The sequence below is a fragment of the Dryobates pubescens genome, chromosome 1 (genome assembly GCF_014839835.1).
Source record: "Dryobates pubescens isolate bDryPub1 chromosome 1, bDryPub1.pri, whole genome shotgun sequence".
NCBI classification, from domain to species: Eukaryota; Metazoa; Chordata; class Aves; order Piciformes; family Picidae; genus Dryobates; species Dryobates pubescens.
In genome coordinates this window covers 34905013-35049191 of record NC_071612.1, presented here as the reverse complement: position 1 = coordinate 35049191, position 144179 = coordinate 34905013, and the positions used below count along the sequence as shown (strand labels likewise).

At 45.1% G+C, this 144179-nt stretch overlaps 1 protein-coding gene across 1 annotated transcript; it reads left to right on the top strand.

Moving 5' to 3' along the window:
* The first annotated feature begins 30120 nt into the window (after nt 1-30120).
* On the top strand, nt 30121-91520 carry GRXCR1 (glutaredoxin and cysteine rich domain containing 1). The gene is made up of 4 exons (XM_009910736.2): nt 30121-30531; nt 75202-75441; nt 88092-88157; nt 91341-91520. The coding sequence occupies exons 1-4, from the start codon at nt 30136-30138 to the stop codon at nt 91518-91520; spliced, it is 882 nt and encodes a 293-aa protein (XP_009909038.2). The 5' UTR covers nt 30121-30135.
* Nucleotides 91521-144179: the final 52659 nt, after the last annotated feature.

Sequence of the window (144179 nt, the reverse complement as noted above, 5' to 3'; positions counted from 1 at the left end):
ACAAGAGCATGATGCGATTGAACCACTGGAGGGCTGAACCACTGGAGGGCACATGTAGCCTCTTCAGCTCTGTTATATTGCACTTACTCTGCCTTCTAATATTGGTATTATTCTGTTTTCTCTTTATGAAGATGTCAAATAATACACAATGGAATCTCTCAAGGGAAAAATGAAACAAATCAGTAAACTGATGAGAACCGAATCGGGATTAATCTGGCTCGAACTGAAGATGATGGAGTTCAATATTCACTGAGTATTGAATGCAAGATTCAATGTACTGCTGTATCCACTGAATCAGACAGATGCTTTTCTATTGACTGCCTTGAGTTTGGCTCAGAGCTTTGTTATCTCTTTTTGCTGGATCATTCCACTTGGCCTCAAAGCAGGCAAAACTGATTTTAACAAGTAAATCAAAGGAAAGAATGAGAACACTTCTTTATCCATTTCCTCTGCACTTAATTTCTGCTTCTTGAGAAAGAGATAGCTTCTCAGTTAAGAAAATGTTCTTGAGGAATACACAGAGTTGGATATTTTTATTCATCTTAGCAAAACCATGTCACTATTACTTTGTTTTGGTTTGGTTTGGCTTGGGTTTTTTTGGCCAAGATGAATGAAAATGAGAGAGTTCCACCTTGAGCTATGCTCAGCTATTGCAGATCACTGAGAGCCTACTTAATGCTGTGTGAGCACATCAGAAAATTAAAATCAAAACCCCAACCATTTCCAACTTTGTGTGTGACTAGAGATGGCAACTGTACTCACTGAAAGGGAAGGAGAGAAAGGTACAATATTTATTGCCATTTCTTGCCAGAGAATCACAGAATGTTAGGGGTTGGAAGTGACCTCAAAAGATCAGCCAGTCCAACCCCCCTGCCAGAGCAGGATCACTTCTACCAGATCACACAGGAATGCATCCAGGAGTGTGCTACTCCATTTATCATGCCTTCCAGCTGCCATATAAATCATCTTATTTTCTTTCATCCCCACCAATGACAACTTCCAGCCTTGGTTCTACAAAGGCAGATGCAAATGTCATTTGCTTTATTGCACTCAGTGAGACTACCCATAATGACCAACATTATGCTTGTGCCTACAGGTTTGAGCAAGAAGGCACTTGCATGTTACTGAGGTTTTTGTTTTCTGCCCCAGATGAAAAAAAAATAAAATGTTTCTGGTGATACATGCAGTTCACAGTGGTGAAAAAAACATGACTATGGGCTGCTCAGTATCCAAAAAGGCCAATGGCATCCTGGCCTATCAGGAACAATGTGGCCAGCAGGAGCAGAGAGGTCATTCTGCCCTGTACTCAGCACTGGTTAGGCCACACCTTGAGTCCTGTATCCAGTTCTGGGCCCCTCAGTTTAGGAAAGATGTTGAGATGCTGGAAGGTGTCCAGAGATGGGCAACAAAGCTGGGGAGGGGTTTGGAGCACAGCCCTATGAGGAGAGGCTGAGGGAGCTGGGGTTGTTTAGCCTGGAGAAGAGAAGGCTCAGAGGAGACCTTATTGCTCTCTACAACTCCCTGAAGGGAGGTTGTAGCCAGGAGGGAGCTGGTCTCTTCTCCCAGGCAACCAGCACCAGAACAAGAGGACACAGTCTCAAGCTGTGCCAGGGGAAGTTTGGGCTTGAGGTGAGGAGAAAGTTCTTCCCAGAAAGAGAGATTGGCCATTGAAATGTGCTGCCCAGGGAGGTGGTGGAGTCACCATCCCTGGAGGTGTTCAGAAAAGGACTGGATGTGGCACTTGGAGCCATGGTTTAGTTGTCATGAGGTGTTAGGTATGAGGTAATAGTTTGGACTTGATGATCTCTGAGGTCTTTTCCAACCTTGTTGATTCTATGATTCTGTGATCCTTTCAAGTATTGGAAGGCAGCTCTAAGGTCCCCCCAGAGACTTCTCTTCTCTAGACTGAACAACCCCAGCTCCCTCAGCCTTTCCTAATTAGGCATAATGTGATACCTTCTAACCCCAAATTATACACAGTAGGAGTGATGACAGTCCACATAATATAAAGCTCTCCAAAATAAGCTCTCTGTGTCTATTATTTTTTGTCTTATCACTGATTAGAGACTTTTCTTAATGCAGAAAGCTAACTGGAGCCCATCTTTCTTCTTCCTTTCCTTATTCTTCCTCCTCTTGTACTTACTGCTTCACTCTTATTTTTTCAAGTAATGCTGCAGTAAGAATGAGTCATTGGCTCGGGACAACTACCACCTAATATTGCAAGAGCAAATCAGGAAAACAAAGGCAGAGAAGAAATTCTCCCATTTGTTTCCCAGCAGTGTCACAAATCTTTAATAATGTTTTCATTGATCATGCTCTCTTGCTCAACAGAGAAAAATATTGCAGACTGCAATGTGCAGGACTCAGGCACTGGTGAATGATTTACTGTGTCTATCAGCTACTTAATTAGAATTAATTATTCATGGGCTTCACTGATGAAAGACCTCATTATTACAATAATCATGTAATGCAGGTTGCCAGTGTTTTCCCAAACACCTTGCCTAATGGGGTTAAGGGAATGGCTTCTGATTTTACCCTAGTGGAGAAAGAAAAAAAGAAAAAAGAAAAAGACTTGATAGAAGCCCAGAAATGTGGTCTGAGAGAATTTTCTGATTGCTTTCCATCCAAGCAATCCAACAGATGACACAGCTCAGTACCTGGCCCAGACCAGCCCCCCACTAGGATCGTGCAGTGCAGACATGCTGTTCAAGTAGGCTGTGAGAGATACAATATGCTCCTAGGGAGGCTGTGGCAGGACTTCAGCAAGCAGAGAATCATAGAATTGTTAGGGTTGGAAGGGAACTCAAGGATCAGCCAGTTCCAACCCCCCTGCCATGGGCAGGGACACCTCACACTACAGCAGGTTGCTCACAGCCACATCCGACCTGGCCTTAAAACCTCTAGGGATAAAGCTTCCAACACCTCCCTGGGCAACCTGTGCCAGTCTCTCACCACCCTTATGGGGAAGAACTTCTTCCTGACATCCAATCTGAATCTACCCATTTTTAGTTTTTTTCCATTCCCCCTAGTCCTATCACTATCTAACCAAACTAAAAAGTCCCTCCCCAGCTTTCTTGTAGCCCCTTTCAGATATGGAAGACCACAATTAGGTCTCATTGGATCTTTCTCTTCTCCAGACTGAACAGACTTAACTCCTTCAGTCTGTCCTCACAGGAGAGGAGCTCCATCCCTCTGCTCATCCTTGTGGCCCTTCTCTGGACATGCTCCAGCACCTCCAGATCCTTTCTGTAATAGGGGCTCCAAAACTGGACACAGTGCTCCAGGTGGGGTCTCACCAGAGTGGAGTAGTGGGACTGAAATCCAGGGAGATAAAAAGCAGGTGAGTAGCACCTCTGTCTACAAGCAGAAGTCTGCAGACTGCTAAGGTGCTCAGCTGAAACCTTTCTCTAGAGAGTATCAGCTATTGCTTACTGATGCTAACTTGAGGGAGGCAGGAAGAGGAGAGCAGGGGTGGAAGGTTCTCCTGGGGAGCTGGAGAGTCAAGGCTGACTTGTGTGTGCTGGTGTGGGTCCAGAGGAGAGCAATAAGACTGGAGAGGGCCTGGAGAGAAGGTTGTGTGAGGAAAGCCTGAGGGAGCTGGGGGTGTTCAGCCTGGAGAAGAGGAGGTTTAGAGGGGACCTATTCACTTTTGACAATTACCTACAAGGAAGTTGTAGTCAGGTTGGGGATCAGGCAACCAGTGACAGGACAAGAGGACATGGTATGAAGCTGCACAAGGGGAGGTTTAGGCTGGATATTAGGAAGCACTTCCTCAGAGGAAGGCTGATTAGGCACTGGGATGGACTGTCCAGGGAGGTGGTGCAGCTGCCGTTCCTGGAGGTCTTTAAGAAAAGATTGGATGTGGCACTTGGTGGCATGGTTTAGCTGATGTCATTGTGTTAGGTCATAGGCTGGATTTGATGATCTCAGAGGTCTATTTTAGCCTCAATAGTTCTGTGATTCTGTCATTCCTCAGGATGAAAGCCATGCAAATTCCCAGCACTGCACGCTTTCCTTGCAAATCCAGGTGAGATGCTGTCTTTATCTGAACACCTCTGTCTTAACAATCCCTGGACACTTTCCCTTTGTGAGGTGCTCCTTAGAGTTTCCAGTTGCCTTTAAAGAACCCCTACTTATTTTAGGCTTGAGTTCCTTCTATTTCAGATGAGAAGAAACAGCAGAAACATTGTAGGACAAGCTTAAGCTCACTTCAAAGGAATAGTTTCTATGCCTTTGTCTTCATCTACATCCTGGTGTGGCAGCAGCTCTGAAGGAGAGGTCAGTGAATAGCAAACAAAATGCATGTGTCTCAGTCCAGGGAGGGAAAGAGCCTCAGTTCTTTTGAATATTCCTGTGTTGTGAAATTAGAGGCACAAACAAGCCCAAAATATCAACAGCTAGACTATTGATTACACAAATAAAGTGGATGGATCAGAAGGGAAGAGAGAGGAAATAGAGAGGGAGAGAGAGGAGAGGGAGAGAGAAGAGGAAAGGAATTATATTTCCCCACCCCTCACCTCCCCAAGACAGTTTGAGTCTGTGGAGGAAAGGTGCTGCAGCTTTGGTTGTAGAGGAGATGTTGGGTCTGTGGAGGAAGGGTGCTGCAGCTTTGGCTGTAGAAGAGGCTGTCCTCTGGGCAGCCTCTTCAGCTCCAGGAGTTGCAGCAGGTGGAACTTAGGACACGGAGAGAGGGTTCCTCTTGGTCTGCTTCTTCCAGGCTCCGTGGTGATGTCTCTGTCATTTTTTGCCTGGTATCCTCTCCATTTTTCTTCAGAGCAGCATTGTCCAGGTCTTTTCCTTCTCCCGTGTTTTCCTTCCCCTGTGTTTTCCTTCTTCCATGTTTTTCTGCTACTGAGCCAGTAGTTGCTCAAGTCTTTCATACAGTTTTTAGTCCTTAGGTATGTGTCCAAGTATTGTCCCCCAGGAAATCATCCTTAGGTAAGTGTCCAGGTATTGTCCCCCAGAAAATCATCCTGTGTAGTCCTTGTGTTTGGACAGGGGTCTGGAGGAAGGGGGGGGGGGGGGGGATGGGGTGGTAGTCCGCCTCCTCTTTCTCCATTTACCTGCCCACACACCCAACACCTTGCACCTTCCCGAGAGTCGTTCCAGTGGCTCTGCCCAATACACATCAGCTATTGTCTGGGCAAGCAGCAAAGGTGATTTTATCTTTGTGGAGTCCCATCAGAAGAGACAAGATTTTAGTCTCTCACAGCATGGCATAGAGGAAACCAGGTTGTTAGCAGCTATAATGGCTGCTTATAGCTTGTAGCTTATAGCTTCCAGAGCTATTAGTTTTAATTAGTTAACTTATTAAAAAGTATTGTTCACATAACATATTCCAACCCATACTCTCCAGTTGCTGGTGAATGCTGAATTAGCTAAGGCTTTATAAATGAAGTTTCAGGGCTCTCACTTTGGCAATGTACTTGAGTCATCCATGAGAAAATGACCTGTTTGCAACTAGAAATAAAAGTGTTGGTATGCTGTTGATTTCTTGCTCATAGTGTAAGCTGTAATTCCTTTATATTTACTTTGTCACCAACAAAAAGCTTTTGGAATTCCTCATTTTTTTAGGCAGCATTTCTCTATTGGGGGACCCGGGGGTACTGATTGACAGCTGGCTAAACATGAGCCATCAGTGTGCCCAGGTGGCCAAGAAGACAAATGGCATCCTGGCCTGCATCAAGAATAGTGTGGCCAGCAGGACCAGAGAAGTCATTGTGCCCCTGTTCTCAGCACTGGTTATACCACACCTTGAAGTCCTGTGTCCAGTTCTGGGCTTCTCAATTTAAGAAGGACATAAGACTCTTGAACATGTCCAGAGAAGGGCAACGAGGCTGGGGAGATGTCTCGAGCACAAGCCCTACGAGGGGAGGCTGAGGGAGCTGGGGTTGTTTAGCCTGGAGAAGAGGAAACTCAGGCGAGACCTTATTGCTGTCTACAGCTACCTGAAAGGAGGTTGTAGCCAGGTGGGGGTTGGTCTCTTCTCCCAGGCAACCAGCACCAGAACAAGAGGAAACAGACTCAAACTGCACCAGGGGAAGTTTAGGCTGGAGGTGAGGAGAAAGTTCTTCATAGAGAGAGTTGTTAGCTGTTGGAATGCGCTGCCCAGGGAGGTGGCGGAGTCATAGTCCCTGGATGTGTTCAAGAGGGGATTGGATGTGGCACTTGGTGCCGTGGTCTAGTAGTCATGAGGAGTTGGGTGACAGGTTGGACTTGATGATCTCTGAGGTCTTTTCCAGCCTTGTTGAGCCTATGATTCTATGATTGCATGATTGTATGTCATGTGTCAAAGAAGAAAGAAGCAACCAGGATTAGTTTGTTAGTCTGAGTTTTATCTGGACCAGGAAGAGAGAGGGAATGGAAGCAGCCTGGGAATGTGGCAACTTCTTACAATAGTGAATTTCTGCTCTGAAACAGAAGCTCTAACTTCTTATTTTACCTGGATGGTCTGGTGGCAGCAGTGTGTTTGGTGGGAGATTTCCCAACAAAATTGTATCTGAATTTTAGAGATGTTCTAGATCTATTTTTAAGCTGCCTGGAAAGATGTTAGATGCAGAGAAACCAGCATCCATATATGTGAGCTGGGGCTGTTCAGACTGGAGAAAAGGATCCAAGGAGACCTTAGAGTGGCATTCCGGTGCCTGAAGGGGGCCTCCAGGAATGCTTGGGAGGGACTTTTTACAAGGGCTTGTAGTGATAGAATGAGAGGGAATGGACTAAAATTTTGAGGAGGGCAGATTTAGACTGGAGATTAGGAAGAAATTCTTTACACTAAGGGTGGTGAGACACTGGAAGAGTTGCCCAGGGATGGCTCCTCTCTGGAGGTGTTTGAGGCCAGGTTGGGTGAGGTCTTGAGCAACCTCGTCTACTGGGGTTGGAACTAGATGATCTTTAAGGTCCCTTCCATTCTATGAATCCATGACTGTATCCACCTATTATTGGAAATGAGGCTAGATTTGCCTAACTGATGCTGTGCATTACCCAGAGTCATGGAGGAAGATCTCAACCTAAGCAGTAAATGATGTGAAGTACTTTTTGTATTATGATTGATGATGGCTGTCAAGTCAAGCTGCTGAAGTATCTCACACTTATTAGTAGGGGTGAGAGCCACTTAGTTGTTCAGGCTGGGTTTCATCTAGAACAAACTTGTAGCATTCAGCACATACCTGTAAATGTCTGACTGGTCTGTTGATTGCTAGATTACTGGCTATTAGCTTAGTGCAGTTGAGTGCACTAAGTGCCTCATCCAATCAAGTCTCCTCCTAAACACCTCCAGTGATGGTGACTCCACCACCTCCCTGGGCAGCACATTCCAATGGCCAATCTCTCTTGCTGGGAAGAATTTCTTCCTGACATCCAACCTAAACCTCCCCTGGTGCAGCTTGAGACTCTGTCCTCTTGTTTTGGTGCTGGTTGCCTGGGAGAAGAGACCAACCCCCACCTGGCTACAATCTCCCTTCTGGTAGTTGTAGAGAGCAAGAAGGTCTCCCCTGAGCCTCCTCTTCTCCAGGCTAAATACCCCCGGCTCCCTCAGCCTCTCCTCACAGGGCTGTGCTCCAAACCCCTTCCCAGCTTTTTTGCCCTTCTCTGGACATGTTCCAGCAACTCAACATCTTTCCTAAACTGAGGGGCCCAGAACTGGACACAGGACTCAAGGTGGGGTTGTGAAGTTAGGAGTTACCCCTCATGTGAAAATGCAAGTTGCAGAAGTGTGCGGAAGGAGGAAGGAAAGGAGAGGGTTTGGAAAGAAGGGTAAGAGAGGGAAATGGAGCAATCCCCTTCTCTTCCTCTGCAGAGAACATGAGATACTTTGTGTGGTTAGCATTGCTCATCTCAACATCAAGGAAAAAAAAAGCATTTAAACAATTTTGAACTTTGTGTCAAGTTAGTATAGAATAGCAGTGCTTAAAATAGCACACCATTATTAATTCTGAAATTGTTTCAAAGTCCCCCTTCCCCTCCCACTCCACACATTACATAGACACAGTTACTGTTATTTTTGTGCTTAACTGCCAGTATATCTGAAAAGGAACGATGCTCCAAATATACCATGGAAGAAGGAAAGAAATGGCAGGACAAGAAATAACAGGCACAAAAGTGAGCACAGGAAATTCTATCTAAACATGAGGAGGCACTTCTTTACTCTGAGGGTGGTAGAGCACTGGAACAGGCTGCCCAGAGAGGTGCTGGAGTCTCCATCTCTGAAGTTATGTAAAGCCCATCTGGATGTTGTGCTGTGCAACCTGCTCTAGGTGAACCTGCTCTGGCAGGAGGGTTGGACTGGATGATCTCCAGAGGTCCTTTCAAACCCTCGTCATTCTGTGACTTGTGAAATACACCAGTTAATTCTGTTTCAGTTACACAGGTCTATAGCATGTATGGGAAAGCCTGTTCCTCAGCTCTGAGCTGAAACTGGTCCAACTGGAGGTAAGAAAACCCTTTAGCTTTTGCAGTATTTCACAGAATCACAGAATGTTAGTGACTGGAAGGGACCTCAAGAGATCATCCAGTCCAACCCTCCTGCCAGAGCAGGATCACCCAGAGCAGATCACACAGGAACACATCCAGACAGGTTTTGAATACCTCCAGAGAAGGAGACTCCACAACACCCCCTGGGCAGCCTGTGCCAGGGCTCTGTCACCCTCACAGTGAATATTTTTCCCCTCTTGTTTCCATGGAACTTCCTATACCTCAAATTCCACCCATTGCCTCTTGTGCCATCACTGGGTATTACCAAGCAGAGCCTGGCTTCATCCTCTTGGCACTCACCCTTTACATCTTTATCAACATGAATGAGGTCACCTCTTAGTCTCCTCTTCTCCAAGCTAAAGAGCCTCAGCCCCCTCAGTCTCTCCTCGTAATTTCATAATTTCTCCTTCATAATTTCTGTAGCTCTGTGCTGGACTTTCTCAGCAGTTAAAAATTTGAATGCAGACAAATAAATGTTATACATTTCTATTGACTTGCTTACATGAAATTATTGCACTGTCATCTCTGTTTCCCACAGAAGTAGATGTTAAAGCTATAGATTTTTGTCCAAGCCTGTCAAATAATCCTGGTCATCTTGTAAATGACAAAAAAAGAGAAGTTGTTTTCAGCCAAGAGTTCTTGCCATGGTGTTGCTCTATGTCTTGCTGACACAGAGCTGGTGGGAGTGAGATATTGCTGCTCTTAGAAAATATCTGTTCAGGGTGGATGTCAATGACAGAGTAGCCACCTCGGGTGTGTTTATTCACTGGGATGCATACCCTCGTGTGGCAGACTGCATGCATTGCATCAACACCGAGAGGCTTGGAGAGCTTCTAAGGCCCTTTGCATCGTGGCAAAATTCAATGCAGGTAGTTGTTGGGACATCTGTCTAAAGGAAGGGTTGGCTGTCAGAGAAAGGGATATGTTTCTTTTTGTGAGCTCCAGTGGGGATGTGTTCAGCAGAATTGGGCTTCGTGGGTTTCTTGGTTTTCATAGAATCATAGAATAGTCTGGGTTGGGAGGGACCTCCAAAGGTCATCTACTCCAACCCCTTCTGCAGTCAGCAGGGACATCCTCCACTGGATCAGGTTGCCCAGAGCCTTGTTGAGCCTCATCTTGAATACCTCCAGGGATAGGGCCTCAACTACTTCCCTGTGCAACCTGTTCCAGTGTTCCACCACCCCTATGGTAAAGAACTTGTTCCTAACATCCAATCTAAATCTGCTCTTCTCTAGTTCAAAGCCATTGCCTCTGGTCCTAGCACTCCAGGCCTTTGTAAACAATCTCTCTCCATTCTTTCTGTAGCCCGCTTCAGGTATTGGAAGGTCACTATTATCACTCCCTGGAGTCTCCTCTTCTCCAGGCTGAATACCCCCAGCTCCCTCAGCCTGTCCTTGTAACAGAGATGTTCCAACTCCTGATCATTCTCTTGGCCCTCCTCTGGACCTGCTCAGGTCCATGTCCTTCCTGTACTGAGGGCTCTAGACCTGCACTCAGTCTGAGTCTCACCAGAGTAAAGTGGCAGAATCACCTCTGTCAATCTGGGGGCCGCGATTCTTTTGATGCAGCCCAGGATGCCACTGGCTTTCTGGGCTGCCAGTGCAAACTGTCTGCTCCTGTCCAGCTTTTCGTTCATCGGCACCTCCAAGTCCTTTTCCTCAGGGCTGCTTTCTATCTCCTCATCCCCCAGTCTGTATTGATAGGGAGGATTGTTCCAGCCCAGGTGCAGGACTGTGCACTTGCTCTTGTTGAACCTTGCGAGTTTCACCTGGGCCCACCTCTCCAGCTTGTCCAGGTCCCTCTGGATGACATCCCATCCCTCTGGCATATTGACAGCACCACTGATATTTGGGAATGGTCACCTGGGACAACATTTAAACCAACTCAAAACAACTCTTGTCTTCCTACAGGAAAAAAAGTATTCACACTTATGCCTGTGACTCAAATTGATTTCACTTGCCACATGAGTCAAATATGAATCATGATGGATAGAAGCATAACTCCTGATGGTCTTGTGATTATTTGCTCTTTCTGAAAGTCCTGTTTATAAGTTTGGCTAAAATTTTTGTTGGTGGTATATCAATATATGTTAATTTGCCATTATATGTTTCTCTTTACTATGTATGATAATATCTTCAATACCTTTGTCCTACTGGAATGCTTCTATTGGGTCTCCCTGGAGCCTTCTCTTCTCCAGGCTGAACACTCCCAGCTCCCTCAGCCTGGCATTGTAGCAGAGATGTTCCAACCCCCTAATCATTTTTTGTGGCCTTCTTCTGGACCCTTTCCATCAGGTCCTTGTCCTTCCTATATTGAGGGCTCCAGAGCTGGATGCAGTACTGCAGGTGAGGTCTCACAAGAGCAAAGTGGCAGAATCACCTCTCTGGATCTGCTGGTAATGCATCTTTTGATGCAGCCCTAAATGTGATTTGCCTTCTGGGCTTCAAGCTCACACTGTCTGCTCATGTCCAGCTTCTCATCCATCAGCACCCACAAGTTATCTCCTAGTCTGTATTGGCAGTGAGGATTGTTCCAGCTCAGGTGCAGAACAATCCTAGAAGTGCATCAAATACCTTGCAGTGCTGTGCAGCTGACTTCTGCTTAGTTATTTTCAATCAACAAAACTTAAGCTCTTCAAGAAAGCAGTCAGAGTCTGTTTGACAGAACTGATCTACTTCCCACAAAACCATGTTGACTGGCATTCATTAGAATCATAGAATTGTTAGGGTTGGAAGTGATCTCAAGGATCACCCTGTTCCAAGCCCCCTGTCATGGCCAGGGACACCTCACACTACATCAGGTTGCTCAGAGACTCATCCAGCCTGGCTGCAAAAACTACTAGGGATGAGGTTTCCACCACTTCCCTGGGCAACCTGTGCCAGTGTCTCACCACCTTCATGGGGAAGAACTTCTTCCTAACATCCAATCTGAATCTACCCATTTCTAGTTTTGTTCCATTCACCCTAGTCCTATCGTTATCTGACACCTTAAAAAGTCCCTCCCCAGCTTTCTTGTAGCCCCCTTCAGATACTGGAAAGTTGCAATAAGGTCTCCTGAGAGCCTTCTCTTGTCCAGACTGAACAGCCCCAACTCCCTCAGTCTGTCCTCATAGGAGAGCAGCTCCAGCCCTCTGATCCTGTGATTCTTAATCAATTAAATCACACCCCAACTTCTCTTTGATTTTATCTAGGACTGATGTCATGCAAAATTATGCTCTTGTTGAATCCTTTTCTTCTTCTGTTTTGCAAACACTTCTCCCCACAAAATCCAACACAGACAGTGCATTTGTACACAGCAGCTGGGCAGCTGAGAATGCATTAATTAGAATCTTACAGCAGTGGCACTTAGTATTTATTATGCCATCATCAGAGAACACAATGAAGTCATTGTAGAGTTGCTATGGTTTCCTAAGGAGGTACAGTGCACATTAATTACCTCAAGATTGCCAGATGGTGCTGAATATTTCCTAAGCAAATGCCCCATCACCTCTGCCTCTCCTATGTCTGTGTAGTAAACAAACCAATGACAGGATGGAGGCTGAAAATGTAGTGATTCTCCTTCAGTGGCCTCCACAGGTTTTCTGTTTGCCCTGAGTATATTTACATTCTTCAGACTTTATTGGTTAATTTTCTCCCATCTGTGCAAAGATCCTAATGAATGAACTTCACAAACAAGCATGAAAGAAAACTCTGCTGCTGGACAGCTTGACTGCTAATGGTTCATCTACACTAGCAGCCATTTTTGTATCACCTTATTGCTCTCTACAACTACCTGAAGGGAAGTTGTAGCCAGGTGGGGGTTGGTCTCTTCTCCCAGGCAACCAGCACCAGAACAAGAGGGCACAGTCTCAAGCTGTGCCAGGGGAGGTTTAGGCTGGAGGTGAGGAGAAAGTTCTTCCCAGAAAGAGAGATTGGCCATTGGAATGTGCTGCCCAGGGAGGTGGTGGAGTCACTGTGCCTGGAGGTGTTCAAAAAAGGATTGGATGCGGTGCTTGAAGCCATGGTTTAGTTGTCATGAGGTGTCATGTTAGGTAATAGGTTGGACTTGATGATCTCTGAGGTCTTTTCCAGCCTGGTTGGTTCTCTTCTATTCTATGGTTCTGTGATGTATGTTGTTTGATGTGAAATGCTGGGCACGATGCAGCTGGTAGAGAATAAGGGGTGGAGAATATCATGGGTTAAGTTGAATCTGCTGGTGATAGTCAATGTCATGCTGCTGTCAAGCCAGCTTCAAAATTAGAGTGCTGGCTTGAGCAAAGTATCATGGGGCTTGAAGCTCAGCTTCTAACATGAAAGACTTCCTGTTCCAGGTGCTGCTTCTGGATTCTGGGATTTGGGGTGTTGATCTTTTCTGCTGGGTTGGCTTCTGCATTCTTGGGTAGGGGGAAATGATTTATTGCTGGCTTCTGCTGCTGCTTCTGCATTTGGCAGCATGTTTTCTGCAAACAGGCTAAGGCGATTGTTCAATTCCTTATCTCAATCTGCTTTTGTGTGCGTGTTGCTTTCCCTCCAATCTGTGTGGGGAGAGGAGGGCTTGTGAGAGCAGGCTGTGGTAAACCAGGATGAGATGTAAATATCAACTCTTACTGTGTAGTGCTGAACCTTAGGTTAAAAAAAAAAAAAAAAAGGAAAAGCTGTTTGCCATGTTAGATTGCTTAAACTGTGATAGGACAAGTGGGAATGGAAATAAACTACAGTACAGAAGGTTCCATCTCAACATGAGGAGGAACTTCTTCACTCTGAGGGTCACAGAGTACTGGATGGACTGCCCAGAGAGGTTGTGGAGTCTCCTCCTCTGGAGACTTTCAAGACCCATCTGGATGTGTTCCTGTGTGACCTGCGCTAGATGCTATGGTCCTGCTCTGGCAGAGGGGTTGGACTTGATGATTTTCAAAGGTCTCTTCCAACCCCTAACATCCTGTGATCTTACGAACTGAAATGAATCTATGGGAACTGCAGTCATTGCCTCTGGTCCCAGCTGCACATGCAAAGATACTTTAATTCCTTATTCCTACATAGATTTTGGTTCTTCATTCAAGCAAAGAAAATAGTGGTTGAAATGCCTAGACTAAATGAAGTGCTACCCTTCTTTCCTTAAAGCACTGGACACAGAAAACAGCTCTCTTTCTGAGGTCAACAAGTTGGAAAAGAAAACATTGTTAAAGAATCAGTTCACTTCAGGCTATTCATGTTTGCCATGATACCACATTCAGCTGTGCAGTTGGAGGATAAGACATGGAATTCTGGTCTGATAAAGTTATTACTGGAGCCAGAGAGGCATGAAATCACTACTTGCATTACACCATCTCTTGATCATGAAAGAGCAGCTTGCATAGTTTGGTGATGAGGGACTGGAGCGGGTTGCCCAGAGAGTTGGTAGAAGCCTCATCCCTGGAAGTGTTTAAGGCAAGGCTGGATGTGACTCTGAGCAATCTGATCTAATGTGAGGTGTCCCTGCCCATGGCAGGGGGGTTGGAACTAGATGATCCTGAGGTCTCTTCCAACCCTGACAACTCTACGATTCTATGAAATGATTTGGCTGTGATCTATCTTGTTCCAGTTGGAGAAACTGCATATTTCTTGTATAAAGCTAATAAACCAGGACTTTACTGAGCACAGATTCCTACATTACTGCAAGTTTACAAGATAGACATTCTAAATTATTTATTTTACTGCTAAAAAAAACAACTGTAGAGATTCAACTCCTCCAATATAGAATCTAAGAAGGAGGTCAGACATAGCAGACTTAGCCAGGAGGTTGAGGGACCTCATTCTCCCCCTCTACTCTGCTCCGCTCTGGTGAGACCCCAACTGGAGTACTGCACCCAGTTCTGGGGCCTCTATTATAGAAAGGATCTGGAAGTGCTGGAACATGTCCAGAGAAGGGCCACGAGGATAATCAGAGGGCTGGAGCTCTTTTCCTGTGAGGACAGACTGAGGGAGTTGGGGCTGTTCAGTCTGGAGAAGAGAAGGCTCTGAGGAGACCTCATCGTGGCCCTCCACAAGTGGCTACAAGAAAGCTGTCCCGGGAGGGACTTTTGAGGGTGTCAGGGAGTGATAGGACAAGGGGGAATGGAACAAAAATAGAATTAGGTAGATTCAGATTGGATGTTAGGAAGAAATTCTAGCCCCTCCCTGGGCAACAAGCCTCATCCCTGGAGGTTTTGAAGGCCAGGCTGGATGTGGCTGTGAGCAACCTGCTGTAGTGTGAGGTGTCCCTGCCCATGGCAGGGGTTTGGAACTAGATGATCCTTGAGGTCCCTTCCAACGCTAACAATTCTATGATTCTATGAGTGGCAAAGCAATAAGGCTGAGAGGTGGGGGAAGGAAGCAGAGCAGGGGAGGAAATCAAAACCAGAACTGCAGAAGCTTCACTTGATATGCAAATGTTTCTGCTCTGAGAACTCTATTTGCCATGAAATTTGAATCTGATTAAAAGGCTTTCAGAAAATTAGTCATAACAAAATATTTGCTTCTAATCAAGTAAATATATGAAACAAAATGAAATTGTTACACACATTATCTTACAATTACTATACAAATTAATTGCTTTTGCACTCTGCTTTTTTGTTTGTTTGTTTTGTTTTATTTTCCCTTTTCAGTCAATGATGCCTGAAAATTGGAAGGAAATGTTTCAAGTTGGGAGAAGTTTGGGCAGAAAAAGGGTTGGTGTAAGGACAGTGCTCAGTTCAGTGTCATATTTGCTAATGTGGATGAATATAATGAATGATGAATACTGTCTCAAGCTGTGCCGGGGGAGGTTTAGGCTGGATGGTAGGAAGAAATTCTTCACAGAGAGAGTGATTGCCCATTAGAATGTGCTGTCCAGGGAGGTGGTGGAGTCACCATCATTGGAGGTGTTTAGGAGGAGACTTGATGGGGTGCTTGGTTGCATGGTTTAGTTGATTAGATGGTGTTGGGTGATAGGTTGGACTCGATGATCTTGAAGGTCTCTTCCAACCTGGTTAATTCTATTCTATTCTATTCTATTCTATTTGTTTTTCAAATGGAACAATATGTGGCAAAGTTGTAATATACATGAGAAATACACTATGTGGTGTTGTGAGGAGAACCACCAGCAGTATTTTTAACTTCTCTGAAGCCAGGTGAGACTTCTGGCTGCAGCTGATGACACTGAATTCAATTACTGTGCACTAAGGAAGCCTACTAGCCCTTAAAATCTGTCATCCCATGTATGCTACCCACTGCTCTCCTGTGAAATGTGGGTGACAACTATACACCAAGGGTGGGGAAATAATTTTCCTTTCACTTTAAAGAGGAAAATAAGACACATGGAAACATTTCCTTTCAGTGAGTGTGCACTTTATTCAGCTGGACTTACAGCTTCAACTTGGACTTACATTTCATGTACTCTCCGAGTTGACCTTAAATAGTCTCTGTGCTACAGCTAAACCACCCAAGTGCTTAACTTATTTAAAAGGAATCTTCACCTGTCCAGCTGATTTAGCTTTCATCTGGTTTTTCATAGGATGGCTCAGGTTGGAAAGGACCTCAGAGATCATCCACTCCAACATCCCTGCCATGGGTAGGAACGCATTTCAACTAGACTCCAGCTGCTCAAGACCTCATCCAACCTGGCCTTGAACAACCCCAGGGGGGAGACATCCACAACATTCCTGGGCAGCTTATTCCAGGGTCCCCACCATCCTTCTACCGAAGAACTGCTTCCTAAGATCCTGTCTAACCCTACTCTCCCTTAGCTTTAAACCATTCCCCCTTGTCCTGTTGCTACACACTTCTATGAAAAGTCCCTCTTCCAGCCTTCCTGTAGGATCCCTTCAGATATTGGAAGGCATCCCTAAGGTTCCTCTGGAGTCTTCTCATCTCTAGGCTGAACAGCCCCAGCTCCCTCAGCCTATACTCATAGCTCAACCCTTGGATCATCTTTGTGGCTCTCCTCTGGACTGAAAATAAGCAGCCTGCTGCAGCAAAATGAGAATTTTGCCTAACAAATTAAGAAGCAGAAAAAATTTGTGAGGGAAGCTTCTCAGATTACTTGGCCTGAAACTGATGTGTCAGCAGAAGGGAGATTGAGCCCAACAAACAAATGTCTGGAGACCGTAGTAAAATGGGATTCTGGTGACAGTGCGTGCCTATGAAAATTCAATCCAGCAATCAGACATCCCTGGTGCCTATTTTATCAGGAATTGCTATGCTGCTCATTGTTCCAGGAACAGTTCTGGACAATGAAATAGCTGTTACATTCAGAGAGGTGACATTTAGTCAGTAGGCACTTAGGTGCTCAGCATAAAGGCCACTGCTTGTGAAAGGGATTTGTTTGAAAGAAGAGAGTGCACAGTGTGTGCTATTAACTGGAGACCAAACATTTGAGTATGCTGCAGCTCAATCAGTATCTTGGGCTCAACATCGCTGATGGGAGATGATGAGGAGGTCTGAACTCCTGCTGAGCTTACTAAGAGTTGGGACTGCCCCTGAACCTTGCCAGGCTGGGTCAGAGTGACTGTAGAGCAGCCAGGCAGAAAGGGACCTGGGGCTACTGGTTGATAGTAGGCTGAACATGAGCCAGCAGTGTGCCCAAGTGGCCAAGAAGACCAATGGCATCCTGGCCTGCATCAGAAATAGTGTGGCCAGCAGGAGCAGGGAAGGCATTGTGCCCTGTACTCAGCATTGGTTAGGCCACACCTTGAGTCCTGTGTCCAGTTCTAGGCTCATCAGTTTAGGAAAGATGTTGAGTTGCTGGAATGTGTCCCGAGAAGGGCAACAAAGCTGGGGAGCACAGCCCTGTGAGGAGAGGCTGAGGGAGCTGGGGTTGCTTAGCCTAGAGAAGAGGAGGGTCAGGGGAGACCTTATTGCTACCTGAAGGGAGGTTGTAGCCAGGTGGGGGTTGGTCTCTTCTCCCAGGCAACCAGCAACAGAACAAGAGGACAGAGTCTCAAGCTGCACCAGGGGAGGTTTAGGCTGGAGGTGAGGAAGAAGTTCTTCCCAGAAAGAGAGATTGGCCATTGGAAAGTGCTGCCCAGGGAGGTGGTGGAGTCACCATCACTGGAAGTGTTTAAAAGGCGACTTAGTGAGGCACTTGGTGCCATGGTTTAGTTGATTAGATGGTGTTGGGTGATAGGTTGGACTTGATGATCTCAAAGGTCTTCTCTTCTCTTCCCTCTTCCCCCTTCCCTTCCCTTCCCTTCCCTTCCCTTCCCTTCCCTTCCCTTCCCTTCCCTTCCCTTCCCTTCCCTTCCCTTCCCTTCCCTTCCCTTCCCTTCCCTTCCCTTCCCTTCCCTTCCCTTCCCTTCCCTTCCCTTCCCTTCCCTTCCCTTCCCTTCCCTTCCCTTCCCGTCCCTTCCCTTCCCTTCCCTTCCCTTCCCTTCCCTTCCCTTCCCTTCCCTTCCCTTCCCTTCCCTTCCCTTCCCTTCCCTTCATTTGAAGTCTTGCCTTTATGAATGCATATTTCAAATGTAAGCATCTACTAAAATGAGGGCCTGCATTTGAATTTGCCTCTGATGGATGCACACCACAGAGGAAATAATCATTTATATGTGAGTGTTCATCTGAAGAGTGCAGCCTATGGAAATTAATGTAATTCAGCAGTCTCCTCAGCTCTAGGGAGCAAGAAATGAGAAAGAGTAATATGAAATCTGTGTTTCAGTAACACTAATCAAACCAAATCAATACAAACCAAATTGCCCCTCCAGAAAATAATTTATAAATGAAGGTATATCACATTCCTGAGAAGAATCTTGTAACCAAAATGTGGAACCAGCACTCAGTCAGTGGTAACCTTATGGTGCTGCCTGCACTGAAGAGCTCTGACATGCAAGCTCAGGACACAGCCCTCAGATTCCTGCTGGAAATAGGGTCGAATGTTGTTGCTTTCCCTCAGCTGTGACAAATAACAGCAGAGGTAGAAAGAGATCCAGAAAGAGAAAGAAATGCTTTTTTTGTTTGTTTTGCAACAGCTTAAAGATGAATTTGGGGCTGTGTGGGGGGCAGTGATTTAGCATAAAAGCCTGTTGGCTTTTATCATGTGTAAGGAACTGACCAGGTAGCCTAGAGAGAAATGCACATGCATTTTACTATTGACAGGAGAGAAAAAAACATTTGAAATTTCTTTCTCATTCTTTTTGGGATCCTATATTGGATTGCAGGTATGAGAAAACAGAGTGATGCTGCACCAGGAGCTCCTGAGGTTTTAAAACCCAGGGACTGTGCTAAGGCTGCCTATTCCTGCAGAGACACACTGTCTTCTTCTTTCATTTTCAGTCTGGTTAATGAGCCTGTAAATTGAATTAGCTCAGTCTAAGTGCTCAAAATCCAAGCTGAAATGAAAAGAAAATGAGACTAGAATAGTATATGCAGGCTCTACTTGTTTTGCTGCCTTTGATTTCCTGAGCAATAAAGTAAGATTGAAATAATAATAATAATAATAATAACAACAACAACAACAACAAGGGAATGTGACTGAAGACATGCGATTCATAATAATGTATATACTAACCTATTAAACAGTGTTCGGATATCAGAGTGCTGGGTACTCAGCTGGTGAGTCAGTGTTTCCCAGCTCTGAAGAATCACAGAATCATAGAATTGTTAGGGTTAGAAGAGACCTCAAGGATCATGCAGTTCCAACCCCACTGCCATGGGCAGCAACACCTCACACTAGATCAAGTTGCTCAGAGCCACATCCAGCCTGGCCTTAAAAACCTCCAGGGATGAAGCTTCCTCCCTGGGCAACCTGTTCCAGTCTCTCACCACCCTCATGGGGAAGAACTTCTTCCTAACATCCAATCTGAATCTACCCATTTCTATTTTTTTTCCATTCTCCCTAGTCCTATCACTCCATGACACCCTCAAAAGTGCCTTCCCAGCTTTCTTGTAGCCCCCTTCAGATACTGGTAGGCCACAATTAGGTCTCCTGGGAGCCTTCTCTTCTCCAGATTGAACAGCCCCAGCTCCCTCAGTCTGTCCTCATAGGAGAGGAGCTCTAGCCCTCTGCTCATCCTCATGGCCCTTCTCTGGACACCTTCCAGCACCTCCAGATCCTTCCTGTAATGAAGGCTCCAGAACTGGACACAGTACTCCAGGTGGGGTCTCACCCGAGTGGAGCAGATGGGGAGAATCACCTCCCTCACCCTGCTGGCTCTGCTTCTCTTGCTGCAGCCCAGGATGTGATTTACTTTCTGGGCTGCCAGTGCTCACTGCTGGCTCCTGTTGAGCTTCTCATCCACCAACACCCCCAAGTCCTTTTCTTCAGGGCTGCTCTCAAGACAGTTTCTGCCCAGCCTATATTGGTGCTTGGGATTAATGGAGATTAAGGGTAGCTAAAGGAGAAGGCATCATTTTTTTCTTCCCCCCCAGTGCTATGGTTTGTGCATATCTTTTTGGTCACTGTCTGACATCTCTTTTTTTTTAACACAGCAAAAGAGTGGCCCAGGGAAGTGACTGCAAATTAGAGTTGTGAAGAACTGGATTTTGGCCAACAACAGTGCACTGAAGTGGTGGTGGTGGGGGGGGGAAGCTGAACAGCCCTGCATCACTTGTTCCCAGTGAAGCAGTCAGTGCTGAAAGAGGAATGTGTGATCTGTCATTCCAACTTTCATGTCCTCTGTGGACCTGTTTCTCTGTTAGCAAACTCAAAAGGAGAGCCACTTTCCTCTGGTGGTGCCTCTCTAGCCTCCCCTGCACCTGTCTGGGGCTGATGTGTGCCAGTCTTACCCTGAGATATGCAACAGCACCTAACATCCCTGTGCCAACTGGTGAGTCACCAGTCCAGGCTGCTCTGCTGGCACACACTGAGCTCTGAATTTCTGTTGATATAAAGCAACAATTTCATCAGTCGCTTCAGACAAGCACTTGGTGACATTATTTCCCTGCTCACAGAAAGGCTTTGTGAGAACCAGTCTGAGGTGATTCCCAGTTCAGTAGCTGAGACACACAGAACTCAAATGACTTCATGATTCATCCCTTTTGCAATTAGCTCATCCATTAAACAGAGCAATACCATAACCCTTTCTATTCCCCTGATCTTCCTCTTTTCACCTCTAGACTTGGTTATGGATTACTGTCAAGTGGAAAAAAATTAACCATTCCCATCCCTTCTGTGTCTGGGAATGGTTTTTCTGCCTCCAGATTTCAAAGTTATGACTATTAAACTCTCCTCAGGAGCACACAAGGCAAAGCTGGCACCTTCCTGAGGGCTGTATGAAATGCTATCCTTTCCTTGCCATCTGGGATTTAATACATTTGTGTGTACATAAATATTGCTTTCACCAAAACTGATATATCCACTTTAAAAATAGCATCCCATGAGGGTGGTGAGACACTGGAATAGGTTGCCTAGGGAGGTGGTGGAAGCCTCATCCCTGGAGGCTTTTAAGGCCAGGCTGGATGTGGCTCTGAGCAACCTGCTGTAGTGTGAGGTGTTGCTGCCCATGGCAGTGGGGTTGGAACTGGATGATTCTCGAGGTCTCTTCCAACCCTAACAATTCTATGATTCTGTGACTTTTCTTATTAGCTAGTAGCTGTATGGAAAAATCACTGTTTGTAGATCTGGCCACAACAACCCCATGCTGAGCTGGGGGTTAGAGTGGCTGGAGAGCTGCCAAACAGAAAGGGACCTGGGGGTGCTGATTGACAGCCAGCTGAACATGAGCCAGCAGTGTGCTCAAGTGGCCAAGAAGGCATCCTGGTGTGGCCAGCAGGAGCAGAGAAGTCATTGTGCCCTGTACTCAGCTCTGGTTAGGCCACATCTTGAGTCCTGTGTTCAGTTCTGGGCCCCTCAGTTTAGGAAAGATGTTGAGTTGCTGGAATGTGTCCAGAGAGGGGCAACAAAGCTGGGGAGGGGATTGGAACACAAGGCCTATGAAGAGAGGCTGAGGGAGCTGGGGTTGCTTAGCCTGGAGAAGGGGAGGCTCAGAGGAGACCTCCTCGCTCTCTACAACTACCTGAAGGGAGGTTGTAGCCAGGTGGGGCTTGGTCTCTTCTCCCAGGCAACCAGCACCAGAACAAGAGGACACAGTCTCAAGCTGCATCAGGGGAGGTTTAGGCTCGAGGTGAGGAGAAAGTTCTTCACAGCAAGAGCTGTTAGCCATTGGAATGTGCTGCCCAGGGAGGTAGTAGAGAGAGGATTGGACGTGGCACTTGGTGCCATGTTTTAGTCATGAGGTCTGTGGTGACAGGTTGGACTTGATGATCTTTGAGGTCTCTTCCAACCTTGGTGATTCTGTGATTCATTAAAAAAGAGCCAGTCTGCTGTTCCATGCATCAAAAGTAGTTGGAAAAAACACCCCCAACTTCACAAGACTTTGGAGTCTTTATTTTCTTAGCAATGATCTGAAACTACAAATGACATAAACCAATTTATCAAGTTTGGAATAAAAGAAGCCCACAGAAAGAATGCTAGCTGCAACAGTAGCTGGTAACCATGGAAGCTATATGGAAGTCCTTTGTCTTATTTTCATCACTCTTATTCCTAGGTGTGAAATGAGACCTAAGCTGCATTATTATGTGTTATTATCTGCAGAGTGTTTACTGTCTACAGTCACAATAAGCATGTGGGTGTTTTTTAACAAACCACTGAATATTATTTTCTTCTCTGAAAGCCAGAGATAGATTAAGAAAAAATAAGTAATTTACTACCAGTCATATTTTTGGCTCACAGATATATGTAAAAAATTGCTGCATAGTGGAAAGTCTGAGAGAGGTATGCAGGGTCTGTGCTTCAAGTCAGATACAGAGGGTTAGCAGACGTTTTCATGTTCAGCAGCAGAATTTCCATGCATTCTGAAATCAGTAACCTGTAGGTACTCCTACAGAACACTAAATCACAGTATTACAGTACATTAGAGATTGGAAGGGACCTCCAGAGATCATTGAGTCCAACCCCTCTGCCAGAGCAGGATCACCCAGGGTAGTCTGCACAGGAATGCATCCAGGTGGGGTTTGAAAGTATCCGCAGAAAGAGACTAAAAAACATTTCTGGACAGCCTATTCCAGGGCTCCATCATGCTCACTGTAAAGAAGTTTCTCCTCATGTTGAGGTGAAATCTTCTATGTCCAAGCTCGATCCTGTTGCTCCTTATCTTACTATTGCACACCACCAAAAAGAGCTTGGCCCCCTCCACTTGACACCCACCCCTCAGATATTTATACACATTGAAGAGATCCCCTCTCAGTCTTCTCAAGACTAAACAACCGCAGAGCTCCCAGTCTCTCTTCATAGGGGAGATGCTCAAGTCCCCTAATCATCCTCGTGGCTCTCCATTGGACTCTCTCCAGCAGGTCTCTGTCTCTCCTGAACGGGGGAACCCAAAACTGGACACAGGATCCCAGGTGTGGTCTCCCCAGGGAAGAGTAGAAGGGGAGAAGAACCTCCCTAGACCTGCTGGACCTAAGTGACCTGAAAAGGGCTGCTGACATGTTGTTAGCATTGATTCCCTCAGAGTTAAGGTAGAACAAAACCACTCAGGAACTCAACCTCTTTCCTAAACTGAGGGGTCCAGAACTGGACACAGGACTCAAGGTGTGTCCTAACCAGTGCTGAGTATCAGGGCAGAATGGCCTCCCTGCTGCTGCTGGCCACACTATTCCTGATACAAGCCAGGATGCCATTGGTCTTCTTGGCCACCTGGGCACACTGCTGGCTCATGTTCAACCTACCATCAACCAGTGCCCCCAGGTCCCTTTAATGGTAATGAATTACAGGAGGAAGAGCAGTACTAATAGAATTTCACTACTCTTAGTTCTTTCCACTCATTTTTTTTTTCCCAATGCAACTGAAGCCAAACCCTTTTAATCCCTGTGCTTGTGTTATTTTCTATTTCCAAGAACAAGCCCAAGAGAGAAAGATGGCCTGTATCTAGTGGGAGCAAAGAGAAATTGATGTGTGAGGAATCTCAGGACAGCATTCAGCTATCTCTGCTGCTGCTGAGGCTGTTCCACAGGGAGCTCTGAGTGCGGAAACGACCCTCTGAAGCTTTCACGTAATATTTTTTCTTCAATTTTGCTCACAATGAAGAGGGACTGTTTGCAATCCCTGAAAATTAGCCTTGAAAACTATCATGAGTCTCAGCATCACTCTTCCTTCCAAGCAAAGGGAAAAAAAAAAGTTTCTGGTTGTTCCTTTCTCATTTGAAATAATGAAAAACACAAGATGAGTACAAAAGAGGATTTTCTCCATAGTGAATCAATGCTGCTTGTAGCAGGTTCTGTCTCCAAATCTGAGCTGATTACCTCTTCTGACATGCTTTTTATTTTTGTCCCCTGCTGACCTGGAGGTTTTTTTCCCCCGATGCATCATATCTACAAAACAACTTTCCCCCCACGTAACACAATTGTTCTTTCATCTACAAATTGCTACTATAATAGAAATAGAATAGACTGGAATGGAATGGAATGGAATAGAATAGAATTAACCAGGTTGGAAAAGACCTTCGAGATCATTGAGTCCAACCTATCACCCAACACCATGTAATCAACTAAACCATGGCACCAAGCACCCCATCCAGTCTCTTCTTAAACACCTCCAGTGATGGTGACTCCACCACCTCCCTGGGCAGCACATTCCAATGGCCAATCTCTCTTGCTGGGAAGAATTTCTTCCTAACATCCAGCCTGAACCTCCCCTGGTACAGCTTGAGACTGTGTCCTCTTGTGCTGGTGCTGGTTGCCTGGGAGAAGAGACCAACCCCCACCTGGCTGCAACCTCCCTTCAGGTAGTTGTAGACAGCAAGAAGGTCTCCCATAAGCCTCCTCTTCTCCAGGCTAAGCAACCCCAGCTCCCTCAGCCTCTCCTCACAGGGCTGTGCTCCAGACCCCTCCCCAGCTTTGTTGCCCTTCTCTGGACACATTCCAGCAAGTCAACATCTTTCCTAAACTGAGGGGCCCAGAACTGGACACAGGACTCAAGGTGTGGTCTAACCAGTGCTGAGTACAGGGGCAGAATGACTTCCCTGCTCCTGCTGGCCACCCTATTCCTGATACAGGCCAGGATGCCATTGGCCTTCTTGGCCACCTGGGCACACTGCTGGCTCATATTCAGCCTACTATCCACCAGTACACCTAGGTCCCTTTCTTGCTGGCTGCTCTTCAGCCACTCTGACTCCAGACTGATCTAGAGTGAGGGATCCCTTCCCATGGCAGGGGGGTCAGGACTAGGTGATCCTTGGGGTGCCTTCCAACCCTGACAATTCTATGATTTTGTGGTTTGAACAGTGAATGCTAACATTGCTTCTAGCTGAGGCAGATGCAGCGCACTTCCCACTTGCTCAGAGAAGGAATACTCCTATTTGCTAAGTTTGCAAAACAACTGTCTACTTTTCTGCAGGTCTAGGACTAACATTTTAACTCCAGTGAAGTGCAGGAGGACACACAGAGCATGTTCAGGTTCCCATCAGGGAACTCTTGCATGTGGCAGTTGTTTGTCAGGAATGGCAGCTGCTAAACAGAAACACTGCAGATGAGAAGAGACCCAGCATGCTCTTGCTATTGTAATGACTAGTTTTTTCAGTGACAAGTGCTTTACATTGCCATTTCATTTGATTTGTAGATTTTATTTAGCTTCTGTCAAACAATTGTAAAGACACAAAGGCAGTGTCTGTGCCTGTGTTTCAGTTTACATTAGTGATCTGGGTGCATTGTTGCTTCAATTGATGTGATGAAGGAGGGAATGATAGAATAGGATAGGATAGGACAGGATAGGATAGGATAGGATAGGATAGGATAGGATAGGATAGGATAGAATAATAGAATATTTAGAATAGAAGAATAGAATAGAATGTTTAGAATAGAATAGAATAGAATAGAATAGAATAGAATAGAATAGAATATTTAAAAGGTAAATATTCAGGCTAAGCTTACTAGTTAGACTTTCTAACTTTCTACTTTCTCTGTCATGAAAGAAAGATGTGAACGAGTTGCCCTCTGCAGCCACCTGGAGTGTGGGAGATTCTTAAATGTCTCTCTTAGAACTCTTAGTTCATCTCTCAGGCTACCCTGGACAGCACCTCTGCTCTTGGCTTCATCTGATACTGATTTCTTGACTCTGTCAAGAAGCAGCAGACAAAGTCAACAACGAGCAGAATCACTCATACAGAATCACAGAATCACCAAGGTTTGAAGAGACCTCAAAGATCATCAAGTCCAATCTGTCACCACAGACCTCATGACTAAACCATGGCACCAAGTGCCACCTCCAATCCCCTCTAGAACACCTCCAGGGATGGTGACTCCACCACCTCCCTGGGCAGCACATTCCAATGGCTAACAACTCTCTCTGTGAAGATCTTTCTCCTCACCTCCAGCCTAAACTTCCCCTGGCACAGCTTGAGACTCCTTTGTTTCTCTCAACTTAGTGAGAAATTTGAACCTGACAAAATGTGAAGGTTTTACTGGAAGCCATAATACTTAGCACATCATCAGGGTAATGGATTGGCCCAGTTGCTGGTGAGATGAGACAAGAGTTGGAGAAGAGGTAATGGATGTAATCTCTTCAGGTACTTCTTTACTGAGTGATTCTCTATTCAGGAGAGATCTCTCTAGTGACAAGATTTTTCTCTGCATGCTTCAACATTATGCTTGCTGGAGCCCTTGGACTCACATTAATCAATGGCAGAACCTTAGATACAAACTAAGGAGAAACAAGAACTAACAAAAGCCAAATGATTCAGGGAGAGTCATAATTATGAGTAAGAAATATCTCATTACTGCAAAAATCCCATCATGGTCGATTTTAATGGATACTCCTCATTACATGAAAGAACACTTTCAATGAGAAGAAGTTTGTTTAGAGAAGAGAGAACATTAAACCCACAAATAAAACAGCTGACAGGGTGTAGTGGCAAACTGGGTAATTGTAATTAGTGCCAGCATTTACCACAACATTTTATTCTACAGAAGGGACAGAGATGCTTAAAGTTTCATCCTTTCCTTGTTGAGATCATGTACCCAGCAGATGGTACAAAGCTGTGCATTTCAGGTCTTTGAACTCTCAAATGTCTTACGGCACGAATGCAACCAGTTTAGAGTCTGTCATCAGGCAACTGTCTGGTGGATGTGGGGCAGGCTGTGGAGTCTACCTGGACTTCAGCAAGGCTTTTGACACTGCCCCCCACAGCAAACTTCTGGCCAAGCTGTCAGCCCTGGCTTGGACAGCAGCACTCTGCTGGGTTAGGAACTGGCTGGAGGGCTGAGCCCAGAGAGTGGCGGTGAATGGTGCCATATCCAGCTGGCAGCCAGTCACCAGTGGTGCCCCCCAGGGATCAGTGCTGGGTCCCATCCTATTCAATATCTTTATTGATGATCTAGATGAGGGCATCGAGTCAGTCCTCAGTAAATTTGCAGACGACACCAAACTGGGAGCAGATGTTGATCTGTTAGAGGGTAGAAGGGCTCTGCAGAGGGACCTTGACAGGCTGGACAGATGGGCAGAGTCCAGCATGATGGCATTCAACAAATCCAAGTGCCAGGTGCTGCACTTTGGCCACAATGACCCCATGCAGTGCTACAGGCTGGGGTGCAGCCAGGCAGAAAGCGACCTGGGGGTACTGATCGACAGCTGGCTGAACATGAACCAGGAGTGTGCCCACGTGGCCAATGGCAACCTGGCCTGCATCAAGAATAATGTGGCCATCAGGAACAGGGAAGTCATTGTGCCCTGTACTCAGCACTGGTTAGGCCACACCTGGAGTCCTGTATCCAGTTCTGGGCCCCTCAGTTTAAGGACATTGAGACACTTGAAAGTGTCCAAAGAAGGGCAACAAAGCTGGGGAGAGGCCTTGAGCACAGCCCTGTGAGGAGAGGCTGAGGGAGCTGGGGTTGCTTAGCCTGGAGAAGAGGAGGCTCAGGGGAGACCTTCTTGCTGTCTACAACTACCTGAAGGGAGGTTGCAGCCAGGTGGGGGTTGGTCTCTTCTCCCGGGCAACCAGCACCAGAACAAGAGGACACAGTCTCAAACTGCACCAGGGGAAGTTTAGGCTGGAGGTGAGGAGAAAGTTCTTCAGAGAGAGAGTTGTTAGCCATTGGAATGTGCTGCCCAGGGAGGTGGTGCAGTCACCATCCCTGGAGGTGTTCAAGAGGGGATTGGATCTGACATTTGGTGCCATGGTTTAGTAGTCATGACATCTTGGGTGACAGGTTGGACTTGATGATCTTTGAGGTCTTTTCCAACCTTATTGATTCTATGATTCTATGATCTGTTTCCTGCTGGCTGTGTACTCTTACAGCCAAAGTCACATTTGCTCAGAGAAGTTCCACAGCTGGAACACCAAGAGAAAAATCTCTGATGTGTGTGAGAACTTCTGTCAATGGGCACACTCCACATTCCGCTCCAGTGGAATATGCTGCCCAGGGAGGTGATGGAGTCCTCATCCCTGGAGGTATTCAAAGAAGGATTGAATGTGGCACTTGGAGCCATGGTTTAGTTGTCATGAGGTGTTAGGTGATAGGTTGTACTTGATGATCTCTGAGGTCTTTTCCAGTCTGGTTGATTCTGTATTTCTACTGTGCTTAACTATTTGTTTTCTGCAGAGAAAACTTTGCATGCAGTTTTTAGTTTCCCACAACCAGACAGTAAAATATTTCCCAGTGAACAATAAGAATTGCTGTGAAGCTGAATGATGAGCCAATTTCCCACTAACAAAGAACAAGATGCAAACAGCATTTAAAGTGCTTTTAAAACGTGGTGCTGATTAATTCTGCATTTGTTCAACACTATACGAACTTTTTAAATCACTCAGGTAGCATCAAATCCTTTGCACTACAGGCAAAAAGGGGGGAAAAAAAGGTTTCCCATTGCATTCTGTAGGAATGAAATGGCTTCTATGTTAATATATAACATCAATTGGAGGAGATAACAACATTATAAAAGTGAATTGCAAAACATTTCTGTCACAGAAGCTCAGATTCTTTCACTCTGTGGCAATTCATCACAAAGCACTTGAGGGGTTATTACTGAATTGAAGAATATGAACAAAAGTACTGCAGGTTTCTAGGAGGTCCTCACTCAGACAATCATGGAATCACTATGATACAGAATCACAGAAAACCTCTGGTTGGAAGAGACCTCAAAGATCATCCAGTCCAACATTAGACCCAGGGCTGAAGGGTCAACACTAAACCATCTCTCTAAGAGCCAGGTCCACATCCTGCTTAAACACCTCCAGGGATGGTCACTCCATCACTGCCCTGGGCAGACCATTCCAATGTTTGATAACCCTCTCTCTGAAGAAGTATTTCCTAGAGTCCAGCCTGAACCTCCACTGGCATAGAATACAGAAATAAGCAGGTTGGAAAAGACCTTTGAGATCATCAGGTCCAACCCATTGCCCAACACCATCTAAGCAACTAAACCATCGTACAACTTTGGGGTAGGTAACAGGCTGGTTTATGTCTCTTGGTATCTTTCAACCTTGTTTGGGTAATTCTATAAAAGATATTTTTAAACATTAATTCTGCTACAGAGTTTTCTTTGTTCTAAGTCAGTAATTTATTAACAATGCACTGCAGTGGTCGTCAAAGCTCCTGTGGGTAAGTGGCTGTATCACAAGGGTGATTCAAGACATCCCTTCCCAAATGTGTTTCTCAAGATGTCTTGTAACTCTACACAGTTTAAGCATGGACTGACAGAAGCTGTTTTTCTCCTGTGAACGATTTTTAACTCTGTGAATCATTCTGTGAATGATTTTACCTTGACTACTGTGTCCAGTTCTGGGCTCCTCAATTTAAGAAGGACATTGAGACATTTGAACCTGTCCAGAGATGGGCAGTGAGCCTGGGGAGAGGTCTCATGGAAAAATCCTGTGAGGAGAGGCTGAGTGAGCTGGGGGTGTTTAGCCTGGAGAAGAGGAAGCTCAGGGGAGACCTTATTGCTGTCTACAATTACCTGAAGGGAGGTTGTAGCCAGGTGGGGATTGGTCTCTTCTCCCAGGCATCCAGCACGAGAACAAGAGGACACGGTCTCAAGATGTGCCAGGAGGGGTTCAGGCTGGATGTTAGGAAGAAGTTCTTCCCAGAAAGAGAGATTGGCCATTGGAATATGCTGCCCAGGGACGTGGTGGAGTCACCATCACTGAAAATGTCTAGAAAGAGACTGGATGAGGCACTTACTGCCATGTTTTAGTTGATTAGATGGTGTTGGGTGATAGGTTGGACTAGGTGATCTCTGTGCTCTTTTCCAACCTGGTTAATTCTGTATTCTGCATTCAGTTCTGCATCTGCAGATTGTGTGGTAAACTCTTTCCCCTTTCTCTTTCAGAATACAGAATTAACCAGGTTGGAAAGGACCTTTGATATCACTGAGCCCAACCTTTCTCAGCACACCAAACCTGCCTTCCTATAAACTCATGCGATGTCTGTCATTTGGTTTTGCATTATTTTATTTGAATCCATGAGTAGGATTTCTCCCTTCTCTTGCTCTCTTCCTTAGCACTCAAGAAGTGCACGGTGGCCTCTTAATATTTAATGGCCACGATCGTTTTGCAGGTTTTAGTTTAAAGGTAACCATAGCACAAACGCATCCATTATTAACCGCCAGCCAGCAGCGCGAGCTCCTTGGGAACCCTCTTTGCTTTAATATGAGAACGCCTGTCAACAGCAAAGAGTGCTGATAATTGTTGTCAAGTGTGACCAACTGGCAGATGCCATGGGCACCACGCTGGAACAATGCAAACTGCTTCTCTCAGTGGAAGAAGCGATGTTTAAAAGCGAGGTGAAGGTGGACGGCGAGAGGCTGTCTAGGAAGGTTCGGTTCCGCGTGGCATCCTCTCACAGCGGCAGGGTGCTGAAGGAGGTCTATGCCGATGGGGAGGCTGCTGACTCTCTGGACTCTGAGTACACCAGCAGCTCAGAGACTGACCAAACCAGCCGGCTGAGTGAAGTGGAGGGGCAGCAGAACGGACATGTCAGCTCCGAGTGTGACGAGAATGAGAACGAGCAGGACGACTTGCTCATCTTAGTCAGAGCTACCAAAGAGAAGGGGTTTGGGACAAAGAGAGTCAACATCCTCAGCAAAAATGGCACAGTCAGAGGAGTCAAGCATAAAGTCAGCGCTGGCCAAGCCCTCTTTGACAATTTGGCAAAAATATTTCAGGTAGGTGCTGTGGTTCTGCTGGCTGAGCTCCCCGTGTCTGTCCCTTTTAAATCCCCACATTGTTCTTCCCTTTGTCCAAACCTCTCTCACTGATGATTTCTCAATATTCTGCCTCATTCCCATTGCTATCCACTTGCAGCTTATTGCTCTTCCTCCCTTACAGCAAGCTCCCCGCTCCCAACTGTGAGCTTTTCCTTTCCAAACTGACCCTCGTGTTTTCTGACTAAAACCGTGTACATCGTGCTTGTCATGGAGCAGGAAAGGAAAGGAACAGAAGCATCAACTGGGGCTTTATGGGGGATCTCTGCAGACCCACTGTACAGGGATGTGTCATGTTTCATCAGTCCCAATGAGTTTACGATGTTATCTGCTGTCCCCGAGATGTAAATATGTATGCTTGCAAATTCCACTGTGTTTAATCAGCAAAGTAGATCCAATTAGGTGCAGGGTGGCAGCAATGACGGTTTCCCCACATGAAAATTTCAGAGGAATGAAATCTTAGTCAGAGGTCTCTCTCTGTTTTCCATTTATTTTTGTGGAAGGAGCAGAATAACTGTGTCTGAAAAGGTCTATGCCACAAGCAGAGAAACACAGCCCTCAGAAAAACAAAAAAAACAAACCAAAACACCAAATACCAAGATAAAAGCTCTAAAATATTTAGCTCATATCTATAATTTATCTCTGTGCACAATTCAAGCCTTTAAATCATTAATATCCAAACAAAAGAGCAACAAGTTACGCAGCCAAATTCTTTCTGAAGGTTCTTATAATTCAGAGTTATGTTGATACTTAAGTTAACCTACAGTTGGCGTCAGGGCATTGTTTTAAAAGCATTTATGCATTTTTTAAGCATGGGGAATTTGGTATTAGTGATGACTGTTGTGTATTGAAATGCAATCATAGAATCACAGAATTGTTAGGGTTGGAAGGGACCTCAAGGATCATCCAGTTCCAACCCTCCTGCCATGGGCAGGGACTCCTCATACAATAGCAGGTTGCTCACAGCCACATCCAGCCTGGCCTTCAAAACCTCCAGGGATGAGGCTTCCACCACCTCCCTGGGCAACCTGTGCCAGTGTCTCACCACCCTCATGGGGAAGAACTTCTTCCTAACATCCAATATGAAGTTACCCATTTCTAGTTTTGTTCCATTTCCCCCCAGTCCTATCACTCCCTGACATCCTCGAAAGTCCCTACCCAGCTTTCTTGTAGCCTCCCTGAGATATTGCAAGGCCACAATTAGGTCTCCTGGGAGCCTTCTCTTCTCCAGACTGAACAGCCCCAACTTCTTCAGTCTGTCCTCATAGGAGAGGAGCTCCAGCTCTCTGACCATCCTTGTGGCACTTCTCTGGACATGTTCTGAAGTTTCTTCTGAAGTTCCTTCTTACCTTGAAACTAAGCCATCCACTGATGCATTCACAGATGGCTATAGATTAGCATTCTTTTGCTACCCTTTATGTTGTAACAAAATTATAACAGTATTTTGTCAATACTGTTGTGCCTGTAGAAGCTGGATGCCGATGCTTGAAAGATGAATTAGCTGTTCATGTTTGTTCTTTACAGTACACAGCACTAAGGTAGCTGCTCACTTTCAGGCCACTCACTGAAGAATTTGTCCTTGAGTTCACTGCTCTGATAACATTTGCAGATTCACAGGTTGTCTTGGGTTGGAAGAGACACTCAAAGGTTATCTTGTTCAACTTTCCTGCAGTCAACAAGGACAACTCCAACCAGATCAGGCTGCCCAGGGTCACATCGAGTCTCATCTTGAATGTCTCCAGGGATAGGGCCTCAACCTGGGTGACCTCTTCCAGTATTTTACCACTCTCATTGCAAAGAACTTCTTCCTAATGTCCAACCTAAATCTACCCTGCTCCAGTTTCAAACCACTGCCCCTTGTCCTATCACTAAAAGCCTTTCTAAACAATCCCTCCTCAGCCCTCCTGTAGGACTGAAAATTTTGATCTAAGATCTCCCTGGAGCCTCCTATTGTCCAGGCTGAAAAGTCCCAATTCTTTCAGCCTGTCTTCACAGGAGAGGCGCTCCAGCCCTCTGGAAATAATAAGTTTGCTTCTTTTAAGAAGACATGAGCTAGAAAGTGTTCCTGGAGCATGTCTGGTTTCCTCTCTAACCCTGATTCCAAATACTGCATCAGCTACATTATAGACCCATTTGAAGATGCATATACTTTAGTTGGTGGCCTTGCTGCTTCTATCTCTGGGTTTAGTTTGGAACTTCTTCAGGTAAGGTCCATGGACTGTAATTAATGTACACTGATTTCAGTGAAGCTTTTGTTATTCCTTGAGTTTCTTTTATTCCTAGAAGAGCTACAAGTAGAACCAGCACAATTTCTGTGAGGCATAGGAAGTTCCATTGAAACAGGAGGAAAAAAAATTTCACTGTGAGGGTGATGGAACACTGGAACAGGCTGCCCAGAGGGGTTGTGGAGTCTCCCTCCCTGGAGATATTCAAGATGTGTTCCTGTGTGGCCTGCTCTAGGTGTTCCTGCTCTGGCAGGGAGTTTGGACTGGGTGATCTTTGGAGGTCCCTTCCAGCCCCTAACACTCCGTGGTTCTGTGATCTGCAGCTGCATGTTTCATTTCACTTAGGTGAGCAACATGAGATGCATAACAACAGTTAAGACATCTACAAAGTCCCTTATCCCTGAGAAGAGCCCATCTCTGCCCCTTTGGTGACTCAGTAGGAGATGACCTCATTACACAATTCTTAGAGCCAGTATAAAAGGAGGTGTTTGTAATCTCAGAGTGGCCATGTGAGCTCTTGACAGTCCTAAATCCTGAGCACTGAAAAATTCTTGACTGCAAACAGTTCTGTAGTGTTTAATCTATCACATAACTAAATTGTGTGCGCAAGAAGCCAAATATAGAGCCTGAGTGTCCTGTAACCCTAAAACTAGTGGGGTTTTTTTTCAGATTTTCTACAATGTCTACTTTCTGATCCCTCAGACTATGCTGGGAGTTGGTTTCTTCTCCCAGGCAACCAGAAACAGAACAAGAGAACAGTCTCAAGCTGTGCAAGGGGAAGTTTAGGCTTGATCTTAGAAAGGAGTTCTTCCCAGAAAGAAAGATTGGCCATTGGAATGTGCTGCCCAGGGAAGCGGTGGGGCCATTGTCCCTGGAAGTGTTTAAGAAAAGCCTGGATGAATCATAGAATCAATAAGGTTGGAAAAGACCTCAGAGATCAAGTCCAACCTGACACCCAACACCTCATGACTACTAAACCATGGCACCAAGTGCCATGTCCAGTCCCCTCTTGAACACCTCCAGGGACAGTGACTCCACCACCTCCCTGGGTAGCACGTTTGTAATGGGTTGGGGCAGATCCCCTTCCCACCACAGGCAGAAATAAGGACTCAGGCAAAACGGATTGCAAAAGTGATGGGAAGTTTAAATAGGAAAACAATAAGAAACAACAATGAAAGTTTTACAGAGAACCACAAGCACCATGACAAAGAGAGAAAGATTCCAAAACACTCCCAAGAACGTCCCATCCCCACCTGGGGGTACACCCAAACCCCCCAGGGCTCCTCCTCCCCCCTCCCTCCAACCCAGCCTTGGGCCTGGGCAGGCCCAAGGGAGGCAGCTCATCCCATATTACCTAGGCACTGGCGAGGGAGGAAAGAGGAAGTGAAGACCCCGCGTGGACATTTTATAGGGGAGCAGGGCATTATGGGAATGGAATACCTGGTTCCCTGTGACCACCCCCTGGGCTGGGCTCACCCCTTGGATCCTCCCAGGTGTGGTCTGTGCAGTGGCATCCAGGCCAGCACCCAGCCTAAACCACCACAACATTCCAACAGCTAACAACTCTCTCTGTGAAGAACTTTGTCCTCACCTCAAGTCTAAGCTTCCCCTGGTGCAGCTTGAGACTGTGTCCTCTTGTTCTGGTTGTGAGGAATGAACTCACTGCTGAAATTTATAACCAGTTTATCATAAACTAAAGGCAACACAGCGCTGGGCGCAGAGCGAGTTTGCTGGAGGCGCGCCCTAACAACACGAGTTGATCTTACATAGACGGCAAACAGACGTATCCATATCGTAAAACGTACATATTCATCTATTCCCCAGCACGCTCCCGCCCCTCTCCATCAGGACTGGGACAAAACCTGCACTTTTAACCTGGCCAGTCTTTAGACCTGTTGGCGCCTCACCTTTCTCTCCCAATACCCCACACAATACAGACCATCACCAACCAATCAGCCCAAGGACCGACCCCCACGCTCCCCAGTAATTCCCCTTGCAAAAGCCAAATATTAAAAACAATTTCTCACATGGTGGTGGTTGTCTGGGAAGCACTGAGGTGCCTGAGGTACTTAGTGCCATGGTCTAGTTGATTAGTTAGGGTTGGGGTTGGACTTGATGATCTTGGAGGTCTCTTCCAACCTGGTTGATTCTGTGGCAAACGCCTCTACTATGCTATTACTCAAAACACACAGATGGCCCCTGGTAGAAAGATCCTTTAGAAGGAATTTTGTTGCTCAGCTATTCTAGGAACTCATTAACCAGGCTTTGTTGAGTCATGCAGAAAAGACCTTTGATGTTGTCTGCTCAAATACCTGTGCTAACAGCACTCCTATGTATTTTAATATTCCATGGGGTTGGAAGAGACCTTCAAGATCATCGAGTCCAACCTATCACCCAACACCATCTAAGCAACTAAACCATGGCAACAAGCACCCCACCAAGTCTCCTCCTAAACACCCCCAATGATGGTGACTCTACCACCTCCCTGGGCAACACATTGCAATGGGCAATCACTCTCTCTATGAAAAACCTCTTCCTAACATCCTGCCTAAACCTCCCCTGGTGCAGCTTGAGACTGTGTCCTCTTGTTCTGGTGCTGGTTGCCTGGGTAGTTGAGGCTTTGAATCGGTTTCCCCCCTCCATCTTTTATAACTACAGACTTTCTACAGAATTGGTTCAGACAGTTCCTTCCTAAAACAGACTCAGGTGAAAAATAAATAAATTTAGAAGTAAATAAAATACATTAGAAACAAATAAAATAAATTAGAAATAAATAAATAAATAAATAAATTATACTTTCTGGAATTTTGGGGGGATTTTAAAAGAGTGATGCAAGACAAGAGGTCCTTCTAGAAGAAAAGGTGTTTTTTGATGCTTGTTATTTTATGCCACAAGCCTGGCCTGAGGTTTCATATCTACTGCCATGAGAGGCTGAGGGACCTGGGGTTGCTAAGCCTGGAGAAGAGGAGGCTCAGAGGAGACATTATTGCTGTCTACAACTACCTGAAGGGAGGTTGTAGACAGGTGGGGGCTGGTCTCTTCTCCCAGACAACCAGCACCAGAACAAGAGGACACAGTCTCAAGCTGCACCAGGGGAGGTTTAGGCTGGATGTTAGGAAGAAATTCTTCACAGGAAGAGTGTTTGGCCATTGGAAATTGCTGCCCAGGGAGGTGGTGGAGTAACCATCACTGGAGGTGTTTAGGAGGAGACTGGATGGGGTGCTTGGTGCCATGGTTTAGTTGATTAGATGGTGTTGGATGATAGGTTGGACTCGATGATCTCAAGGTCTCTTCCAACCTGGTCTATTCTATTCTATTCTATTCTATTCTATTCTATTCATCTACCTCCTGCTGCATCTTCCCACATCCATTCACTGGATCACCACCAGCGTCCATGCACCTCCATCACCAGCACAACCAGTAACTTCCCATTCTGTTTGAGAATAGATGCTAAGTGCCTCTCATTAATGTGTCTGATGACTGCCTCTGTTCCTGGATGTGAGCTCCAGTGCTGTGGCAGTAAAATGTCTCCCATCAGGCTGACCATGCACAGCTGGTGAAGCTGCTGCAAGCTTCTGGGGCTAGCACAACTGTATAGGTGGAGGTAGGGGGCAGAGAAGGAGAGCAGGGCATATCTGGAGGTTATCTCAGCTTTATGGCAGGAAATTTTGGGGGCAGAAAGGCAGGGAAGAGGCCAACCCTGCTGATCCCTTAGGGAAGACTGGTTTCCATGACAACCCCTCCAGTCTTTCCTTCCCAGAGGTGGAAGCCACAAGGAGATCGTTGACATAGCAACCATGTCCTCTGTGTGTGTGTGTGTATGCAAGAAGATGTTGCTGTGGCAACACCTCCCCAGTCCCTTTTTTGGAAGGGAAGGCAAGAGGCCAGCCCGTGGTCATTGTAGGAGGTCAGGGGTGGACACACATGCACCTGGCCTCCACAAGCACCTGAGCTGGGACTGGAGGGGTAGCCTCCAGCAGGGCTGGCAGTACAGAGGTCAAACAGTCAGGAACATTTTATTCATGAGAAATGTACACTACTGAAAAGCTTGAATAATAGAAAGGTTCTGGAGCTCCCAGTCTCCCTGTTCTTGTGCCTTCTTGGTGCAAGTGGACTTATCTCTTTGCACAACACTAAAACTGGTAGTGTCAGCAGCTCTGGAGATGTGGCATGACCTGCTAATTGCATCAGAAGCATAAGCCCCTTCTCTGCATATCCAAAGTAAGTGCAGTTTTATTTCAGGATGTTACTAGAATCTTTGTTTTCTAATATTTAAAGTGCTGATTAAAAAAAGCAGATGGCTACAAGTGTTTTCTGTGTTTTCTTATAGAAAGTAGTAGAGAAATGGTTCTTATTTCCTTCAAATCTGATTCTCTTCACAACCAATTTTATGTCTAGGTCCATCCCTATGATGGCTTCCAGGTGACAGAGAGCAAAACTCCTTGAGTTATGTAGAATGAAATGGAATGGAATGGAATGGAATGGAATGGAATAGAATAGAGTAGAATAGAATAGAGTAGAATAGAATAGAGTAGAATAGAATAGAACAGGTTGGAAAAGACCTTCAAGATCAAGTCCAACCTATCACCCAACATCATCTAAGCAACTAAACCATGGCACCAAGTGTCCCAGCCAGTCTCTTCTTAAACACCTCCAGTCATGGTGACTCCACCACCTCCCTGGGCAGCACATTCCAGTGGCCAATCTCTCTTTCTGGGAAGAATTTCTTCCTAACATCCAGCATAAACCTCCCCTGGCACAGCTTGAGACTGTGTCCTCTCCTTCTGTCACAGGTTTCCTGGGATAAGAGACCAACCCCACCTGGCTACGACCTCCTTTCAGATAGTTGTAGACAGCAGTAAGGTCTCCCCTGAGCCTCCTCTTATGCAGGCTAAGCAACCCCAGCTCCCTCAGCTATTCCTCATAGGGCTGTGCTCCAAACCCCTTCCCAGCTTTGTTACTCTTCTCTGGACACCTTCCAGCAACTCAACATCTTTCCTAAACTGAAGAGCCCAGAGCTGGACACCTCATGTGTACCACATGAGTATTAGGTATTAGATAACAGGTTGGACTTGATGATCTCTGTGGTCTTTTCCAACCTGGTTGATTCTATGATTCTATTACTAAATACATTTCATGGCAGACCAGGTTTCCCTCCCAATATACAATGCAATCAAGCTCAGCCAGAGGTATTACACCTTACACCTCCCTTCATTTCCACTGTTTCATCATGGGTCCTTTCCTCCATTTCCATACTTACACACTCCACTGGTTTTCCAGCCTCCTCTGAAAGGTCACCTTCTGCTAAATTAGCCACAGCTCTTATTCTCAGGCAGGGTTTGCTGACGTCTCAAAGGAAAGGGCAGGCACGGTTAACAAACCTGATTAATGCCTTTGTGAAGGCTGCTTCAGAGGGGATATGGGTGAAGAATCAGACATAATGTTCTTGCTCTTTACAATATTTTGCAGCACAGTATCTCAGGTAGGGCTAACGTTTAATGTTTCAAAGTGCAAGTCAATACTCAGCCTGATAAAGAATCAGCTTATTGATATTTAGAGAGAGAGGCAGGAAAGGATTAATAATGGAATGGAAGTCTGTTAAGAGAAAGAAAGGCTGGAGTCAGAGTGGCTGGAGAGTGGCCAGGCAGAAAGGGGCCTGGGGGTACTGGTTGAAATAGGCTGAACGTGACCCAGCAGTGTGCCCAGTTGACCAAGAAGGCCAATAGCATCCTGGCCTGAATCAGGAATAGTGTGGCCGTCAGGATCAGGGAAGTCATTCTGCCCCTGTACTCAGCACTGGTTAGGCCACACCATGAGTCCTGTGTCCAGTTCTGGGCCCCTCAGCTTAAGAAGGACATTGAGACTCTTGAACATGTCCAGAGAAGGGCAACGAGGCTGGGGAGAGGCCTTGAGCACAGCCCTGTGAAGGAGCTGGGATTGCTTAGCCTGGAGAAGAGGAGGCTTAAAGGAAACCTTCTTGCTGTCTACAACTACCTGAAGGGAGATTGTAGCCAGGTGGGGGTTGGTCTCTTCTCCCGGGCAACTAGCACCAGAACAAGAGGACACAGTCTCAAGCTGTGCCAGGGGAGGTTTAGGCTGGAGGTGAGGAAGAAATTCTTCCCAGAAAGAGAGATTGGCCATTGGAATGTGCTGCCCAGAGAGGTGGGGGAGTCACCATCACTGGAGGTGTTTAGGAAGAAACTGGATGAGGCTCTTGGTGCCATGGTTTAGTTGATTAGATGGTGTTGGGTAATAGCTTGGACTTGATGATCTCAGAGTTTTTTTCCAATCTGGTTGTTGCTATTCTATTCTATTCTATTCTATTCTATTCTATTCTATTCTATTCTATTCTATTCTATTCCATTCCATTCCATTCCATTCCATTCCATTCCATTCCATTCCAATCTCCTAGACTCATTCTTCCATTCAAAAAGCAAACAAATGCACTTTTATATTTAAAGAGCGGGGTGAAAAAGGCAGCAGAAGGTGGATATTTGCAAATGTTCTGCCTTGGCTACCTGGATTCTGCATCCTCTCTACCTCTATTTACCTAGTGAGAGGGGAAGGAAAGAAGAGAGGTGAGGAAGGGAAGGAAGAGAGAGGAGGAAGCAGAAGGGGGAACAGGACAGGCAAAATGGGGAAAGAGGAAAGACAGAAGGGGAAAGGAGAAAGGGGAAGCAGGCAGGAGGGGGGAGAGGGGGAAGGGAGAGGGGGAAGGGAGAGGGGGAAGGGAGAGGGAAAGGAGAGGGAAAGGAGAGGGAAAGGAGAGGGAAAGGAGAGGGAAAGGAGAGGGAAAGGAGAGGGAAAGGAGAGGGAAAGGAGAGGGAAGGGAAGGGAAGGGAAGGGAAGGGAAGGGAAGGGAAGGGAAGGGAAGGGAAGGGAAGGGAAGGGAAGGGAAGGGAAGGGAAGGGAAGGGAAGGGAAGGGAAGGGAAGGGAAGGGAAGGGAAGGGAAGGGAAGGGAAGGGAAGGGAAGGGAAGGGAAAGTATGATGCTGTAGCATCGTAGCATTTGCTATGGTGAACTGAGCATCAGCAAGCCTGTGTTCCACTCCAGCTCCAGCAACTTATTCATGCTGTCTCATGACTGTCTAATTCGAAGTACAACTCCCACCACTGCCTCCTGCAGACACGAAGTGTAACAAAGCAGCATCTGCTTATGTGCAGTTTGTGTAGGATCTGATCCACCAGGCTTGCTCAGAGGACACCTACTGCAACAAGCCCTGCAGGTGAGATAGGCAGAGCAATGCCTATTTTATGGTTCCCATAGGACACAAGTAGGAGGTACCTGTCATGTCCTGTCAATAGCAAGATGCTGAAGGCACATGGCCAAGGCAGATCATTAGTCAAATTTTCATTAATAAAAGGCTCTTGCTGCCTTTAGAACCATATAATTATTTAGGCTGGAAAGTCCTTTAAGACCATCAAGTTCAACTATTAATCTGACACTACCTATTCCACTGCTAAGCCATGTCCCTAAACCCCACATCTACACAACTCTTAAATAGGTCCAGGGATGATGGCTCAATGCCTTCCCTGGGCAGCTTGTTCCAGTGCTTGACAACCCTCTCAGTGAAGACATTTTCCCTAATACCCAACCTAAACCTTCCCTGGTGCAACTTGAAGCCATTTCCTTTCATCCTGTCACTTGATACTTGGGAGAACAGACCAACACCCACCTCACCACAACTTGTATTCAGGTTCACAGGCACTTAGACACCAGCTGAGGCAAGCCTGGGACAACTCTATTAGGTACCAGTCAGTTGTTAAAAGATTTTTTTTCCTAGCAATAGAAGAAAGAAGGTGCTAATGATGTGCAAAATGACTTTTCCTCACTGCTGCTCCCATTTTGCATCTCCCAGAGTCTGTTTGTACTTCAGACTCCAGTGTATAATACAGAGCCTTGCTACGAAGTGTCTCAATTCAGTCTCTGCCTCAGGGACAGCTGCTGTGCAGAGATTCAGAACCACACTGCTTGTGTCACTAGTGCAAAATATGCAAAGCTACATCCTCAGCTCTCCTGTATTTTCTGGAGCCATTGCCTGTGATAAGCAGAGAAAAACACTGCAACTAGTAGGGAAATGAGGGTGATGGAATACTGGAACAGGTTGCCCAGGGAGGTGGCCCCTTCCCTGGGCATATTCAAGGTGAGGCTTGATGAGGCACTTGGCAGCCTGATCTAGTTGGGAATGTCCCTGCTGACTGTGGGGAGGTCAGACTGGATGAGCTTCAGAATAGAATAAGATAGAATAGAATAGAATAGAATAGAATAGAATAGAATAGAATAGAATAGAATAGAATAGAATAGAATAGAATTAACCAGGTTGGAAAAGACCTTTGAGATCCTCAAGTCCAACCTATCACCCAACACCATCTAATTAACTAAACCATGGCTCCAAGTGCTTCATCCAGTCTCTTCCTAAACACCTCCAGTGATGGTGACTGCCTGGGCAGCACATTCCAATGGCCAATCTTTCTTTCTGGGAAGAACTTTATCCTAACATCCAGCCTAAACCTTCCCTGGTGCAACTTGAGACTGTGTCCTCTTGTTCTGGTGCTGCTTGCCTGGGAGAAGAGACTAGCCCTCACCTGGCTACAACCTCTCTTCAGGTAGTTGTAAAAAGCAATAAGGTCTCCTCTGAGCCTCCTATTCTCAGGCAATATATGTGAGTGTCAAATGGAAAAAAGATGCCTCCTGGTTGTGTTAAGTGAGATTCCACATTGGCCTCAGGAGATTTTCTGAGATGAAAATTGTCATGAAATGAGAGGGCACTAGGAGGAAATACCATATCTGCTTGCCACCTCATTTTCTCTGCCTGGTAGACAGCCTGGAATACTGAGAGAACACTAAGGCAAAGCCTGTGTGCTGCTCTGGGGCTCTTCCATGGTGTTCTTTAGTGGAAATGCTCAATAAGGTGCTCAGGCTTTGCATTAACATGTAAAATGCTTCATCTTACTTCAAACTGCCTTGGAAAAGAACAAGGTTATGTAAACAGCCTAGTCAAAAAATCTCCAGATGCCAGGGCAGATTCCACCCCCCCAACCTTCCTCCCACTATTTAGTGGCCTTCCAATATCTGAAGGGGGCTACAAGAAAGCTGGGGAGGGACTTTTTAGGGTGTCAGGGAGTGATAGGACTGGGGGGAATGGAAAAAAAATAGAAATGGGTAGATTCAGATTGGATGTTAGGAAGAAGTTCTTCCCCATGAGGGTGGTGAGACACTGGCACAGGTTGCCCAGGGAGGTGGTGGAAGCCTCATCCCTGGAGGCTTTTAAGGCCAGGCTGGATGTGGCTGTGAGCAACCTGCTGTAGTGCGAGGTGTCTCTGCCCATGGCAGGGAGGTTGGAACTGGATGATCCTTGAGGTCCCTTCCAACCCTAACAATTTGGAATAGACTCCCCGGAGAGGTGGTGGAGTCACCATCATTGGGGGTGTTCAGGAGGAGACTTGGTGGGGTGCTTGGTGCCATGGTTTCGTTGATTAGGTGGGTTGGATTGGTTGATAGGTTGGACTTGATGATCTTGAAGGTCTCTTCCAACCTGGTCTATTCTATTCTATTCTATTCTATTTTATTCTATTCTACTCTATTCCATTCCATTCCATTCCATTCTATTCTATTCTATTCTATTCTATTCTATTCTATTCTATTCTATTCTATTCTATTCTATTCCATTCCATTCCATTCCATTCCATTCCATTCCATTCCATTCCATTCCATTCCATTCCATTGTATTCTAATTCTGTGATTCTATTTATCCTAACATTAAGATTATTATGTTTTTCTATTTTTTTTCTGAATTGGTCTTTTACACAGGAATGAAAAAGAAGAACTGTGGAGCTTAATCAGTAACTCATCATCTCAGCAAAACACTTAGGAGAGATGTCTTTTGGAGTGTTCTTAAAATTAGGACTATGAAGAAAATCAGGGGTTATTCCCTTTTCTTTGGCATGGTACATCAGGTTCTCTGCTAGCTCACCTCAAAGTTTAGGCTGGAGGTGAGGAGAAAGTTGTTCACAGAAAGAGTAATTGGCCATTGGAATGTGCTGCCCAGGGAGGTGGTGGAGTCGCCATCACTGGAGATGTTCAAAAAAGGATTGGATGTGCTTTGGATTGCCCCAACCCAGATGCAGGACCGTGCATTTTGTCAGAGTCCCCTGCTGCCAGTGTACATGTCATTAAGGACTATTTCCTTCTCTGAGAGAGAAGAAACAAAATCATGCTTTATTTCCACATAACACTTGTTAGACTGCTGTGGTCTCTCAGCAGCCCACTCTGACATTTGTTTGCTGGTGTTGGCAGTTGATCACACACACCACCAGCACAGGGTAGATGAATTAACAATTTGAAAGAAAGAAATCTTCAGGTACTGTTCTATTCATTTATTTATTCATTATTTGTTTCTATGGTTTTTTTTGGTTGTTGTTTTTGTTTGGGGTTTTGCTTTTGTCTTTTGTTTTTAGACTAGACTAGACTAGACTAGACTAGAATAGAATAGTATCACAGTATCACCAATGTTGGAAGAGACCTCATAGAATAGGATAGAACAGAACAGAACAGAACAGAACAGAATAGAATAGAATAGAATAGAATAGAATAGAATAGAATAGAATAGAATAGAATTAACCAGGTTGGAAGAGACCTTCGAGATCATGTCCAACCTATCACCCAACACCATCTAATCAACTAAACCATGGCACCAAGCACCCCATCAAGTCTCCTCCTAAACACCTCCAGTGATGGTGACTCCACCACCTTCCTGGGCAGCACATTCCAATGGCCAATCTCTCTTTCTATGAAGAATTTCTTCCTAACATTGAGCCTAAACCTCCCCTGGTGCAGCTTGAGACTGTGTCCTCTTGTTCTGGTGCTGGTTGCCTGGAAGAAGAGACCACCCCCCACCTGGCTACAACCTCCCTTCAGGGAGCTGTAGACAGCAAGAAGGTCTCCCCTGAACCTCCTCTTCTCCAGGCTAAGCAACCCCAGCTCCCTCAGCCTCTCCTCACAGGGCTGTGCTCCAAACCCCTCCCCAGCTTTGTTGCCCTTCTCTGGAGACATTCCAGCAACTCAACATCTTTCCTAAACTGAGGGGACCCAGAACTGGACACAGGACTCAAGGTGTGGCCTAATCAGTGCAGAGTACAGGAGGAGAATGAGACCTCCCTGCTCCTGCTGGCCACACTGTTCTTGATGCAGGCCAGGATGCCCTTGGCCTTCTTGGCCACCTGGGCTCACTTTGTCTTTGTTTTTGTTTTGGCTGGAGCTTGAACCTGTGATTGCCACTTTGTGGCTTAATGCAACAAAACCCCCAAATGCTTCAGAAAGGAATTTGCAGCCATAGAGGAAAGGATATGACTTTCATGCTTGAAAACCTTCCTCCTTGCTGCAACAACCATCACTTGCTAATACAAAGCATGAAATTCGAATCCTACCCAGTTGCTCCAAAACTTGGAAGATAAATAGGAATTTGGTAGCATCCTCAGCCTGCTGATTTTGAAAAGGAGCTGGGGAAATATAACTCCCATCCAAACAGGCAGCCTTGTGGTTTGTCTTGATGCAATTACTTTGTGCAGAGGCTGCCACAGCACAGCTCTTTACAACCTCCATCATATAAGGCAACAGAAATGGTCACAGATGAGCAGCTGGAGTCAGTGAGGTAAAGAGTCATTTCACACATGGCAGGAAGGAAGACAGAAAAACCTTCATTCATTGCTTTTATGGATTGTGGAAAGCATTTTAACAACCTTAGCACAATTTTGCTTTGGAACACTATCCAGAGACACTATTCATCAATGATGTCAGAGGAGTGTGTCTTCTCTGCTGCAGAAATACCACAGGCAGACTTGGTCTTTCTTCACTTGGAATCACAGAATGGTCCAGGCTGGAAGGGACCTCCAAAGGTCATCCAGTCCAACCTCCCTGAAGTCAGCAGGGACATCCCCAACCAGATCAGGCTGCCCAGAGCCCTGTCAAACCTCATCTTGAATATCTCCAGTGAAGGGGCCTCAACCACCTCCCTGGGTAACCTGTTCCAGTGTTCCACCACTCATACTGAAGAACCTCTTCCTGATATCCGATCTAAATTTGCTCTTCTCTAGTTTGAAGCCATTGCCCCTCATCCTATCACCATAAGCCTTAGTAAACAGTCTCTCCCCATCCTTCCTGGATCCTCCCCTTTCAGGTACTGACAGGCTACTATTAGGTTTCCCTGGAGCCTCCTCTTCTCCAGGCTGAACTACCTCAGTTCCCTCAGCCTGTCCTCATAGAAGGGCCCCCTGATCATTTTTGTGGCCCTCCTCTGGACCCTCTCCATCAGGTCCCTGTCGTTCCTATATTGAGAGCTCCAGAGCTGGACACAGTACTCACACTTCTCACAAAGGAATATGGGAAAACTTAGCAGACAATGTTTGCATATGTTCAAAACAATATGCAGTAGTCTTGTTTGGCATAGAACAGAATAGAATAGAATAGAATAGAATAGACCAGACCAGGTTGGAAGAGACCTTTGAGATCATCACATCCAACCCATCATCCAACACCATCTAAACAACTAAACCATGGCACCAAGCACCCCATCCAGTCTCCTTCTAAACACCTCCAGTGATGGTGACTCCACCACCTCCCTGGGCAGCACATTTCAATGGCCAATCTCTCTTGCTGGGAAGAATTTCTTCCTAACATCCAGCCTAAACCTCCCCTGGTGCACCTTGAGACTATGTCCACTTGTTCTGGTGCTGGTTGCCTGGGAGAAGAGACCAACCCCACCTGGCTACAACCTCCCTTCAGGGAGTTGTAGAGAGCAAGAAGGTCTCCCCTGAGCCTCCTCTTCTCCAGGCTAAGCAACCCCAGCTCCCTCAGCCTCTCCTCACAGGGCTGTGCTCCAAACCCCTCCCCAGCTTTGTTGCCCTTCTCTGGACATGTGCCAGCATACTATTGGTTGCTAAATATCTAACAGGTTTAAAAAATATTAAGAAATGACAGCAGCCATACACTATAATTTAAGAAAAAAATATCTATTCTTTTTCCAGTCAATTTCTAAACCTGGAGCTGAATTACTGCTTTTTACAAAAAAAATCCTGTGATCTTTTCCTGCCCAGCTGCTCAATTTCTGCTTTTGGTTTACTGCATCTAAATGCATAAGACTCTCTCTGAGCCCCACAGGCAACTGTGAAGCATTTCATTGCTGTTCAAGAGAAGAATGTCACAAGAGACACACTGACAGGCAGTGAAAAATGAGACTTTCAAGTATCTGCAATGGGTTGCCCACGGAGGTGGTGCAAGCCTCATGCCTGGAGGTTTTTAAGACCAAGCAGGATGTGGATGTGAGCAACCTGATCTAGTGTTAGGGGACCCTGCCCCTGGCAGGGGGGGTAGAACTGGATGATCCTTGAGGTCCCTTCCAACCCTAACAATTCTATGATTCTATACGATGGAGCTCCTTCCACCTATTGCAGGTCTTAATCTGCAACTTGAGAACTTCCTTTTCCAGATGTTGGCTGACACTTCCAAATTTACAAGCATTCAATGGATCAATCCAGTTGTCCTTCCAAATGCCACCATGATAACCAAGTCCAAACTTAGGCTGTCATGAAGATGTAAAAGAGAAAGCCATTTCTAAATTACTTGCTCAGGAAACAGATTCTGTTCATTTAAATCTGTCCTCAAAAATTTCCCATGGCAGCTACTGTGGTCAGGCCCTTTGCAAACCTATCTGCTCAGTGCATGATGGTCATAGAATCACAGGGTCACAGGATGTCAGGGATTGGAAGGGACCCAAAGAGATCATTGAGTCCAACACCCCTGCCAGAGCAGGACCATACAATCTAGCTCAGGACACAGAGGAACACATCCAGACAGGCCTTGAAACTCTCCAGAGAAGGAGACTCCACAACCTCTCTGGGGAGCCTGCTCCAGTGCTCTGTGACCCTTATAATGAAGAAGTTCCCCCTTGTGTTGAGGTGGAACCTCCTGTGCTGCAGCTTACATCCATTGCTCCTTGTCCTATCCCAGGGAGCAAGTGAGCAGAGCCTGTCCCCTCCCTCCTGATCCCCAGCCCTCAGATATTTATAAACATTGATTAAATCCCTTCTAAGTCTTCTCCAGACTAAAAAGCCCCAGGTCCCTCAGCCTCTCCTCACCAGGCAGTGCTCCAGTTCCCTAAACATCCTTATAGCCCTCCGCTGGACCCTCTCCATCAGATCCCTGTCCCTCTTAAACTGTTCTTGTGGATCTTCATGTGAGAACCTTTGGGGTGAAAGGGCACTTTTACAGTTCAATATTTGCAGCTGGAGACAGGTGGCTGGTACTCTCTTTGCTGCTGTCACTGTCTGGGAGCAGCCTTCTACCACATAGTTCCATCCATTATGTAGTTTTGTCCTCAGCTGCTCCAGCACTTCTCTTTTGAAGTCACAACTGATAAGGGCAATAGTTGCCAAAAAAACCAAAAGAGGAGTGAATCATAGAATTGTTAGGGTTGGAAAGGACCTCAAGGATCATCCAGTTCCAACCCCTCTGCCATGTTCAGGGACACCTCACAGTACAGCAGGTTGCTCACAGCCACATCCAGCCTGGCCTTCAAAACCTCCAGGGATGAGGCTTCCACCACCTGCATGGGCAACCTGCTCCAGTCTCCAGAGAATGAACTCTCTGACCTCTCTTTCATGCTGTCTCAGTTCTCATTTTGGCAGAAGGCTTTGCAACTGGCAGCGATGCAATCAGGATGGAGTTTCAGCATTGTACAAAGACAGGATATGATATTAGACTAAAGTGTTGTTATTGATGTCTCTTGCTGCAGGGGGTGAAATGCTAACTATGCAAAGGAGCCACTGAAACGTTGCTCCACAGGAAAAGCAGAGAGCCAATTTAATCATCCCAACGTCTGTAGTCATATTCCTTAATCACAACACCTTTCACTCTGTGGCATGATGTAGAGTCTGGCCCTGCTGTAAGAACATTAGTATATAAAAAATATGAATAGAAGAATAGAAACTTCTGGTTTGTTTTAGAAAGAAACATCTCTGGGGCCCAGTCCTATATCAGACTACAGCATAAAGCTGCTCACACACTTCTTGCTAAAAAAATGGCTCCAACCACAAGTGTGATGTCTATGGAATAACTAACTTGGCAGCTACTTTGACTATCAGGGTCAGGAGCTGGTGCAAAGCTTGCAAATTGCTGCAACATTCTGATTTTCAGACACTTTACCTATGTGGCTTAAGAATCCCCCCAAAAGCTTACACCTTAGATATTATTTATTGTTTTTTATTTTCAGATATTTTTCTCCTCTTCTCTTCTCTTCTCTTCTCTTCTCTTCTCTTCTCTTCTCTTCTCTTCTCTTCTCTTCTCTTCTCTTCTCTTCTCTTCTCTTCTCTTCTCTTCTCTTCTCTTCTCTTCTCTTCTCTTCTCTTCTCTTCTCTTCTCTTCTCTTCTCTTCTCTTCTCTTCTCTTCTCTTCTCGCAATCATGCCACATGTGCTTGAAAACTCTTCTCTTCTCTTCAAACCTCTCCTCTCCCAACCTCTCCGAACCTCTCTGTCTCCTCTCCCTCTCCCTCTCCCTCTCCCTCTCCCTCTCCCTCTCCCTCTCCCTCTCCCTCTCCCTCTCCCTCTCCCTCTCCCTCTCCCTCTCCCCTCTCCCCTCTCCCCTCTTCCCTCTCCCCTCTCCCCTCTCCCCTCTCCCCTCTCCCCTCTCCCCCTCCCTCTCCCCTCCTTCTCCCCTCCCTCTCCTCTCCTCCTTTTCCTTTATTTTATTTTCAGTACCAGAGTCTATAACTCTGCTCCATGAAGATATTTTGCTCATTTAGAAATGGTGACTAACTCAACCATCCCCTTTTGTTCATTAAGGCTAGCAGCCACAGCTCTGCTCTTCCAGGGCAGAGCTGGCCAGCAGTCTGCTCTCTAGGAAGAGCATTCTTGATGTCTGCTTAAAAATCACAAGGTTTTAGAGTCTATTGCCCAAGAATGGAAAAGAAGCACTGTATATGTTCTATGCAGATGGATTTTCAATTTAAATAAATGAAGACTGAGTGCATGACTAGTGCTTAAACTACTCTGGGTTTGAAGATGAAAGCACCAAAGTTCTGGGTATTATTAAGTAATGAGATAGCTGAGAGTGGAGCTCCAATTAGGTTAAGTAATACAACAGAGAAACAGAGTCCTTCATCACTCAGTGCTAACACAGAACGAAGTAGGGCTGTAGCTGCAAGAGACTCCTTATCATCACTTCCATATATTGAAACATAAGGTTCTCATCCAGGAGTAAGGACTGAATCAGCATTTCATCAGCACTTCGTTGCACCAAGCAGAGCTTAACTTTGCTCTAAGCCTCATTCCAAGACCATTGCAAAATTCATTACCCAGGTAATGTTGCAGAGTTCTGAGCCCCTCAGTTTAAGAAAGATGTTGAGCTGCTAGAATGTGTCCAGAGAAGGGCAACAAAGCTGGGGAGGGGTCTGGAGCACAGCCCTGTGAGGAGAGGCTGAGGGAGCTGGGGTTGCTTAGCCTGGAGAAGAGGAGGCTCAGCGGAGACCATGCTGCCTCATCCAGACTCTTTTTAGAATAGAACAGAACAGAATAGAATAGAATAGAATAGAGTAGAATAAACCAGGTTGGAAAAGACCTTTGAGATCATCGAGTCCAACCCATCACCCAACACCATCTAATCAACTAAACCATGGCACCAAGCACCCCAGTCAGTCTCTTCCTAAACACCTCCAGTGATGGTGACTCCACCACCTCCCTGGGCAGCACATTCCAATGGGCAATCTCTCTGGCTGGGAAGAATATCTTCCTAATATCCAGCCTAAACCTCAGGAGTGGATTGAATCCATGATGAAAGGATGAAACGTCTGCAAACGAAAAAGCAGCACATTTCCAACTGAGCCAAATGTCACTGATAAGAGCTTTCCTGAGCACTGTTTTGTATTTGCTGATTGTCTTTAGCAGTAGAAAAATCACCAGTTGCAGCACTGGTGCAAATAAGAATGAAGACATGTGCTGTTGCGCTTTTTCCTATGACATTTTAGTATATTGAAGGCAAGTCTTTGGAAAAGAGATCCATTAACCACATGAAGCATAGCCTGGCAAAGAGGGAAGAGACATGGAACAGGTTAAAGCCCCATTCCTGGAGGTTTTTAAGGACAGGCAGGATGTGGTTCTGAGCAACCTGACCTAGTGTGGGGTGTCCCTGCCCATGGCAAAGGGATTGGAACTGGATGATCCTTAGAATCATAGAATCAGTAAGGTTGTAAATACCTCAAAGATCATCAAGTCCAACCTGTCACCCAACAACTCATGACTACTAAGCCATGGCACCAAGTGCCACATCCAATCCCCTCTTGAACACCTCCAGGGATGGTGACTCCACCACCTCCCTGGGCTGCATATTCCAATAGCTAACAACTCTCTCTTGTGAAGAACTTTCTCCTCACCTCCAGCCTAAACTTCCCCTGGCACAGCTTGAGACTGTGTCCTCTTGTTCTGGTGCTAGTTGCCTGGGAGAAGAGACCAACCCCTTCCTGGCTACAACCTCCCTTCAGGTAGTTGTAGACAGCAAGAAGGTCTCCCCTGAGCCTCCTCTTCTCCAGGCTAAACAATCCCAGCTCCCTCAGCCTCTGCTTGTAGGGCTTGTGCTTGAGGCCTCTCACCAGCTTCATTGCCCTTCTCTGGACATGTTCAAGAGTCCCCCAACAATTCTATGATTCTATGTAATACCATGAGCAGGATGTCAGCAGCTAGCTGTTTCATTCTCCAATCAGAAATATGATTAATTACAGTTTTAAGATGCTTGACAGACTAGAATTCATTTTCAAAGCTCACTAATGCCTTTTAATTAACCAAACTCTAATTGACATTTGGGAGCTATAAAGGGGATCACTGCATGAGCAAACTGCACCTGGCTGTTTGAATGTAAAATGACTGAGTCAGAGATCCATGTATGTATTGTTATTATGTTGCTATTTTTAGCATCTCTCAGTCTCTCTGGTGGGATTCAAAGAAAATACTTTAGAAAGGATGAGTAAAGGACTGGTGAGAGGAGACAGAGAAAGAGGGAAGGGATAGCAAGCTTCTAGTTTATTTTTAAACCTCATCTGCCTGCCAGAGAGCAGTAAACAGAGTTTTCCAAAGCTGCTGCCAAATGAAAAAGAAATGGGCCAGCGTAGATATAGTAATTTTCATGACAGCCATTTGCTGCTGATCAGCACAAGTCTGTTTGTCTCCAGTATGAAATGTTCTAATGAGTGAAGCAGCAGTGATTACAGACAGATGCAGCCAGCATGCTCAAATCAGGACTTGCTCAGAACCATGCTGTTTGTTTGGCTTTTCCACATGACACGATCCATCAAACACCTTAATCTTCATCTGCCCACCCTCAACAAGTTCTGCTCTAGTTCACTCACAGAATCACAGAATCACCAAGATTGGAAGAGACCTCAAAGATCATCAAGTCCAACCTGTCACCACAGACCTCATGACTAAACCATGGCACCAATTGCCACATCCAGTCTCCTCTTGAACACCTCCAGTGATGGTGACTCCACCACCTCCCTAGGCAGCACATGCAGCACATTCCAATGGCCAATATCTCTTTCTGTGAAGAACTTTCTCCTCATCCCCAGCCTAAATCTCCCCTGGTGCAGCTTGAGACTGTGTCTTCTTGTTCTGGTGCTGGCTGCCTGGGAGAAGAGACCAACCCCCACCTGGCTACAACCTCCCTTCAGGTAGTTGTAGAGAGCAAGAAGGTCTCCCCTGAGCCTCCTCTTCTCCAGGCTAAACAACCCCAGCTCCCTCAGCCTCTCCTCACAGGGCTGTGCTCGAGACCTCTCTCCAGCCTCATTGCCCTGCTCTGGACATTCCTGGCTAAAGCCATCATTACTTGCAGACTATTGTCAAGTAGCACATAGGCTGCCAAGTGATCACAGTATCACAGTATAACCAAGGTTGGAAGAGACACCAAGGATCATCAAGTCCAACCTGTCCCAACAGACCCCACAACTAGACCATGGCACCAAGCGCCATGTCCAATCTCCCCTTGAACACCTCCAGGGACGGTGACTCCACCACCTCCCTGGGGAGCCCATTCCGATGACGAATGACTCGCTCAGTGAAGAACTTTCTCCTCACCTGGAGCCTAAACCTCCCCTGGCACAGCTTGAGGCTGTGTCCCCTTGTTCTGGTGCTGGTTGCCTGGGAGATGCTCCCTTGACAGCTGCTTGTAGTGAGGGAAAAAATAATTTGGGCCCCACAGCTAAGGGTAGTGTTTTTATTGAGGAGCTTTTTAGTCTGGAGAAGAGAAGACTGAGAGGGGATTTAGTAAATGTCTATAAATATCTTAGGGCTGGAGGGGACAGGCTCTGCTCACTTGCACCCTGGGATAGGACAAGGGGCAAAGGATAAAAACTACAGCACAGGAGGTTCCACCTCAACATGAGGAGGAACTTCTTCACCGTGAGGGTCACAGAGCACTGGAGCAGGCTGCCCAGAGGGTTCGTGGAGTCTCCTTCTCTGGAGACTTTCAAGCCCCATCTGGATGCATTCCTGTGTGACCTGTGCTGGATTCTATGGTCCTGCTCTGGCAGGAGGGTTGGACTTGATGACCTTCAGAGGTCCCTTCCAAGCCCTAACATCCTGTGATCCTATGATCTAATAATTGAGGGTGACATCATGGGAAATGGTACATAAGTAAATAGAACTGCCAGCAAAGTCTGGGTAAGTAGCAGGACAAAACATTCCCTCCCAATCCAATGAAACATATCTGAAAAATCCTACTCATTGTTAAAAAGCAAGCCTCAAAGAAACTAAAAATGTGAAGTGACAGTAAGAGAAATAACTACACAAGAAAAAGGAGTAGTCATTTATGCAAGGATTCCATACCTACAACCAAACATGGGCAAATCCAGATCTGTTTAAAAGTTCTTTCCTAGGTCAGGCACCAAACACTAAGTGCTAGTCAGAACTGTTTCAAGTTGACCTGCATGACATCTTCATTTACTTCCAGCCCTTCTTGTTTTGAGCAGAACCAGAACACAGAAAGGCCCAGGGGAAAAAAAAAATAAAATAAAAAATTAAGAAGTAAAAATGGAACAAATTTGCCCTTTTAAAAAAATTTGATTAAAAGTTCCATTTTATTGAAGTTTCATTTTTCCTTTTACTCAGTCTATTTCTCCCTGTTGCTGGTGATCATAGAATCATAGAATTGTCAGGGCTGGAAGGGACCTCAAGGATTAGCCAGTCCCAACCTCCCTGCCAAGGGCAGGGACACCTCACACTACAGCAGGTTGCTCAGAGCCACATCCAGCCTGGCTGCAAAAACCTCCAGGGATGAGGCTTCCACCACCTCCCTGGGCAACCTGTGCCAGTTTCTCACCAGCCTCATGGGGAAAAACTTCTTCCTAACATCCAATCTGAATCTACCTATTCCTGTTTTTTTTCCATTCCCCCCAGTTCAATCACTCCCTGACACCCTCAAAAGTCCCTCCCCAGCTTTCCTGTAGCCCCCTTCAAATACTGGAAGGCCCCAATTAGATCTCCTTGGAGCCTTCTCCAAAGGCTAAAGAGATAAAGAAGTGAAATAAGCAGCACTGAGCAGATACTGAATTATAATGATTGTTCATACTTCTACACATATAACTGTTATCACTAAGGAGTAACTTACAGCTGTTAAGCAATAGGAAATTAAACAGTGTAATCTAGGACAAGCCTTCTTCCAGGAGTGGAGACTTCTTCTCCTATTTCCAGGGCTTGCACATTGTTTGTAACTGCTTAATTAATATTAACATTCTTTTCATGACCCATCTGTGATCCATTGTTCCACTTCTCTGGTCTTCCATGCTAGTTACAGGCATAGCTGTAGGCAGGCAGATGCTCTGCAGCTCAAGCCATACATTTTTAATGTACTGGTGGCGGCATTTCTTTGGCTGACATGCAGCAGACTTTCTGTTTTTCCTCTCTCACATTAATTAGTTTCTGTTTGCAAGGTATGTTGGAACAAACTGCCCAGGGAAGTGAGGGAATCCCCATCCTTAGAGGTGTTCAAAAAAACATGTAGACATGGTAGATCAGGCCATGAAAACTGCACCAGGGGAGGTTTAGGTTGGATATTAAGGAATATTTCTTTACTGACAGGAAAATCTATTTCACTGTGAGGGTGATAAAATGGAGGAAGAGGCTGCCCAGAGGGGTTATGGTGCCTCCTTCTCTGGAGACATTAAAAACCTGCCTGGATGTGTTCCTGTGTGATCCTGCCCTGGCAGGGGGGTTGGACTGGATGATCCTTAGTTTAGGAAAGACACTGAGTTGCTGGAATGTGTCCAGAGAGGGCCAACAAAACTGGTGAGGGGTTTGGAGCACAGCCCTGTGAGGAGAGGCTGAGGGAGCTGGGGTTGCTTAGCCTGGAGAAGAGGAGGCTCAGAGGAGACCTTCTTGCTCTCTACAACTCCCTGAAGGGAGGTTATAGCCAGAAGGGGGCTGGTCTCTTCTCCCACGCAACCGGCACCAGAACAAGAGGATACAGACTCAAGCTGCACCAGGGGAGGTTTAGGCTGGATGTTAGGAAGAAGTTCTTCACAGAAAGAGAGGTTGGCCATTGGAATGTGCTGCCCAGGGAGTTGGTGGAGTCATCATTGGAGGTGTTTAAAAAGAGACTGGATGAGGCACTTGGTGCCATGGTTTAGTTGATTAGATGGTATTGGTGATGGATTTAACTTGATGATCTTGAAGGTCTTTTCCAAGCTGGTTAATTCTATTCTATTCTATTCTATTCTATTCTATTCTATTCTATTCTATTCTATTCTATTCTATTCTATTCTGCTCCAGGTGATCCTGCCCTGCCAGGGGTTTGGACTGGATGGTCTTTCAAGTTCTCTTCCAACCCCTAACATTCTGTGCTTCTGTGAATACATGGAATAGGTTGGAGAGAAATAAAATGGGCACTCTGATATTGTAGAGGGAATTCAGGAGATAAATCAAATACTTGTGAAAAATCAAAGTTTATCCATGGATTACTGGAGAAAGCTTCCCACTAGGTGGATTCACAGAGACATTGTGGACAAAACGCAGGAACAGGCTGCTGTGGAGCCTCCTTTTCTAGAGGTATTAAAAACCTGCCTGGATGTGTTCCTGTGTGACCTGATCTAGGTGATCCTGCCCTGGTAGAGGGGTTGGACTGGATGATCTTTCAAGGTCCCTTCCAACCCCTGACATTCTGTGCTTCTGTGAATACATGGAATAGGCTGGAGAGAAATAAAATGGATACATTGATATTGTAGCGGGGATTTAGGAGATAAATGAAATACTTGTGAAAAACTGAAGTTTATCCATGGATTATGGGAGAAAGCTTCCTACTAGGTGGAGTCACAGAGACATTGTGGAGAGAAACAGAAAAGCTGTGGTGTTGTAATGTTATCTGGGAGCCTGAAAAGCTGCTGTGATGGCTGTGGAGATGCTCTGTGATGATTTTAAGTAGCCTGTGTTTGCTAAGATGGTTAAGTAGATGTGTTCACCTGAATTCACAGAATTCCTCAACAAAAGTACTAGAGAGGGAAGCAATGCTTTGAATTTATCACATTACAGCATAACCTGTAATGTTAGCAGCCAGCAGAAAGCTTTGAAGGTTTTGATTCACAGGATCACAGGATGTTAAGGGTTGTGAGGGACCTCTGAAAGTCATCAAGTCCAACCCTCCTGCCAGAGCAGGACCATACAATCTAGCACAGGTCACACAGGAACACATCCAGATGGGCCTTGAAAGTCTCCAGAGAAGGAGACTCCACAACGTCTCAGGGCAGCCTGCTCCAGTGCTCTGTGACCCTCATAATGAAGAAGTTCCCCCTTGTGTTGAGGTGGAACCTCCTGTGCTGCAGCTTACATCAATTGCTCCTTGTCCTATCCCAGAGAGCAAGTGAGCAGAGCCTGTCCCCTCCCTCCTGACCCCCAGCCCTCAGGTATTTATAAACATTGATTAAATCCCCTCTCAGTCTTCTCTTCTCCAGACTAAAAAGCCCCAGGTGAAGGATTAACATACATGTGACACTCCCAGCGGGTAAAACATGCCCAGAAACCTGGAAACTCTGTTCACTGCAAATGTTCCAGGCTTTGTTTTGAGGATGTCTATCTGCTTTGTGGTGTGAGTCCTCTGATCTACCCTGTTTTGGCTGATTCATTACACACTCAGTCCTCCTGAAACAATAAAGAGGCAGCAGCTACTTCTGAGCTGGGCGTTATGGAAATCTTTAGCTTGCAGCCATTCTTGCAGCCTGCTGGCAGCACAGGCTTGGAATTCTGACCTCACGTAAATCTTATGAAAAGATAAGGGCTGCACTTGAAACAGTCCCTCCATAGCTGCCAGAAATGTCAAGTGTGGCACTGATGTACTCTGTCTTGAGGGAACAAAGGAGAAATCGAGAGGCAGGGGAAGAAAGGCTTCTGCCTGCTGGTGGTGTTGGAGTAAGCTCAAATATCTCCCAGGAAAACTGGGTGGTAAAGTCCTAAAGATGACTTTGACCTGGAAGAAACATGAAAAACAGTCAGGCTTGCTGGAGAGAAAGGGAAGCTTATTCTGCAATCTGGTAATTTCTCTGAAGGAAAGAGAAAGAAGAGAGGACTACGGGAACAAGAATTTTCAGTTTGAGCTTGAGTTACAGTCTCACAGTATCACAGGGCATTAGAGGTTGGAAGGGACCTTCAGAGATCATCCAGTCCAACCTCCCTGCCAGAGCAGGATCACCTAGAGCAGTACACACAGGAATGCATCCAGGTGGGTTTTGAAAGTCTCCAGAGAAGGAGACTCCACAACCTCTCTGGGCAGCCTGTTCCAGTGCACTGTCACCCTCACTGTAAAGAAGTTTCTCCTCATGTTGAGGTGAAATCTTCTAGGTTCAAGCTTGAACCTGAAGAGACCAACCCCCACCTGGCTACAACCTCCCTTCAGGTAGTTGTAGACAGCAATGAGGTCTCCCCCGAGCCTCCTCTTCTCCAGGCTAAACAACCCCAGCTCCCTCAGCCTCTCTTCATGGGGCTCATGTTCCAGGTCCCTCACTGTCTGATCCTTAAGGAATATTAAAATTAAGCAAGCCTTCCTAATTATTATTTGCTTTATGTAGTTAAAGACTCAAAAAGCAAATCAGAGAGCTTAGATCTCCTCTAACACTGTAGCACAGTTTTGCAGAAGGTTTCCATTTCCTGATCCAGTGATTATGTCAAACAAAGAGAAATTGTTTATACCACCCCCCTAGCTGCTCAGCTGCGAGCCATTTATCAAACCCAGCAGATAATCAAACATGAGTGAAACTAGCTCAGGGCTCTCCCACTAACACTGCACCTGGAGGAAACAATTGTTTCCCTGGTTGGATGCCAGGTTACAGCAGTCTACAATCGGTCTTCCAACACAGAGGGGACTTGTGGAATAAGCCATTGCCGAGGAAAATTCATTGCTGGGCCCAGTGCTCACTGAAGTTTTGTCAAGGGTTAGGGCTGGGTCAGCCACAGATGGATTTTGTTAATTTTTCTTCTTTCCCACAGAGGGAGAGAAAGGGAATAAGGGAATGAGGCTTATGGATAAGGAAATGGAGATATTCAAGGGTGTGGGCAGGCTGGTGAATTGAGGACGTCTCTGCTTGCTGCAGCAGGGGATGGACTGGATGACCTTTGGAGGTCCCTTCCAATCCAAAGCATTCTGTGATTCTATGAAACAATAAATCTTATGAAGAGCAACTGAGGGAGCTGGGAAGGGTTAGTTTGGAAAAGAGAAGGCTGAGGCGAGACCTCGTTGCTCTCTACAACTACCTGAAAGGACGTTGTGGAGAGGCTGGTGTTGGTCTCTTCTCACAGGTAATTAGTGATAGAACAAGAGGGCATGGCCTCAAGCTATGACTGGGTAGGTGTAGACTGGACAATAGGAACAAAATTTTCCTGGCAAGAGTGGTCAGGGATTGGAATGTGCTGCCCAGGGAGGTGGTTGAGTCCCCAAGCCTGGATGTGTTTAAAGGTGGTTTGGATGTGGTGCTTGGGGCTATGGTTTAGGGGTGGACCTTGTAGGGTAGGGTTAATGGCTGGACTTAGTGATCCTGAAGGTCTTTTCCAACCTGAATGTTTCTGTGATTCTATGAAAAGAAAACTAAACAAATTTTAATGAAAATTATAATAACCTGAAATGAGTACAAATACATACAAATCAATATTGAACCCAACACACCCCTGATAGCAATTTTGTCACTGTCACCACTAGTGCTTGTGGGTAGGTACTGAGGAAATCCCAGACTGGACTCAGCAGGATTTGGATACAGGAGGTGGATTCTAGAACTGGATTTGTGAGCTGGATTCTGCAACTAGATGCAGGAATAGAATAGAATAGAATAGAATAGAATAGAATAGAATAGAATAGAATAGAATAGAATAGACCAGGTTGGAAGAGACCTTCGAGATCATCAAGTCCAACCCATAATCCAACACCATCTAATCAACTAAACCATGGCACCAAGCACCCCATTCAATCTCTTCCTAAACACCCTCAGTGATAGTGACTCCACCACCTCCCTGGGCAGCACATTCCAACGGCCAATCACGCTTTCTATGAAGAACGTCTTCCTAACATCCAGCATGTAGAGATTGGGATTGAAGGCAGAACAGATGGAGCCCTTCTCAGATGCTGGCCGTTGAGGAAGAGTGTTTGGCCCTTGTGATCTCTCAGCTTTATACTGAATATGATATACATGGAATGGAATATCTTGTTGGTCAGTTTAGGGTCACCTGAGCTGTCAGCTTCTCTTCTCAGGTGTGGCCTTTTATTTTCTGGATCCCAAATATGGCACATAAAATTTAGCAGTGATGTTGGTCTGCACAGGTGTAAATATAAGTCAGAGCCTTTCTGCACACCGTTCTTTGGTAGTAACCAGAAACACAAAGTGCTATCACTTCTAGAAGCAGAAATATGCTGTAAACCTCAGAAAATACAGTTATTGAGAAGAGACTGAGATGAAAATTAAATCCACTGAGCAGAACTAGCTCTTTTCTAGCTCCAGCCGGGAGAAGCTTGCATGACATGTTCTGTATAGGTTAATGTATTCCTATTGAGGCATAGGAAGTTCCATGGAAACATTAGGAAAAAAATTTCCCCTGTGAGGGTGATAGAAAACTGGAACAGGCTGCTCAGGGGGGTTGTGGAGTCTCCCTCCCCTGAGATATTCAAAACCCACTTGAATGTGTTCCTGTGTGATCTGCTCTAGGTGATCCTGCACTGGCAGGTGGGGTGGACTGGATGACCTTTCAAGGTCCCTTCCAGCCCTATCATTTTGTGATTCTGTGATTTTGTGATTCAATATTCTGTAAAACAGCCACAAAAAGTGGAAACTGCTTAACAGAAACAGCAGCATTTCTCCACTCTAAACCTGAATTTGCTTTGCTGAAAAGAAGAAGTCTTACAGATTAGTGTGTTGCCTCGAAAGAGCCATTGTACAAACCCTGTGTTCATAAGTAAAATATTCCCAGCACCTTCCCACTTAGAATCATAGAATGGTCCAGGCTGGAAAGGACCTCCAAAGGTCATCCAGTCCAACCCTCTCTGCAGTCAACAGGGACATCCCCAACTAGATCAGGTTGCCCAGAGCTTCACTGAGCCTCACCTTGAACATCTCCAGGGATGGGACTTCAAGCACTACCTGGACAACCTGCTCCAGTGTTCCACCACCCTCATAGTGAAGAACTTCTTCCTGATATCTAATCTAAATCTGCCCTTCTCTAGTTTGAAGCCACTTGTTACCCTGAAATGAATTAATGAGGGAGGAGGAAGGTGATAGATGAAGAGGCTGTTTGGTGAGCAGCAATTTTTAACTTTCTTTACACTCCCCTTTCCCAATCAGTTAATTTCAGAGCTGACACTGCAGATATCGAACTAACAGGTGTAAGAATATGACTGGATTGTGCCATGGCCCTGCCACTGAAGGCTGAGAAACAACCAAGCTCTCAGTGAAGATGAAGAACAGCATCAGAAAAAAACAAGTGCACTTCCCATGTGGTTTGAGGCAACTTTGCTCACCTGACAGACTACAGAATACAGAATTAACCAGGTTGGAAAAGACCTCAGAGATCATCAATGGCCAATCTCTCTTTCTGAGAAGAACTTCTTCCTAACATCCAGCCCAAACCTAAACTTTTCCTAACATCCAGCCTAAACTTTTGTGGAGCACAAAAGGACTATGAGAGACAACACTTCGCTGAGATGTGGTTTGATCCTTGAAATGCTGACATTTTGTCAGCTATGAAATATGTTCCTGTACTGAATATGCACCATGAGATACTTCAGAGATCAAAAATACCCTATCAATTCACAGAATCACAGAATTGTCAGGCACCTCAAGGATCATCCAGTTCCAAACCCCCCTGCCATGGCCAGGGACACCTCACACTACATCAGGTTGCTCACAGCCACATCCAGCCTGGCCTTAAAAACCTCCAGGGATGAGGCTTCCACCACCTCCCTGGGCAACCTGTTCCAGTGTCTCACCACCCTCATGGGGAAGAACTTCTTCCTAACATCCAATCTGAATCTACCCATTTCTAGTTTTGTTCCATTCCCCCTAGTCCTATCACTCCCTGACACCCTAAAAATTCCCTCCCCAGCTTTCTTGTAGCCCCCTTCAGATACTGGAAGGCCACAATTAGGTCTCCTCAGAGCCTTCTCCAGACTCAACAACCACAACTCGCTATATTTCATATGGAAAGGGGGGGTGGGGGGGCGCAGAGTGGAAGTGAGATCTACTAATTTGATGAAGACTGTAAGCTGCAGAAAATTGAAACACTCAATATAAATCTCACCTATGACCTGTCTTAACCTATGCCCCATAGGCCAGACTACCACAGGTGGGTTTATGGATGTCACAGGACAGTCCAGATACAACTTGTCTGTCTTCTGGTCTCTTCTGTTGAGAGAACTGCACAATATGAAGGGGGATTGTTGGACACTGCTTTTCCAAACAGCTTCTAGTGCCTCATGTAAACGGCTGACGACAACCCTATTTTCAGCAGCTGCTTCTCTTCCAGTGTCTGTGGGTAGTGTTCTTGCACAACAAAGAATCACAGACTGTCAGGGGCTGTGAGGGACCTTGAAGGATCATCGAGTCCAATCCCCCTGCCAGAGCAGGATAACCTACAGCAGATCACACAGGAACACATCCATGTGAATTTTGAATATCTCCAGAGAGGGAGACTCCACAACCCCCCTGGGCAGCCTGTTCCAGTGTTCCATCACCCTCACAGTGAAAAAAATTTCCCACATGGTTCCATGGAACTTTCCCTGCCTCACTGCCACCACTGCCCCCTGTGCTGTCATTGTGCATCACAGAGCAGAGCCTGTCTCCATCCTCTGGGCACTCATCCTTACTAACCTGTGAAACATTTCCTAGTGTCTTCCCAGAGACTCTTTCTCTTTTCCTTTTGGAAGAATTCCTCAGAGAATTTGGTAAATATGAAGAGAGGGATCTGAGGCCTGAGCAAGCAAGAGTGAAAAACAAGCATTAATCACAGTATTATTCCTTCCTGAGACAAAGGCAGACTAGGTTAAAACTACTCACAGGACTATCTTTTGCTTTTCAAAGGCTTAATTTATTCCTATCTCATGCAGAATGGCATAAATAAACTAAATGAGAAATTACTGATAGACCTTCCAATGCTTGATAAACAAAATCCAATTAGGCATGGACAGATATTGATCTCCTTTTGACTGATTCAAACACCGTAATAGGTTTTGCTCTGGTTGACTTACAGAGCCTCTTTGTGGAGCCCGAGGCAGTGCCACACTTCCAGCAGGCAGTGTGACTTTAAAGTCTGCAGAAGCTGAGGGATCAGGGTCTGGCAGAAACCATGAACCCTAGGGAGATAACCTGTTCTCTTATCTGAGCTTGGGTCACCTGAGAGCAGGCTGCAGGCTGGTTGTATGGGAGTGTGCTGCTTATCAGGACATTGGGAGGTGAGCTCACCTGTAGTCTTTGTACCTTCTGAACCCGCTGAGAGCCAAAGCATTACGAAGAAGCGAGCGAGAGAGATAGGGTCATGTTCTGTACTCTTTTGCTGTGGCATTGTAAGTATTTTGGTTTTTTTTTCATTTTGCTTTGAAATGAAAACACTTTGATATCCCCTGAATAGCAGCCTGTGCCAGAAGATACGTGGGAAAGCCTGCAGTGGCAGGGGGAAAAAAAAGATATGACGTTATATTGTGCTATTTGAGGAGCTGAAAGGGTAGCAACACACATGGATGTGGTGCCAGAGCATGGAAAGCTCTTCTTGTCTTTGTTTTGGGTCCTTCTGGTGATTTTTTAGGATGAAGGGAGCAGCATAAATGTTACAGGCACTATTATTATTACTTCTGTTGTTTTCATCAGACATCATTTAGAAGGGCAACAAAGCTGGGGAGGGTTTTGGATCACAGCCCTGTGAGGAGAGGCTGAGGGAGCTGGGGTTGCTTAGCCTGGAGAGGAGGAGGCTCAGGGAAGACCTTCTTGCCCTCTACAAGTACCTGAAGGGAGGTTGTAGCCAGGTGGGGGTTGGTCTCTTCTCCCAGGAAACCTGTGACAGAAAGAGAGAACACAGTCCCAAGCTGTGCCAGGGGAGGTTTAGGCTGGATGTCAGGAAGAAGTTCTTCACAGAAAGAGAGACTGGCCATTGGAATGTACTGCCCAGGAAGGTGGTGGAGTCACCATCACTGGAGGTGTTTAAGAAGAGACTGGATGAGGCACTTGGTGCCATGGTTTAGTTGATTAGATGGTGTTGGGTGATAGGTTGGACTTGATGATCTCAAAGATCTTTTCCAACCTGGTCTATTCTATTCTATTCTATTCTATTCTATTCTATTCTATTCTATTCTATTCTATTCTATTCTATTCTATTCTATTCTATTCTTCTGGTGCTTTTTAGGATAAAGGGAGCAGCACCAATGTGACAGGCACCATTATTAATACTTTTGTTGGTTTCATGAGACATCTCCAAAATGGAGAAACAGCCTGAAAGTACAAATTAATTACAGACAGATCTATAAAGATACTGTGCCAGTGTCTTAGGTGTAATGACACCCTGGATCTATTTTATGCTCTGGCTGATGAACAATTCAGAGGATGCTAACATTGTGCTATGTTACAATCAGCACTGTGTGGCCAGTGTGTTTATAAGAGAGACAAGGGTGGCTAGGAGTCTGAAGATCATAGAATTCAGGTTCTTGCTGGATCACAAAGCTGTTTATGGCATCTCAGAAGCATTTTGATTGGAAAAGAGCTTTAAGATCATCGCTAATACCAGCTCCTCAGAGTTATCTAGCCCTATGAAACTGAGATGGGAAAAAAAAATCAGCTGCTTCATGCCCTGTTTTGGGATGCTTAATGAGGCAGAGGAGCCTGGGCTCCTACACAGCTTTTGCAAATGGGTGTATTCCTAGGGCTGCTGTTTGTGGGGGAGGTGAGTGTCAAAATACTGGCAGACAAAAGGCACACAAGTATTTGTGCTATCTAAAAACTGAGAAAAGCAGTGACCTGACCACTTTCTTGGGGGCAGCACAATTAGTGTCTGTATTTCCGAATGTCCTAAACCCTTTGGCTACCTTGTCTAGCAGCACAGCTCTTGATGCCTTCACTTGCAGATTGGTGTTGATAGCCCTTCCCAGCTTGTTATGAGGATAATAACTGGGGATATCATCCCACTTCCCCCAGGGGTCACAGACTCCAAAACCTGCAGTCCTAGTCCATGCAATTATCACAACAGGATAAGAAACAAACTGATGGATTTAAGAAGTCAGTACACACTTTGACCTGAGTACATGACTTAAAATGTTGCAGAAAATTAGTCTTTATTCTATTCAGCTTTACTAAAATGCAGTTTTCTGAATTTAATGTAGCTCAAGTTCTGGGCTTTCCCAAATATTGATGTAGCTACAGGTCCTTGAAGTCAATGAAGGCAGGACTACAGCCTTAGTGTACACTAGAGAGAGTTCCCAAATTTCAGTATGCACTGTTTTGCTATGTGAGAGCCCATAGAGGGGTGGAACTGCAAACAGTGAAGGAGAGTAGAACAGAACAGAACAGAATAGAATAGAATAGAATAGCATAGAATTGAATTGAATTGAATTGAATTGAATTAACCAGGTTGGAAAAGACCTTTGAGATTGAGTCCAACCTATCATCCAACACCAACCATGGCACCAAGTGCCTCATCCAGTCTCTTCCAAAACACCTTCAGGGATGGTGACTCCACCACCTCCCTGGGCAGCACATTCCAATGGCCAATCTCTCTTTCTATGAAGAACTTCTTCCTAACATCCAGCCTAAACCTCCCCTGGCACCGCTTGAGACTGTGTCCTCTTGTTCTGGTGCTGGTTGCCTGGGAGAAGAGACCAACCCCCACCTGTCTACAGCCTCCCCTCAGGTAGTTGTAAACAGCAATAAGGTCTCCCCTGAGCCTCCTCTTCTCCAGGCTAAGCAACCCCAGCTCCCTCAGCCTCTCCTCATAGGGCTGTGCTCCAGACCCCTCCTCAGCTTTGTTGCCCTTCTCTGGACACGTTCCAGCAACTCAACATCTTTCCTAAACTGAGTAGCCCAGAACTGGACACAGGACTCAAGGTGTGGCCTAACCAGTGCTGAGTATAGGGGCAAAAACAAATGTGAGTTTTTTACTTAGGGTGCATGCTGCATCTGGGGACCACTTGAAGTTGCTCCTGTATGTGTAAATAGATCTTACCTGGCAGAGAAAAATACTTCACTTTGATCAACGAGATCTGTTTGTTGGAAGAGGTCTCCTGGCCAGTGAATCAATTCCTACTGAAAAAATGCCATTAAATCTTCCATTTGAACCAGGCAACCAACAATGACAGACAGAGGGGACTGGTTTGCAGCTCCATTAGCACTTTTCTGAGCTGTTGTGATGGCAGATAGTGTAGGTTTCACTAGAAGACAGACCTCCCCTCCTCAAGCCATCTCATTCAACAACCATTGCACATTTCCTTCAAAACTGTGCAGTGATGAAAGGTGTGGTTTTCATTAAACACCATCCACTTTGCAAAACCATTTATTGTCTGATGAAGTGTCATGCAGACCAAAAAATGGATAGATTTTGATGCTAGCTTTTTTTTGACTTCAATATTTCAGAAAGCTTTAGGATTTAGTACCTGTTTTGAAAGCCCTTTAAAACTCAAAAGCTAGTTAGAGCTCTTCAATCTTGCAGAAATGCAATGCTTAAATGGATATTTTTCTTCCCCCACTCCCTTGCAAGACAAGAAAGTCATAGTTCTTTTCTTTCCTTTCCTTTTGTTCCTGAGTGGCCATTGGAATGGGCTGCCCATGGTTGAGTCACCATCACTGGAGGTGTTCAAGAAGAGACTGAATAAGGCACTTAGTGCCATGGTTTACTTGCCTAGATGGTGTTGGGTGATAGGTTGGACTTGATGATCTCAAAGGTATTTTCCAACCTGGTCTGGTCTGGTCTATTCTATTTTAAATAGCTATTTTTTCTTTTAACACCAATGAAGTTAAACTACATGTTTGTGCCTTCTATCCATAAGGGAAGATTAAAAAAACTAAACCAAACCAAACCCAACTTGTGGTGGGTTGAAATTTCTCTCCCCTCCAACATAACTTTGCCAGCCCAGCCAGATTGTAGTTAGAAAATAAGTGTTAGACCATAATTCAGCATCAGTTACTGATGCTGATTCAAGCTGGAGGCTATGTAATGTCAATTATGAAGTGAGCAGCTTAATTTGAAGCTTCTAGATGTGTAAGCATACACAACAATATTTGTTCACTTATATCAGAGTATCACAGTATAACTAAGGTTGGAAGAGACCTCGAGGATCATCGAGTCCAACCTGTCACCACAGACCTCATGACTAGACCATGACACCAAGTGCCACATCCAATCCCCTCTTGAACACCTCCAGGGACGGTGACTCCACCACCTCCCTGGGCAGCACATTCCAATGACGAATGACTCTCTTGGTGAAGAACTTTCTCCTCACCTTGAGTCTAAACCTCCCCTGGCGCAGCTTGAGACTGTGTCCCCTTGTTCTGGTGCTGGTTGCCTGGGAGAAGAGACCAACACCTTCCCGGCTACAACCACCTTTCAGGTAGTTATAGAGGGCAATGAGGTCACCCCTGAGCCTTCTCTTCTCCAGGCTAAACAATCCCAGCTCCCTCAGCCTCTCCTCACAGGGCTTGTGCTCAAGGCCTCTCCCCAGCCTTGTTGCTCTTCTCTGGACACGTTCAGGGGTCTTGATGTCCTTCTTAAACTGAGGGGCCCAGAACTGGACACAGGACTCACACAGGGGTTGCCATGGCCAAAGGGCAGCACCCAGCACTTGGACTTGTTAAATGCCATCCCATTGGACTCTGCCCATCTGTCCAGTTGGTCGAGGTCCCTCTGCAGAGCCTTTCTACCCTCTAAGTGACCAACATCTGCTCCCAACTTGGTGTCATCTGCAAACTTGCTGATGACTTACTCAACTCCCTCATCCAGATCATCAATGAAGATGTCAAAGAGGATGGGGCCCAGCACTGATCCCTGGGGGATGCCACTGGTGACTGGCTGCCAGCTGGATGTGGCACCATTCACCACCACTCTCTGGGCTCGGCCCTCCAGCCAGTTCCTAACCCAGCACAGAGTGTTGCTGTCCAAGCCACGAGCTGACAGCTTAGGCAGCAGTTTACTGTGGGGGACGGTGTCAAAGGCCTTGCTGAAGTCCAGGTAGACTACATCCACAGGCCTCCCCACATCCACCAGACGGGTCACCTGATCATAGAAGGAGATCAGGTTGGAGAGGCAGGACCTGCCCTTCCTAAATCCATGTTGGCTGGACCTGAGCCCTTGGCCCTCCTTCAGGTGCGCAGTTATTGCCGCCAGGATAATCTGTTCCATCACTTTCCCTGGCACGGAGGTCAGGCTGACTGGTCTGTAGTTTCCAGGTTCCTCCATCTGACCCTTCTTGTGGATGGGGACCACATTGGCCAGTTTCCAGTCACCTGGGAACTCTCCAGTGAGCCAGGACTGGAGGAAAATGATGGAGAGTGGCTTGGCCAGCTCATCTGCCAGCTCTCTTAGCACCCTAGGATGGATCCCATCCGGTCCCACGGACTTATGGGTGTCCAAGTGGCTCAGCAGGTCCCGGACTAATTCCTCATGGATTTCCAGGGCATTACACTGCTCCCCGACCCCATTGCCCAGCTCAGGAGGCCACTCATCCTGGACTCCTACCTTGCTGTTAAACATCGAGGCAAAGAAGGCGTTCAGGACCTCAGCCTTTTCCTCATCTTCAGTCACTGTGTTCCCCTCCAGGTCCAGTAAGGAGTGGAGGTTCTTCTTGCCCTTCTTTTTAGTGTTGATACATTTGTAAAAATCTTTTTTATTGTCTTTGACAGAGTTGGCCAGCTGCAGTTCCAACTGGGCCTTTGCCTCTCTAATTTTATTCCTACATAATCTAACCACTTCCTTGAACATACCTCGAGAAGCCTTCCCCTCCTTCCAAAGGTGATACAGCCTCTTTTTTCCCCTTAAATCCTTCAGGAGCTGCTTGCTCATCCAGGCTGGTCGCCTTCCCCGCCGGCTCATCTTTCGGCACATGGGGACCGCCAGTTCCTGTGCCTTCAAGAGCTCCTGTTTGAAGTAGGTCCAACCCTCCTGGACCCCTCGGTTCATGAGGGTTGGTACCCAGGGAACTTTACAAATAAGTTTCTTAAAGAGGCTGAAGTTTGCCCTCCGGAAGTCCAAGGTGAAGGTTCTGTTGGAGCTCCTCCTTATCTCCCTGCATATTGAAAACTTCACTATCCTGTGGTCACTGCACCCTAGGCAGCCTCCCAGAATCACATCTCCCACCAGCCCTTCCCTATATGTATATATGTGTGTGTATGTGTGTGTGTATATATACACACACACACACATATATATGCACACACCCCTCATGAAGTTCAACAAGTCCAAGTGCAAGGTCCTGCATCTGGGTCAGGGCAATCTCAAGGAAAAATATAGGCTGGGCTGGGACTGGCTTGAGAGCAGCCCTGAAGAAAAGGACCTGGGGGTGCTGGTGGATGAGAAGCTCAACAGGAGCCAGCAGTGAGCACTTGCAGCCCAGAAAGCCAATCACATCCAGGGCTGCATCAAGAGAAGCAGAGCCAGCAGGTTGAGGGATGTGATTCTCCCCCTCTACTCCACTCTTGTGAGACCCCACCTGGAGTACTGTGTCCAGTTTTGGAGCCTCTATTACAGGAAGGATCTGGAGGTGCTGGAATGTGTCCAGAGAAGGGCCATGAGGATGAAGACAGACTGAGGGAGTTTGTGCTGTTTGGTCTGGAGATGAGAAGGCTCTGAAGAGACCTAATTGTGGCCTTCCAGTATCTGAAGGGGGCTACAAGAAAGCTGGGGAGGGACTTTTGAGGTTGTCAGCGAGTGATAGGACTGGGGGGAATGGAGCAAAACTAGAAATGGGTAGATTCAGATTGGTTGTTAGGAAGAAGTTCTTCCTCATGAGGGTGGTGAGACAATAGCACAGGTTGCCCCGGGAGGTGGTGGAAGCCTCATCCCTGGAGGTTTTGAAGGCCAGGCTGGATGTGGCTGTGAGCAACCTGCTGTAGTGTGAGGTGTCCCTGCCCATGGCAGGGGGGTTGGAACTGGATGATCCTTGAGGTCCCTTCCAACCCTAACAATTCTATGATTCTATGATTTTCTCCTACTTGACATTTTCTTTAGCTCATGAATGCTGCATTTCCTCACTGAAGCATTTTTGGCACAGGGTTTGTTATGTCTGTAACGTGCTCTAGATTTCTACCTCAGCTGACTTGGTGGACAGCAGATACCTCTGCCAGGCTGATAGTATCTAATTGCAGAGCCAAGGGAGCATATTTCAGGAGAACACTCTGAGATGTTGAAAGATGATATTCTGAGACAGGGAAGGACATATCAGCCATTGATTCAGATCACAGAAGCAATTCACTACCGCATGAATAACATTGGTTGAATGTTATATCTGAGCACAGGAAAAGCCTTGAAAAATCTCAGGTGTGATATAGGTCGGCATTAACATTTCAGCTTTGGCCAAAGTACTGGATCAGCCCATTAATATTGCAGAATAATATTCTGCTCTTGCTAGAATAGCATACAAAATGCAAAATGCAGAGTGGGCTTGGTGGGTTGAGGCTTTTTGCATTTGTTACTTTCTACTTTAAATGAATCTTGTGTAAGTTTTTGGATGACACCATCACTGAAAAAGAAGTATATCCAGATATGAATGGAAATCTGCAGAGAAGCACAAGAAAGCTGATGAGCCCAAGCCCTATGAGGAGAGGCTGAGGGAGCTGGGGTTGCTTAGCCTGGAGAAGGGGAGGCTCAGAGGAGAGCTTCTTGCTCTCTACAACTACCTGAAGGGAGGTTGTAGCCAGGTGGAGGTTGATCTGTTCTCCCAGGCAACCAGCACCAGAACAAGAGGACACAGTCTCAAGCTGTGCCAGGGGAGGTTTAGGCTGGATGTTAGGAAGAAATTCTTCACAGAGATTGGCCATTGGAATGTGCTGCCCAGGGAGGTGGTGGAGTCACCGTCCCTGGAGGTGTGCAAAAAAAGGATTGGATGTGGCACTTGGAGCCATGGTTTAGTTGTCATGAGATGTTAGGTGTTAGGTAATAGGTTGGACTTGATGATCTCTGAGGTCTTTTTCGACCTGATTAATTCTATGATTCTATGAAGCAGGAACCCTTTTTACTGCTACTCCAGTTGCAGCTGGATCAGGAATCCAATCTAAGATACAGTGGGGAAGGTCTGTACCCGGATACATGCCTGGGAGTTTTATGCTATACATAATTTATTTGGCTTTCAGCAGCACCATGGAAACGCCTGACTGTTACACTGTGTTTTCAGGGCTGCTGAGAAGTCTGTTGCTATTGTCAGGGTAGCTGTTATACATATATATATATATAAAAAGAATATTCTCTAACATACTGCCAAAGTATTTCCTATTTCTACAGCTCCAGTAATACACCAATGTTGGTTTTGTTTGGGTTTTTTTCTTTAACATCCCAAATTATTGAAACAACTTGGAGAGTGACACATTCTGTAATGTATTTGTTGCTGGATATTTACACTGTATTTAAAATAAAAGCCCAGGATGTCATATTTCAATGACTTTTGCTCTCCTTTATCAGTTACTTTGTTTTGTTTCACTGTCTTTTATTTATTTATTTATTTATTTATTTATTTATTAGGTCATAGTTTTCATGGGTTTATTCCTGCATTTAATTGGTACTACTCTTTCTTTGGTGGAATCTTGGTATTTCAGGTTCTGATTTATTTATTATCTCTCTTTTTTCTTCTATTTCTTTCTTTCCATCCTTTATTTTTCCCCAGTCTCTCACATCCCTTTTTATTGTTTATCACTTCCGTGCTTTACTGCATCTCTTTTCTTCATCAGCAATTTCTTCCTCTGTTCAGTGGTCTCTCTTGATGCTTAGCCTCACAGGGTAATATCTCTCATGCTGTTTGCAGAAGACTTGCTCAGCCAAGTGGGGGTTGGTCTCTTCTCCCAGGCAACCAGCACCACAACAAGAGGACACAGTCTCAAGCTGTGCCAGGGGAAGTTTAGGCTGGATGTTTGGAAGAAATTCTTCCCATAAAGAGAGACTGGCCATTGGAATGTGCTGCCCAGGGAAATGGTGTAGTCATCATCACTGGAGGTGTTTAGGAAGAGACTGGATGGGGTGCTTGGTGCCATGGTTTAGTTGAGTAGATGGTGTTGGGTGATAGGTTGGACTCTATCTCAAAGGTCTTTTCCAACCTGGTTTATTCTATTCTATTCTATTCTATTCTATTCTATTCTATTCTATTCTATTCTATTCTATTCTATTCTATTCTATTCTATTCTATCCCATCCCATCCCATCCCATCCCATCCCATCCCATCCCATCCCATCCTATCCTATCCTATCCTATCCTATCCTATCCTATCCTATCCTATCCTATCCTATCCTATCCTATCCTATCCTATTCTCTCTCTCATGCTGCTTGCAGAAGAATTGTGCAGTTAATGATTGCATTTGTTGCAGCCACATCAGATCGATGCCAGTGGGACGGGAGAGGGATAAGTTTCACCCAGTTGTGCACAAGAGTGGAACTATTGCCTTTGGACCCTTGGGGAGCTGGTAGCATTTATTTCCCTCTGAAACCCTAAATCCCTTCCTTGGCAGTCTTTCTCCACACACACTTTCTCTGAAGCACACTCTTGGCCCATGTGCATGGGGTTTCCTGGATCTGACACAAAAGCTGCCACCTGAGGCCAAATGATTTCCATAAGCTTCAGGTTTCAGCGAGAATCCTACTTACAGGAAGCATGAGACAGCGTTCAGTGTAAAGTGTTCCAAATGTTTTTTGTTTCTTCTTTTTTTCCCCATCTGTCCAATTTCCACAGCCAGAGCAAAGTTTTGTCATGCCCATTAATCAAAGAATTAGCCTCTGCTTGCCTTCAGCTAAAATTTCATGTGTGAGTTATATGAGCTGATTCAAATTTGGAGAGTGTTAAACAAAATTGTAAAACTTCATGTTTCTAAAGTGTCTTTCTATTAATTAGGTCTTATTGCTTGTCATTTATTATGATGTTTTCCCTTTCTCACTTTCTCTCTTTCTCTCTCTCTTTCTCTCTCTCTTTCTTTCTTCCTCTCTCTGTCTCTTCCTCTCTTTCTCTCTTCCTCTCTCCCTTTCTCTCTTTCTTTCTCTTTCTTTCTTTCTTTCTTTCTTTCTTTCTTTCTTTCTTTCTTTCTTTCTTTCTTTCTTTCTTTCTTTCTTTCTTTCTTTCTTTCCTCCTTTCTTTCCTCCTTTCTTTCCTCCTTTCTTTCCTCCTTTCTTTCCTCCTTTCTTTCCTCCTTTCTTTCCTCCTTTCTTTCCTCCTTTCTTTCCTCCTTTCTTTCCTCCTTTCTTTCTTTCTTTCTTTCTTTCTTTCTTTCTTTCTTTCTTTCTTTCTTTCTTTCTTTCTTTCTTTCTTTCTTTCTTTCTTTCTTTCTTTCCCTTCTCTCTCTCTCTCTCTTTCAGCTACAGTTCTAATCTAGGAAAGAAACCCACAATGTTCAAATACAACTCTGCTGATTTACTTCAAGGGTATATTCTAGTCACTAAATACTACAGGCTGTAGCTACCTGAATTTGCTGCCAGAATTGGGTAGCAAAATAAGAATTGGCCTAGATTCTCATTAAGAAAAGCCCTGGAAACCTCTCTGCCTTGATTCTTTTATTTAATTGCCACTTTGTAGTTGCAGGAAGGTGACAGGAAAGATTTTTCTCAGTGTGATAAACCCCTGCAAGGACAAGTTCTGTGAGAAAACAACATGCTCACTAAAATGCCCCTAAATAATTGTATAGTCAATGCCCTTGTTAATGCTTTGCAGGGCAAACATGGGTATTGCCTCCCTGGCACATTAGGGGAAAAATAAAGGAGCAGCCATGAAAGGGACTCTGCAGGCACACCTTCCACTTGATAGCTTTCCAGATCATTTTACAACTTTCCATTTTTCCGCCTCTTCAGCTGCTTATTTGTATGCTGCAGGGACACCACAGTCCTGATGCTTTGCTAGATAATGACTGTCTGTATCTGTGCTGCCAGCCACTGGTGTCTGGGAACAAACAGCATTAGAGATTAGAGCTGTGAAGGAACAAGAATTTCCAGCCTGTTCAATGGCTTTGCACTTCAGAATGTATTTTCTCTCCATGGAGGAGGGAATGATGAATATATGATGTTATCTTTTCAAGGAGCATTTTAAGGACTCCTTTTGGTTACCTCTGAAAAGGATGAACTCTTAGAATCATAGAATCATTAAGGTTGAGAGAGACCTTTAAGATCGAGTCCAGCCATAACCCAGATAACATCACCACTAAACCATACTCAGAAGTGCCACATCTACAGCTTCTTGAACACGTCCAGGGATGGTGACCACTCCTCTCTGGGCAGCCTGTTCCAATGCCTGACCACTCTGTTAGTAAAGAATTTTTCCCCAATATCCAGTGTAAACCTCCCCTGGCAAAGCCTGAAGCCCTTTCCTCTTGCCCTATTGCCAGTTACTTAGGGGAAGAGGCCAACACCTGCCTCACTACAACCTCCTTTTAAGTAGTTATGGAGAGCAATAAGATCTCCCCTTAGCCTTCCAGCAGCCCATGTGTAGTTACTAAAACACTTGACAGTGATCATGCACAGTCTTTTAAATAAAGTACAAGATAACCATAGAATCATAGAATGGTTAGGGTTGGAAGGGACCTTAAGGATCATCCAGTTCCAAGCCCCCTGCCAGAGGCAGGGACACCTCACACTACATCAGGTTGCTCACAGCCACATCCAGCCTGGCCTTCAAAACCTCCAAGGATGAGGCTTCCACCACCTCCCTGGGCAACCTGTGGCAGTGTCTCACCACCCTCAGGGGGAAGGACTTCTTCCTAACATCCAATCTGAATCTACCCATTTCTAGTTTTGTTCCATTCTCTCTAGTCCTATCACTCCCTGACACCCTCAAAAGTCCCTCCACAGCTTTCTTGTAGCCCCCTTCAGATACTGGAAGGCCACAATTAGGTCTCTTCAGAGCCTTCTCATCTCCAGACTGGACAACCCCAACTCCCTCAGTCTGTCCTCATAGGAGAGCAGCTCCAGCCCTCTGCTCATCCTCGTGGCTCTTCTCTGGACACTTCCATCACCTCCAGATCCTTCCTGTATTAGGGGCTCCAGAAATGGTTACAGTAGTCCAGGTGAGGTCTCACAAGAGTGGAGTAGAGGGGGAGAATCACATCCCTCAACCTGCTGGCTATGCTTCTCTTGATGCTGCCCAGGATGTGATTTGCTTTCTGGGCTGCAAGTGCCCACTGCTGGCTCCTGTTGACCTTCTCATCCACCAACACGCCCAGGTCCTTTTCTTCAGGACTGCTCTCAAGCCAGTCCCTGCCCAGCCTATATTTTTTCTTGGGATTGCCCTGAGCCAGATGCAGAACCTTGCACTTGTTCTTGTTGAACCTCATGAGGTTTTTATGGGCTCACCTGTCCAGCCTGTCAAGGTCCCTCTGGACGGCATCCCTTCCCTCCAGCATGTCTGCTGCACAGCACAGGTTGGTGTCGTCAGCAAGCTGATCCTTTCACTTGCTCACAGAGGAGTGTGTGAACAATATGCTGGAAAAGAGTCAATGATGCAGTAGCAACATGACAGATTTTTCAAGCTAGAAAACAGGTGGGAGAAAAGGAGCCCACTTTTTATAACAGTTGCTCTTAAAATTGAATTTATGACATCCATTCAAGGAGAAATAAATACTGACCTATCCCAGCAAGCTTTCTTCCTAGAATGGGAGGTGGAACACAGTTGCATCACATATGTTTGAAATCACACTTCAGTGATCTCTAGGCGACCTGTGAAATGAAAGTGTTTTCCTGGAGAGCCCTTTTACCACACATTGAACCTTGTGAGCTTCTTCCTAGGCAGTTTCAGGATGCTGCATAGGAAATTTTCCACAGCTTGAGTGTAAAGTGGCAGAATGTAAATAAATCACCACTGGATGCTAAACAAAAATAATTGTAAGGTCTACATAATCCCTTTGGTGTGACAACTAATATAAAGTTAGTTGTATAAACTAACTCTTCCTCTTTTGGACTTCTTTGCTCTAGCAGATACTAGCTGGTAGCTCTTGCTTGGCTGTTGTTAACCTCAGCTGCGTTCTTTGTTGTGGCTAAGTACTACCAACCTACTCTCTGCTCTTCTCTCTCTCTTTCCATGGAATCAGCCAGGTTGGAAAAGACCTCAGAGATCATCAAGTCCAACCTATTACCTAATACCTAACACCTCCTGACAACTAAACCATGGCTTCAAGTCCCACATCCAATCCTTGTTTGAACACCTCCAGGGATGCTGACTCGACCACTTCCCTGGGTGACACATTCCAATGGCCAAGGGCAACGAAGCTGGTGAGGGATTTGGAGCACAGCCCTCTGAGGAGAGGCTGAAGAAGCTGGGGGTTTCTTAGCCTGGAGAAGAGGAGGCTCAGGGGAGACCTTATTGCTGTCTACAACTACCTGAAGGCAGGTTGTAACCAGGTGGGAGTTTTGTCTTTTCTCTCAGGCAACCAGCACCAGAAAAGAGGACACAGTCTCAAGATGCACCAGGGGAGGTTTAGGCTGGAGGTGAGGAGAAAGTTCTTCACAGAGAGAGTTGTTAGCCATTGGAATGTGCTGCCCAGGGAGGTGGTGGAGTCACCATCCCTAGAGGTGTTCAAGAGGGGATTGGATGTGGCACTTGGTGCCATGGTTTAGTCATGAGGTCTGTGGTGACAGGTTGGACTCGATAATCTCTGAGGTCTTTTCCAACCTGGTTAATTCTGTGTCTGTATCTGCTTCTGTATCTACTAACACCTTACTTAATGTAATGGGAACTATTTTGGTTTTGTCCCCCCTCACAGGTCTCAACAGTGCCAGAGTTTGGCCGCATAGTAATTTACACCACCAGCCTCCGCGTGGTGAGAAACACTTTTGAACGATGTGAACTGGTTCGAAAGATCTTTCAAAACCACAGAGTCAAGTTCGAAGAAAAAAACATCGCTCTCAACAGTGATTATGGAAAGGAACTGGATGAAAGATGCAGAAGGGTCTGTGAAGTTCCCTCCCTCCCTGTTGTGTTTATTGATGGCCATTATCTCGGGGTAAGTAAAGCATGAGCCTGTGTCTTGTTCTGCTGCCTGAAGGAACGGATGAAACCCTTGAGGAGCGAGAAAGAGGCTTTTTACAAAATTGCCTGTCATGCTGCACTGATGGGAGCAATCACTGACACAGAGCCCTTTGTGTGTGGTACATGCTGCACAGATCCACACTGAGAGCTTTGATCTGAGGGTGCAGAAGATAGCTGGGGAGAGGCTATCAGGAGATGCAGATCCACACTGATAGGTTTGATCTGAGGATGCAGAAGGTAACTGGGGAGAGACTATCAGGAGGGGGATTTATAAAGGCTGTAATACAATCTAAGCTGAAGTAGCTTAGCTGCATAGCTGAAACCAGCACCAGAACAAGAGGACACAGTCTCAAGTTGTGCCAGGGGAGGATTTTAGGAAGAGAGATTGGCCATTGGAACGTGCTGCCCAGGGTGGTGATGGAGTCACCCACTGGAGGTGTTTAGGAGACTTGATAGGGTGCTTGGTGCCATGGTTGAGGTGATTAGATGGTGTTGGATTATGGGTTAGACTTGATGATCTCAAAGGTCTCTTCCAACCTGGTCTATTCTATTCTATTCTATTCTATTCTATTCTATTCTATTCTATTCTATTCCATTCCATTCCATTCCATTCCATTCCATTCCATTCCATTCCATTCCATTCCATTCCATTCCATTCTATTAATATCTAGAGAAATCTGGTGGCTTTTTGTATTTTTCTTTCATGGGAACCTGTATGTATCATTGACCATGGAAGAGGAACACACAGAGCATAGACCTCTCATTTAGTGTTATCTTAGAATCACAGAATTGTCAGGGTGGGAAGGGAGGTTCTCCTCCCTCTCTACTCTGCCCAGGTGAGGACACATCTGGAATATTGTGTCCTGTTCTGGGCCCCTCAGTTCAAGAAGGACCTCAGGGAACTGCTTAAGAGAGTCCAGCATAGAGCCATAAAAGTGATTAAGGGAGTGGAACATCTTCCTTACAAGGAGAAACTGAGGGAGCTGGGGCTCTTCAGCTTGGAGAAGAGGTGACCTCAGTCATGTTTGTGAATATGTAAAGGGTAGGTGCCAAGAGGCTGGAGCCAGGCTCTGCTGGGTGATGCCAAATGCCAGCACAAGGGGCAGTGGTGGAAGCTGAGGCATAGGAAGTTCCATGGAAACAGGAGGAAGAATTATTTCACTGCGAGGGTGACAGAACACTGGAACAGGCTGCCTAGGGGGTTTGTGGAGTCTCCCTCTCTGGAGATACTCAAGACCTGCCTGGATGAGTTCCTGTGTGATCTGGTATAGCTTATCGTGCTCTGGCAGAGGGGTTGGACTAGATGATCTCTTGAGGTCCGTTCCAGCCCCCAACATTCTGTGATTCTGTGACCTCAAGGATCATTTACTTCCAACTCCTCACAACACTTTGAAAGTAAACTGCTCCACATCATATGTAGAACTTGTTTGGAATCCTGAATCAGGAAAAACCCCAAAGTTTATGACTAACTTCTTCAAAGCTTCACTGAAGGTGAAGAGGGGTAAAGCTTTCCACAAGCGATCTGACAGAGCCTGTTTTTGACCACCTACAAAGCAAAAGGAGCCTGCCCTTATGCTAAACAACTACAGCTAGGAAATGAAAAAGACAAAATTGTTGAGAAGTGAAATCAGTTCACAGTAATGCAGTTGTTTAAACTGTTTCAAGCTAACAGAATGTTTAAGAGCAGATTTCCAGAGGATACAGCAAATGTGCTGATTATTTAGAAGGCCTTGCAAACATTTACATCTCATAGTAGTTCTTGATTCCTCCTGCTTACCTGGCAAACACAGGGAAAAAGAAAAAGCATGATGCTTGGAAGTAGTCATAGAATAATAGAAGCATAGAATTGTTAGGGTTGGAAGGGACCTCAAGGATCATCTAGTTCCAACCCCCCTGCCATGGGCAGGGACACCTCACACTACATCAGCTTGCTCAGAGCCACATCCAGCCTGGCCTTAAAAACCTCCAAGGTTGAGGCTTCTACCGTCTCCCTTGGCAATGTATTCCAGTGTCTCACCACCCTCATGATGAATAAGATCTGTGTTGAATATGAAAATAACAGTTTCGGATGTCAGACCTTACACATGCATTTAATTTTATAGATGAATTCTGTGTCTGTAATCAACTGAATGTTGTTTTAGCTACAGAATTGGTTCATTTTAGAAAACTCTAGAGTAGAAGACAGGGGGAAACCAGCCCAGCTCTGCCCTGTTGCAAGACATTAACTTCAAATGGAAATCTATAACCCAAATCTGTATTCTGGTACTCTGGATCTAAAATCCTGTTGATATTTGGAGTCACCTTTTCATTAAGGTCAGTCTGTACTTTTGCAATGCATTTTATCTGAAAGTGGGGAGGAAAAAAAAAAAGGACAGAAAAAAAGATCAGAGTTGAAAAGATTCTGGGAAGTGGCAGAAAGAAAACAGCTTGGGAGCTCAGAGAAGGTAATTGTCTTGAGCGGTAAAGAACTAGCAATTAGCACCACCAGCAAGGCTGTGATTTGTGAAGGCAAACTATTTTTAAACCCAGTGGGGTGGTTGTGTTTGCACTGTTTAATGCTTCCATTTTCACAAAAGATTTAAGTACCCAAATGAAATGTAATAAACAGCCAGGCATAATTGATATTGGACCTGAATAAACACTTGCTTCCTGCCCTCTTCCCAGCTCTCCATGCGCTCTGCGTGAGGCAGGTAAAAGATTTAAGTGCCAAAAGGAAATGGAATAAACAGCCAAGCATAATTGATATTGGGCCTGAATAAACACGCTAATCTCCCTTCTCCCTACCCTCTCCCCCAGCTCCCCATGTGCTCTGCATGAGGCAGCTTTGCCCAAGTGCTGTAACAAATGCCTTTGCTGGCACAGGGCTCAACACACCACTGCAACAACTGCATAGCCACCTGTGTGCAGAATATTAGCAGTGATTTTCACTTGGTTGCAGAGGATGCTTTGGTGAGAAACCTGAGTTCGAGAGCTCTCCAGCCAGCCAGGAGCTGCTTGGTTCAAAAGCAGCTTAAAATTCAACGGGATTCAGGCTAAGTCTTGCTCATTTAATTATCATGTTCAAAGGAAAAGTAGTGAGTTATGGACTGGCTCCAAGAAAATCTCAGCCCTTGTATGATCAATTTGTCAGAAGAATTCAGTTACAATGCTGAAATGGATTGAATACATTATTTGCTCATCTGTAGGTGAAGCCTGGTTCCAGTCATTTTGGTATGATGGATGGCCCATTAATGCACTGCTGTTTTCTCTCCCCCTTTTCCTTTCTTTCTGGAAGACCATGGGAAACTTGACTTCTAGCAGGGGAGCAAGAGTGTAACAGGCAATATAATCTCCTTAAAACTATTTTGGCCACAGCAACCCCATGCAGAGCTACAGGCTGGGGACAGAGTGGCTGGAAAGTGGCCAGGCAGAAAGGCACAGGGGGGTACAGGTTGACAGCTGGCTGAACATGAGCAAGCAGTGTGCCCAGGTGGCCAAGAAGGCCAATGGCATCCTGGCCTGCATCAGAAATAGTGTGGCCAGCAGGAGCAGGGAAGTCATTCTGCCCTGTGCTCAGCACTGGTTAGGCCACACCTTGAGTCCTGTGTCCAGTTCTGGGCCCCTCAATTCAAGAAGGACATCAAGATTAAGACACTTGAACATGTCCAGAGAAGGGCAATGAGCCTGGGGAGAGGTCTGGAGCACAGCTCTGTGAGGAGAGGCTGAGGCAGCTGGGGTTGCTTAGCCTGGAGAATAGGAGGCTCAGGGGAGACTTTCTTGCTGTCTCCAACTACCTGAAGGGAGGTTGTAGCCAGAAGGGGGCTGGTCTCTTCTCCCAGGCAACCAGCACCAGAACAGGAGGACACAGTCTCAAGCTGCACCAGGGGAGGTTTGGGCTGGATATTAGGAAGAAGTTCTTCCCAGAAAGAGAGATTGGCCATTGGGATGTGCTGCCCAGGGAGGTGGTGGAGTCACCATCACTGGAGGTGTTTAGGAAGAGACTGGATGGGTCACTTGGTGCCATGGTTTAGTGTGATGAAGTGTTAGGTATTTAGGTTTGCCATGGTTTAGTTGTTTAGGTGGGTTGGATTGGTTGATGGGTTGGACACGATGATCTTGAAGGTCTCTTCCAACCTGGTCTGGTCTATTCTATTCTATTCTGTTCTATTCTATTCTATTCCATTCCATTCCATTCCATTCCATTCCATTCCATTCTATTCCATTCTATGTAATAGGTTGGACTTGATGGTCTCTGAGGTCTTTTCCAACCTGATTGATTCTATGATTCTATTCCATGACTCTATTGAAGTATTGCTTGGGGTGCTTTGAAGAGGTATAGGAAAGAAGGGAAGGGAATTGGGGAGCTAGCTGTCTGTGGGAGAGACAAATCTAGCTGTCCAACTACCTGCTAACAGGTGGTCAGCAGATTTTACCCCTTGTAGCTAAACTAATGAGGAAAGAATTTGGTGCTTTGGACTACAGACATTTATTACTGCACAGCAACTGCATTCATCCTTTTTAACCCAGGAAAACAGAAAGTATTTATCTGCTAAAAAAAAAATAAATAGAAAAGAAATCAGACTTGGGGTGGTTTCTTTCTTCTTCTTTTATTATTATTTTTAATTAAACTGAAATGAACCAGGATGGGAAGTTCAGTGTGAGCAGAGCCACAGGATGCCAACAGGAACCATTCAACTGCAAAGCAATGGGAAAAGACAGCCCCATGATAAACCTATCACTCACACTGGCAAGGAACCTGTGGCCACACACAGTGATAAATGTGGCAAAATCAATTATTTCATGGCAATTTTCATTCCTTGATCTTCATATGGATTCATGAGAGAGGTTGGCATTCATTCACTTAAGAAGAGAAATAAAGAGGGGGGCACGTTGCATATTGAAAAGGTCTGGTGAGAAGTATTCACCCCCAGTGCCTGGTGGAGGTGGACTCTGAAGAAGACAATGCATCAGTGACTCCAAAGGCAGCAAGTTGGCTGGAACATATGCTGGGCTCACGTTTCTTTATAATGCAGTCAAGAACTAATGAGAGAATGTGGTCTCATTGGTAACAGTGGACAGTTTTATAATGCCTCTCATGACAATTATCTGATGATATGCAAATGCAACACAGAAATTCAGAACCCTGGTGAGGCATTAACATTCAATATTTTTTTTCTCTCTCTCTGTCTGTCTCTCTTTTTGTAACTTTGCATATTTACTTCTAGGCAATCCTTTCCTGAAGGAGTTGGCATGTGAGGAGAGGCTGAGGGAGATGGGGTTGCTTAGCCTGGAGAAGAGAAGGCTCAGGGGAGACTTTATTGCTGTCTACAACTGCCTGAAGGGAGGTTGTAGCCAGGAGGGGGTTGGTCTCTTCTCCCAGGCAACCAGCACCAGAACAAGAGGACGCAGTCTCAAGCTGTGCCAGGGGAGGTTTAGTCTGGATATAGGAAGAAATTCTTCACAGAGATTGGCCATTGCTGGAAGTGTTTAAGAAGAGACTGGATGAGGCACTTGGTGCTATGGTTTAGTTGATTAGATGGTGTTGGTTGATAGGTTGGACTCTATGATCTCAAAGGTCTTTTCCAACCTGGTTAGTTCTGTATTCTGTATTCTGTGAAGGGAAATCTGTATTGAGCCATGCACCTTTCAGTGAGTCATAAGGGGGAAAGAACAACCACCCAAACAATCCTAATTAAAATAGGAACATTTTTGAAAGGGGAGAAGATTACTTTTGTAGAGATAAATGTAACAGCAGCACCAGAACACCACCTATGTGCATCTGTTAGAGTACACAGTATCCAAGCTGTGCAGAAGCATGGACAAGGCTGTTGGAATTCTGCAGGTTGTGTGGATAAATCCTCACAGCACTGTGGAATTTATCATTGCCTGCACAGGGGGAATGAAACAACACACACACACACACACACACCCCTGCTTGGGCAGAAGCAGCAGGAAAAAAAAAAAAATCATATTTAGCCCCTGTCAAGCAAAGTCCTGAGTCCTGCAGTACAGCAGGCTTTTTAATCTTCCCATTTATTTCAGGATTGAATCCCTGTATTTCTTGACACATGCTGTCTAAATATCTGTCTGTCAGGAAATTGCAGGTTCCTGCTGCAGCGTGCTCTTTACCAGCTGATCGAATCCCTTCTTCTCACCTGAGGCTGCCTCCATTTGAAATGGAATTATGCCATCTGCTGGGATGCCAAAGCAGAGTAACACCCCGCTCCCCTCCCCGCCCCCCAAATTACTTCCAAGAAGGCAGAAAAAGGTTTGGAGCATTCAGCTGCTTTTCTTACAAAGGTGCTGTGGATTGTTAGGGGTTTATGTCATTCAACTTCCTTTTCCCCCCGATGGAAAAGGGATGCACAGCGTGGGGAAACCAGGCAAATAGAGGCATCTAGCTGGAGTGCTAGCTCACTGTATAATAGTTTTTGTCTTGGGTTGAGAACACAGAGAGCTATTTTACCCCTCCCCAAAAGAGTAAAGTGAAAATGCTCCACAGAACAGGGAGGAATCACAGAATCACAGAAACATTCAGGTTGGAAAAGAGCCTCAGGATCACCAAGTCCAACCCAGAACCCTACTCCACAAGGTCCATCCCTGAACTACATCCCCAAGCACCACATCCAAACCACCTTTAAACACTTATAGAACCTGTTTGGTTTGGGTTTGGGTTTTTTTTGGTGTTTGTGTTTTGTTTTCTTTTTTTTTTTTTGTCACATAAGAATTAAGCTTCCTTTTTGCTGCTTTCTAGTGGCCATTTATGTTTAGTAGCTCTCAGGTGCCTCCATGCTTTGTTAACAACATGTGTCCAAATTTCTTCAATCTACTGAAGGTATAAATGCTACCTTTGAGACTTCACCAGGTAGAAATCAATTTAGTTAGTTCACTGAAGGGGGATGAGAGGGAAGAATCAGGGCTGCAGCCACACAGCTCCCTAAATTGTTCCATTAATTAATTTGCTGTCTCAGTGTGCAGGGCTCTGAACAACCCTTTCCCCAAAGCCATGAGACTTCAGCTAAAAGGAAGCAAAATGAGAAGTGATAACCATGAGTAACATAAATGGGTAGATTGAGCTTGGATGTTAGGAAGAAGTTCTTCCCCATGAGGGTGGTGAGAGACTGGCACAGGTTGCCCAGGGAGGTGAAAGAAGCCTCATCCCTGGAGGTTTTTAAGGACAGGCTGGATGTGGCTGTGAGCAACCTGGTGTAGTGTGAGGTGTCCCTGCCCCTGGCAGGGGGGTTGGAACCAGATGATCTTTGAGGTCCCTTCCAATCCTAACAAAGCTATGCTATGAAATACATTCTCCAGATGTTCAACTGGTGGGGTTGAAATGAGTGGCAATTATTGCATCAAATCACCCTGCATTTCCCCATTTGTTTCCTCCCTTTTGCAGTTTAACACATCATGAAGAGTGTGATTCAATTAACCTGACAGCTCTTTACACATCAGTCTTTCAGTTCTTTGCAGATGAAGTTTGCCATTTCTGGTGCTGGTGCTATAATGCAGTGTCAGTTTTCTCAGTTTATGGTGGATTCCCAAGCATTTAATCATACTCTATGCATGTCGGCTGCCAAGGGACACCTTGTTGGGAGAGGTGAAGAGCATGTGAGCTCTGGGGCACAGACTCATTCATGCAGCCTGTCTCCTCACTGAGCCGCAGTGGGAAAAACCTAGCAGGTGCAATAATCATAGAATCATAGAATCAGCCAGGTTGGAAAAAACCTCAGAGATCATCAAGTCCAACCTGTCACCCAATACCTAACACCTCATGACAACTAAACCATGGCTCCAAGTGCCACATCCAATCCTTTTTTGCACACCTGCAGGGATGGTGACTCCACCACCTCCCTGGGCAGCACATTCCAGTGGCAAATTGCTCTTCCTGTGAAGAACTTTCTCCTCTCCTTGAGCCTAATGCTAACTTGTGTGGGTGCATTCTGCTGCCTCAGCAACAGTCTCACCTGTAGTCTTAGCAAAAGTTTGGGTTTAAGGAAATAAGAGATGCAAATGTGTCCCCAAGAGAGATGTGGCGGTGCCATGCCAATGTCTGGCTGTATGTAAGGAGGGATGTGGAAGAGAGGCTCCTTCTCAAAATCAGCAAGTGTTCTAGTACAGCCAGATGCAGAGCCATATATTGATGTGTAATCCTTGAGGATGAATTACCTGCTGAAAATGATGATGGTTTACATCCAAGACAGGTGAACAACTGACTTGTTTAGTGACAGTACAGAGCTGGGCCAGTAGGAAACTTAGTGGACCTTGGACTTGTCCTAGTTCCACAGTTAGTGATGTGGCCAAATTTGTGTTTGGTGTTTGATGTTTCTTTGCCAAAAGACAAACAGCCCCTGGGCTTCTCCACCATAGCAGAGAGCTATTGAAGATGGTAGAAAAAGGATTCATAGGCTTGTGGCTTGAAATTTAACTGGTTAGCCAAACTAAAACTCCCTTCTCCCTGTTGTTTCTCTAAACATGTCCCTCATGCTTCCCTATGTAATTTTCAGGAGGAACAGATGGTTTAATGTTATACATCCCTTTGTGGGTAGTTGTGCACTGAGCACAGTCTAGCAAGGAAAGACAGACATCACTTTCTGTTCAGACAGCAGATATTGGACTTATTTAACAGCAGCTTTAATTACTTTATTAATTACAGACTCTGTGTGGTAAGATTCATTAATCCAAAGGGAAGGATAACCTCTGCAAAGTATCTTTTATTCCAATTTCACTTGAGGCAGCTCTTAATCAGGGAAGACAGGCTGAAACACTTCAACACATTGACAGCCATTTGGACATTGGGGGGGGGTGGGGGTGGGGAGGGCCTTTCATTTTAAAAGCGTACTAATAAGGCTTTCCACTTTGAAATCAACACAGCTGGCTGACTGAATGTCACCTGAAATATAAATCCTCTAATATATGAATCTATATAATGGGAAAGCTGTCAGACTTTTAATTACACTGCTGTAAAAGCCAGTCAGCATTATCACACAGCATCGCTGTATCATGGAGCACAAGTCGCGGAAATGCTTTTGCCACAGCTGTTGCTGTGCAGAAATATCCCCTCCCAAACAGGGGCAAATTGGGGCTTGTCTACCTCAGGGAGTTTGCAGTGTTGCAACACCCTCGACAAAGCTACAAATCCTTAGTGTCTCTGCACCAGACAGGCAGTGCAAGCTTTGTCCCGAGCTGCTGCAGTGTATTTATGCACAGAGCTGAGACTCAGCGCATTCTATGATTCTATGATCTCTAACAGATTTTAACAGAAGAGTCAGCACAAGCAAGGCTATCAGAGAAGGGCCACAAGGATGATCAGAGGGCTGGAGCATCTGTCCTATAGCACAGACTGAGAGAGTTGGGGCTGTTCAGTATGGAAAAGAGAAGGCTCCGAGGAGCTACCTTCTTGTGGCCTTCCCGTATCTGCAGGGGGCTACAAGAAAGCTGGGGAGGGACTTTTGAGGGTGTCAGGGAGTGATAGGACTGGGGGGGATGGAACAAAACTAGAAATGGATAGATTCAGATTGGATATTAGGAAGAAGTTCTTCCCCATGAGGGTGGTGAGAGACTGGCACAGGTTGCCCAGGGAGGTGAAAGAAGCCTCATCCCTGGAGGTTTTTGCAGCCAGGCTGGATGTGGCTGTGAGCAACCTGCTGTAGTGTGAGGTGTCCCTGCCCAAGGCAGGGGGTTTGGAACTAGACGATCCTTGAGGTCCCTTCCAACCCTAACAATTCCATGATTCTATGATCAGAGTCTCTGTCATCTTCTGTGACTAATTAACTATGACAAATAACCTTATAGTTGCTTCTTTTTATAAAAACTCTCTTTGAAATTGTATCTCTGTAAGAGCAGCATTCGCTGAAGAAGTGACACTTGTGTTCACTTAAACCTTCAGAGCTTGCTTTTTGGCTGAGATGAAAATCATAGAATGCATCAGGATGGAAGGAGAAGGGCAATGAGGCTGGTGATAGGCCACAAGCACAAACCGTAGGAAGAGAGGCTGAGGGAGCTGGGGTTGTTTAGCCTGGAGAAGAGGAGGCTCAGGGGAGACCTTATTGCTCTCTACAACTACCTGAAGGGAGGTTGTAGCCACGTGGGGGTTGGTCTCTTCTCCCAGGCACCCAGCACCAGAACAAGAGGACACAGTCTCAAGCTGCACCAGAGGAGGTTTAGGCTGGATGTTAGGAAGAAATTCTTCCCAGAAAGAGTAATTGGCCATTGGAATGTGCTGCCCAGGGAGGTGGTGGAGTCACCATCACTGCAGGTGTTCAAAAAAGGATTGGATGTAGCACTTGGAGCCATGGTTTAGTTGTCAGGTGGTATTAGGTATTAGGTATTAGGCTGGACTTGATGATCTCTGCGGTCTTTTCCAACCTTATTGATTCTATGATTCTGTGATCTTTTGCTAGATCAGGATGCTCAGGGCCCTGTCAAGTCTCACCTTGAATATCTCTGTGATTGGAGCCTCCACCATCTCCCTGGGCAACTTGTTCCAGTATTTCACTATGTTCTTTGGGAAGAATTTCACAAGTTATCACATAGAATGTCAAAAGTGGTTCCTTTTTTTTTTTTTTCTGTGCAAAGCTGGAGCAAAAAATGTTTTCTACAGGGAAATTAGCTTTACTAGGTTATCATACAAAATCCTGTTTAATATTGGGTGGCCCTTAGTTGTCTTTTTGGCTACACAATCGTAGCCTTGCTGCAGTTTCCAGCAAAGCACTGTGAATGTGTGTACACTAACATACACATTAGTGACTCATAGATGTTCCCTGTGCTCCCTGACAGCATTTTCTGCACTTCCCAGTAACAAGGAGAGTAGTGCTGTTGGGGGACTGGGGTTGAAAGCCCCTTTGGCTGATTGTGGGCAGATCAAATAATGGCTCATCAGAATGTGCCAGCATCCCACCACACCTCAGCTTTGTACCAGCATCCCACCACACCTCTGCTTTATACAAGCATCCCACCACACCTCAGCTTTGTACCAGCATCCCACCACACCTCTGCTTTATACAAGCATCCCACTACACCTCAGCTGTGTGCCAACATCCAACCATGCCTCAGCTGTGAGCCAACATTAGGAATATTTTCTTTACTGAAAGACTGGTCAGGCATTGGGATAGGTTACCCAGGGCAGTGGTGGAGTCACCATCCCTGGAGGTGATAAAAAAGTGTGTAGACATGGCACTTTGATATACATGGTTTAATGGCCATGGTGGTGTTAGATTGATGGTTGGACTCAATGACCATAGAGGTCTTTTTCAACCAAAACAATTCCATGTTTCTATGATTCTATTATCCTCTGACATCTCAGCCATGTACCAGCATCCCACCAGGCCACAGCTCTGTACCAACACCTCACTGCACCTCCCATCTTGTGCTGAAAGCAATCCCAAAGATGAAATTTAACAAAGTGGGCATGCAGAGACCGGCAAACTGGGGCAGTGCAATAGCATGAACCCACCACCTGATCTAGATGTGGCCAATCATCCTTGGCAATGGGTAAGGGCTGTGCAGATTCCTCTGTTTGTGTCTTTCCCCCATTTTTATTTAGTCATCCACTGATTAGAAGTGTCTGGTTTTGGTACTATATTTTTTGGTACTATTATTTGGTGAATTCAGTTACATAAGTGAAGTGGAAGCATTCAAATGGAATAGAATAGAATAGACCAGGTTGGAAGAGACCTTCAAGATCGTCGTGTCCAACCTATCATCCAACACCACCTAATCAACTAAACCATGCAACCAAGCACCCTATCAAGTCTCCTCCTAAACACCTCCAATGATGGTGACTCCACCACCTCCCCAGACAGTCCATTCCAATGGGCAATCACTCTAGGAAGACTTTCTTCCTAACATCTAGCCTAAACCTCCCCTGGTGCAGCTTGAGACTGTGTCCTCTTGTTCTGGTGCTGATTGCCTCCTTCTAATTAGAAGAAGAAGGAAAAAGAACCTTGACATCATCTTTGACACTAACTTTGTCTTCCATGACCTCACAGCATTTACATTCAGGAGGAAAAAAAAGAAAAATCACTTCAGTACCACCTCGGCTCAGATCACAGAACTCCTCAGATGCTTAATGCACTCTTAACTTATTATTATTCATCTTTGTGTCTGCCTTTAATGTTGTTACATTATTTTCATTATCTTTTCCTTTTGTTTTGGCCCTGCATTATATATTAGCTGTATTAGGTCTTAATTCAGTGCTCAGCTGGCAGAACACTTGAAATACAATTTCCTCCTCTCATTTTGCTGCATTCTCTGATGTGCTGTATATTTATCTCATTGCCAGTTTTGACACTGGAACTAGATATGGTTTGATTTGGTTTTGGTTTTCATTCTGTCAGGAAGCACACCCTGCAAAATAAAGGGAAAACATTCAGGATTTCCAAGCTGTGTCACCCTTTATTAAAGGCAATGTGATATGATCCCTGGTAATGAACTTCAGGCTCTCCTATCAGAACTGCAATTGGTTTCTCCTCTCCTTCCTCCTTTCCTGAGGTTGTCCTAATTGCAAAAGCCTTTCTGTGAGTCAAATGTATCTTCAGCCTGTTTAAATTTTCAAGACAAAATCTTCTAATCATCTCTGGGTTTGGTTTGTTTTCTTTTTTATTTTCATGGTGACCTGTTTGACCTTTTTCTTCTTCTTGCTAATAGGGTGCTGAGAAAATTTTACTAATGAATGAATCTGGGGACCTGCAGGATCTCTTAACCAAAATCGAGGTAATCTGTCTTTCTGCCAATAAATATAAGGAGTGCACATTGAATGTTTGTCACTGAGTAGATCTGATTTTTTAACCAGTTCCTTTGCTTCTGGTAGAAACTGTCAATCCCAAGTTCTTTCTCTGTGTTCCTCTGTGAATGAATGAATGATATCCCAGAGTCACAGCCCATTAAGCCTGAGAAAACATGGATGGTGATGACATCAATCAAAATGTCCACTCTCTTGGTTTTGCCACAGCAGAAGAGGAAAGTGATTTTAGCTTTTCTATAACTTAGAATCATAAAATCAATAAGGTTGGAAAAGACCTCAAAGATCATCAAGTCCAACCTGTCACCCAACACCTCATGACTACTAAAACATGGTACCAAGTGCAATGGCCAGTCCTCTCTTGAACACCTCCAGGGATGGTGACTCCACCACCTCCCTGGGCAGCACATTCCAATGGCTAACAGCTCTCTCTGTGAAGAACTTTCTTCTCACCTCCAGCCTAAATTTCCCCTGGCACAGCTTGAGACTGTGTCCTCTTGTTTTGGTGCTGGTTGCCTGGGAGAAGAGACCAACCTTCTCCTGAGTACTTCTGACATAATCATTGGTATTTACCTTTCACCATGCCCTAGGGGAGTCAGGCCTCTTGTGTGGATGCAGCACCACTTCCTTGTGTAGTGCTAGGAACCTGAACATCTGCATTCTCCAGGCTCCCTCATAGAGGTGGTTAAATCCCCATGCCTGGAGGTGTTTAAAAGATGCAATGATAGGGTGCTGAGGGACGTAGTTTAATGCCAGACCTGGTAGAGATACATAATGGTTGGACTTGATTATCTTAAAGGTCTTTTCCAACCAAAATGATTCTATGATTCCATGATTCTGGCTAGAAAGAAGGCTGGACATCTACAAAGTCTCCCCATGCTTACTATAAAGAATTTCTGTCTAATATCAAATCTAAATATGCCCCCTCATTCCCTCTCATTCTACACAACAAGCCCTTGTAAAAAGCCCCTTCCCGGTCTTCCTGTTGGCCCCCTTCAGGTACAATAAGTTCTCTCTGGAGCCTTCTTTTCTCCAGGCTGAATGACCCCAACTTTTGTAGCCTGTCCCTGTAGGGGAGGTGCTCCAGCCCATTGATATAATTATGTCATATGCAGCCTGTGATGGAACAAGAGGACACAAGAGGTATGACATTATATTGTGCTATTTCAGGAGATGAAAGGGTAGCAACACGCATGTGTGTGGTGCCAGAGCATGGAAAGCTCTTCTTGAATTTGTTTTGGAAACAAACAAGTTTAGGAAAGATGATGAGTTGCTGGAATGTGTCCAGAGAAGGGCAACGAAGCTACATTGTCTGTTTGGTCATAGAATCATAGAATTGTTAGGGTTGGAAGGGACCTCAAGGATCATCTAGTTCCAACCCCCCTGCCATGGGCAGGGACTCCTCATACAATAGCAGGTTGCTCACAGCCACATCCAGCCTGGCCTTCAAAACCTCCAGGGATGAGGCTTCCACCACCTCCCTGGGCAACCTGTGCCAGTGTCTCACCACCCTCAGGGGGAAGAACTTCTTCCTAACATCCAATCTTAATCTACCCATTTCTAGTTTTGCTCCAAACTTCTCTTGGTTACTCTATCTGCTAAGGTTTTGTAATTGAAAAAATAATATCCATTTTATGGAGAGGATTTTGACAGGATCAGAATCAAAGAGAATTTTACCTTCCATACCTTATACTACTCTTCTGTTTGTAAATTCAGGATCATTCCACAGGGCTGTTTAAGAGAGTGGTGAAATAAATGTCAGTATTGAGCAGAACTGAGATAACCATTTCTAGTTTTGTTCTATCCTCCCTAGTTCTCTCACTCCCTGACACCCTTAAAAGTCCCTCCCCAGCTTTCTTGTAGGCTCCCTTCAGATACTGGAAGGCCACAATAAGGTCAAAATTTGTGACTAGTGTTTTTTTAGTGGTGCAGAATTCTTCAGACTAAGTCTAGCAGGAATCACATGGATTTATTTTTTTTTGCTCTTTCTTTGTAAATAAATCTGCAAAGCTTTTATTCAACAGTGCTGTGGTAAGTACCCAGGGTGGTGCAGCTTTGATGTAGGACTTTAAGGCAATCATGAAACAAAATAGTGACATTTTCATTGAAATCTCTTCTTGTGTTCTCCATTGTCTTAAATCCAATACAAAATCAAGGAAAAGTATTGTTGTGTCCAGGAATTAAGGCAATTTAGTTACCCAAAGCCTTGCTTGCAGCAATTTTCTCCAGGTTGAGTATTGATGATCTTCCTTGTGCTTAACGCTTCAGGATTCCACACCCATATATGTGACTAAGCCCTTATTTCCTCAAGCACGACTTGTCAGAAGCTATGAATTGCTTTTTTGATGTGATCAACTCTAACTGTAATCAGAACAACATGTTCAGCATGAGCATGCAAAGGCTAAAAGAACATCCCTTAACACAGAGTGTAGAAACTACACTGCCAGCATCAACTGCCTAGAATTTAGATCCACTCTATTGCAATAACTCCCAGAACTGATCTAGACCTAGACTACATAGTTGAATAGTAGTTGAATGTGAGCCAGCAGTGTGCACAGGTGGCCAAGAAGGCCAGTGGCATCCTAGCCTGTATCAGGAATAGGGTGGCCAGCAGGAGCAGGGAAGTCATTGTGCCCTGTACTCAGCACTGGTTAGGCCACACCTTGAGTCCTATGTCCAGTTGTGGGCCCCTCAGTTTAGGAAAGATGTTAAGTTACTGGAATGTGTCCAGAGAAGGGCAACAAAGCTGGGGAGGGGTCTGGAGCACAGCCCTGTGAGGAGAGGCTGAGGGAGCTGGGGTTGCTTAGCCTGGAGAAGAGGAGGCTCAGGGGAGACCTTCTTGCTGGCTACAACTACCTGAAAGGAGGTTGTAGTCAGGTGGGGGTTGGTCTCTTCTCCCAGGATACCTGTGACAGAACAAGAGGACATAGTCTCAAGCTGCACCAGGGGAGGTTTAGGCTGGATGTTAGGAAGAAGTTCTTCCCGGCAAGAGAGATTGGCCATTGGAATGTGCTGCCCAGGGAGGTGGTGGAGTCACCATCACTGGAGGTGTTTAGGAAGAGCTCAGCTCTCCTGGAGCTCTCACTTTCCTAGACCTTGTGTGGATTACCCTGTGAGGTGACATTTTTGTCTTTCTCCTATTCTTCTTTGAGCAGAGAGTCCAGCACCCCCATGAGTGCCTCTCCTGCGGGGGCTTTGGTTTCCTGCCGTGCTCAGCGTGCCATGGGAGCAAGATGTCTCTGTTTCGGAACTGCTTTACGGACTCGTTCAAAGCCCTCAAGTGCACCGCCTGCAACGAGAACGGGCTACAGCGCTGCCAGAGCTGTGCGGGATAAGAGGCACACCTCCACCTCTACAAACTGATTTTATGGTACTGCACCAGTTTGTAATAGGATTTTTTTTTTTGCTTTGTTTTTGTAAAATGAATCTGTTTATCCACTTCAGTCAATAAAATAAAAGAAAAAGATCCATTTGTAGCATATTTCTGCTGGTTTGATCATTTGAGCTGTTTAGAATCATGGAATCAATATGGTTGGAAAAGACCTCAAAGATCATCAAGTCCAGCCTGTCACCCAGCACCCCATGACTACTAAACCATGGCTTCAAGTGCCACATCCAATCCTGTCTTGAACACCTCCAGGGATGGTGACTCCACCAACTCCCTGGGCAGCACATTCCCATGGCTAACAACTCCCTCTGGGAAGAACTTTATCCTCACCTCAAGCCTAAACCTCCCCCAGTGCAGCTTGAGACTGTGTCCTCTTATTCTGGTGCTGATTGCCTGGGAGAAGAGACCAACCCCCACCTGGCTACAACCTCCCTTCAGGTAGTTATAGAGAGCAGTAAGGTCTCCCCTGAGTCTCCTCTTCTCCAGCCTCACAACCCCAGGTCCCTCAGCCTTTCCTCATAAGGCTTTTGTTGGAGGCCTCTCCCCAGCCTCATTGTCCCTCTCTGGACATGTTCAAGTGTCTCAATGTCCTTCTTAAATTGAGGGGCACAGAACTGGACAACAGTACTCACACTTACACTTGGTTTGTTACCATTTCATGAGCTCTGAAATGTATTTTTCTGCGTTCTTTATGGAGAGGGTTGTAGCCTGCAAAACCTAGTGTATTATTGGCCTTTTGGATGTGAAGTCTTCCCTTTTCTCTACAGGGAATCATCTAGGGGATTTCTGAGGGATTTACACAAAAATGAAACGCAACCTTCAGATTATTGAGTAGCTGCTGCTTTCAAGAGCAATAAGAATAAAGATTTTGTGATGTGAAGTAGCCCAAGACCATTCCACTTTGCACTGCCCTGAAAATTCGCAGCGGGAATTCTAAATGGCACCAGAAGAACAGAAACATTTCTTAAAAGTGCCATGGATCAGCTTTCTTTGGTAGTACTTCTTTGCCTTTGCTACTAATTCAATGCTGTTAGATAAAGTTATATTTTCATAGAATCATAGCATCATAGAATCATAGAGTCATAGAATCACAGAATCATAGAATCATAGAGTCATAGAATCACAGAGTCATAGAATCATAGAATCACAGAATCAACCATGTTGGAAAAGACCTCAGAGATCATCAAGTCCAACCTATTACCTAATATCTCATGACAACTAAACCATGGCTCCAAGTGCCATATCCAATCCTTTTTTGAACACCTCCAGGGATGGTGACTCCACCACCTCCCTGGGCAGCACATTCCAATGGCCAATCTCTCTGTGAAGAACTTTCTCCTCACCTAGAGCCTAAACTTCCCCAGGCACAGCTTGAGGCTGTGTCCTCTTGTTCTGGTGCTGGTTGTCTGGGAGAAGAGACCAGCCCCCACCTACAGCCTCCCTTCAGGTAGTTGTAGACAGCAATAAGGTCTTCCCTGAGCCTCCTCTTCTCCAGGCTAAACAACCCCCAGCTCCCTCAGCCTAACAGCATGTGTTGATAACCACTGTTGTATTACCTCAGAGCTTTAGGATCCTACATATCACTGTAGATCTTACTAGTGGTCAAGTGAGAACACCAGATAGCTTTAAAAAGTGTGTGTATAAAGTAACTGAGAATGAGATTTCTGCTTTTACAGCTTAGTAACTGTTGTGGTTTGACAGCTAGCCTGGTGTGAGTATTTCAGGACATCTGTTCTCTCCAGGAGAGCCACTGGTCTCTGCCCAGACAACTTCAGCACTCTATACACCTCTGTGATTTTTGGTGAGTTTCCCAAACACAAGCCCAAGAGAATTAGTGAGTGAGATTGTGAATGGATTGTAGTTTCTCCACATTGAATAGATTCCCTTTTGGAACTGCATTAACATTCATGCACTTCCACAGACTACTTTTTAACAGGGTACTTTAGTGTACCACCTCCTTCTGCTTATGTTGATGTTGCACCTCTTCCTCCTGCTCCTGCTGTCAGTTTGTACTGGCAAAAACAGTACAGAGGTTTAGCAGCTGGTTGAAATTAGTGTTGGCTAGAAAAGGGCTCCCATGGTAGGCATTTCATCCTGCCCAAACTGCTTTAGCAAATGTTAAGCCACTGCTTACTCTGGAGGTGGACCACATTTTCTTTCTCTCTTCCCACAGCAACCTTCCTCAATTTGCCTGTGATTGGATGCTCCTCCGTCCTTCTAGTGTTTCAGACACAGCACACAGCTGTGGTACAAAGCAGGATAGCTACAGCTGCACAAAACTTGGCTTTCAAAGACCCCCTTCTGATAACATTGTGTTTCCTGATGCTTGCAGACAACAACTTTTCCTCCACTTCTGCTCTGCTTGCTGTGTCTAGAGGTGGTAGATGGTGCTGAAGAGTTGGGCAGGTTGGGGTAACTTATCTTTTTGAGTATTTGACACTAAGGGACTTATGCATATTCTATGAGATGTTGAATGTGGAGGCATGAACATGCCTTTAAGGTCCTGCTCTTACAGCTTCCATAGTGATGCTCAGGACTGCCTGGATCTTCTGCATAACATGACAGGGATTATATTTTCTACAGAGGCCATTCACAATTCTTAGCAGCACCCCAGATATAAAATTCTGAATTGCAGATGTGCTCAGCTTGTTACTGCATACATAAAAAGAAAAGAAAGGAAATCAGCCCCCTTCTTTTATTTATTGCTGTCACACAACCTCCATTTCTGCCTAATATTACAGTCCAGACTGGTATGGCAGGGAGTGAAGTGTAGCATAAAGCGGAATACTGATGCCTAGAGTGTCAGCATTTCCGCTGGATGTGGCTCTGAGCAACGTGATAGGATAGGATAGGATAGGATAGGATAGGATAGGATAGGATAGGATGGGATAGGATAGGATGGGATGGGATAGGATAGGATGGTATAGGATAGGATAGGATAGAATAGAATAGAATAGAATAGAATAGAATAGAATAGAATAGAATAGAATAGAATAGAATAGAATTAACCAGGTTGGAAAATACCTCATTGACATCATTGAGTCCAACCTATCATCCTATGTAGTGTGAGGGGTCCCTGCCCATGTCATGGGGGGTTGGAACTAGATGATCCTTGAGGTCCCCTCCAACCCTAACAATTCTGTGATTTCCTAGGATGGATGTTAGGAAGAACTTCCCAGCAAAAGAGATTGGCCATTGGAATAGGCTGCCCAGGGAGGTGGTGGAGTCACCATCACTGGAGGTGTTTAGGAAGAGACTGGATGAAACACTTGGTGCCATGGTTTAGTTGATTAGATGGTGCTGGGTGGTAGGTTGGACTCGATGATCTCAAAGGTCTTTTCCAACCTGGTTAATTCTATTTCTATTCTATTCTATTCTATTCTATTCTATTCTATTCTATTCTATTCTATTCTATTCTATTCTATTCTATTCTATCCTATAGTAAGAAATGTCTATAGTAGGAAATAAATTTTCCTGACCTGAGTTTTACAACTTTTCCTGAGCAAATGCATATTGAAGGCACTTCAAGTACTTTTCCCAGCTATTGCATTTGTCTTATTGCATTAAAATTGATTTGAATCACTTAGCCTGGGATACATTATATGATCGTGGAAGCATCCAACAGGAAACTTCTATGCCCTAAATAATTTAGGAAGAAGAAGAATAATAAGAATTTAAATTGCTTAGCTTACTTTAAATAATTTAGAGAAAATAGTAAAGGACATTATAACCCAGCAATAATTTGAACACAAAGAATTATTAGAAATAAATCTGTGTATTTAATCCTAATTTTCTTTCTTCTTTCATTAGTTTGCTTAGGGGTGATGACTCAGGAAATAATTGCATTATAGGGCTGTGGAAAAAACCCTAAATAAACAATATGTTGAAGTTTAAGCTTCTTCAGATTGGATGTTAGGAAGAAGTTCTTCCCCATGAGGGTGGTGAGACACTGGCACAGGTTGCCCAGGCAGGTGGTGGAAGCCTCATCCCTGGAGGTTTTTAAGGCCAGGTTGGATGTGGCTCTGAGCAATCTGATGTGGTGTGAGGTGTCCCTGCCCATTGCAGGGGGTTTGGAACTGGCTGATCCTTGAGGTCCCATCCAACCCTAACAATTCTATGATTCTGTGATTCTTAGAATCATAGAATCAACCACGTTGGAAAAGACCTGTGAGATCATCAAGTCCAACCTATTACCTAATACCTCATGACAACTAAACTATGGCTTCAAGTGCCACATCCAATCCTTTGTTGAACACCTCCAGGGATGGTGACTCCACCACCTCCCTGGGCAGCACATTCCAATGGCCAATCTCTCTTGCTGGGAAGAACTTCTTCCTGACATCCAGCCTAAACCTCCCCTGGCACAGCTTGAGACTGTGTTCTCTCTTTCTGTCACAGGTTTCCTGGGAGAAGAGACCAACCCCCACCTGGCTACAACCTCCTTTCACGGAGTTGTAGAGAGCAAGAAGGTCTCCCCTGAGCCTTCTCTCCAGGCTAAGCAACCCCAGCTCCCTCAGCCTCTCCTCATAGGGCTGTGCTCCAGACCTCTCACCAGCCTCGTTGCCAATGTCTGAAACTTTGTAGAAGTTCTAGACTCTGTCTTACTCCCAAAGGTCATTTGCACATTAATTTTCTCCATCTTATGGCATGTGGCAATATCACTCAACAAGTCAGTGATGTTCTACTCCAGTAAAACACTTCCAAAGCTGTGGGCTGATAGATTTAAACCTTATCCATCAATTGCGCTGCACTGCCAATGAGCGCTTTATACTGCCTCAAGGATCTAATCAGAGAGGCAGGAAACAAGATCAATACCTCAGTCTGCAAAATTAAAGGACTCAGTAAAAACATGTCTTTTTTAATTGCTATTATTAATAAATATATGCACAACTATAATAAACAGTCATCATTACCTTTATATTTGAGGTATTGCAATAATTGCTTTTAGGGTTACAGGAAAATGCTGAAAATGCTGCTGCCTCTCATTACAGCTTGATGCTAATAGCTGCTGCTGATAGATTTTGCTTCTCATCATAATCACAGAATAAAATTTACTAGCGTACTGTCAAAGAACAGGAATGTACTTTTGAATGTAAGCAGAAAATTATGATTATCATTATTATTCTTTCCCTCCATCAGTTAGGTTCTCAGGGGAAGGAAGAACAAGGAGAACAATCTGTTACCAGTTTGGGACAAAATGATCCTAAATTGATCAATCTTTTCTCACAGTTTCACCCAAATGTTCACATCTTGTATCAAAGAAAAGTTAACAAAACCCTCTCCTCTTTTTGTAGCTACCATATCTGATCTTCCAGGACATCCTTCACGAGCACTATGGTTCCAAAAGCCCTGTACTGTTTTTCCACCTTGATTCTCCACTCCTTTATCAGGTCTATGGTAGTAATAAGTCTTTCCTACTGCAGCCTATTCTTCTTGCACAGCATCTAATACTCAATAATGCCCAATATGTCATGATACAGTTTATGCTTCCCATCAGCCAACTTGGTATCTCTACTTATTGTAGGATTTATAGCCTTGGGGCCTAGCCACATATCCTATTGTCCTGTCTTGGGGATTTCCTACCATCTTTCTTAGCTGTGCTATAACTTATGGTCCAGAATACTTTGTTATACCATGACATGGTTTTGGAATTTGATCCCAGTTTCTCTGTTTCATTTTCTCTCCCTCAAACAGTTTATCCTCTCTGCTTAATAAAGGTAGTTTATACCATCCTGCTATCCTAAATCCTTGGCTGGTGTCAGCCTTTGACTTCCACTTCTCCTGTCAGCCAGCCTGAGTAGCTATTAACCTCTTGTAAAGAGCTGTCTTCATCCAACATGGGACTGCATAAAGCCAAAGTACCCTCTCTCTCTCCCCATATATATATACACACATATATATATGTATATATGTATATGTATATATGTATATGTATATATATATACACACACATATATGTATATATATGTATATATATGTATATACACATATATATGTGTGTATAGATATATATACACATATATATATGTGTGTATATATATATATATATATATATATATATATATATATATATATATATATATATATATATATATGGAGGTTTATACGTCACAGGATCACAGGATGTCGGGGGTTGGAAGGGACCTGAAGAGATCATCGAGTCAAATCCCTCTGCCAGAGCAGGACCATACAATCTAGCACAGGTCACATGGGAACACATCCAGACAGGCCTTGAAAGTCTCCAGAGAAGGAGACTTCACAACCTCTCTGGGCAGCCTGTTCCAGTGCTCTGTGATCCTTACAGTAAAGAAGTTCCCCCTTGTGTTGCAGTGGAACCTCCTGTGCTGCAGCTTACATCCATTGCTTCTTGTCCTATCCCATGGAGCAAGTGAGCAGAGCCTGTCCCCTCCCCCCTGACCCCTAGCCCTCAGATATTTATAAACATTGATTACATCCCCTCTCAGTCTTCCCTTCTCCAGACTAAAAAGCCCCAGGGCTCTCAGCCTCTCCTCATAAGGCAGTGCTCCAGTCCCCTAATCACATATATGGAGGTTTATATGTATATATATATGGAGGGTTTTTGGTTAGTTTGTTTTGACTTCACAGTGAGCTTTATCTTCATGAATTTAACTAAATCCCCAAAGCACTTTTTTATTATTTTTTTTTCTCCCAATGTGGCATTTCATTCTGATAATGACAATAACAACTGCAACTTGACACAAGAATTCTTGGCTGTGAATCTGAATGGATTTCAGAATCAGCACAAGAATTCTGAATTGTAAGACACGTTAAATCTACCATCCCTGTTTTAACACCTCTGCTTGCCTCAGGGGCACTGAGGGAGAGGAAATTAATCTGAATCATAGAATCATAGAATCAATAAGGTTGGAAAAGACCTCAGAGATCATCAAGTCCAACCTGTCACCAAACACCTCCTGACAACTAAACCATAGCCTCAAGTGCCACATCAAAACCCCTCTTGAACACCTCCAGGGACAGTGACTCCACCACCTCTCTGGGCAGCACATTCCAATGGCCAACAACTCTTTCTGTGAAGAACTTTCTCCTCACCTCCAGCCTAAACCTCCCCTTGCATAGCTTGAGACTGTGTCCTCTTGTTCTGGTGCTGGTTGCCTGGGAGAACCTCCAGATAAAAGCAATCTTTGCTGATGCTGAGATTCATGTAGATGTTTTCAGGAAGAGATTGGAATACACTCAGTCTTCTAACCATAAAAAAAAAAGTAATATTTGAAGTATTTCATAGAATCATAGAATCAACCAGGTTGGAAAAGACCTCAGATATCATCAAGTCCAACCTATTACCTAGTACCTAACACTTCATGACAACTAAACCATGGCACCAAGTGCCTCATGCAGACACCTCTATGGATGGTGACTCCACCACCTCCCTGGGCAGCACATTCCAATGGCAAATTACACTTATTGATTCTATGATTCTATTGACCATACACTGGAAAAAGTCTTATCCCTGAAGGACCTCTATTACCTTAATTGCAAGGGAAGGAGCTTAATGATGACACATTCATTAGCTGGATACTGCTTCTAATTGATAGAAAAATAACAGCCACCTTTCATGGATGAAAGGTGTTTATGTGTTTTTATATTAAATAAAATCAACCAAATTAGAGACTATTAGCTAACTTCATTTTACCTTCCTACTCTCATGCACTTTTGTTCTAGGCCTTGAGATATCTGCAATCTGTTCAGAATGTTTTCTTTCATCTGAAGGCAGATTATGAAAAAATAGAAGTGTTAATTACCACAAGTGACATCAGTTATTCACTGGGGAAAAAAAACACATACACAGCTTAAAACAAAACTCAGAAAAATAAAGCCTCATTGTCCTTCCTCTGTTTCTGAAGAAAAAGAATACAAACCCTTGCACAGAATGCAGAATTAACCAGGTTGGAAAAGACCTTCGAGATCATCAAGTCCAACCTATCACCCAACACCACCTAATCAACTATCACCTATCACTTAATCACCTATCACACATCATCATTTAATCGTCTATCATCCATCTAATCGTTTAATCAACTAAACCATGGCACTAAGTGCCTCATCCAGTCTCTTCCTAAACACCGCCAGTGATGGTGACTCCACCACCTCCCTGGGCAGCACATTCCAATGTCCAGTCTCTCTTTCTGTGAAGAATTTCTCCCTAACATCTCACTGTCCTCAGCAATTTGCTTTGCTAGCCTCACAGTTCCAAGTGTGGCAACTCTTATTTTTGTTGCTGAACAAGATCAAAGCTGTGCTTGGAAGCACCTTTCCTTGGCACCACATTTATGACTTGTTCTAGACTTTACCAAACCAATATCAGTTATTCTAATAGCTAAACAATCAGCATCATTGGGAGTGCAAATAATTCCTATTAACTTGGATCCTACAGTATAAAAATAATCTTGCATTAACATTTCTGTAGAGGTGTCTGTCTGTCTATCCATCTATCTGTGTATCTAATCTATTATCTATCTATCTATCTATCTATCTGTCTTCCTATCTATCTATTATCTATATATCTATCATCTATCTATCCATATATCTGTGTCTACTTATCTATCTACCTATCAATCTATCTTTGTATCTATCATCTGTTTGTCTATCTATATATCTATATGTCTATCTATCTATCTGTCCATCTATATGTCAGTCTGTCTATCTATGTGTCTATCTATCATCTGTCTATCTATCTATCTGTCTATCTATCTACTTATCTACCTGTCTGCCTATCTAACTATCGTCTGTCTATCATCTATCTAATCTATTATCTATCTATCTATCTATCTATCTATCTATCTATCTATCTATCTATCCATCTGTCAGAGTGGCTGGAGAGCAGCCAGGCAGAGAGAGACCTGGGGGTACTGGTTGATGGTAGGCTGAACATGAGGCAGCAGTGTGCACAGGTGGCCAAGAAAGCAAATGGCATTCTGGCCTGCATCAGGAATAGTGTGGCCAGCAGGAGCAGGGAAGTCATTGTGGCCCTGTACTCAGCACTGGTTAGGCCACACCTTGAGTCCTGTGTCCAGTTCTGGGCCCCTCAGTGTAGGAAAGATGTTGAGATGTTGGAACATGTCCAGAGAAGGGCAACGAAGCCCTTATTATTATTATCAGCAGCAGCAGCTAGCCAACTGAGGCTTAAGTGCTTCTCGTAGAATCACAAAAACATAGAATCATAGAATTGTTGGAGTTGGAAGGGACCTCAAGGAGCATCCAGTTCCAGCTGCCCTGGCAATGGGCAGGGACACATCACACTGGATCAGGTTGCTCAGAGCCACATCCAGCCTTCTAGGCTTCCACCACCTCCCTGAACAGCCTGTGCCATCCAATCTGAATCTACCCATTTCTAGTTTTGTTCCATTCCTCCCAGTCTTGTCACTCCCTGACACCCTAAAAACTCCCTCCCCAGCTTTCTTGTAAGTCCCCTTCAAATTCTGGAAGGCCACAAGAAGGTCACCTCAGAGCCTTCTCTTCTCCAGACTGAACAGCCCCAACTCCCTCAGTCTGTCCTCATAGGAGAGCAGCTTCAGCCCTCTGCCCTTCTCCGGACACCTTCCAGCACCTCCAGACCCTTCCTATAATATCCTCAGGGAGAATTCCCAGGAGCTGAGCTGCTCTCTCACATAAAGGGAAACCCCTCTGACTTGTTTTCTCATCCTGTCCTTCCTAAAGGGTTTAATCTTCCATTCAAGCCTCCAGTCATGGGAGACATCCCACCATGTCTTTGCGATCCCAGCAAGATTGTAGCCCTGCTGGTGCAAAATGACATCTGACTCATCATCTTTATTCCCCATACTGCCTCCTTTAGCTTGCAAGCACATCAGAGAGGCACCCCAGCATTGAGTTCCTGGAGAGGGTTGAGGGGATTATGTTGTACCCAGATTTTCCTAGTAGGGGAATACAAGAGATTGGTTACTCCCAGGTAAGAAGGAAAGCATATGGGCATTCTGCCACTAACTCCAAAAGAACAGATTTGATTTTGAAATGGAAATGATGATTATTTGCAATGTACTGCAGGAGTTAACAGGCTTGAAGAAAGTGAAAAGTAAAATAAAAAACAAACAAAGAAACTCCAACTGTCCAAAGCTGAGGATGATATTTTCTTCCCACTTCTTGTAGCCTCATTTGACAAATCCAGGTCTACTGCCAGAGCTGCTGAGTGCCTTTAGCTTGAGCATCATTTGAAGGATCTCTTGAAGCACCTCACACAAGTTGTTCAAAGTGAAGACGTAAGAGAGCTGAAGTGCTTTCATTTGTTTTCTTGCTGATGTACATTAGGAAAGGCTGAGAGACCTGGGGCTCTCTGGCCTAGAAATGAGAAGGCTGAGAGGGGATCTTCTCAATGATGATGATTATCTAAAGGGTGGAGGTCATGAGGATGAGGCTGGACTCTTTTCAGTGGTGGCCAGTGATAAGACAAGGGGCAATGGGTGCAAATTAGAACACAGGAGGTTTCAGCTGAACATAAAGAAATAATTCTCCACTTTTAGGGTTCCAGAGCATTCCCACAGGCTGCCTAGAGATGAGTGGAGTCTCATTCTCAAGAATCATTCCAAATCCAGCTGGACATGTTCCTGTGTTCTTTAGAATCACAGAATCATAGAATTGTTAGGGTTGGAAGGGACCCATAGGCAGGGACACCTCACACTGCATCAGGTTGCTCACAGACACATCCATCCTGGCTTTAAAAGCCTCCAGGGATGAGGCTGCCACCACCTCCCTGGGTAACCTATGTCAGTGTCTCACCAGCCTCATGGGGAAGAACTCCTTCCTAACATCCAATCTGAATCTACCCATTTCTAGCTTTTTTTCCCATTCCCCCCAGCCCTATCACTCCCTGACACCCTAAAAGGTCTCTCCCCAGCTTCCTTGTAGCCCCCTTCAGATCCTGGAAGGCCACAATAAGGTCTCCTCAGAGCCTTCTTTTCTCCAGATTGAACAGCCCCAACTCCTTCAGTCTGTCCTCATAGCACCACAGCTCCAGCCCTCTCCTTATCTTTGTCGCCCTTCTCTGGACACATTCCAACACCTCCAGATACTTCCAGGTGGGGTCTCACCAGAGCGGGACGGAGGGGAACAATCACTTCCCTCGACCTGCTGGCTGTGCTTCTCTTGAGGCAGACCAGGATGTGATTGGCTTTCTCTATGTGAACCTGCTGAGGCAAGTGGATTGGACTAGATGTTGTCCAGAGGTCCCTCTCAGCCCCTGCCACTCTGAGATTCTATGATTGAGGTGGACAAAAGACAGGAAGGAACCTGCCTTTGTCAGGTGGAGTTTAATGTCACCTTTAGATCTTCTATTTAGTTTGTAGAATAGAATAGAATTAACCAGGTTGGAAAAGACCTTTGATATCATTGAGTCCAACCTATCACCCAACACCATCTAATCAACTAAACCATGGCACCAAGTGCCTCATCCAGGCTTTTGCTTAACATTTCCAGTGATGGTGACTCACCTCCTCCCTGGGCAGCACATTCCAATGGCCAATCTCTCTTTCTATGAAGAATTTCTTCCTCCCATCCAGCCTAAACCTCCCCTGGCACAGCTTGAGACTGTGTCCTCTTGTTCTGTTGCTGGATGCTGGGAGAAGATACCAACCCCTACCTGGCTACAACCTCCCTTCAGGTAGTTGTAGAGAGCAAGAAGCTCTCCTCTGAGCCTCCTCTTCTCCAGGTTAAGCAACCCCAGTTCCCTCAGCCTCTTCTCACGAGGCTTGAGCTCCAAACCCTTCCCCAGCTTTGTTGCCCTTCTCTGGACACATTCCAGCAACTCAACATCTTTCCTAAACTGAGGGACCCAGAACTGGACACAGGACTCAAGGTGTGGCCTAACCATTGCTGAGTACAGGGCAGAATGACTTCCCTTGTCTGCACCTTCTTTATGAGTGCCACCTGCTTGGTGTTCCTTACTGAGCCTGTACACAGTCATGTGCAGGTGGAACTTCAGCCAAATCCCTGATGTGTGTGGTTTGTGCTCTCTGTGGTTCAACAGCCATTTCTGTAAGCATGAAATATCTTGTTTGCAATACAGGCAACGAACTGCAGGGACTAGAAGAAATATCATCAACAATATCACAGCCCTGATGAAATTGATGAAAGCAGCATCTAGAGTGCTGCAGAAGAAAATGTTCTTCCTTGTATCCCTGTAAATGAGAACCCAGCAGTGTAGGCAGAATTCCATGTGGGAAATGCTGTATATTAACAGTGAACTTTTGTCCTGAAAGCATTTTATTGTCAGCAGTTTTGCAAGACACCAGAAGTAATTCAGAACAGTTAGGAAGCTCCTTAATGACCGTTCTGTTCAGATGTTGGGCAAAAATTGTAATCACACTGAGACAACCAGTGTGGTACCATGGACATTACACAGTGCTATGAAATATGCTTTTTGACATATTATTGCCTTTTCTGATAATAAAGAATTGCACAAGAACAGGAAAAAACCCCAAACCACCACACACCAAGACCAACAAACCAACCAAAACCAAACAAGCAGAAGAAACAAGAAAAACCCCATCCCAATCCAAAGTAAACCAAACCAAGCAGCCAGCTAACCAAAACCCAAGCAAACAAACAACAAAAAACCACCACAAAAAACTCCAACCTAAATAAAACCAACCAACCAAACAAACCCCCTTAGAAGCTGGCTGTCCAGAGAAGGGCCACAAGGATAAGCAGAGGGCTGGAGCTCCTCTCCTATGAGGACAGACTGAGGGCGTTGGGGTTGTCCAGTCTGGAGAGGAGAAGGCTCCCAGGAGACCTCATTGTGGCCTTCCAGTATCTGAAGGGGGCTACAAGAAAGCTGGGGAGGGACTTTTGAGGGTGTCAGGGAGTGATAGGACTAGGGGGAATGGAAGAAAACTAGAAATGGGTAGATTGAGATTGGCTGTTAGGAAGAAGTTCTTCCCCATGAGGGTGGTGAGACACTGGAACAGGTTGCCCAGGGAGGTGGAAGAAGCCTCATCCCTGGAGGTTTTTGCAGCCAGGCTGGATGTGGCTCTGAGCAACCTGCTGTAGTGTGAGGTGTCCCTGCCCATGGCAGGGGGGTTGGAACTGGATGATCCTTGAGGTCTCTTCCAACCCTAACAATTCTATGATTCTATAGAACTTGCTGGCTGTTCAGGAGTGTTTTCAACACTTCCAGTTGTTTCTGCCCAACACAATGCAGCTCTGCAAGCTCAGCCTCATGCTCTCTTTTATCACCATGGCAAAAGTGTCACTGCTTTTCCCACAGCTGCAGCTGCTCTCGAGGGCTCACAGCTAGTGCTGTGTTCTGCAGTGTAAGGGGGAAAGATCTGTTTATTTGCATGCTGCTTTCTCCTCTGGCAGCACAATTCCCTCTTTCCTTGTTCCATTGCTCAGAAAGCTTGTGTCACTTTGATCAAAAATGAATCAGGAAGGAAAAGGCATAGTAATAGGAAGAAAGAAGCAATTTCTGATTGAATTATAAAGAGAATCACTGCAGTTCCTGAAATCTGCAGGACAGCTTTAAGGTTAAAAGTGAAGGACAAAGCCTTCAGCTCCAGAACAGAGGGTTTATACTTGCCACGAGAATAATTATTTGCCTGTGGAAACAGGCTGCTCTTTTTCATAGGAAACCCACTGCACAGAAACAATTCAAGTCACTCTGCTGATGGACAGAGATATATGTGATCAACATCTGCAGAATCTGAGGACCTTTATTCACAACTGGATACACAGAAAGAGAGGCACCCCAGGCTAAGATTAAAGGGACAAATAATTAATTAACACAAAAGGGAGCTGCATGTTTTGCTCTAGAGTTTAAACCATAGCTTAAAAGAATCTTCTTTGAAGAAATGGTCTTCTTGTGGCCTTCCAGTATCTGCAGCAGGCTACAGGAAAGCTGGGGAGGGACTTTATAGGGTATCAGGGAGTGATAGGACTAGGGGGAATGGAACAAAACTAGAAGTGGATAGATTCATATTGGATGTTAGGAAGGAGTTCTTCCCTGTGAGGGTGGTGAGAGACTGAAACAAATTGCCCAGGGAGGAGGTAGAAGCCTCATCCTTGGAAGTGTTTAAAGCCAGGCTGGATGTGGCTGTGAGCAACCTGATGTAGTGTGAGTTTTCCCTGCCCATGGCAAGGGGGTTGGAAGTAGATGATCCTTGAGTTCCCTTCCAAACTTAACGACTCTATGATTCTATGCAGGGAGTTATCAAGGTAGAGCTGTCTCTCTACAAAAACATAATTCTTTTCATGCAGAGAAAGCATGAAAATATATTGACCACTGATGAAAAGAAAAGGTAGAAAAATGCTGCTTAAATGGAATAAAAGAAAACTCACAGAAATGTTATTTTTTGCCCCTTTAAGAACAAATCTTGTGCTAGGCTTTTCATTTGACAATGATGGTAAATTCATTTCAGATGAATGTTCTGACACTAATTACACAGCTTGAGGTATATAAAGATTTTAGGCTGGGTTATAAGGAGGAAAATAAAGCTGTTTCAGTTCCTAATTTCAAAACAGTATTGCTTCTCATGTTCCTTTTGTTTCCTTCCTCCATCCCCTAACCCTGCACCGACTAGGCACAGCATTTCAACTGTGTTATGAAAAATCCTTTAAGGCACACTGGTCTCCTGAAATTCCATCTGAAACACCATTAAGTGAAGAAAAGCTGTTGGGCACGAAACTTGCTGATCCTTAGGGATGACTTGGAGGACATTTTGGCTTTAATGGCTTTGTCCCTACTCAGACCATAATTCACTTCCTTTGCTGTCACCAGCCTCATCAGTGTATGACTATGACTTTCATGAAAATGACTGTACTATAAAACTTTCTGTACTGTGTAATCTTAATTGATTGATACACAGGAGCAGAGAGACAACAGAACCACGATACTGAGTTATTTTGCCCTCTGCTCTTCATAACTCTGTCTGCTAGGAGACAAAATGACAAGCAGCACCTTTGTAAATTATTTTTATTTCCTTTTGAAAAGACAGCAAGCCAGAGGGCAAGTGACCTTAACCAGCAGAAACAGAGAAAGCTATCTTAGAAAGGCACCTGGAGTGAGAAGTGTTGTTTGTGCTGGGCTCGGTCAGTCAGTCCAGCCCTTGCTCTCATGAGTAGGAGGGTTCATATGTCAGGAAATGCTTTGAAAAATAAGGCTTTGCAGGCTCTGAGTACTGGGAAAGTACTTACAGCCTGGAATTCATCTGGGGACAGTGACAGCAGTGTGACAACCATAATTGAAGCACAGGAAGAAGCAGGTGATTTTTGCTGTGCATTAGGGAATTTGATTCACACAGTAAAGAAGGGCTGGAGATATTTGGAGAGTGACTTTGGCCTTTCTTTGAATGCAATGGCATTTTGGTGAGGGGAACCCACAGGAGCCAGGCTTAGGCGCCTGTGCACAAGTTGTGCAGAGAGGTGGAAATCAAAGCTGCCTCGCCTCAGCTTGCACTGACTGAGCCTGTGTGTGGTTGCATTGGGACCAGCTGGTTATGAAGGGATTTAATTGGCTTGGGCAAAATTTGGGAAAAGACAGATGTTGCAGAGCTGGCTGTGTTCCTACAACGTGATTGTCACAGTGTAATTTCCTGCTGGTGCCTTTTGCATCCTCAGAAGCACAGTTAAGCAAGAAAGCTTCGCTTGCAGCAAGCAGTACCACGAACCTACTGTTTTTTCCCTTAGGGCAGCTCCTTTCTTCTGTTCTCCATGGTAGGAAAAAACACACCTTGTCTTTTTCAGTTAACTGAGCCAGAACACCAGCACTTTAAGCTAGCAAGGCTTTAAAGAGAGGTTATTCTGTATACTCACTATATCTTGCATCTCCAGTGCACTCTAATGCTTTCCTTTCAAAACGAGACACTCAGGATCCCTTTTGCTGGGCAGTGCACAGCTTTATATCTGACTCAACTCCTCCACACCAAAGCCATTTCCTAAATATGCTGTTTCTGTAGCTGAACAGCTCTATGACCACTCTTCTCAGGAACTTAGGCCTCTCATGTAGGTGATTCTGCTTACTTTTATTTCCTGAATTCTCCTATTGCCCAGATTCTCCTATTCCATTTGTATTGTTCTCCAGCCAGCTCCACATACACAGCATCTTTTGTGGTTTTTAGAGCTCAGGGAGCCCTATGTAAGCCCGTGTGTGTACTCTACCACATTCACATAGAATAGAATAGAATAGAATAGAATAGAATAGAATAGAATAGAATAGAATAGAATAGAATAGAATAGAATAGAATTAACCAGGCTGGAAAAGACCTTCAAGATCATTGAGTCCAACCTATCACCCAACACCATCTAATCAACTAAACCATGGCACCAAGCACCCCATCCAGTCTCTTCCTAAACCCTTCCCATGATGGTGACTCCACCACCTCCCTGGGCAACACATTCCAATGGCCAATCTCTCTTTCTGTGAAGACTTTCTTCCTAACAACTAGCCTAAACCTCCCCTGGTGCAGCTTGAGACTGTGTCCTCTTGTTCTATCACAGATATCCTGAGAGAAGAGACCAATCCCCACCTGGCTACAGCCTCCCTTCAGGTAGTTGTGGACAGCAAGAAGGTCTCCTCTGAGCCTCCTCTTCTCCAGGCTAAGCAACCCCAACTCCCTCAGCCTCTCCTCACAGCGCTGTGCTCCAAACCCCTCCCCAGCTTTGCTGTCCTTCTCTGGACACCTTCCAGCAACTCAACATCTTTCCTAAAGTCAGGGGCCCAGAACTGGACACAGGACTCAAGGTGTGACCTAACCAGTGCTGAGTACAGGGGCAGAATGACCTCCTTGCTCCTGCTCGCCACACTATTCCTGATGGAGGCCAGTAGTCCATTGGTCCTCTTGGCCACCTGGACAAAAAATGTGGTATTGGTATTACATGTGAATTGTTAGCATTGCTCCTGGACATCGTTTCATGGAGGTTAATAGGGAGAAACTTATTTTATGAGAGTGTAAACTGTTGCTGTTGCAATGCATAAAGAACTCTTTGTCCCTCAGAGACATTCCACAGGTTCTTGGAGGATTTACAGACACCACAGTATCTTGAATCATTTTCTTTCACCTAGTTAACACCACACAGGTTGCATCCATGTACATCCCCATGAAAGACATTTAATCTTGATACAAAGACATAAAACAATTACAAATTCACCACTTCCCTTAGGATTTCCCTATAATGATTAATCAAATTCATTGCTGGAAAAAATGTCATGCCAGAAATGTCTGGCACTGCTTTCTGTCCATATGTGCTGATTATGACACTAAATATCCCTCAATACATAATCTGTGGCAGTGAAGGTACTTGGAAGCAATAATCAAGCCACCTCTCAAGCCCTTGTTTTGCGGCTGAACAGATTGGGCTCTCAAACTCTCATTGCAAGGCAGTTTCTCCAGCCTTTAAATCATTTAGGTTGCTTTCAGCTAGGGATTTCCTAGATAGCTTTTTACCATGCAGACACTTAAACTATACACCAGGAAGCAATGTTAGTGTCAGACTTGGCACAGATGAAAGTAAATTAATTTATTTTCTCATACGCCTATTACTAATTTAAGTATCAGGTAACTGAGAGCTCTTTTTAGTGCTGCACCAAGAGCTTACATGGAGTTGTTTGGGGTTTTGATTAGGAATATGATATCAAGGGGTAATGGATATAAACTGCGGCACAGGATGTTCCACCTTAACATGAGAAGGAACTTCTTCACTGTGAGGGTCACAGAGCACTGGAACAGGCTGCCCAGAGAGGTTGTGGAGTCTCCTTTTCAGGACACATTCAAGACCCATCTGGATGTGTTCCTGTGTGACCTGTGCTGGTTTCTATGGTCCTGCTCTGGCAAGGGGTTTGGATTCAGTATCACAGAATCACAGAAGCACTAAGGTTGGAAGAGACCTCAAAGATCATCAAGTCCAACCTGTCACTACATGACTAAACCATGGCACCAAGTGCAATGGCCAGTCCCCTCTTGAACACCGCCAGGGATGGTGAGTCCACCACCACCCTGGGCAGCACATTCCAATGGCGAACGATTCTCTCAGTGAAGAACTTTCTCCTCATCTCGATATTCTTCAGTGGTCCTTTCCAACCCCTAACATCCTGTGATCTCAAGTCTTTTATTCCTGTGAAGCCTGTGCTTGGTTTCCAGCACTAAAACCTTGCATAGATGTTTTCTGTGAGTGTTGACTGAAATGCTGATTTAGGTCACTTACGCTGCTAATCAATTCAAATCCTAATCTGCTCCCTATGGTTTTACTTATCCATTCTATTCACAATGCATAAATATTTTAACAGTTTTGCTCATTGTTAATAGGCAAAAGCACTCTATGATGCTTGGAGTGAAAACATAACATACCATCAAGGGATTAAAAAATAGAGCTATCAAAGAAACAAAACTAGTGAACATGATTGCACTTCCCACATCTTGCCTGGCTGTGCAGTCTCTTTCTTAAGTTTCCAGCATCTATTTTTCTTCTCTCCCTAGTATAATTTTAAGCTCCTTTTTATAAACCTTACTTCTCTGTGGCATAGATTTTTTTTTTTTTTCATCAAGATCTTTAGCTTTGATTATTCATTCATAGCAAACTGATTGCTCATAAGCTGTATTGATCACATGCTTATATGCCCTTTCCACGTGCATTTGCCAGGTACTGATTTCCCACCCGGCCCAAACTTGACTTCAGTATTAGAATCATAGAATTGTTAGGGTTGGAAGAGACCTCAAGGATCAGCCAGTTCCAACCCCCCTGCCATGGGCAGGGACACCTCACACTATATCAGGTTGCTCAGAGCCACATCCAGCCTGGCCTTCAAAACCTCCAGGGATGAGGCTTCCACCACCTCCCTGGGCAATCTGTGCCAGTGTCTCACCACCCTCATGGGGAAGAACTTCTTCCTAACATCCAATCTGAATCTACCCATTTCTAATTTTTTTCCCATTCCCCCCAGTCCTTTCACTCCCTGACACCCTAAAAAGTCCCTCCCCAGCTTTCCTGTAGACCCGCAAGTAGTTGGTTCAAGTAGTGTTCTAAGTAAACTATCTTGCAAATATAATGCTCAAAAAAGGCCCATTTTTAGAATATTTGAAAAATAACATTATAGGAAAAGGGCCAAAATTTTATTTCCTGCAGAATTATTAGTAGGCTGAATATGAGCCAGAAGTGTGCCCAGGAGGCCTGTGAGGAGAGGCTGAGGGAGCTGGGGTTGCTTAGCCTGGAGAAGAAGAGGCTCAGGGGAGACCTTCTTGCTCTCTACAACTACCTGAAGGGAGGTTGTAGCCAGGTGGGGGTTGGTCTCTTCTCCCAGGCAACCAGCACCAGAACAAGAGGATACAGTCTCAAGCTGCACCAAGGGACATTTAGGCTGGATGTTAGGAAGAAGTTCTTCACAGAAAAAGAGACTGGGCTTTGGAATGTGCTGCCCAGGGACGTGGTGGAGTCACCACCACTGGAGGTGTTTAAGAAGAGCCTGGATGAGGCACTTGGTGCCATGGTTTAGTTGATTTGATGGTCTTAGGTAATAGGTTGGACTTGATGATCCTTGAGGTCTTTTCCAACCTGGTTAATTCTATTCTATTCCTTTTTTGTCTGTCATAATTTTGATCAGTTTGGGGAGTCAGAGGCAGACTGATTAGAGCTTGCATGTCCTTCCTAAACAATCAAGTAAATAAACCTGTCTTTCAAGAGCATTACTGCAGAATTCCTACTAGTTGTACAAGATTCTTCAAGACCATAAATGCCACATGAATGCCTGGGAAAGCCTAGGATATAAATGTGCACAGCAGAGAGACATAAAAGCAAGCTGAAGGCAAAGCACAAAATGAACCACCAGACCATACTGCTATGAACAACTGTATTTTCACCTGACTGAAAAGCTGTTCTACTTAAGTAAGCAGACAAAACAAACCAGCTACAGCATGGTATCCTAGATATGGCTTGAATAACCTAGATACAACCTGAATGGCCCAGATATAGCTTGAATGCTAAGCAGTGGCAGAAGCAAAATAATTCCCTCCTGAGTCTTAACAGAACCTACCTAAATATCTAATCTTCTCTCCTTCCCCCTCTTTCCCCCCACCTTTTACTCCCTTTCTTTTTTCCCCCTCCCTTTTATTTTTTTTTTTCCTCCCTGCTGAATATTCATGATCTTAAATAGCAGTGTGCCCAGGTGGCCAAGAAGGCCAATGGCATCCTGGCCTGCATCAGAAATGCTGTGGCCAGCAGGAGCAGAGAAGACATTCTGCCCCTGTACTCAGCACTGGTTAGGCCACACCTTGAGTCCTGTGTCCAGTTCTGAGCCCCTCAGTTTAGGAAAGATGTTGAGTTGCTGGAAGGTGTCCAGAGAAGGGCAACAAAGCTGGGGAGGGGTTTGGAGCACAACCCTATGAGGAGATGCTGAGGGAGCTGGGGCTGCTTAGCCTGGAGAAGAGGAGGCTCAGAGGAGACCTTGTTGCTGTCTCCAACTACCTGAAGGGAGGTTGTAGTCAGGTGGGGGTTGGTCTCTTCTCCCAGTCAGCCAGCAACAGAACAAGAGGATAGAGTTTCAAGCTGTGCCAGGAGAGGTTTAGACTGCATGTTAGGAAGAAATTCTTCCCAGTGAGAGAGTGGCCATTGGAATGTGCTGCCCAGGGAGGTGGTGGAGACACCATCACTGGAAGTGTTCAAAAAAGAATTGGATGTGGCACTTGGAGCTATGGTTTAGTTGTCATGAGGTGTTAGGTATTAGGTAATAGGTTGAACTTGATGATCTCTGATTTTTTTTCCAACCTGGTTGATTCTATGATTCTATTCTATGATTGTATGTTCAGCTGCATCCAGTTACCTCCCATACTACCACGCCCAAATGCTGGTTTAACTCACTAGGTACCTATTTCTAGTCTGGAAAAGGAAGGTCATTCCCCTAGGAAAAGGGTGTGTTGTTGAGAGCTGCTGAACCCATGTGTGTCTTTCCATATTTGGAGAGGAACACAATTGTTTTCTCACCCCTTAGCTTGCTGTCCCACTGCTCTGTGGTGCTGTGAGATGAGCATAACCTCTCCATTGTCGAGACTATGATAGGGTAAGTTCCTTGTGCCTTTGCAACACTATAAAGCCCAGAAACCATTTCTAGGGTGAAACTGTCCCTTGTCCCAATGTTGTTGTCACCTTTGCAGCCAAGGAGGATGGGTCAGACTTTGGACTTCCTATGTAAACCTTAGAAAACTCTGTTGCAGAAGGAATATTTAAAGCAATTACTACACTGTGTTATGTTGTTTTTGTGTGTGTGTCTGGTTGATAGTTTCTGTTGTTGCTGCTTTCTTTATCTCTGTCCCCTTCCCTCCTGAGGCACCTGTATTGTGTTTTCAGCAGGGGTTGTCTCTGCTGTTGTGTGGACTCATGTTCTATCTTAAAGAGGAGATATTCATGAAAGGAAACACCCAGGGGTTACTGAGAAGTTTCCCCCACAACCTCCAATGCAGTTTCCTTGGTATTAGAATGAGCACAATGACTAAGTAAAATATGCTAAGTAACTGTGTAATTGAATGCTCTAGATTTTCCACCAGATTAACAGCTGGCATGTGACAAGGATACATGTAGTCCTAGAGATGGTGAAGTATCTGTAAGAACTTTCTTCTAGGGTTTGTCCTCACCATTTAACCAGAATGCTCTCAAAAAAACCCCAACACCACACACACATACAACCCCCCCCCCAAAAAAAAAAAACCAAACAAACACCAAATGAACACAAGAACAAAAAACTCCAAACAAACAAACAAGCAACCAAAAAAAATCTGAAAGAATATGGGGTTTTTTTTCCCCCCCTTGTCTATACAAACTGATATTCAATACTTGGTTGAGAAGTTCAAGCACAGGAGAAGTTCCTCAATGCTCCTCGGGGGTCACAGCTAGCAGAAAAGACACTGAGCAGAAATGGCTTATAATTAGAAACCTGAGCAAGTCCACCAGGAGCTAATAAGTCAACCTGCTGCATGTGGGGTGTGTTTAATATTAATAGCCTCTGTGAGCCCACATATGCCAGTGGATGATGCTGGAATAAAGCATTTCACACACCCTTAACAAAGGGAAAGCGTTTGGAACTGGTATCAAAGAGTCTGTTTTCAAGAGTGTGTTGCTCAGAAGTGGCACAGAGCTGTGTTATTCAGGTTTTTGTGTGCATGCTATTTTCTTTGCCTTTGTGGTTGTCATGCTTACATATTTATTTTTCATAGAATGGTCTTGGTTGGAAAGGACCTCCAAAGGTCATCTAGTCCACCCCCCTGCAGTCAGCAGGATATCCTCAACTAGATCAGGTTGCCCAGAGCCCTGTTGAGCATCACCTTGAATATCTCCAGGGAAGGAGCCTCAACCACCTCCCTGGGCAACCTGTTTCAGTGTTCCACTACTCTCATAGTAAAGAATCTGCTCCTAACATCCAACCTAAATCTGCTCTTCTCTAGTTTGAAGCCATTGCTCCTCATTCTATCACTGCAGGCCTTTCTAAACAGTCTCTCTCCATCCTTCCTGTAGTCCCGCTTCAGGTACTGGCAGGCTGCTAATAGGTCTTCCTAGAGCCTCTTGTTTTCCAGGCTGAACAACCCCAGCTCCCCCAGACTGTCCTCCAAACCCCTTATCATTTTCATGGCCCTCCTCTGGACCCTTTCCATCAAGTCCATGTCCTTCCTATAGTGAGGGCTCCAGAGCTGGATGCAGTGCTCCAGGTGAGGTCTCACCAGAGTAACATGGCAGAATCACCTCTCAGGATGTGTTAAATCTCATGCCCTTGGACTGGGCCCATCTGTCCAGCCTTTCAAGAGATACCCTACCCTCTAACAGACCAAAGGTCACCATAATGTGGTAGGTTGAGAGAGGGCCTAGCTCTCCCTCCCCGACAGAGAAAGAAACCACAGCTAAACTCAGTTGGAGAAGCAAGCTATATTTACAGGCATATATGAAATGCAGGTTATACATAACACAATTTATACAGTATTTACAAAATATATACAGAAATATACCGCAAAGAAAAATAACACAACAAAATTCCCTCCTCAAGGAGGGTTTCCCTCCCTGTAACCTCCTCTCTCCCCCCCTACCTCCCTTTTTTCCCAAAATGTGGTTAGAGAGAGAAAGGAAGGCAGTTATTAAGAAAAGGAGATGTTATTGGGCTTCAGAAGCACATGCATGAATTAGTTTTGCTTATCTCAAGGTCAGCTCCATCTAGTTTGCTGAGAAGCAGACAGGCAGAGAAGCAGAACAAGCAGAACAGGCTGAAACTCAGCAAAATTCCAACTGCCCTAAAACTTAAAGTTGCATTCTACCAATCTACCAATGAAATTCATTTAGAATATCATGTTTTCATTTTGATACAAAAGCATTCAGCCAGAGTGTTCCCAACACTGTCTCTCTCTTAAAGGCACAGTCTCAAATGGTCACACCCTGGATGTGCTTAAAGGTCATTTATATGTGGTGTTTGGGGATATGGTTTATGGGTGAACTTCGTAGAGTAGGGTCAATGTTTGGAATTAATGATCCCAAGGGTGTTCTCCAACCTGAGTCTTTCTGTGATTCTGTGATTTCTTCATTGGCCTTATGTGAACTTCTTGCATTAGAGCTATCAGACAATAAAGGTTGTTTTGGGGACGAGTCTTCTAAGTCTGGTTTTAATGATAGGAGTATTGAAAGAAATGGAGATCAGCAAAACCAGGAAACATTTGGAAAGTGTAGTGATTAATTTTTGTAATGAAGCTGTTCATTCTTTACTGTGAAGGACGATATACATCTGCACAAAGTAGAGCTGGGGACAATGTTGTTAATATATACATGTTTTTATTGAATCAGCTTTGAGAAAGGAATTTTTTATTTCATCTTTCCTGCTTTCAGTAGTTGTCTCTTGATATCAGCTGCCTGATGCAAATGAATCTCCTCCCGGACACTGGTGTCAGGGTAGAGCTCTGCAGAAGCAGTTTCAGCAGATGGAGCTAGTGTGCTTCCAATCCCTGACAGCTCTTCTCACTGGGGAAAAAGATAAACAGAAAAATACACACGGCTGTGGTTAGGGAGATGTCAGGGTCAGTGGTGAAGAGCTTCTTTTGGCTTAGTGGGCAAGTAGCAAGCAGAAGTGGTTGATAAGATGAATGCAGCATTAAGCCTCAGGTAACGTTGTATACCATAACATGGGAAAAACCTGAGAAGAATATAGAATGGAGTTGTCTCCAGAGTTTTTTTGCTGACTTGGTACTTTGCACTGTTACTCTCACACAGTCATCCAATGTGCTCAGGAAGTGCCTCAAAATATTAAAATATTGGGAAAAGATGTGACCTAGTGGGTTAGGATTTATGGGACACCGTGGTCTTCCTGAACTACAGTAATCAGGGCAGTGCCTCTGCGGAGCTGCAGCCACTTAATTCAAGCCTGTACTGACCTGATAAATGTACTTCAGTTGTGTTCTCTGACAAGGGCCTTGTATAGCCATTGACATTCAGTGAAGTTTTAAAGCAGGGAGATGCTAGAAGCACCCTGCTTCACAGCAGGATGGAATCATAGAATCATAGAATTGTCATGGTTGGAAAGGACATCAAGGAGAATCCAGTTCCAACCCCGCTGCCATGGGCAGGGTCACCTCACCCTACATCAGATTTCTCAGAGCCACATCCAGCCTGTCCTTAAAATCCTCCAGGGATGAGGCTGCCACCACCTCCCTGGGCAACCTGTGCCAGTGTCTGTTCCTAATATCCAAGATGAATCTACCCATTTCTAGTTTTGTTCCCTTGCCCCTAGTCCTATCACTCCCTGACACCCTCAAAAGTCCCTCCCCAGCTTTCTCGTAGCCCCCTTCAGATCCTGGAAGGCCACAAGAAGGTCTCCTTGGGCCTTCTCTTCTCCAGACTGAACAGCCCCAACTCCCTCAGTCTGTCCTCATAGGAGAGGAGCTCCAGCCTTCTGCTCATCCTCATGGCCCTTCTCTGGACACCTTCCAGCACCTCCAGATCCCTCCTGTAATAGAGGCTCCAGAACTGGACACAGTACTCCAGGTGGGGTCTCACCAGAGTGGAGTCATAAGATGCCTGACAATCAGTATAAATTAAGCTTGTTCTCCACCTTTTAAGCCACGACTTTCTACACTGAAATCCAAGTTTCCTAGCTCTCCAGAGGTACCTCCAACCTCCCCAACAGTCAAGGTACAGGTTGCAGTGAGAATCTGTCACTGGTCCAGAGGATCAGAGGAGACCTTATTGCTTTCTACAGCTACCTGAAGGGAGGGTGTAGCCAGGTGGGGGTTGGTCTCTTCTCCCAGGCAACCAGCACCAGAACAAGTGGACAGTCTAAAGCTGTGCCAGTGGAGGTTTAGCCTCGAGGTGAGGAGACAGTTCTTCCCAGAAAGAGTGACTGGCCATTGGAATGTGCTGCCCAGGAAGGTGGTGGAGTCACCATCCCTGGAAGTGTTCAAAAAAGGATTGGATGTGGATGGCTCCCTCAGCCATCTCCAGGCATGGGATCTCAACTACCTCCCTGGACAACCTGTTCCAGTGTTGTACTACCCTCGTGGTAAAGTGTGAGGGCAGGCAGGAGCAGGATAGGAAGGCAAGAAAGCAGAATGATTCAGGAAACTTTCCAATCTGCCCAGAACTAAGATTTTCTGTTTGTGTCTTTAGCTTTCTAACAGCAAAATGTGGAGATGCTGGTGACTGCCCTCTGTCACATGGGGGGCAAGGACTCACACTGTTCAGAGTCCTAAGAATTTTCTTTCAGTGTGCTGAGCAGAGGAGAGTTATGTGCTCTTCCAGAAGTTTATGTGTGCTGTTGGCACTATCAAGTTGTACCTTCTCTGCAGTTCTTCGCTTCTTACATTGTGATTTAGTGTAGCACATTAAAAAAAGCAGTGTGTGAAAGTTTCAAAGCCATCATTGGTCATTGTTACAGCAGCACAACGCTGACAAGCAGCTGATGGAAAGAAAGGTTTTATTGCCCTGCTGTTCCCTCCTTCCTGCCTGTTTAGGTTTGCAGCTTCTGTACTTTAGTGACTCCATACGCTGCTGAATTCTCGAAGCAAGATTCACTGGGTGTGAAGTCAGGCATTATTCTGTTATCTGCATGTCTGATGCTGAAAGGACAATTTAACTTTACTGTAAACTGCCTACAGCAGCAGCAAGCTAAGCCATAGCTTTGCACATGCCTATATAAAATGGTTCTGCTTTTGAATTCACATTGCTTTGGTTCCCTGGTCCAATTTGAATTCAGCTGACTTGAAGATATTGTCCTCTGCAAACTGTCATCTGTTGTTAATATAGCAAGACTTCTCTCCTTAAACCTGTGAGATCTTGCCAATCATGAACCCTTTCTAGGCTTGAGGTGAGGAGAAAGTTCTTCCCAGAAAGAGTAACTGGCCATTGGAATGTGCTGCCCAAGGAGGTGGTGGAGTCACCATCACTGGGGGTGTTCAAAAAAGGATTGGATGTGGCACTTGGAGCCATGGTTTAGTTGTCATGAGGTGTTAGGTGTTAGGTGATAGGTTGGACTTGATGATCTGTTGAGGCCTTTTCCAACCTGGTTGATTCTGTGATTCTGTGATAACTGGAGGTTACTGCTTTCAATAGGGTAATATGAAAACAGAGACCATGGAAATCTTCACATATCAGAATTTCCTCAAATGTCTGATAATAGTCAGAGAGAATAAAGATAGAACAGGTTGCCCAGGGAGGTAGTTGGGGGCCCATCCCTGGAGATATTCAAAGTGAGGCTTGACAGGGCTCTGGACCACCTGATCTAGTTGAGGATGTCCCTGCTGACTGCAAAGGGGGTTGGACTGGATGATCTTCAGAGGTCCCTTCCAACCCAGACCATTCTCTGATTCTACCCATCACTGCTTTGAAATGCAGTTTCCTCTAAAGGAGCGAATGCTGCAAAGTCTTGCTTAATTTTACAATGAGTCAGCTGAATAATGACAATAAATCCTGACTGGAAACACAGAGGTCTGGAGGTTGTCCCAGGTCTCTGACAGAAACTCTGAATTCAGATTCAGAGTTCCAAATTCAGACTTTTTTTGAAGTGCAGCACTGCCTGCAAAAGTGAATGTCCACATTTTCTTTTTCATCAATGACTTGTTTATGTGGGAAGCTTGTGCACAGTAAATGCAGTGTGAATTTACAGTATGTGATTTACTCTGCACTGGCTTCAGGTGAGGGCATTCTCATCATAGCTACTCATGTCACTCAGCTGCAGGTGGGCTTCTGTGCTGCTGATGGAAAGACTTCTTCAAAGGGAGTTTCAGAATGTGCTAGTTAGACATGCACTGTGATCTCCACTCTAGAAACCTCTCTCTTCTCCCACAGTGACTATACTCTGGGGAGATCACTTTCCACTTTGAGGTATGTGATACCTTTCCTTTTTACCTTTCCCTCTCACCTGCTCTGCCTTATAGAATAGAATAGAATAGAATAGAATAGAATAGAATAGAATAGAATAGAATAGAATAGAATAGAATAGAATTAACCAGGTTGGAAGAGACCTTTGAGATCATCGAGTCCAACCTATCATCCAACACCATCTAATCAACTAAACCATAGCACCAAGAACCCCAGCCAGTCTCTTCCTAAGCACCTGCAGTGATGGTGACTCCACCACCTCCCTGGGCAGCACATTCCAATGGCCAATCTCTCTTTCTTGGAAGAACTTCTTCCTAATATCCAGCCTAAACCTTCCCTGGTGCAGCTTGAGACTGTGTCCTCTGGTTCTACCACTGCCTGGGAGAAATTCTTCCACATTTAGTTGAGAATTAGTTGTACATGCTCTAAGTGATATAATTACAGGGCCCAAAGTCCCTCTATAACCAGCAGAAAAAAAAGAATAACCTTATTTAGAATTTGATTCAGAACAGGAGAGTGGCACAGCTATAGCAGAGATGCTTCTGCTTTTCTCTCTTATTCTCCATTAGAAGAATAAGCTGACTATCCCCCCAAACACAAAGCTAACCTTTGTGACAAGCAGATAAGGAGGTGGCATGAAGGAACTCATAATTCACGTCCTCCCTAACTCACAGTACAGCCAGGCCAAAGTGATCTACCGCTTAATAACAAAAATGCTGTGTGTATAGAAGCTCCCAGAAAGGGAATCAAGGTCCTGAGGGCAAAGACTCCTCATCCACCCCTCAGAGTTGCTGCTGCTCCAGGTATTGCCAGTGGAATACTTAAATATGCAACACGTCATAGTGTTTTCCCAGTAGTAATATTAATGAAGCTAAAAGTCCTTTTTGGTCCTTTACTGCTGTGAAACCAAATACTGTGCATTTACAACTGACATGACTATTGCAATGACACAGCAACATCTTACTGATGCCGTGGTTTTGCATCCATGTGTTCCACCAAATTTTCATGATGCTGGAAAATCATCTTCAAAGGAAAAGAGGTCATGGGAGGTATTTGACAACAGGACTCATGAGGACTGGATGAAGGGAACTGGGGTTGTTTAGTCTGGAGAAAAAAGAGGGTGGGGGGGAGGGAGGGGAAGACCTTCTTGCTCTCCACAACTACCTGAAAGAATATTGGAGTGAGGTGGGGGTTGGTCTCTTTTCCTTAGTAACAAGTCCTAGCATGAGAGGAAATGGCCTGAAGTTGCACCAGGGAAGGTGTAGGTTTGATATTAGAAGAAACTTCTTCACTGAAAGAGTTATTAAATACTAAATATTAAATAACAGGTTTCCCAGGCGGGTGGTGGAATCCCCATTCCTGGAGGTGTATAAAAGCTGCAGAGATGTAGTGATCAGAAACATGGTTTAGCATGAGACTAGGTAGAACCAGTGTAATGGGTTGGGGCAGACCCCATCCCCACCACAGGCAGAAATAACGACTCAGACAAACGGATTGCAAAAGTGATGAAAGTTTAAATAGAAAGTGGTGAATGTTACAGAAAACCCAAAGCGCAGTGACAAAGAAAGATCCCATCCCCACCTGAGGGTGCATCCAAAACCCCCAGGGCTCCTTCTTCCCCCTCCCTCTGCTGGGCTAGTCTCAGCTGGCCAGGCCTGAGACTGCCCATCCCCCTGTGGCCTTGGGCCCAATCAGGCCCATGGCCGGGAGATCTCTTCCCCAGTTACCAAGTCTCGGAGAGGGAAGGAAAGAGGAAGTGCCAGACCCCACCGCAAAAATTATAGTGGTGCAAGGGATTATGGTAGAAATACCTAATTTCCTGAGTCCACCCACTGGGATGGACTTCTGGACACAGGAAACACCCCTGTAGCAGAGGGCACCCAGCCCAAACTACGACAGGAGCCACCCCTTATTTCATACCATAAACCCTGCACCCAAACACATCATCAGATCAGAAAACTTCTGATGACATGTCTGGCGGAGTCCATATCTTCATCTGGGCGTCCACTCAAACAGTCTCTCATTCAGGCTCAAGCATCAGTCCATTCCAGTTGTTCTTCCTCATGTGATGGAACCTCCCAGCGACGCAGTCCTTCTCCTGCAGTGTGAATTCCTTGTGGACTCCTTGGGACATCCTGGTCACCTGGAAATACCTCACAACTTCTCAGCCAAGCCCTTTACTCTCATATTCAGCGGCAAATTCTCCACCCCTGGGGCAGGCCAGTCGGAAAAATCCGGCTCCACGACTGCCTTTTTCAATCCATCCAGGGTGCCGCAGCCAACCGCTTTCACGCGGACCAAAGCTACACGGATGCATGTCAGAGGCACTCCGCACCCCCCGGCTGGGCGCTCGCGTACCGAGGCAGGACAGCATCCGGCTGCACAACCTCCACCCCCGGAAGAGGGAGGAGCTGCGCCACAGCCCGCTGAAGAAGCAGGGAGGCGGAGCCAGGTGCTCGGCGCCATTTTCTCGGCGTCATTATATTCTACTGGAACAGGCTGCTAGAGAGGTTGTGGAGTCTCCTTCTCTGGAGACTTTCAAAAGCTACCTGGATGCATTCCTGTGCCGACTACCCTAAGTGATCCTACTTTGGCAGCGGGGTTGGACCTGATGATCTCTGGAGGTCCCTTCCAACCTCTAATGTGTACTGTGATGTGTAGAAATTCCTGGATAGTTAGGGAGCATAGAAAATCAAAAGCTTCTTATGTAGCAATTGAGGGCCATCCTTGCTGCCTTGTATTTTGGAAAGTCAACCTTACAAAAACATCATGCTGGCTGGAAGACATCAGCACTAACGTTGAAAAGCTTGCTCTCAACAAGAGAAAGTGTGTTACACTTTTTATGGGGCAGAAGTGTATGCTGATGAAAGGAATGGTGTTTTCTTCTGTGGAGGGACAGAAAAAGCCTTGCTGCTCATTAGAGTCTCAAAGACAGAGCTGATTGAGAAAAATAACTATCCTGAGTGCCACTCCACTGATGAAAACAACACATGGGAAACTCATCTCTCACTGGTGTCAACAGCAGATGGTGTTCTCCTTTATGATGTGGAGAGAAAGGGGTGTTGCAGCACTTGTGAACAAATAAAATGTGTAGAGTCTGGAGGTAAAGACAGTGTTTTACTCATTAGCAAACTCTTGTGGCACACCTTCTTAAAATGGAGCATGTCATAAACAGTGATGTGAACTACGAAATCTCCATACCCAGAAGCCTAGTCCTCTGTGGAAGACCACGAGGCTGAGGTTAGAGATGATGTGTATTCACAACCATCCACTGAGGATTAGAGATGCAGACTGTGGCCGTTTGACGCTGTGCCTTTAAGGAAGGGGCACACTGGCTAAATGTTTGTAAAATATTTTGGTATTCTAAACGAATTTCATTGGTAGGATTGTGGGAGGTCAGATTGGACCCAGGGGAGTTGGGAACTTTCTCTCAGTCTTCCTTCCTTCGCTGTCCCTCTCGGCTGGATCTGCTTCTGGGATTCTGGCCAACTAAGATAAGATACTAACTCCCTGTGCAAGGCCTTTATTCCTTTCCTGCCCTGTTAACCGTCCTCGTCTCTTCTTCTACCTCTTTTGGGGGAGAAGGGAGGTAGGGGGGTGAAGGGGGCACAGGGGGAAGCCCCCTCTGTGGGGGGTCTGGTTTCTGGTTGAGTTCATTTGCTGTATATTCCTGTATATATTGTAAAATACCTGTGTTTGTTGTGTTACATAGAATCTGTTTCCTTGTAAAATATAATCTCATTTCTCCGACTGGGTTTAGCCGTGGTCTCTCTCTCAGTGGGGGAGGGAAAGCAGAGCCTTTCCTTTCAAACCACCACACAGACTTAAAGCACATTTGTGTTGCTTTGTTTGGTGGGAAGGCACAGATGTTATTTCTGCAAAAGAACAATAAGGCTAACAGTATCTGTGAGGTACTGGCTGGGGCTGCAGGAGTCGCTTCTGCTTTCTTCCTACCTTGGCAAAGGGTACCAGAGGCTGTGCAGCAACAGAAGTTCCCATCTGCCCTAACTGACTCTGTGAAATCTTTGAAGAGAAATCTCAAAGCATTGCAGAGACATCAGAAGTACAGTGACACTGCCAAGCTGCAACAAAGGAGGAACTAGTGGAGAAAAAGCTTTATTTTCTGCAGGATGTGAGAACCAGTGGTCTTCATCTTAGAGATCCCAGAGAGCTCTTCCAGGAGCAGTTCTTGGATCTACAAGTAAGCATTTGTTCCTTTCTTCTGTGACCCAAGAAATGCTCCAGAATATGAAGTGGACTGTGAAACAAAGAGAGGATGAATGATGTCTAGCTGTTTTCTACAAAATTTGGATTGTGAGCCTTCCTAGTGATTGGTGGTGCTCCTACAAAGTTATGCTTTCTATTCACAGAATCACAGAAACATTCAGATTGAAAAAGACCCTCAGGATCACCAAGCCCAACCCAGAACCCTACTCTACAAAGTTCACCCCTAAACAATATCCCCAAGCATCACATCCAAACCACCTTTAAACACATCCAGGCTTGGGGACATAACCACCTCCCTGGGCAGCACATTCCAATGCCTGACCACTCTTGCCATGGAAAAAGTATTCCTATCCAATCTAAACCTACCCAGTCCTATCTTGAGGACATTCCCTCTTGTGCTGTCACTAATTACCTGTGAGAAGAGACCAGCAGCAGCCTCTCCACAACCTCCTTTCAGGTAGTTTAGAGAGCAAGGAGATCTCCCCTCTAGTAATTAAATCAACAGGGATGGTGACTCCACCACCTCCCTGGGCAGCACATTCCAATGGCCAACAACTCTCTCAGTGAAGAACTTTCTCCTCACCTCCAGCCTAAACTTCCCCTGGCACAGCTTGAGACTGTGTCCTCTTGTTCTGGTGCTGGTTGCCTGGAAGAAGAGACCAACTCCCTCCTGGCTACAACCTCCCTTCAGGTAGTTCTAGAGAGCAAGAAGCTCTCCCCTGAGCCTCCTCTTCTCCAGGCTAAACAACCCCAGCTCCCTCAGCCTCTCCTCACAGGGCTTGTGCTCAAGGCCTCTCCCCAGCCTCTTTGCCCTTCTCTGGACACATTCAAGTGTCTCGATGTCCTTAAATTGAGGGGCCCAGAAGTGGACACAGGACTCAAGGTGTGGCCTAACCGGTGCAGAGTACAGGAGTACAATGACTTCCCTGCTCCTGCTGGCCACACTATTCTTGATACAGGCCAGGATGCCATTGGCCTTCTTGGCCACCTGGGCACACTGCTGGCTCATGTTTAGGTGGCTCTCAATCAGCACGCCCAGGTCCCTTTCTGTTTGGCAGCTCTCCAGCCACTCTGACCCCAGCCTGTAGCTTTGCATGGGGTTGTTGTTGCCAAAGAGGTGCTTGGAGATATGGTTTAGGAGTGAACTGTACAGAATAGGGTTATTGGTTGGACTTGGTGATCCAGAGGGTCTTTTGCAACCTTCATGTTTCTGTGATTCTGTGAGATTACCATGCTACCATGGGAGAAATACCTACAGTGAGACTTGCTGCAGAACTGGATAGATTGGAGTTAATGTGACAGGAATAAAGCAGAAGGAATGCTTTCTGAATACTGCTATTATGCAGCTTCCTGAATGCTACTGCTTGCTGTTATTTTGGTGCTCTCCCTAAATGCTGGAATAAGGCAGCAGGGTAAAAGCAGGTGTTAGAAATAAATTGAATTATTTAATGTTTCACACATCTGCATTAGAGTTTCCTGTAGTGCTTGTTACCCTAATGCCTAAGTGCTCCTGAAACAATTCAGATCTGCTCTGTGGAGGCGTTAATGAACTTCAGTTGAATCATCTGCTCCTCGTTTATTCCCAGTAGAGAGCCCAATGCTCAGGATCCCCCCTCTCCACTTTTCTTCTCCCCTAGGTCTTCCTTACAGTGTTTTTAGTGAAAAACTTTCTTGAATAATACAATTGTGCATGCATTCTGGTACTAGTGAGATAGTTCTCAGCACTGGTTAAGTCACACCTTGAGTACTATGTCCAGTTCTGGGCCCCTCAGTTTAAGAAGAACATTAAGACACCTAAATGTGTCCAGAGAAGGGCAACGAGGCTGGGGAGAGGTCTTGAGCACAGCCCTATGAGGAGAGGCTGAGGGAGCTGGGGTTGTTTAGCCTGGCGAAGAGGAGGCTCAGGGGAGACCTTCTTGCTGTCTAAAACTACCTGAAGGGAGGTTGTAGCCATGAGGGGGTTGGTCTCTTCTCCCAGGCAATCTGTGACAGAACAAGAGGACAAAGTCTCAAGCTGTGCCAGGGGAGGTTTAGGCTCAAGGTGAGGAGAAAGTTCTTCACAGAGAGAGTTGTTAGCCATTGGAATGTGCTGCCCAGGGAGGTGGTGGAGTCACCATTCCTGGAGGTGTTCAAGAGGGGATTGGATGTGGCACTTGAAGCCATGGTTCAGTTATTCATGAGGTGTTGGGTGACAGGTTGGACTTAATGATCTCTGAGGTCTTTTCCAACCTTATTCATTCTATGATTCTGGAAGCTCATTGCATTGCTAACCCTTTCTAACTCTGTTTCTGGGCATCATGTTCTTCACCCCTTGTGAACTACCTAGATGCAGCAGTGACAGGTATGGCCAGAGATGCATTCCCTTTGGGTCCCAGGTGACTCCTAAGAGTAGAGCTTATGTTCTTGAAGAACTAACAAAAATACTCTGGAATTTAGAGAAATGCAGCACAAGTATGAATTTTCAGTGTTTTCAGTCACAACACAAATAAGGAGGCAGACCTGAGCAGCCAGCAGAAGCCCTTTCAAATCTCTGGAGCTGTGACTTTTTGTAGAACCGTGTGGAGTAATGCAACAAAAGGTTAAAGCTCCCAGACCTACCTCAGCCAGGTATTTAATTTGCTTTCATGCAAACTGTATGTGTGGACTGGAAGGACTTGATGATTAAGTACAGGTTGGACTTGATGATCTCTGAGGTCTCTTCCAACCTTGGTGATTCTGTGACTTCGCACCAGAACTGTGCCGGTTTATTACCTAGAAAGGCTGCACTAGGAGGCTCAGTGCCTAATTGCCACTAAAGAGCAATGCTTTTGAAACTCTCATGGAGCATCTGTCTGCCTCTCTTAATTCCTAATTATTACTGAGTAGCACCTTATTGAAAGTCTATACTTTATCAGCAGTGCATTTTTCTGCTCATTCAAATGTGGCAGTCTTTAGCCCAGTTTGTTAACATAACTGTCCAGGAATAGCATTTCTTGTAGCTGGTTCTGATCCTAAATAACCATTATATTTGCAGGTTATTGCTTGAAAGACCTGCACGTGTTCATTCCTTTCTTCAGTACTTTTTGCATGCTTCCTACAATGATGTGTGTTACTTAGTTCTACCTCTTGTTCTGCTGCTGGTTGCCTGGGAGAAGAGACCAACCCCCATCTGGCTACAGCCTCCCTTCAGGGAGTTGTAGACAGCAATAAGGTCTCCCCTGAGCCTCCTCTTCTCCAGGCTAAGCAACCCCAGCTCCCTCAGCCTCTACTCACAGGGCTGTGCTCCAACCCCCTCCCCAGCTTTGTTGCCCTTCTCTGAACACCTTCCAGCAACTCAACATCTTTCCTAAACTGAGGAGCCCAGAACTGGACACAGGACTCAAGGTGTGGTCTAACCAGTGCTGAGTACAGGGCAGAATGACTTCCCTGCTCCTGCTGGCCACACTATTCCTGATACAGGCCTGGATGCCTTTGGCCTTCTTGGCCACCTGGGCACACTGCTGGCTCATATTCAGCCTACTATCATCCAGTACCCCCAGGTCCCTTTCTGCCTGGCTGCTCTCCACCCACTCTGACCCCAGCCTAATGGTTATTATCTGCTAGAGTTTTGTCCTACACAGTCTTCCTTTGAAATCTTCTATGTTTAAGAGCACTGTATCTATATTTTTGTATGTGTTTGTTTTCATTCTTGTTGAATCTAACAGAAAGCCTGAAACCAGTGATAGGTTTTTTTTGAGCTGTTAAACTATTCTTACTCAAGTCATTTATTTTTGATACTTCTGCCTTCTCCTGGAGATGTGCAGTGTGAGCCTCATTAAATGAACTGCATCAGCTCTAAGATTCTTAAAAGTAATTGTTGAGGGGGTGGTAAAGAAACCTGGCTTGCCTGGAGAGACTTTAATGTAGCTCAGGACCATTTCAGAAGAAAGGCAAATGTAATTTCTAGACCTGACAGATCTCATCAGTTTCATCTGTCTAGGTTTTGTTTTAAAGAGCCTAATTGTTGGCAAATCTGCAAGGAGGACATGCTTGAAATACCTTGAATGTATTCTACTACTGATCTGGGATAAAACGCCTGAAAATTCAGCATGAAATTTGTTGCTGTGAATGCTGTGAGTTCCAGCCTAATCCTGTCACCAGGCCTGAAATCTGAAACCTTCATCTCTGTCCAGATCTGTGAGATATTTATTGTTTCTTTTTAGCTCAGAAGCTTGCAGTGAAAGAGGATGCAGTACAAAATGGCTCTGTCCAAACTGCGCAGCTCTAGCAGTACCTCTGAAAATCATAGAATTGTCAGGGTTGGAAGGGACCTGAACGATCATCTAGTTCCAACCCCACTGCCATGGGCAGCGACACCTCACACTAGATCAGGTTGCTCAGAGCCACATCCAGCCTGGCCTTCAAAACCTCCAGGGATGAGGCTTCCACCACCTCCCTGGGCAACCTGTGCCAGTGTCTCACCACGCTCATGGGGAAGAACTTCTTCCTAACATCCAATCTGAATCTACCCATTTCTAGTTTTGTTTCATTCCCCTTAGTCCTATCATTACCTGACACCCTCAAAACTCCCTCCCCAGATTGCTTGTAGTGCTCTTCAGATACTGGAAGGCCACAGTAAGGTCTCCTTGGAGCCTTCTCTTCTCCAGACTGAACAGCCCCAATTCCCTCAGTTTGTCCTCATAGCAGAGCAGCTCCAGCCCTGTGATCATCCTTGTGGCCCTTCACTGGACACCTTCCAGCACCTCCAGATCCTTCCTGTAACAGAGGCTCCAGAACTGGACACAGTACTCTAGGTGGGGTCTCACCAAAATGTAGTAGAGGGAGAGAATCACCTCCCTCAACCTGCTGCCTATGCTTCTCTTGCTGCAGCCCACGATGTGATTGGCTTTCTGGGCTGCAAGTGCCCACTGCTGGCTCCTGTTGAGCTTCTCATCCATCAGCACGCCCAGGTTCTTTTCTTCAGGGCTACTCTCAAGCCGGTCACTGCCCAGCATATACCAGTGCTTGGGATTACCCTGACCCAGATGTAAGACCTTGCACTTGATCTTCTTAAACCTCATGAAGTTGTCATGGGCTCACCTCTCCAGCCTGTCAAGGTCCCTCTGGATGGATCCCTTCCCTCCCGTGTCTGCTGCACCACACAGCTTGGTGTCATCAGCAAACTTGCTGAGGGTGCACTCAATGCCACTGTTCATGTTGCCAACAAAGATGTTAAACAAGACTGGTCCCAGAACTGATGCCTGAGGGACTCCTCTTGTCCCTTGCCTCCACTTGGATGTCAACCCATTGACAGTCCCATTTTGGGTGTGCTCATCAAGCCAGTTCTTTTCCCACTGAATGCTTCATCCATGGAACCCATAGTGCACCAGCTTGGAGACCAGGATGTGGTGCAGGACAGTGTCAAAGGCATTGATCAGGTCCAGGTAAATGAGGTATTTTGAAATATGAGTTTCTGCTCTGCCAATAGTACAATAGTCCAGTTCTGGGCCCCTCAGTTTACGAAAGATGTTGAGTTGCTGCAATGTGTCCAGAGAAGGGCAACAAAGCTGGGGAGGGGTTTGAAGCACAGCCCTGTGAGGAGAGGCTGAGGGAGCTGGGGTTGCTCATCCTGGAGAAGAGGAGGCTCGGGGGAGACCTTATTTCTGTCTACAACTACCTGAAAGGAGGTTGTAGCCAGGTGGGGGTTGGTCTCTTCTCCCAGGCAACCAGCACCACAACAAGAGGACACATGCTCAAGCTGTGCCAGGGGAGGTTTAGGCTGGAGGTGAGGAAGAAATTCTTCCCAGAAAGAGAGATTGGCCATTGGAATGTGCTGCCCAGGGAGGTGATGGAGTCCCCATCACTGAAAGTGTTTAGGAAGAGAATGGATGAGGCACTTAGTGCCTTGGTTTAGTTGATTAGATGGTGTTGGGTGATAGGTTGGACTCAATGATCTTGAGGGTCTTTTCCAACATGGTCTATTCTATTCTATTCTATTCTATTCTATTCTATTCTATTCTATTCTATTCTAATACTAGGCATCTGTCAAAAGCTAACTTACAATAAGATTCTGCATTTCTGGGATGTGTTTTGTACTAGAATTTTCTTTGTGTATAGAAAGCACAAAACACCACTGGAGTTACTGGAAAATAAAACATGTCAGTAGTATTTAGGGTTTTTTTTTTTGCAAGAAGAGATAAACTATGGAGATTTGCTGCTGTGCTATACAACACAGCAAGTCTGATTAGCTCAATTTCAGTCCACTAGATGTCTGTGAAATAATTTCCCAGGTACGTTTTTAATCTTAATTTGAAGGAACCTTGCTGAGTCTGCTACAGTTAACATAAAGTAAACTTTTGATCCAGTTCCCATTGCTCTCCAAAAAAAGACTGCAGCCATACAGAGATACACTTACTAGACATGGATGACTTAGAAAACAGTCTTGGCTGACTCTTCATTCTTGGATCAGCACAGGGAATTGCCCTAACCACTGATTGACTAATATTTTTAGGTTAAAAAAAGATTGGCTTCCCATACAAATGGTCATTCTTTCCAATATAAAGAGTACTGTGTGGCACAGAGAGTTCATTAGCATGAAATACCCACCCCATCCTGATTCTTCATAACTCTAAATTTGCTTAAGTGCAGAAGGAGCCAAGATCCATGGCCTCACATGGCTAATGATGCCTTCCAGAGCTCTGGAAGGACACATGTGGTTATCTATTAGCATCTAGATCAGACTGTTTGACTTTCTTTCAAATTGCTTGTTAAGCTTCAAGGCTTAGGGTTCTAAATATATCTGGGATAATAGCATTATTTTTTTGGGGGGTGTGTGTGCTACACTAACTCATTTCCTTTAATTTCTATCCTAATTACAGTTATATCAGAGCATATTTTATCCCTAATTTTATGCTGCATGTGTAGTCAGTCCAACTCTGCACATAAAACCAGCTGAAATAATGTTCTAAAAGGCATTAGCCAATTCTGTGATTTTAATAATAAAACCAGTGCCTGGTGTTAGCATTCAAGAGCAGGAGCACAGCATTACAAATCATAAGATAATTGTGGCTATTCAGAAAGGTGCAGGTAGACTCCATACATCCTAATCTTCAATCCCAGTGGCTGCCGTTCAAAGAGAGTGATTGTTGAGAGCCTAAGCTGCAGTAAAAATGATGGCAGTCAAAACAGCCTGAATTAATTTGAATGTATTATTTTCACCTCTGCTCAGGACTCGATATTGCACTTGGTTGCAGCTCAGTTCTTTGTGTTTGCTTCATATTCAGCATGTGGTTCATTTGTGCATCGCTGAAGAGTGCTGCTGCACAATGATTGTTGTGTGTCTGGAAATATAATTACTGTGAGGCTGGATATCATTGATAAATGGAGGCTAGTTATCAGTATTTAGCATATAGGGGAATATAAAAGGGAATAATGCAATCTGTCTGAAGCAATTAGCTGTCTAAATGAGAGATAAAGTATTAAGGATGAGACATTCAAAGAACCAAACAGAATGAATGCCTTGAATGTTCAGAAGTATAAACATGATGCTTTCAAGTTGGTAGCACCTTGTAAAATGATGGAAGTCTTTGTCCTTTGTCTGGACAAACACTGAATGCACAGTATTAAGTGATGCCTGGATGTGATATGCATAATCACCTTGGAAAGGAGCAGATAGGAAAGGCTCCTTGTGGCATGTTTCCCCTAAGTGAGTGGGGATCACTAGTGGAATAAAGTGATGGGAAGCCAAACCCTTCACTTGTAGAGACACAAAACAGCTAGCACAAACAGCTTACAATGTTGCTTTTGTTGTCTGGAATAGGTTGTACTGCCAGTTGGATTGGAACCCACTGCAGCTGCCAGGAATTGGATTTAGTGAGCTTTTTGGAGGACTCTAGGATGAAGCCTGACCATTGATTAATGCTGGGCTCTGTCCTATCACCTGGCTGTGAGTAACAGCAAATGTCAAATGTGGCAGCAAACTATGCCAAGTATCTTTGGATGCTAGTGGCATTTCTGGCATTTCTGCTTTTCTGTCCAGGGAGGTGGTGGAGTCAACATCACTGGAAGTGTTTAAGAAGAGACTGGATGGGGTGCTTGGTGCCATGGTTTAGCTGATTAGATGGTGTTGGATGATAGGTTGGACTTGACGATCTCGAAGGTCTCTTCCAACCTCCTTCCCTTCCCTTCCCTTCCCTTCCCTTCCCTTCCCTTCCCTTCCCTTCCCTTCCCTTCCCTTCCCTTCCCTTCCCTTCCCTTCCCTTCCCTTCCCTTCCCTTCCCTTCCCTTCCCTTCCCTTCCCTTCCCTTCCCTTCCCTTCCCTTCCCTTCCCTTCCCTTCCCTTCCCGATGATCCAACACAGCTGTAACATCACTGGCACAGTGATTCACTAGCCCCTTGGAAGCCCAGCTTATCATTACTTGTGCCATAAACCAGAAAGAAAAACTTTAGTGGCTTTGTTTTCTCAGGAAGCTGTCGTCGGAGAGTCTGAGATGCTTTGAGTTTTGTAAGAAAACTCACATCCCATTTGGTGGGTGTTCCACAGGAGGGAGAGAAGACAGCAAGCTCTGTGTGAGTGTTCAAATACTTAAGGGCTTCACAGAATCACAGAATGTTAGGGGCTGGAAGGCACCTTGAAAGATCATCCAGTCCAACCCTCCTGCCAGAACAGGATCACCTAGAGCAGATCACACAGGAGCTCACCCAGGTGGGTCTTGAGTATCTCCAGAGAGGGAGACTCCACAACCCCCCTGGGTGGCCTGTCCCAGTGCTCTGTCACCCTCACAGGGAAATAATTCTTCCTCCTGTTTTCTAAAGAAAACCCAAGGTCACCAATAAAGGATTCCTTCAGGACCGGAAGTCTTTTCCTGGGCTTTTAAAGTATATTAGGAGTTTGGTAATTGGATAAAAAAATAAACATGACCTTTATTTGCATAAAATGCATTGGTCTGTTCTGGAGGTTGAGAAATAAGCACAAGAGAATGCCCCTGCTCCAGAGAGCAGAATCAATTGCAAAACAAAGACCTTCATAGTCATTGACATCACTGCTTTCGTGAATAGGCTATGGTAAGGTAATGGAAGTACCATTGAAATAATTATTTATGTATAATTTTTAGAAGATAACATAGCAGGTATGGGGATGACTTTGTAAATTTATTTTATGGGCAATTTCACAGCCCTTTGTCTCCTGTTGAGAATTTGATAATTGATATTGATCGTCTCTAAAGTGAGTGCAGGAATGTGTGTAATGGTATGGCTATGGTCTATTTGCTTTACATGCATTGCAGCTGAGAAAATAAATAAGAGGCCCCCATGTTAACAATTCTGTCACAGAGAAGATCACTTTTAACATTTCTGGATCATGGGAATATATATTACTAAGCAGCGATGAATCCTCAGTGCAACACATGAAGTCTCTGCCCCCACTTGAAAAGCTGCTTTTGGACACAGAGTGCACGACTCCAGGCAGACCCTGCTCTGATCTGTGATTCTGAAAGGTGAGAAAACAGACTGTAATGCCCCTGGAACTGTCCTTAGAGGAAATCTTGACCCTTTGTTTTTCTGTAACAGGAAATAAACACACAGTATTTAATGGGAACCTACTGTATCGTGTGCTGTCAGCGTGTTTTGGCTGCCGGCTATGGCTATCAACCCAGTGAAATGGAAGAGAATGCGAGGGAGGAGTTATTTTGTTCTGCCCTGCAAAGGACAGATGTGAAGGTCAGCAAAAGGTCAGGAATTACTTCATGTCACTCTGCTTGCTTGTGCATTGTGGAGATTATAATCATAGAATCAATAAGGTTGGAAAATACGCCAGAGATCATCAAGTCCAACCTGTCACTAACATCTCATGACTAAATAAACCATGGCTTCAAGTGCCACATCCAATCCCCTCTTGAACACCTCCAGGGATGGTGACTCCACCACTTCCCTGGGCAGCACATTCCAATGGCCAATCTCTCTTTCTGGGAAGAACTTTCTCCTCACCTTGAGCCTAAACTTCCCCTGGCACAGCTTGAGACTTTGTCCTCTTGTTCTGATGCTGGTTGCCTGGGAGAAGAGACCAACCCCCACCTGGCTACAACCTCCCTTCAGGTAGTTGTAGAGAGCAATAAGGTCTCCCCTGAGCCTCCTCTTCTCCAGGCTAAGCAACCCAGGTTCTCCAGGTTTTTCAAAGCACCCTTGGCTTTTCCACACCTGCCTTTTGTTTCAGAGGCTAAACATGTGTAATATTCTAATTGAATATCTGAACAGAGTTCTGTTTACATGGATTCAGAGTTCCCAGTAGTCTACCCCTAGTGGTGTCCTCGAAGCAACACCTCTTTAACAAAGGCATGTAGCAGCTCACTGCTGTAATGACCCCTCAAGAGGAATTTAATTTTTAATTAAGTGAAGCACTGTGTTTGCTCTTGCTCTATAGCTGATTAATCAGGTCTTTCTTAGCTGTGTAGAGGGAAGAGGCTAAATTAAATACATCTTTAACATGATGACAGGGAAGTGACCTTTGCTGTCATCTGGAGGGCAATATATAAGCACAACTATTGAGGGGATTGTTCCAAAGATGTTAGGTAACAGCCATTAAAGGGCATCTTAAGCAGTGGCAGACTGGTGGTAAGAAACCTAGGCCACCTGACTGACTGAGTTTCATGGAAACTGTTGAAGCTACCTCTAGTGTCTTAATGATCAGGTCTGACAGAGAATGTGGTGTAGCACATTTTGCCCTTTCAGCAATATTAAAAGAAATACAGGTCCTCTGATGTTAAAATCCTTAGTAAAATACATGGTTTGTCAGAAAATGACTGTTATTTTCCTGAATATCTTACTTGGCATGGGCAATGAAGAAAGGTGATGTTGTAGAAACAGCAGGAAGAGGTTTCTAGTAAAGCTTTAAGTGCAGTGAAATTGGTAGCAAAGGTACCAATTATTCCTGCAGGATAGAAATTTCATACAGGATCTTCTTATTCCATCCCTACTGCAGTATAATCTTTATGTCAGTGCTTCATTCAGGCAAGTAACAACCCATTGTTTTGTCAATAAAGTTCTTTTATTGGGAAAAACAGATCTGAGCATACATTTCTTGGCAAGTCAGAGGACAGGAAATGAGTTGCATCTACCAGCGTGCTGCTGACTCAAGCCAGGATGTATCATAGAATCATAGAATTGTTGGGGTTGGAAGTGACCTCAAGGATCATCCAGTTCCAAGCCCCATGCCATGGACAGGGACACTTCACACTACATCAGGTTGCTCAGAGCCACATCCAGCTTGGCCTTAAAAACCTCCGAGGATGAGGCTTCCACCACCTGCCTGGGCAACCTGTTCCAGTGTCTCACCACCCTCATGGGGCAAAACTTCTTCCTAACATCCAGTCTGAATCTAAACATTTCTATTTTTGTTCTAGTTTCTTTTCTCCTTCCCCCCCTAGTCCTGTCACTCCCTGACACCCAAAAAATTCCCTCCCCACCTTTCTTGTAACCCCCTTCAAATACTGGAAGGCCACAATCAGGTCTCCTGGGAGCCTTCTCTTCTGCAGACTGAACAACCCCAACTCTCTCAGTCTTCATAGGAAAGGTGCTCCAGCCCTCTAATCATCTTCATATCTTAGCACATCATCCCAGCAACAGCAACTGAATTACAGCCTGACCTGAGTATTTGACCACCTTTATCTCTATACTTTGTGGGGTGACTATTACACGTACACTTTAATGAGGGCTCATACTTGGGATCATACTTTCTTCTATGAATTTGTACTGCTGAAAATATTTAAAGTATTCAGCTGATAAGAAATAGAAAAAAATTAAAAAGAAGAAACTTGTTTGTGTGTTATTCTTTCTGGAGGAAAATGTTCACAAAACCAGTATTAATGAATCCTTCCTTTACCATTCAAACAGCAGAAAAAAATATTATCTCACCCTTTATATTATCTTCCTTCCCTCCCCCCTTCCTTCCTTCCTTCCTTCCTTCCTTCCTCCCTTCCTCCCTTCCTCCCTTCCTCCCTTCCTCCCTTCCTTCCTTCCTTCCTTCCTTCCTTCCTTCCTTCCTTCCTTCCTTCCTTCCTTCCTTCCTTCCTTCCTTTCTCTTTCTTTCTTTCTTCCTTTCTTTCTTTCTTTCTTTCTTTCTTTCTTTCTTTCTTTCTTTCTTTCTTTCTTTCTTTCTTTCTTTCTTTCTTTCTTTCTTTCTTTCTTTCTTTCTTTCTTTCTTTCTTTCTTCCTTTCTTCCTTTCTTTCTTCCTTTCCTTTCTTTCTTCCTTTCCTTTCTTTCTTCCTTTCCTTTCTTTCTTTCCTTCCTTCTTTCCTTCCTTCTTTCCTTCCTTCTTTCTTTTCTCCTCTGGCCATTTTTATTAAATGGGTTTGTGGTCTCTGTTCTCAGGGCACCAAGAGAAATTAACCTCAGTGAGGTGTGTTGGTTTTTTTTCTTCAGGTGGCTCTGCCCTCATTTATGCCTAAGGCACCTCTCCAGGGATAGAACTGGATGGTAATTATCTAGGCACCAGGGAAGGGAAGCTAATGAATTGGAAAGAGGTATTGAAATGGAGCCTTTTCTAACTAACATACACATTTACCAGCTCTGTGAAATAGTGTCCTTGAAAGGTAGCTGCAGGAATGGCAGAGTTTCAATGGGAAGCCTTTAAGATAATTCCTTGGGTCTTTTATATATGAAATTGCATAGTGACCTACAGATGGGGGGATCATAGAATCATACAAGATGACATTCCAGAGCAACCTTCCAATACTCCTTGTAGGGTTGAAAGTCAAACTAGTGTTAAGGTGGGTCCTATCTAGTTTATTAAAGAGTTTGTATTTGGTAACTAGTGGTTGGACTGGACCAGGTCAGTCTCACGTTGTTTTGACTCTCTATGCCCACTTGAGGGAGATCACGAAGCTTTCTCAGTGGCTGAGAGTGCACTTAGCTAAGGAAGCCTCTCTCGTCCATACCTTCTGCCACAAATAAACAGTTTATTCTTTCCTGCTAGAAGAAGAGAAGAACCTAATTCCTAAGTAAGATGTCTCCCTTTCCCCTCAGAGGAAGCTGCTGTGAACTTTGCTTTCCTCAGTACCAGAACATAGCCATGTGTGTTCTGTCACCAGTTTGCCCTTGTAAGTCTCTGATTTGTGAGCTGGGTAGCTTGAGATGCCAGGGCCAGGCTGCTTGCCAAGTTTCATCTGAGGTCTCTTTCCCATGTGGCTAATTACAGGCAAGGGTGTTCATCTTCCATCTGGCATGAGGTTTAAACTGCACTGTTGCAGCTTGAGGAGTTTCCAACCTAAGTGGAGAGAGAAACTGCTCTTTCATGAGTTATTTGTCTATTTTGGGCCTACTTATCATAGAATCATAGAATTGTCAAGGTTGAAAGGGACTTCAAGGATTATCTAGTTCTAACCCCCCTGACATGGGCAGGGACACCTCACACTACATCAGGTTGCTCACAGCCACATCCAGCCTGGCCTTAAAAACCTCCAAGGATGAGGCTTCTACCACCCTGGGCAACCTGGGCAACCTGTTCCAGAGTCTCACCGCCCTCATGATGAAGAACTTCTTCCTAACATCCAATCTGAATCTACCCATTTCTAGTTTTGTTCTATTCCCCCTAGTCCTATCACTCCCTGACACCCTTTCTTGTAGCCCCCTTCAGATACTGGAAGGCCACAATTAGGTCTCCTCAGAGCCTTCTCTTCTCCAGACTGGACTGTATCTTAGTGGATGCATCTCACATATAATAACAATTTCACAGAATCTTAAAATGTTAGGGGCTGGAAGGGACTTTGAGAGATCATCCATTCCAACCCCACTGCCAGAGCAGGATCACCTAGAGCAGATCACACAGGAACACATCCAGGTGGGTCTTGAGTATCTCTAGAGAGAGAGACTCCACAACCCCCCTGGGCAGCCTGTCCCAGCGTTTTGTCACCCCCATAGTGAAATAATTCTTCCTCCTCCGAGTTTGCTTTAGTGACTTCATCCTGCCAACAAGTTGATTCATATTCTGTGAGCTGTTTCTCCACTTCAGGTCCTTCTGTTCACAGATTTTCATAAATAACAACTTAGGATGAGATTTATGGCTCCTATGTATTGTCTTTACCACGTCAATTAAATAAATACACACTAAGCATAATGATAATTGGCTGATGTTCCTCAGGGTTCACTCCCTGGCCTTCTGTTCTGTGCACACAATTCATGCCTGTGGATCATGATGATGAACAATCAGGGATGCAGAAGAAATGTATTTTGCTTACTACCACCATTTTTCAGCCTATCTTAGTGGCAGTGTTTCGCTGAACTGATGAACTGAATGTCCATAAACCACCTGTGCTTTAGAGGAGTTCAGATTTAGCATCTGAAGTAGTTAGATGAGTAGTTGCTGTCAAGAACTTAAAGTGCTCTTACTTTGACACATCCCAGAGTAAAGACATTATTTGCTATTGACACATCTCACAGTAAAAACACTATTTATTGTTGTAGTATGGCTAGCAGGAGCAGGGAAGTCATGTACCCCTGTACTCTGCACTGGTTAGGCCACACCTTGAGTACTGTGTCCAGTTCTGGACACAGTATGGCATTTAAGAAGGACATTGAGACTCTTGAACATGTTCAGTAAAGGGCAGCGAGGCTGGGTAGAGGTCTGGAGCACAGCCCTGTGAGGAGAGGCTGAGGGAGCTGGGGTTGCTTAGCCTGGAGAAGAGGAGGCTCAGGGGAGACCTTCTTGCTCTCTGCAACTACCTGAAGGGAGGTTGTAGCCAGGTGGGGGTTGGTCTCTTCTCCTAGGCAACCAGCACCGGAACAAGAAGACAGAGTCTCAAGCTGCACCAGGGGAAGTTTAGGCTGGAGGTGAGGAGAAAGCTCTTCACAGAGAGACCTGTTAGCCAGTGGAATGTGCTGCCCAGGGAGGTGGTGGAGTCACCACCCCTGGAGGTGTTCAAGAGGGGATTGGATGTGGCACTTGGTGCCATGGTTTAGTTAGTCATGAGGAGCTGGGTGACAATCCCGAAGGTCTTTTCCAACCTGGTTGATTCTATGATTCTATGATTGGCCCATCTCAGAGTAAAGACACTATTTGTTATGGACACATCTCAGAGTGTGTTTGTTTGAAGATATTTATTCCTCTTTTTGGTTTTTAGGACAATAAATAGGAAAAAAACCCACATTAAATAATCTTTTCCTATGCTTTTCAATCCATCTCAGTTGCCTTGTGATGCATAAAATGGATGAAATGTGGTGTTCTGTGGTGTTTTTTTCCCACATGCTGCTCGTTATCAGGAACTAATAACAGATATTCTAATTAGTCTTGTGGATGGCTTATATATTCCTCTCTTTTAAACTAATCTATACTTACACATTTCTAATTAAAGTACAATACTGCTTTGAGAAGTCCCTCTTTAAAAGGCTGGAAGGGGACAACCACAATTACTATTTTTTGTTTTATTTCCTGGCCTCTTAATGAATTCTGTATGGAGCATATCAAGGCAATTAAATCTTAAAGTATCCAACTATGCAAATTCAGTCAGATATGGTGTAGTGGTGAGATGGTTTAATCCACCCACACCCACATAAAGAACAGCTAAACTCAGGCAGAGAAGCAAATGGAAAGCTGTATTTTACAAGCAATAATGATATGCAATGAATATACACAAAATGCAAAGTATTTACAATATCATACAGGGATTTACAGGGAATAACACAGACACAGGTCCTCCCAAGGAGAATCCCCCCTTGGGTTGCCCCAAAACCCCTCTCCCCCTCCTCCTCTTTCCCCTAGTAGTTAATTACGTGAAAAAGGAGAAAGAGAGAGAAGGATATTAAAGGAAATTCATTAGTTCAAAGCAGTTGTGAAGAAGTTAGTTTTCTTATCTCATCAGTTTCATTCTAAGGTCAGTTGCATGCTCACTGGCCAAGAAGTGAAAGTCAGAACAGCCTGAAGCTGAAACTGGAGTGAGAAAGAATGTTAGTGATATTTGCTATGGAACATCTCACATCTGACCTATGAAATTTGTTTGGAATTGATCTTTGTTTTCCTTTTTACACCTAAATATTCAGCTAGAGAATTCTGCAGCTGTCCTTTTCTTAAAGGCACAGCCTAACCTGTCACATATGGGAATCAATAGGGGAACATTTTTACATTTCCCAACCTCATCTCTGTGTTTTAAGGAGATTTTGTGCATAAATTCATTGATGCTGCATGAGCCAGAAAATAATTCATATCTTTTACACGTGCATTGATTCCATCATCAGTAAATCTGCAGACAACACCAAACTAGGGGCAGGTGTTAATCTGCTGGAGGGCAGAGGGAGCTCGGCAGGCTGGACAGATGGGCAGAGTCCAGGGGCATGCGATTGAACACATCCAAGTGCCTGGTTCGGCACATTGGCCACAACAACCCCATGCAGAGCTACAGGCTGGGGTCAGAGTGGTTGAGAGCAGCCAGGCAAAAAGGGACCTGGGGGTGCTGGATGATAGTAGGTTGAACATGAGCCTGCAGTGTGCCCAGGTGGCCAAGAGGGCCAATGGCATCCTGGCCTGCATCAGGAACAGTGTGGCCAGCAGGAGCAGGGAGGTCATTCTCCCCCTGTACACTGCACTGGTTAGGCCACACCTTGAGTCCTGTGTCCAGTTCAGGGCCCTTCAGTTTAGGAAAGATGTTGAGTTGCTGGAACGTGTCCAGAGAAGGGGTTTGGATCACAAGCCCTATGAGGAGAGGCTGACGGAGCTGGGCTTGCTTAGCCTGGAGAGGAGAAGGCTCAGGGGAGACCTTATTGCTGTCTACAACTACCTGAAGGGAGATTGTAGCCAGGCTGAGGCAACCAGCACCAGAACAAGAGGACAGGTTCAGAACAAGGGGAGGTTCAGACTGGATGTTAGAAAGAAATTCTTCACAGAGTGATTGGCCATTGGAATGTGCTGCCCAGGGAGGTGGTGGAGTCACCATCACTGGAGGTGTTTAGGAGGAGACTTGATAAGGTGCTTGGTTGCATGGTTTAGTTGATTAGTTCGATGATAGGTTGGACTCGATGATCTTGAAAGTCTCTTCCAACCTGGTCTGGTCTGGTCTGGTCTGGTCTGGTCTATTCTATTCTATTTTGTTATGGTTCAAAAAAGGGTGAAATATTTTTTGTCTGTTTGTTTCCTTTTGTTCTCACACAGGTTCATAGGGGTTAAACACACAGTTCACATAATGCGCTAAAATGTGCTTTACAACAAACAAATACCTGTGCTTGGCAGGCTGTACCTTTTGTGTGCTTGCTCTAGTAGAGGTGTTCACCTTTTTGCAATGAGTGGCGATGTTGGCTCATGTTCCTCTTGTAATCCATTATAAACTATGTATCTTTTCTGCAGAGCTGCTGTCTAAGCAAGCATTCCTGAGCCTGTGTCAAGCAATCAATTACTCTTGGCTCTTTATGTGCACGCTGCTAAACTGTGTTGCTTTTCTCAGTCTGTTTCCTTATTTGTCAAGATAATATGGAATTCTAATGTTGCTCTCTGACATAGTAGTGTTATATTCCAGAGTGATATCACCTACTGATTTAATCATAGAATCATAGAGTGGCCATAGGTTAGAAGGGACCTTAGAGATCACCTACTCCAACCTCCCTGCTGTGGGCAGGGACACCTCTCAAATAGACTCAGCTGCTCAAGGCCTCATCCAGCCTGGCCTTGAACATCCCAAGGGAGGAAATATCCACAGCCTCCTAGGGTAACCTATTCCAGAGTTTCACCATGCTTGTACTGAAGAACTTCTTCCTAAGATCCATGCTAAACCTCTCCTCTTAGAGCTTAATACCATTCCCCCTTGTCCCATCACTAGATACCGTTATGAAAATTCCTTCTCCAGCTTTCCTGTAGGATCTCTGCACGTATTGAAAGGCAGCTATATAGTCCCCCTGGAGTCTTCTCTAGGCTGAACAGCCCCAGCTCCCTCAGCCTATCCTCATAGCAGAGGTGCTCCACCCTTGGATCATCTTTGCAGTCCTCCTCTGGACTCACTGCAATGGCTCCCTATCCTTCTTATGATGCGTGGGATTCAAGGTGGGAAACAGAGTAGAGGGGCAGAATCCTCTCTCTTGACCTGCTGTCCACAATCTTCTTGGTGCAGCCTAGGGTATGATTTAGTGAGAAAAATCTCTCTTCTACCTTAGAAATATTTTCATCGATAGAATAGAATAGAATAGAATAGAATAGAATAGAATAGAATAGAATAGAATAGAATAGAATAGAATAGAATAGACCAGGTTGGAAGAGACCTTTGAGATCATCAAGTCCAGCCTATCATCCAACACTATCTAAACAACTAAACCATGGCACCAAGCACCCTATCCAGTCTCTTCCTAAACACCTCCAGTGATGGTGACTCCACCACCTCCCTGGGCAGCAAATTCCAATGGCCAATCTCTCTTTATGGGACGAATGTCTTCCTAACATCCAGCCTAAATGTCCCCTGGCACAGCTTGAGACTGTGTCCTCGTGGTGCTGGTTGCCTGGGAGAAGAGACCAACCCCTAACTCTTCTAATTGTTTTCACACCAGTTTTGCAACCTGTAATAGCCTTTCTCTAACAGTTTTGCCCTGACTAGGCTCCTCCAAACTGTAAGAACATCATGTAAGAAAGTGCCCAAATCTTACTAGTTTTAGGAAAGAGAGGAGCTTGACTACTGGGAAAAAGGTTTCTGTGAAACCTTAACAGGTTACTATAAAAATTGATTTGACATGATTTATCTCTGGCAAACCCACCTCAGGATCACAGGATGTTAGGGGTTGGAAGGGACCTCTGGAGATCTTTAAGTCAAACCTGTCTGCCAGAGCAGGACCATAGAATCCATCACAGGAACACATCCAGACAGGGCTGGAAAGTCTTCAGAGAAGGAAACTAACTCCACAACATCTCTTGGCAGCCTGTTCCAGTGCTCTGTGACCCTCACAGTAAAGAAGTTATTCTTCATGTTGAGGTGGAACTTCCTGTGCTGTAGTTTCCGCCCATTTCCCCTTGTCCTATCACAGGACAGAAATGAACAGAAACTGTCCCTTTTTTCCTGACACCCATCCCTCAGATATTGAAATTATTAGACCCCCAAGGTCTAAAATCTGTGCTCTTCTTCCTCTCTATCTTCTTCAGGACTCTTTCAGCTAGTTGGGCTGTCCATTCTTGGGCTGAGGTTACACTGGTTCTTGGTTTCTTGGCTCCTACCCCACAACTCCTGTGTAGCGATAAGTCTGTGACATGTAGTACTTCACTTACCTTCTTAACGCTCTGCAAAGTAATTGCTTAAAAATTCATTCAGGTTTAGCCACTGAAAGCCACCTAAGCTATACCAATATTCTGTAGCCACCCTACTTTTTTTCTCCTTTTTACTTTTTATTTTATTTTTAATTTATTTTCTTTTTTTTTTTCTTTTTCTTTTCTCTTTTCTTTACTTTTTTCTTTTCTTTTCTTTTCTTTTCTTTTCTTTTCTTTTCTTTTCTTTTCTTTTCTTTTCTTTTCTTTTCTTTTCTTTTCTTTTCTTTTCTTTTCTTTTTTCTTTTCTTTTTCTTTTATTTTCTTTTCTTCTCTTTTCTTCTCTTTTCTTTTCTTTTCTTTTTCTTTCCTTTCTTTTCCTTCCCTTTCTTTTTTTTTTCTTTCTCCTTTATTTTTTGTCCCCACAACAAAAAAACAACCAACGCATGGAACAGCACATAAATTTAGAGCTAAAAGAAGGCCAGACGTTCCATAGGTTGCAATTCTATTACTCTGTGAAACTCAGAGCCTTTATTATTACTAAACTCTATTAGTAATTTAAGATAATTTCCAGGTATAAATCATGAGGCAGAATTAGCTGGGAAACACTGAGCTCCTCTGTGAAATCTTTTCATTTCACACCCAGGAATGCATTCATCTTATCATGACAAGAGGGCAGCACTGCTGGTGTGAAATACTGTTTTAATGTTAATAAAGTTCAGTCTTCCCCTATCAATCCATTTCCAGTTAGCATGTAGGCAGAAGGTATTACATGGGAGCCTCAAAGATGGATGAGAAGCAATATTGTTGCCACACTCTTGACAAAGAATAAACTGCAAAGAGGCTTTGAATGTGTAAAGGATGGTAGGAATGTGAAGGGTTATCAGTGTAAGCTAAGTATGGCATCTGTGCCAATTGATGGCTAAGAGGATACAGTCTTTTGTGGTTGCTGAGAGCCTAGCAGCTAACGTTCATCTCATTTGAAAGATGATTTCAGGGTCAGGACTTGCATTGGAACCTTCAGCATCAACATTATTTCCTCAAAAGCTCAGGCATGCTTGCAGCATCACTTTTCAATCTCAGGAACTTTCTGACTTATGTCAAAGACGACATTTGCAATGCTGATAAATAGCAACCACTTCAGGAATATTTTATGAAGATATTACCAAGGTTTATCAAGACCAAGATCATCCATTTAGCATGTCCTTTTTGAAACATGAAACACCTGCAATTCTCATAGGCTCACAGGCTCGGGTCAGAGCAGCTGAAGAGCTGCCAGGCAGAAAGGGACCTAGGGGTACTGGTTAATAGTAGGCTGAACATGAGCCTGCAGTGTGCCCAGGTGGCCAAGAAGGCCAATGGTATCCTGGCATGGATCAGGAATACAATTTTCTGCTCTGCCAATAGTACATCTGTGTACAGTTCTGGGGCCCTCAGTTTAGGAAAGGTGTTGAGTTGCGGGAATGTGTCCAGAGAAGGGCAACAAAGTTGGGGAGGGGTTTGGAGCACAGCCCTGTGAGGAGAGGCTGAGGGAGCTGGGGTTGCTTAGCCTGGAGAAGAGAAGGCTCAGAGGGGACCTTCTTGCTGTCCACAACTACCTGAACGGAGGTTGTAGCCAGGTGGGGGTTGGTCTCTTCTTCCAGGCAACCAGCACCACAACAAGAGGACACAGTCTCAAGCTGTGCCAGGGGAGGTTTAGGTTGGATGTGAGGAAGAAATTCTTCCCAGAAAGAGAGACTGGCCATTGGAATGTGCTGCCCAGGGAGGTGATGGATTCACCATCACTGGAGATGTTTAGGAAGAGACTGAATGAGGTGCTTTGTGCCCTGGTTTAGTTAATTAGATGGTGTTGGGTGGTAGATTGGATCTCAAAGGTCTTTTCAGCAACAAGGTCTCCCCCAAGCCTCCTCTTC

What these genes read in the sequence shown, in the direction of transcription:
- GRXCR1 (XM_009910736.2), top strand. Translation starts at nt 30,136, where the DNA reads ATGTTTAAAAGCGAGGTGAAGGTGGACGGCGAGAGGCTGTCTAGGAAG. An exon ending in ATTTGGCAAAAATATTTCAG is followed by an intron (nt 30,532 to 75,201) that starts GTAGGTGCTGTG and finishes CCCCCCTCACAG; the next exon opens with GTCTCAACAGTGCCAGAGTT. An exon ending in TTGATGGCCATTATCTCGGG is followed by an intron (nt 75,442 to 88,091) that starts GTAAGTAAAGCA and finishes TCTTGCTAATAG; the next exon opens with GGTGCTGAGAAAATTTTACT.